This window comes from Salvelinus sp. IW2-2015, linkage group LG9 (genome assembly GCF_002910315.2).
Source record: "Salvelinus sp. IW2-2015 linkage group LG9, ASM291031v2, whole genome shotgun sequence".
NCBI classification, from domain to species: domain Eukaryota; kingdom Metazoa; phylum Chordata; class Actinopteri; order Salmoniformes; family Salmonidae; genus Salvelinus; species Salvelinus sp. IW2-2015.
Window position 1 is genome coordinate 16,764,744 of NC_036849.1, and position 144,145 is coordinate 16,908,888.

General features: G+C 43.3%; 4 protein-coding genes across 15 annotated transcripts in view; 3 read left to right on the forward strand and 1 right to left on the reverse strand.

Annotated features, from left to right (window-relative positions):
- vcpkmt (valosin containing protein lysine (K) methyltransferase) overlaps positions 1-3,929 on the reverse strand; it is a 13,019-nt gene extending 9,090 nt beyond the window's left edge. The window contains exon 1 of the mRNA XM_023994498.2: positions 2,885-3,929. Within this exon, the coding sequence (XP_023850266.1) occupies positions 2,885-2,895 (11 nt within the window). The 5' untranslated portion in view covers positions 2,896-3,929. The remainder of the gene's footprint in view (positions 1-2,884) is intronic.
- Positions 3,930-18,617: 14,688 nt separating this feature from the next.
- Positions 18,618-64,166, forward strand: LOC111968701 (kinectin). 11 transcript variants are annotated; one of them, XM_023994502.2, is made up of 36 exons: positions 18,618-18,787; positions 19,657-19,768; positions 37,532-38,157; positions 38,457-38,615; positions 38,806-38,910; positions 40,082-40,317; positions 40,455-40,586; positions 40,948-41,054; positions 45,447-45,591; positions 46,002-46,098; positions 46,281-46,459; positions 46,789-46,857; positions 46,968-47,005; positions 47,162-47,252; positions 47,658-47,726; positions 47,855-47,892; positions 48,154-48,244; positions 48,365-48,433; positions 48,542-48,579; positions 48,693-48,783; positions 48,975-49,084; positions 49,170-49,269; positions 49,366-49,406; positions 49,531-49,621; positions 50,556-50,642; positions 52,870-52,959; positions 57,965-58,084; positions 58,187-58,276; positions 58,372-58,464; positions 58,580-58,648; positions 58,771-58,854; positions 59,447-59,530; positions 60,463-60,546; positions 61,816-61,905; positions 62,135-62,245; positions 63,150-64,166. In XM_023994502.2, the coding sequence occupies exons 1-36, from the start codon at positions 18,721-18,723 to the stop codon at positions 63,177-63,179; spliced, it is 3,933 nt and encodes a 1,310-aa protein (XP_023850270.1). In that variant the 5' UTR covers positions 18,618-18,720; the 3' UTR covers positions 63,180-64,166. The 11 variants fall into 11 exon arrangements, with proteins under 11 accessions (XP_023850270.1, XP_023850271.1, XP_023850272.1 ...); XM_023994500.2 differs by having other exon boundaries at positions 18,698-18,787; positions 48,350-48,433; XM_023994501.2 differs by having other exon boundaries at positions 18,698-18,787; positions 48,350-48,433; positions 49,369-49,406.
- Positions 64,167-69,115: 4,949 nt separating this feature from the next.
- LOC111968702 (E3 ubiquitin-protein ligase pellino homolog 2-like) lies at positions 69,116-112,408 on the forward strand. The gene is made up of 6 exons (XM_023994509.2): positions 69,116-69,463; positions 89,424-89,553; positions 101,853-101,954; positions 105,476-105,673; positions 106,032-106,220; positions 109,401-112,408. Exons 1-6 carry the CDS (start codon positions 69,387-69,389, stop codon positions 109,977-109,979), a joined length of 1,275 nt encoding a protein of 424 aa, XP_023850277.1. The 5' UTR covers positions 69,116-69,386; the 3' UTR covers positions 109,980-112,408.
- A 10,122-nt stretch (positions 112,409-122,530) lies between these two features.
- Positions 122,531-144,145, forward strand: part of LOC111969014 (protein O-mannosyl-transferase TMEM260) — a 36,136-nt gene continuing 14,521 nt past the window's right edge. The window contains exons 1-8 of one of the 2 annotated variants that reach the window (XM_070445172.1): positions 122,534-122,726; positions 123,088-123,203; positions 127,778-127,809; positions 129,482-129,645; positions 141,523-141,700; positions 141,954-142,067; positions 142,188-142,367; positions 142,488-142,528. In XM_070445172.1, coding sequence (XP_070301273.1) covers positions 123,098-123,203; positions 127,778-127,809; positions 129,482-129,645; positions 141,523-141,700; positions 141,954-142,067; positions 142,188-142,367; positions 142,488-142,528 — 815 coding nt within the window. In that variant the 5' untranslated portion in view covers positions 122,534-122,726; positions 123,088-123,097. Of the gene's footprint in view, positions 122,727-123,087; positions 123,204-127,777; positions 127,810-129,481; positions 129,646-141,522; positions 141,701-141,953; positions 142,068-142,187; positions 142,368-142,487; positions 142,529-144,145 lie in introns of both variants that reach the window. The other variant, XM_070445174.1, reaches the window with a different exon arrangement.

Consider the following 144,145-nt stretch of genomic DNA (forward strand, 5'->3'; position numbering starts at 1 on the left):
AATACAAACAGTGTAGCTATTCCCTCCGCAAGGCAATCAAACAAGCTAAGCGCCAGTATAGAGACAAAGTAGAGTCGCAATTCAACGGCTCAGACACGAGAGGTATGTGGCAGGGTCTACAGTCAATCACGGACTACAAAAGAAAAACCAGCCCCGTCGCGGACCACAATGTCTTGCTCCCAGACAGACTAAACAACTTCTTTGCTCGCTTTGAGGACAATACAGGCCCAGACGGCATCCCTAGCCGCGTCCTCTGAGCATGCGCAGACCAGCTGGCTGGTGTGTTTACGAACATATTCAATCAATCCTTATCCCAGTCTGCTGTTCCCACATGCTTCAAGAGGGCCACAATTGTTCCTGTTCCCAAGAAAGCTAAGGTAACTGAGCAAAATGACTACCGCCCCGTACCACTCACTTCCATCATCATGAAGTGCTTTGAGAAACTAGTCAAGGACCATATCACCTCCACCCTACCTGACACCCTAGACCCACTCCAATTTGCTTACCGCCCCAATAGGTCCACAGACGACGCAATCGCAATCACACTGCCCTAACACATCTGGACAAGAAGAATATCTATGTAAGAATGCTGTTCATCGACTACAGCTCAGCATTTAACACCATAGTACCCTCCAAACTCGTCATTAAGATCCTCAACACTGGGGCCCCACAAGGGTGCGTTCTCAGCTCTCTCCTGTACTCCCTGTTCACCCACGACTGCGTGGCCATGCACGCCCCCAACTCAATCATCAAGTTTGCAGACGACACTACAGTGGTAGGCTTGATTACCAACAACGACGAGACGGCCTACAGGGAGGAGGTGAGGGCCCTCGGAGTGTGGTGTCAGGAAAATAACCTCACACTCAATGTCAGCAAAACAAAGGAGATGATTGTGGACTTCAGGAAACAGCAGAGGGAGCAGCCCCCTATCCACATCGACGGGACAGTAGTGGAGAGGGTGGAAAGTTTTAAGTTCCTCTGCGTACACATCACGGACAAACTGAAATGGTCCACCCACACAGACAGCGTGGTGAAGAAGGCGCAACAGCGCCTCTTCAACCGCAGGAGGCTGAAGAAATTCGGGCTTGTTACCAAAAACACTCACAAACTTTTACAGATGCACAATCGAGAGCATCCTGTCGGGCTGTATCACCGCCTGGTACGGCAACTGCTCCTCCCACAACTGTAAGGCTCTCCAGAGGTTAGTGAGGTCTGCACAACGCATCACCGGGGGTAAACTACCTGCCCTCCAGGACACCTACACCACCCGATGTCACAGGAAGGTCAAAAAGATCATCAAGGACAACAACCACCCGAGCCACTGCCTGTTCACCCTGCTATCATCCAGAAGGCGAGGTCAGTACAGGTGCATCAAAGCTGGGACAGAGAGATTGAAAAACAGCTTCTATCTCAAGGCCATCAGACTGTTAAACAGCCATCACTAACATTGAGTGGCTGCTGCCAACATACTGACTCAACTCTAGCCACTTTAATAATGGAAAAATGTATGTAATAAATGTATCACTAGCCACTTTAAACAATGCCACTTTATATAATGTTTACATACTCTACAATACTCATCTCATATGTATATACTGTACTCTATACCATCTACTGCATCTTGCCTATGCCGTTCGGCCATCACTCATTCATATATTTTTAGGTCCTGCTGCTGGTTTGTTGCCCTCCTACGGCCTCCTCCACGTCTCCTGATGTACTGGCCTGTCTCCTGGTAGCGCCTCCATGCTCTGGACACTACGCTGACAGACACAGCAAACCTTCTTGCCACAGCTCGCATTGATGTGCCATCCTGGATGAGCTGCACTACCTGAGCCACTTGTGTGGGTTGTAGACTCTAGCCGCCAGCATTCAAAAGTGACCAAAACATCAGCCAGGAAGCATAGGAACTGAGAAGTGGTCTGTGGTCACCACCTGCAGAACCACACCTTTATTGGGGGTGTCTTGCTAATTGCCTATAATTTCCACCTTTTGTCTATTCCATTTGCACAACAGCATGTTAAATTTATTGTCAATCAGTGTTGCTTCCTAAGTGGACAGTTTGATTTCACAGAAGTGTGATTGACTTGGAGTTACATTGTGTTGTTTAAGTGTTCCCTTTATTTTTTTGAGCAGTGTAGAATTGACAATTGATATATGCCATTGGATGAGGTAATGTTTTGGTACCAAGCATGAGATTGAAACCTCGTCTTAGGAGACCAAACTGAATGATAATTTATAGCTAATGCTATCTAGCTATGGGATACTCCTCTTTCAAGTAAAAGGTTCTTTGTAAGTTGAGAGGTGTGTATCTTGGCTATAAATGATACTAAGAATTGTTTTGTAGACACTCTCAGAGAATTCATTTATAGACACTGAATTGATCTGAGAGTCAAAAAGGGCTATGGTGAAGCTCATATATTATTAAAGATGGAATTTATAATATAACTCTGACTTGTGTGTGGTTGGCTCTCTCATCATTGAGTAATACAGGAAATTACCACGACAAGAGTTAGGCCTTTCAGCGGGAGAGGAGCTTGTCCTGCTCATCAAATGGCTTGGCGCAGAGTCCTCTGAGCAGGCACGCAGAATAAAGGCAGTCCATGTCAGACATCCTCCACCTGCGTTGATGATGCTCTGAGAGAGACTTGAGGAAAGCTACAGCTCACCCGAAGCCATTGAAAGGGCTCTCTCTGCCATGTTGGATAACTTCCCCAAGGTGACAAATAAAGAACCCCAGAGAATCTGTGACCTTAGAGATCTACTATTGGAGCTTGAAGCTGCAAAGCAAGATGGCTACCTACCTGGCCTATCGTACCAGGACACATCCAGAGGGGTGAGCCCGATTGTAGAGAAGCTCAAAATTCAAGCTAGAAAACAACATCACCTTCCCTTCATTCTGGGTGTTCGCCAATGTTATCCGTAGAGAAGCCAAAGTCAGGACAGACCCCAGCTTTAACCTCTTCTCCTCCCATGCGGCACCTGTCAGAAGAGACAAGCAAGACAGACATGGGAAGACGATATCTGTCCACAAGACAGTGTCTTCCACTGAAAACACGGGGGATAAGAAGAAACAAGTGGATTTGAATAAGCACTGCCCCATCTACAACAAGCTCCATCCATTAACTTCTCTAGGATAGGTGGCAGCATTTTCACGTTTGGATGAAAAGCATACCCAAATTCAACTGCCAGCTACTCATCCCCAGAAGATAAGATATGCATATTGTTAGTATATTTCGATAGAAAACACTCTGAAGTTTCTAAAACTGTTTGAATCATGTCTGTGAGTATAACAGAACTTATTTAGCAGGCTAAACCCCGAGGACAAACCATTCAGATTTTTTTTTTTTGAGGTCACTCTCTTTTCAATGGATTTTCATTGGGAATACAGATTTCTAATTGACCTTCTTGCAGTTCCTACCGCTTCCACTGGATGTCAACGGTCTTTAGTAATTGGGTGAGGGTTTTTCCTTTGTGTAATGAAGAAGTACGGCCATTTTGAATCAGGGTCACTTGTTGTGTCCTGTTTGTTAGAGGCGCATGACCAGAAGGCTAGCTACAGTTTGTTTGAATCCTGTATTGAACACAGATCCTCCCGTCTTCAATTTTATCGATTATTTACGTAAAAAAATACCTAAAGTTGTATTACAAAAGTAGTTTGAAATGTTTTGGCAAAGTTTACAGGTAACTTTTGAGATATTTTGTAGTCACGTTTCACAATTTGGAACCGGTGTTTTTCTGGATCAAACGCGCCAAATAAATGGACATTTTGGATATATATCGACGGAATTAATCGAASAAAAGGACCATTTGTGATGTTTATGGGACATATTGGAGTGCCAACAACAGAAGCTCGTCAAAGGTAAGGCATGAATTATATTTTTATTTCTGCGTTTTGGGTCGCGCCTGCAGGGTTGAAATATGCTTATCTCTCTTTGTTTACAATGGTGCTAACTCAGATAATAGCATTGTTTGCTTTCGCCGAAAAGCCTATTTGAATTCTGACATGTTGGCTGGATTCACAACCAGTGTAGCTTTAATTTGGTATCTTTCATGTGTGATTTAATGAAAGTTTGATTTTTATTGTAATTTATTTGAATATGGCGCTCTGCATTTTCTCTGGCTTTTGGCCAAGTGAGACAGTAGCGTCCTGCCTAAACTCAGATTTTTGGATATAAATATGAACTTTACCGAACAAAACATACATGTATTGTGTAACATGAAGTCCTATGAGTGTCATCTGATGAAGATCATCAAAGGTTAGTGATTAATTTTAACTCTATTTCTGCTTTTTGTTACTCCTCTCTTTGGCTGGAAAAATGGCTGTGTTTTTCTGTGGCTATGTACTGACCTAACATAATCGTTTGGTGTGCTTTCGCCGTAAATCCTTTTTTAAAATCAGACAGGTTGGCTGGATTCACAACAAGTGTAGCTTTAATTTGGTGTCTTTCATGTGTGATTTCATGAAAGTTTGATTTTTATAGTTCTCAAAAGTTCTCAAAAGTTCTCAAAGAGAACTCTGTGTGTTTTCAGTGCTGCTCTTCCACAAATCCTCTCGCCAAGAACTGTAAGGAAACGGGGGAAAAGCAACAAATGCGTTAGCGACCGGGACCTCTCAGCACTCCATCCCGGCCCAACTCCATGGAAGTTAAGCTCATCCCCTTCCTCTTCAGAGCATGGCGGGGAGGAAGAGGACCGGCCAATCAGGAGATCACATCTAAGTGCACCAAGGTGTGTAGAGAAGGAATGAGCTCGAGAGCATCCTCCAAGATATGCCTCGTTAATGTGTTCCCCAAAGGACGTCGTGATGATTCCAAAAGGATGTACGCTAAACTGGATGAACAAAGCAATCGGTCTCTAGCAAGATCAGAGTTCTTTGACATTTTCAAAGTCAAGGTGTGTGCGGGACTAAGAGACAGCAGGCAGGAGGGCCTGTGGTTACGTTGTGGAGTCAGTCGATGAGAAGATGAGTCTCCGACTTCCAACACTCATCAAATGTAACCTAGTCCCTAACAACCACTTAGAAATTCCCACTCCAAAACACAGCTCGCCACCACAATCATCTGATACGCATCGCAGATCCCACCTCTGGACCCTGACGCAGACATACTTCTCCTCTTAGGCAGAGATGTCTTGAGAGTACATAAAGTCAGGAACCAAATTAACGGTCCAGACGATGCTTCATTTGCCCAGAAGCTAGACCTAGGTTGGGTTGTCATCTGCGATGTGTGTCTAAGAGGTGCCCACAAACCATCTCAGGTGAGCTCGTTCAATACATCCATCTTGGAAAATGGTTGTCCAACCTACCTCAGCCCATGCAACAATCAGGTTAGACTGAAGGAGAAGCTCAGTTACGGAGCATAGCAGCAGATCCTCGACGAGCCAAACTTGCAAGACAACTCACTGATACTTACTGCAGAGAACCTGGGTCAGTCAATCTTCTGTCGCACCACTAGCGATCACAAACTTGCACCTTCGATCAACGACACGAGATTCCTTCAGATCATGGACATTAAGATCTGCCAAGACAGCTCCAACAGCTGGGTCGCGCCGATGCCCTTCCAGACACCCAGACGACGGCTGCCTAACAATAGGGAGTACGCTTAGTCATCTCACCTCACTCCGTTGTACTCTAGAAAAGCGGCCTCAGATGAAGGAGCACTTCCTAGAGTTTGTGCAGAAAATGCTCCTCAACGACCATGCAGTGGTAGCTCCACCACTCCAGGAAGGTCTAGAATGCTGGTACCTCCCTTCATTTGGACTCTATCACCCTAAAAAGCCAGACCAGATCCGTGTGGTGTTCGACTCAAGTGCACCATTCGAAGGAGTCTCCCTCAATGATGTACTCCTCACAGGCCCTGATCTCAACAACAGCCTGCTGGGGGTACTCATGAGGTTCAGGAAAGAACCCGTGGCCATCACTGCTGATATCCAGCACATGTTCCACTGCTTCGTGTTGAGGGAGGATCACAGAAACTTCCTCCGCTTCCTGTGGTATCGCAACAATGACCCCAGCAGTGACATTGTGGGCTACAGAATGTGTGTCCATGTCTTCAGCAATAGCCGTCAGATTCTGTCGCCAAATACGGCCTAAGGAGCGCTGCCAAGGAAGAAAAGGATGACTTTGGCCGCAATGTGAGAAGGTTCGTTGAACGTATGTTCTATGTCGATGACTCACTGAAGTCATTTGCAACCGAAACAGAAGCCATCAGTGTCCTTGAGCACAAGAATATAAACCTCCTCACTGATGATCTCCCCCTACAGCGCAGTCTAGAAGTGTGTTGGAACATCACAGCAGACACATTCACATTCCAAGCTGTAGACGACAAGAAGCCATACACACGCAGGGGAGTGCTCTCTACTGTCAATAGCCTATTTTAATCCACTTGGCTTCCTAGCCCCTGTCACCATACAAGGCAGGCTACACCTCAGAGAGCTCTATATGCGAGCGGAAGATTGGGATTCACCCCTTGCTGCAGACATGGAAGAGGAGTAGAACAAATGGAGAGATTCACTTCAAGACTTACAGGAGCTCCAAATACACACACCTACACGTCTTCCTCTACCTCTAATGCTCAGCTCAAGGAGCTTTGTGTCTTCGCAGATGCATCGGTGAAAGTTATCGCAGCTGTAGCTTACCTGAAGGTCAACACTCAAGATGGAAAAAGTGAAGCCAGACCTCACTATCCCCAGACTGGAACTCTGTGCAGCCGTGCTGGCAGTCGAGATCGCAGAGTTGATAGTTGAGGAGATGGATCTGAAGTTTGACAGCATCACATACATCCACAACCAAACAAGGCAGTTCTACGTCTATTTGAGCAACAGAGTTCAGTGTATCCGGCCATCCACGTCCCCAGACCAATGGAATTACGTGCCCACAGATCTCAACACAGCTGACCATCGGTCTAGATCCATAACAGTAGCCCTTCACAGCAACATGACATGGCTGTCAGGACCAGACTTTCTTCAGAATCCAGCCCTGCACTCCTCCAAACATCTAGAGTTGTTTGACCTTATAAACTCTGCTTCTGACTCTGATATACGGCCACAGGTGACTACTAATGTCACTCAAATCTCAAAGAACCTTCTGAGCTCTAAACGCTTTGAGTGTTTCTCCAAGTGGAACAGTCTCATAAGGACAGAAGCACATTTAATCCACATAGCTCGGACCTTCTCTCAGCCTGCACAATAGAGCACCTACCATGGATGGCACATCTGTCAGAAGAACCCCACTGAAGAATAGCTGGAAAGAGCCAAAGTCCTTGTGATAAAGAGTGTCCAAGACAAGTGTCATGCAGAGGAATTAGGTGCATAGCAGCAGAACGCAGTCTTCCTACTGACAGCAGTCTACGAAGGCTGCATCCTATCGTTGACAGTGATGGACTGCTCAAAGTTGGAGACCAAATCGCGCAATCTAAATTAAGAACAAACAATGTCAACTCCATCATCATTCCAGGTCGTCACCACCTGGCAATCTTGCTTGTGCGTCCCCACCATGAGGCTGTGAAGCATCAAGGGAGACATTTCACAGAGGGTGCCATCCAAGCAGATGGACAAAGATGCTCCGCGGGAAGACGGAACACCAGCAGATGGCAGAACTGCCAAACGAGCAGCTACAGGTAGCACCACCTTTCAAACACGTAGTTGTGGACGTTTTCGGCACATGGGAGGTGGTCTCATGCCGCACCAGAGAAGGACACGCCAATAGCAAAAGGTGAGCGGTGATGTTCTCATGCACAAGAGCTGTACACATAGAAGTAATTAAATTACTAAGTGCTTCCAGCTTCATAAACGCCCTGAGAAGATTATTCTCAATCAGAGGCATAGCAAAGCAGATTTTGTAGGTGATACCAACTTTGTTGGTGAAACCGAGACCTGAGGATGGATCAAGTTCTAGTTCAGAGAGCGCAGAGATGTATCTCCAAGAACAGAAATGTACCTACAGTTGAGGTCGGAAGTTTACATACACCTTAGCCAAATACACTTAAACTCAGTTTTTCACAATTCCTGACATTTAATCCTAGTAAAAATTCCCTGTCTTAGGTCAGAGGATTTTATTTTAAGAATGTGAAATGTCAGAATAATACTAGAGAGAATGATTTTTTACAGATTTTATTTCTTTCATCACATTCTCTGTGGGTCAGTAGTTTACATACACTCAATTAGTATTTGTAGCATTGCCTTTTAAATGGTTTAACTTGGGTCAAACGTTTCAGGTAGCCTTCCACAAGCTTCCCACAATAAGTTGGGTGAATTTTGGCCATTACTCCTGACAGAGCTGGTGTAACTGAGTCAGGTTTGTAGTCCTCCTTGCTTGCACATGCTTTTTCAGTTCTGCCCACACATTTTCTATGGGATTGAGGTCAGGGATTTGTGATGGCCACTCCAATACCTTGACTTTGTTGTCCTTAAGCCATTTTGCCACAACTTTGGAAGTATGCTTGGGGTCATTGTCCATTTGGAAGACCCATTTGTGACCAAGCTTTAACTTCCTGACTGATGTCTTGAGATGTTGCTTCAATATATCCACATAATTTTCTTTCCTCATGATGCCATCTATTTTGTGAAGTGCACCACTCCCTCCAGCAGCAAAGCACCCCCACAACATGATGCTGCCACCCACCGTGCTTCACGGTTGGGATGGTGTTCTTCGGCTTGCAAGCCTCCCCTTTTTCCAAAACAGTTCTATTTTGTTTCATCAGACCAGAGTACATTTCTCCAAAAAGTACGATCTTTGTCCCCATGTGCAGTTGCAACCCGTAGTCTGGCTTTTTATGGTGGTTTTGGAGCAGTGGCTTCTTCCTTGCTGAGCGGCCTTTCAGGTTATGTCGATATTGGACTCGTTTTACTGTGGATATAGATACTTTTGTACCTGTTTCCTCCAGCACATCTTCACAAGGTCCTTTGCTGTTGTTCTGGGATATATTTTGCACTTTTGCACCCAAGTACATTCATCTCTAGGAGACAGAACGCGTCTCCTTCCTGAGCGGTATGACGGCTGCGTGGTCCCATGGTGTTTATACTTGCGTACTGTTGTTTGTACAGATGAAAGTGGTACCTTCAGGCGTTTGGAAATTGCTCCCAAGGATGAACCAGGCTTGTGGAGGTCTACAATTTTTCTTCTGAGGTCTTGGCTGATTTCTTTTGATTTTCCCATGATGTCACGCAAAGAGGCACCGAGTTTGAAGGTAGGCCTTGAAATACATCAACAGGTACACCTCCAATTGACTCAAATGATGTCAATTAGACCATCAGAAGCTTCTAAAGCCATGACATAATTTTCTGGAATTTTCCAAGCTGTTTAAAGTCACAGTCAACTTAGTGTATGTAAACTTCTGACCCACTGGAATTGTGATACAGTGAATTATAAGTGAAATAATCTGTCGGTAAACAATTGTTGGAAAAATTACTTGTCATGCACAAAGTAGATGTCCTAACCGACTTTCCAAAACTATAGTTTGTTAACAAGACATTTGTGGAGTGGTTGAAAAACGGGTTTTAATGACTCCAACCTAAGTGTGTGTAAACTTCCGACTTCAACTGTAGGTGTTCAACCCACCTCACTCATCCCATATGGGTGGTACATGGGAGCGGATGATTGGCATCGCACGTCGTATACTTGACTGCATGCTCCTCCAACGTGGATCTTCATACCTTACAAATGAAGTCCTGACAACACTGACGGCCAAGGTCATTGCTGTGAAGAATGCCAGGCCCCTCGTCCCAGTATCTTCAGACCCAGAATAACCCCTCATCCTCACTCCAGCTGTGCTGTTGACCCAGAAGACTGTCGTCCCCCTCCTCCACCAGGCAAGATCTGGGATGAAGAACTCTACAAGGAAGAGTGGAAGCAGGTACAAATTCTATCGGACACCTTTAGGAACAGGTGCCGGCGGGAGTATCTCTGCACGCTGCAGAGCCGACGTACGTGGCAGGACAAGAGGCCAGATCTTAAAAAAGGGGATATGGTCTTAATGAAGGACAGTCAGGCTAAAAGAAATGAATGGCCTATGGCCATCGTTGTGAAGACCCTTCACAGCCGGGACGGGATGGTGAGGTAAGTCAACGTCAGAGTTGTCAAGAGGGAACTATGAAGGTCTTCTCGGCCTATCTCCGAAGTGGTTGTCCTTCTTTCTTCATAATATCCCAGTGGTCAGAGTTAGGTTTATATGGGATCGTTAATTACCCCAGGCGGGGAGCTAAATAGCCTCACAATTGACCCTCCGCTAAGCCCTGACCCCCTTAGTTAATGTTGCAACCTCGGCCATAATTTTCCCTGGGAAGCCCAGAAAGAAAAAATAAGTGTGAAGTAAAAAATAGATAAGTTAAAAATAACAAATAAAAAGCAGCAGTAAAATAACAGTAGCGGTACAGGAGGTACCGGTAGAGAGTCAATGTGCGGTAGTTAGTCGAGGAATTTGAGGTAATAAGTGTGTAAGTAGAGTTAAAGTGACTATGAATAGATAATACCCAGAGAGTAGCAGCAGTGTAAAAAAGGGTGGGGGCAATGCAAATGGTCTGGGTAGCCATTTGATTAGCTGTTCAGGAGTCTTATGACTTGGGGGTAGAAGCTGTTAAGAAGCCTTTTGGACCGAGACTTGGTGCTCCGGTACCGCTTCCCGTGCGTTAGCAGAGAGAACAGTCTATGACTAGGGTGGCTGGAGTCTTTGACAATTTTTAGGGCCTTCCTCGGACACCGCCTGGTATAGAGGTTCTGGATGGCAGGAAGCTTGGCCCCAGTGATGTACTGGGTCGTACGCACCGTCTATAGTGCCTTGCGGTTTGAGGCCGAGCAGTTGCCATACCAGGCAGTGATGCAACCAGTCAGGATGCTCTGTAGAACCTTTTGAGGATCTGAGGACCCATTCCAAATCTTTGATTTGAGGGGGGGGAATAGGCTTTGTTGTGCCCTCTTCACGACTGTCTTGGTGTGTTTGGACCATGATAGTTTGTTGGTGATGTGGACACCAAGGAACTTGAAACTCTCAACCTGTTTCACTACAGCTCCGTTGATAAGAATGGGGGTGTGCTCATCCTCCTTTTCCTGTAGTTCACAATCATCTCCTTTGTCTTGAACACATTGAGATAGAGCTTGTTATCCTGGCACCACACGGCCAGGTCTCTGACCTCCCTATAGGCTGTCCTGCCGACGACACAAACTTAATAATGGTGTTGGAGTCATGCCTGGCCATTTAATTATTTTAATATATATATATTTAACCTTTATTTAAATAAGCAAGTTCTTCAGGCTGCAATCCCGACGTCGGGATTAATATGACAACAGCCACTGCAAGTGCAGGGCGCGAAATTCAAAATCTATTTTTGTAAAATATTTAACTTTCACACATTAACAAGTCCAATACAGCATTTGAAAGATAAACATCTTGTCAATCCAGCCAACATGTCCGATTTTTTAAATGTTTTACAGAGAAAACACCACATATATTTATGTTAGCTCACCACCAAATAAAAAAGAGGACAGAACATTTTTCACAGCACAAGTAGGATGAAGTAGCATGCACAAGCCAACCTAACTAACCTAAAACCAWCCTAAATAACCCAGAAAAAACTACCTCAGATGACAGTCCTATAACATGTTACACAATAAATCTATGTTTTGTTCAAAAAAAATGCATATTTTAGCTATAAATCAGTTTTACATTACTGCTACCATCTTAGCCACCATCATAGCTCCAGTCAGAAATCGCACGGCAGTAGCCAGAGAAAACAGACACCAACGTCAACTACTAATTTCACATCAGAAAAGATTTCAGAGAAATATATGGTGGATAGCTAATGAAAGAGAAAGATCTTGTGAATACAGACAATATTTCAGATTCTTTAAATGTTTTACAGCGAAAACACCACATATATTCATGTTAGCTCACCACCAAATACAAAAAGAGAGACAGATATTTTTCACAGCACCGGTAGCATGCAGCTAGCATGCAGCTAGCATGCAAAGCCAACCTAACTAACCTAGAACTAACCTAATTAACCTAGAAAAAACTCCTCAGTGACAGTCCTATAACATGTTACACAATAAATCTATGCTTTGTTCGAAAAAGTTGAATATTTTAGCTATAAATCAGTTTTACATTACTGCTACCATCTTAGCCACCATCATAGCTCCAGTCAGAATCGCACGGCAGTAGCCAGAGAAAACAGACACCAACGTCAACTACTAATTTCACATCAGAAAAGATTTCAGAAAAATTATGGTGGATAGCTAATGAAAGAGAAAGATCTTGTGAATACAGACAATATTTCCGATTTCTGAAGTGTTTTACAGCGAAAACACAATATATCGTTATATTAGCTTACTACAATAGCTAACACACAGCAGCATTGATTCTAGTCAAACGCTAGCGATAGCACAGTTCGACAGATATATGAAAAAGCATCCCAAATTGGGTCCTTATCTTTGTGATTTTCCATCAGAATGTTTCCAAGGGTCCTTTGTTCAGAACCGTGTTCATTTGGACCTAGAACGAACGATGTCCCTGTTGAATTAGCTGAACACCTGGCCATGCCATGCTAACCTCTCCGTCTTGACAAAATTCTTGCGTCGCATCACGTCTAAAGTCCAGAATAAATTTCAATAATATAATTAAAGTATATTGAAAAAACATACTTTAGGATGATTTTGTGACATGTATCAAAGAAAATCGAAGCTGGAGGTCATATTCACCTATAACGAGTGTTTTCCAGAAGCGCAGTCCATTTCCTACCTCGCGCCAGAAAAAAATATCAAGTGCGCACTTATCACTCAAAGAGGTTCCTTTCAGTCTCTGACAGAGATAATCAAGTCCTTTTTTCTCTCACTTCCGCATGACAACCAGGGGAAGATGTGTGACGTGTTTGTACAGTCCCAAGTGCCAAGGCCTTTTATAGAGAGTATCTTGAAGAGAGACATAGCTTCTTGGAAATTTCTCTTTTTCCAGAAAATGGGCTGTAAAAAGAGCTATGTTTCACTTAGAGAAATAATTAAACCTGTTTTAGAAACTAGAAGGTGTTTTATATCCAAAGGTAATAAATAATATGCATATTGTACGAGCAAGAATTGAGTACGAGGCCGTTTGAAATGGGCACCTTTTTTCTGGCTACTCAATAATTTCCCTTGCAGCCATAACAGGTTAACCTGTTATGGCTGCAAGGGAAATTATTGAGTAGCCAGAAAAAAGGTGCCCATTTCAAACGGCCTCGTACTCAATTCTTGCTCGTACAATAGAACAAATTCTTAATTACAATGACGGCCTACCAGGGAACAAAGGGTTAACTGCCTTGTTCAGGGGCAGAATGACAGACTTTTTACCTTGTAAGCTCAGGGATTTGATCCAGCAACCTTTCGGTTACTGGCCCAACGCTCTAACCACTAGGCTACCTGCCGCCGCCATGCAGTCATGGGTGAACAGGGAGTACAGGAGGAGACTGAGCACGCACCCATGAGGGGCCCCGGTGTTGAGGATCAGCGTGGCAGATATTGTTACCTACCCTGGGGGCGGCCCGTCAGGAATTCCAGGATCCATTTGTTTAATCCCAGGGTCCTTAGCATAGTGATGAGCTTTGAGGGCACTGTGGTGTGGAACGCTGAGCTGTAGTCAATTAATAGCATTCTCACGTAGGTGTTCCTTTTCTCCCGGTGGGAAAGGGCAATAGAGATTGCATCATCTGTGGATATTTTGGGTCAGTATGCAAATTGGAGGGGGTCGAGGCTTTCTGGGATAATGGTGTTGTAAGCCATGACCAGCCTTTCAAAGCACTTCTTGGCTACAGACGTGAATGCTATGGGTCGGTAGTCATTAGTCATTTAGGCAGGTTACCTTACACGGAACCCAAACCGGCTGCACGCGTGCGCCATCGTGTGCCATTGTGCATAAATGTATTTTGTCCCCCCACACCAAACGTGATCACGACACGCAGGTTAAAATATCAAAACAAATTCTGAACCAATTATATTAATTTGGGGACAGGTCGAAAAGCATTAAACATTTATGTCAATTTAGCTAGTTAGCTTGCAATTTAGCTAGTTAGTTAGCTAATTTGTTCTATTTAGCTAGCTTGCTGTTGCTAGCTAATTTGTCCTGGGATATAAACATTGAGTTGTTATTTTACCTGAAATGCACAAGGTCCTCTACTCCGCCAAATAATCCACACATAAAACAGTCAACCGAATCGTTTCTAGTCATCTCTCTTCCTTCCAGGCTTTTTCTTCTCTTGACTTCATATTGCGATTGGCAACTTTCATAAATTAGGTGCATTACCGTCACTGACCTCGTTCGTCTTTCACACCCACTTGGGTATAACCAATGAGGAGATGGCACGTGAGTACCTGCTTCTATAAACCAATGAGGAGATGGGAGAGGCAGGACTTGCAGCACGATCTGCATCAGAAATAGAACTGATTTCTATTTTAGCCCATGGCAATGCAGATGCTCGTTGGCGCGCACAATAATTGAATAACATAGATCAATAAATGTATTTTGCAACGCTCGCGTACGCGACGCGAGCAGTGTGGTCTGCCTGTTAGTGTTCTTGGGCATAGGGACTATGGTGGTCTGCTTGAAACATGTTGGTATTAGACTCCGTCCTGGTAATCACACAGTCTTCCGGAACAGCTGATGCTCTCATGCATGCTTCAGTGTTGCTTTCCTCAAAGCGAGCATAGAAGTAATTTAGCTCGTCTAGTAGGCTCGTGTCACATTTAACCACTAACGAAATCTCCTCACATTGATCCAAACAAGGTTTTGCTAATCAGGAAACTGGGTATGTTGTGGTGGACTGTCATTATAATTGCTTTACGGGAACCTGGTAAAATTATGTTTGTAGTATAGCTAGCCACTGAATGGCATTGAATTCAGTCAGCGTGCAGTGAAACTATAACTACTTTTGGAGCAAACTAGTGCTCTCAAATCGTATCCTGATGTCGACAGCAGATGGGAGTTGTATTCATAACATTGCTAACTTAACTAGTTAACATACATTTTGAGAAAAAAGTTATATTGAGTGACTAGCTTAGCAACATTTGGTGGTCAATGAGACAGAGTGCTAGCTAGTAGCTAACCAACTGAACTAGCAAACTATGTAACAAAAGTATAATTTCTGATTTAAAAAATACTCAAACAGGCTCTACATTTCAGTAATCACAGTAGCAAGTCGTCCTGGTGCACAGTTAAATTATTTAGCCGTTGAAACTTTTTTTTTGCCATAGCACTCACTGGCTTTCATGCGATATAAACGTGAGCTTGTCCAAGGTGTCAGATTTGATGACAGTTGCTATCCTATGCTATGCTATCTTGGCCAGGTCGCAATTGTAAACGAGAACTTGTTTTCAACTTGCCTACCTGGTTAAATAAAGGTGAAATATATATTTATTTTTTTATCCATTGGAGCGCTGCCATTGGTTGCCCAAAATGTAGCTCTGCACCAGAATTTTCATTGAATAATGTGATCATAAAAATAGATTATTTGCTTTGTTCTGATTGACCAACCTACCTTTTATTTCTGTATTTATCATGTGGCATGAAATAAAACTGGGGGAAATTGGATGTACTGATTGTTTACCCAGTAGATGGGGCTGTTTGGTTTGTTGTGGAGTTTTAGATCATGTTGACCTGTTTACACCTGTCTCTTCCCAGGGTGGTGCCAGCTGCTGAGTACAGTTCATGAGCATATCCACTGCCTATACAAGCTGTCCAATGCTGTGTCTATGCTAGACATGCTGCTGTCACTAGCCAATGCATGCACCATCTCAGACTGTTAAGTCAAGCAGGAAAGTAAATAAATGTAATAAATTAAACATTTTCACCCAACATTTCTGCAATAGAACATAAAAACAGTTGTTCAAAATCATATACACGCTAACCATATGATCCAGTCAGATTCAAGCTATCCCTGGAGTTGGTTGACCTCTGAGTCTAGTCAGTATCTGAAGAAACAACCACCCACTCATCCTTCTCACATAGCAGCCAGTCAATGCAGCATGATTGAATACAGTGCGTCAGCAGCAGCGCCCTCTCTTCTCCTCTCTGATTGACAGAGGCTGCTGTGCTCTGCTCTCTATGTAACATTGGTTGCCCTGTTAGCTTCAGTTGTCTGGGCAGCAGCCCCAATAGCAATGTGGGTGGTGACCACTGGCCCCCAGCTGTCTGAAAGGATCTCTGTAGAGACACGTGCTGACTGCCGGCCTTCTCTGTCTCATTCATCTCACTTTCAGATGACCCGAGTTACGTAACCGTTACTGTATTTGACCAGACCAATCTCTCTGCATTACACGACAACTGTAGATGTCTGTTTTGACTGCATGTACTGTACGCTAGTAGTGTTTGGAATTCACATAAAATGAGTAATAAAATAACAAGCCCAACTGAATTTCATTCACAGCAATTCAACCCAGATGGAACATTTTTATTTACCAACAATGTAATTATCAAAGTGTTCTTCCTGAAGTTGTTATCCTGCTCTGTGCCTGTAACGCGTCCTTAGTTCACAGACACACTGGCCATCAAGCAGGGTCGTTACCCCATTCTGGATCGCATCACTGGCCAGCAGCCCATGTCCAACAACAGCTACATCTCTGAGGGCAGAAACATTGTCCTCATCGCTGGGCCCAACATGAGCGGCAAGTTCACCTACCTCAAACAGGTGGTGCTGTGCCAGATCATGGCTCAGATACGTAGGTGGAGAAACCACACACTTCATTCAAAATGGAATGTTGTTTTATAGTATCTCAATTAACTTAATTTTCAGTGTGCCAGTGTTGTAACCATTCAACAGGCTTACTCACAGGTTATTTATATAATGAGTCTGATCTGTCCTAGGCTCCTTTGTGCCTACTTCCGCATTGCTGAACAGATTTTCACCAGAATCGGGGTGGATGACAACTTTGAGACAAACTCCTCAACCTTCATGGTGGAAATGAAGGTGGTACATTTTCAATACATACTGGCCACTCTGATGCAGTGATATGGTATGGACTTTTAAAATCTCTGAAATGCCCCAACGTGGCAAAATAGTTTTGTTTAATTTTGTCTCTGTATTCCCAAGGTCTCAAATATAATCCATAATGTGAAGTGACAAGTCTCTCATCATAGACGAGCTTGGGCGTGGCACCAGTGCTGAGGGGGGAGTCGTCATATGTCACTATCTGCAAGTTCCTCGTTAGCCTCAGGGTAGGTACACTGTCCAACCAGCACAGTGCCTCTGTCTGAAACAATAGATGATTAATTGGATCGTTGTGTATGAATCATAGAAGCCTTCATTTTCTTTGACTTCCTGTTACTTGCACTGCTCAAACTATCATAAGTTAAATATGTGTACTCTGCTCTGTTTCCCTGGTGGTCTCAGGCATTCACTCTGTTTGCCACACACTTCCTGGAGCTACAGTATGTGAGCTGGAGACATTGTACCCCAATGTGGAAAACCAGCACATGGAGGTTCAGCACACCTGCACTGGTAACACGGGTACAGAGAGTGTTGTCTACACTTTCCTGCGGAGCCATGGAAGCTCAGAGGAAAGAAACTAGGGTAAGGAAAGACGATTGAACATTCTTAAAGGGGAGCTGAACTTCCTGATTTACCCTCGGTTGCAATTCTCCTCATTAGGAAATGCGACTGAGAACAAGATTTGGGTTTGGAGGCAGGCTTTGACGTGGGTGTCTCGTGTGTGTTCGAACGTGAAAAGCGTTTGAACTTTAACTCTGCCAAAACACTACACAGTTAGTCACTCACCCTTCTAGAAAACTTGAAACAGTTAATCAGATCTTGTCTTGAAGTTTCCTAGACTAGCTAGCCAACTTCTTTCGCCAATTAGTTTCAGCCAGCTGTGTGCAACAGTAGAAATTTGGCTATCCAATCTGTGGGGCTAGTTAAGGACGGTCAATAAATTACACAATGTAAATGAGACAATATTTTCATGTTGCACACCTTTTAGTTGTCTCATTAAATGCTTTCAACATGGTATATGAATTTCTGTAATTTATAGTTGGTCTAAGTAATTTGGTGCTATTGACATTTAAATATACATTGTGTATATACTGAGGTCCCCAACTAGCCCCTTAGGCTTACGGGATATTGAATGTCAAACCAAATTGGACATGGGCATTACAATTGGGTCTAATTGTTGATTACTTGGGTGCTGCCAGCTGTGGGCAGGATTTAAATAAACCCAACTTAACTGTTATGGTGCCCGTTATTCCATGACATACCACTTTTTTTCCTAATTATCTCGCAAATCTCAGTTTTGGATTAGATACTTTTTTACCAAAATGATCCTATTTACACACTTTGTAGTCAATTTTAGTGATGCCACAAAGGCCGTTTTCAAAAGGATAAGTTGCTTATTACGTTAGGTTGCTCTTTAACATTGTCCAATCATTAACCTAAATAGTAAAAGGTTTACTGTAATGTTTAACTTGCAGGTCTGAGGGCTGCAGAGATGACTGCACTGCCTACATCCATAATCCAAGAAGCAAAGGCCATTGCCTCATAAACCAACAGCTCTTGGTATGCTTTTTCCAGTAGGCTATTTCTTATTGTTATTTAGATCAAATGTACCTTCCATCTTATTCTGTGGTCCCTGCTGGTCTGTCAACCTGTTAGCTTCCTCCTCTGTGTATCACCTGGCCACCCGGCTCCTGTAAACATCCAGGGACTCCATGCTGGACCTTGACAGCCTGCGCATCTATCTATAGGGCCTGAAAAGACACTCTGAAACAGAAGAACATGTGTCCATGGAGACAGAGGAACAATGAGAAAGAGGATGTCAGGTTGGGATGGGTCGATGACAGAGGTGAGAGGAATTTTGAGGAAGCTTGTGGATTTAAATTACGCTGTTTGACTACAAATAAAGGTTAAATAAAAATATCCTATATGATATTAAATTACAAGTTGTTCGGTGTAATATTCTCAATGTTTCTGTAATATTTAATAAAGTTCATTATTAATTTGACATTAAGTGGGACAAGGGACAGGGGCCCAAATGTAAACAGCCATCTAGGTTTAAAACTCCTAGACCTAGCATGGAAACCCGACATAGTATTTAATTCTACGTCGGGCATTAATGAGCATTTGGGTCAGGAAGGTTTCCTCTCATGACCACTACAAGCCAGCATGTTGAATGAAATTGTATTTTAACTTACTTTACCGGTTGTCCATGTGGTTTTTGCAAGTAGGAATGTGTGAATATATAAGAATAATTACAACTATTCAAAGCGCTGGTGGTAGTGCGTTCACATTTCTATCACCTCAAGCGTCACAAGATGAAAATACTTGCCGAGCTCGTGCATGTGTTTACATGGTTCTTGGCATGCTTCAGGTGATAGAAATATGAATGCACTACCAGTGCTTTGAAACGTTTGTAATTATGCTTTCTGGTGGATATATTGTCTCACATTCCTACCCGCAAAAGGACCAACCGGTAAAGTAATTTAAAATATAATTTAACACTTTTGCTAGAAGTCTTGAGAGGAAACTTTCATAATCACTAATTTATGCCCGACATAGAATTAATGAAATTCAATGTCGGGTTTCCAGGCTACCCTGGTGCACCCGGGGTAGTTGTAGTCTAATCGGGTGCATAGAGCAAGAGGCCATGCCTTCTCCACATCCTCTTATCCAGTCCCATCCCTTCATTGAATCATACGCTATGTGCTGAGACAGACCGACCCGCCCCCGCGAAACCGAAACACAAGATACGGGCTTGGGTTGGAGCTGCTCCGGGGAACTCGCCATTTCATTTCAACATTTCGGGAACTTTGGCACTAAGATACAGGTATGTACATTGCATTTTCTCCTACAACATTTGTAATTTTTAAACCGATCTAGTCATTCAAGGATTTTCGTAGCTGAGACCATTATCTGGGCCTGGCACTGCCTGAAAATAGGGACGCGAGAGTGGGTCAGAGATTTCAGAATAGAGGGGGGGCTGGGTCACTTTATAGGCGAGGCCTTTTGTTAGGATTGGCTTCTCAGGTGCTGTACACTGTGTTGGGTTTCAGAATAAAGCCAACATTAGCTGTGATTTTCTTTAAACGTTATTTGTAAAATAAAGTATGTGTAGTTAAGACTAGAGCATTTCACCTATTTAAAATATAGAATAACGTTAGCTGTATCCGTACATCTCGAGACGTCTTGTCAGTGAGTGACGAGCCTTTCCGCAAATGTCACGATTCGTAGCACGATGACACAGGTGGAGCTGGCAAGTTCGCTTCATTTCTTGTTAACTAGCTTTTCTTCAACAACCGCTAACTAGATAAACGCCCAGACCCCCCCCCCCAAAAAAATGGCCTACCCGGTTTGTGCCTATAGCTAATGTGAGGTAGGCGTCACTGGAAACCCGGAGTGGTTAGCTAACTAGCCACCAACATGTGCGCCCCTTGTCAAATAATGACATTAGCACGGCTTTGTAGTTAGCAGGTTCGTAGCCATCGCGTCAGTATATCTTATCCAGAATAATTTCACTGTCGTGTCCAACTCAGGTGTACGTTGCTAGCCAAGTTAACGTTAGTTATATAATACATTCGCATTATGATTTGCTAGTCTAGTGTCACTAGTAGTGGTTAACGTTAGCTAATAGCAGAGCAATATCTAACCAGCTGCACGCTAGCTTACTTAGCTAGCTAAGTTACGTGCAAGGCCATGACATGTTAGCAAAGACTGAACATTATCGTCTTGAAACGGAACTGATCAGCCTAAGACTAGGCCCTATGCAATACCAGATAGTTGTGCTTAGAACATATGCTACTAGCCTGTTCTTAAACATGCCACAAACATCCCTTGTAGGCTATTTTTAGGTGTAAAGGAAATTATATCTGTAGAATAGTTTCATTAGCTAGCTGTTTACATCATTACAAGCTATGCAACGTTAGCGTTTCAATGGACAGCAGGATGTCTGTTTTGAATTGTTGTTAGGGTTATCATATGATCTCTAATAGTGATTGTTCTGAGCCTCACGTAAGTGTACATTTCTGTCCTACCATCTGTAGTAACGTTAGCTGTTGCGATTGAAGAATGAGTGATCCTTGAGGTATGTGTTTAACTACAGGTATTTTGAAGATGCTCTGCATGTCATAACATTTTAACTGGGTTAGCTAAATCCCCCAAGTGTGGTGTAATTTATTACAGACAGTGACTTATGACAGGGGCCATCTACAAAATGTATTGCATAATATTGTTCCAGCCATTAATAATTTTTACAGTAGACTATATACTTCCATATTTCCACCAGTCCTGCCTGCATCACTGACCAAGATGCTGTTTGTATTGTATACAGCACATTCATAGAACCACGTCATCACCACACAATTTCACCTTTGAGTGAGGCCTGGTTCTCCTCCTGCATCCTTTGGCTATGTAAAAATGGGGAGATGCACAAAATTCTCCCCTCCCACTCCCCCAGTATCTCATCTCGGTTTTTCATAAACTGAGACCATTAAAGAGAATAGATAATTTAAACGATTTACAGATTGAGGCATTTAGGACCAACTGCCTTTACCTCTCCCCTGCACTTTCAAAGAGGCCAGTGCAAGTATTTGATCTGCTAAAAGTCATTGAGTAGAGAAATTGTCACTGGTTAGCCTACTCACAGGTCCTTTTCCTTACATCAGTAGTGATTGGTCAGTTAGGACAGTGTGCATGGAAACCTCTAGTGAGTCTTATTCCAGATATGGCTTGAGGGAGTAGTTCTATTTGTGTGCACCCACAGGGCTGGCTGCTGAGATACCTTATCAGCCTCTGGCTCCAGAAAGGAGTATTGTGGGATACTGAACTCACACACGCTAGAGTAAACCTCATGGCTTAACCTGGATACTGCGGGATGTAATGGCTGGTTCTAATCAATGTCACTGTCTCTCGTGCGGTTACATGATCACCAATGTGGTTATTGTAGAAAGTCAGATGAATATAAGTCAGATTAAAATGTTTACATGCTTTGCAAGAACAATTTCCCCAATAATCCTGTTTACATGAACATCTGAAATCAGGTTACCTGATAAAAGCAGAAAACCAGCAATCAAAATAAACGTTCTACCTCAGAGAACATTTTATTTTTGCAAAACATTTGAGTACGGACATCTAAAGTTTGAAAACCACTTCTGAGACGCGTTCCGTTGTTCCAGACACACTAAAGAGAGAAGCTTGCCCGGTTGGTGCAGATCAAATACACTGCCGATTTAAGGTTTTTACATGTTCTAATAATTAGAAAGATTGCTCAGAACACCAGGTTTTAATCGGTGTATGCTTACTTCGATTTTGATCTCACGCAGATTTAAGATAAGCATAGTAAGGTGACTATTGCATAATCTGCCTACTGCCATCAGTTTTAATATCAAATGATTACTGTGCATGTAAACAAACAGTATCTCTGGTGGGTTTATTTGGAAGTTGTAAATTATGCTTGTTTGAGAATATAGGCCCTAGAGTACCAATATACTGTATTTTTTATGGATCCCTGTTAGCTGTCAATGCAGCAGCAACTCTTCCTGGGCTCCAGCAACATAAGATCGTTACATACAGTTTAAATACTTGACATTTCATAACACCTTACCCAACAGTGTATTACCTCAGGCCACCACACATCTACAATACAAAATCCATGTATACATATGTCTTATATGGCTGTGTGTCCCTTCACAGTCCCTGCTGTTCCACAAGTTGTATTTTTTAAATTCGATTCTTCTACTTCATCAGTTGCCTGAGTTGGACTAGAGTTCCATGTAGCCATGGCTCTATGTAGTACTGTGCGCCTTCCATAGTCTATTCTTAATTTGGGAATTGTGAAGAGACCTTTGGTGGGATGTCTTGTGGGGTATGCATGGGTGTCTGAGCTGTGTGCTAGTGGATTAAAAGACACCTCGGTGCATTCAGCATGTCAACACTTTTTACAAAAACAAATAATGATTAAGTCACTCTCCACTTTGAGCCAGGAGAGATTTACATGCATGTTATTAACGTTAGCTCTGTGTACATTTAAAAGCCAGCCGTGATGCCCTGTTCTGAGCCAATTGTAATTTGAGGTCCCTCTATGGCACCTGACGACCTGACTCAACAATAGTCCAGGTGCGACAAAACTAGAGCCTGTAGGACCTGTTGACTGTTTTTAAAAGGCAGAGCAGTGCTTTAATATGGACAGACTTCCCCGTCTTAGCTACTGATGAATCAACATGTTATGACCATGACAGTTTACAATCCAGGGTTACACAAAGCAGTTTAGTCACCTCCACGTTATTTATTACAAGATTTAGAGAATGTCCCAAATACAATGCTATTAGTCCTGAATATATTTTTATTTCACCTTTATTTAAACAGGTAGGCCAGTTGAGAACAAGTTCTCATTTACAACTGCGACATGGCCAAGATAAAGCAAGGCAGTGTGACAAACAGTTACACATGGGATAAACATAGTCAATAACACAATATAAAAATCTATGTACAGTGTGTGCAAATGTAAAATTAGGGAGTTAAGGCAATAAATAGGCCATAGTGGTGAAAAAATTATAATTTAGCATTAACACTGGAGTGATAGATGTGCAAGTAGATACTGGCGTACAAAATAACATGGGGACGAGGTAGTTGGGTAGGCTATTTACAGATGGGCTGTGTACATGTGCAGTGATCGGTAAGCTGCTCTGACAGCTGATGCTTAAAGTTAGTGAGAGAAGTCTTCCAGCGAATGTTTTTTTTTTTTATTATACGTTTTTTTTGCAAAGGAGGAATAGGCTTTGGGGTGACCAGTGAAATATACCTGCTGAAGCGTGTGCGTTGCTATGGTGACCAGTGAGCTGAGATAAGGCGTGGCTTTACCTAGCAAAGACTTATAAATGACCTGAAACCAGTGGGTCTGGCGACGAATATGTAGCGAGAGCCAGCCAACGAGAACATACAGGTCAGTGGTGGGTAGTATATGGGGCTTTGGTGACAAACGGATGGCACTGTGGTAAAGTGTTGGAGGCTATTTTGTAATTTCATCGCCGAAGTCAAGGATCGGTAGGATAGTCCGTTTTACAAGGGTATTTTTGGCAGCATGAGTGGAGGAGGCTTTGTTGCGAAATAGGAAGCCGATTCTAGATTTAACTTTGGATTGGAGATGCTTAATGTGAGTCTGGAAGGAGAGTTTACAGTCTAGCCAGACACCTAGGTAGTTGTCCACATATTCTAGGTCAGAACCGTCCAGAGTAGTGATGCTAGTCGGGGCGGGTGGGTGCGGCCAGCAAGCGGTTGAGCATGCATTTAGTTTTACTAGCATTTAAGAGCAGTTGGAGGCCACGGAAGGAGTGTTGTATGGCATTGAAGCTCATCTGGAGGTTGGTTAACACAGTGTCCAAAGAAGGGACAGATGTATACAGAATGGTGTCGTCTGCGTAGAGGTGGATCAGAGAATCACCAGTAGCAAGAGCAACATCATTTATATATACAGAGAAGAGTCGGCCCGAGAATTGAACCGTGGCACCCCCATAGATTACCAGATGTCCGGACAACAGGCCCTCCGATTTGACACACTGAACTCTGTCTGAGAAGTAGTTGGTGATCCATGCGAGGCAGTCATTTGAGAAACCAAGGCTATTGAGTCTACCAATAAGAATGCAGTGATTGACAGAGTCAAAACCCTTGGCCACGTCGATGAAGACGGCTGCACAGTACTGTCTTTTATCGATGGCGGTTATGATATCGTTTAGGACCTTGAGCGTGGCTGAGGTGCACCCATGACCAGCTCGGAAACCAGATTGCATAGTGGCGAAGGTACGGTGGGATTCTAAATGGTCGGTGATCTGGTTTGTTAACTTGGCTTTCGAAGATTTTAGAATGGCAGGGCATTATGGATATAGGTCTATAATAGTTTGGGTCTAGAGTGTCTCCCCCTTTGAAGAGGGGGATGACCGCGGCAGCTTTCCAATCTTTGGGGATCTCAGACGATACGAAAGAGGTTGAACAGGCTAGTAATAGGGGTTGCAACAATTTTAGAAAGAGGGTCCAGATTGTCTAGCCCAGCTAATTTGTAGGGATCCAGATGTTGCAGCTCTTTCAGAACATGAGCTGTCTGGATTTGGGTTAGGGGGGGGGGGTTTGGTCAAGTTTGGCCAGCCATAGAAAAATGCTTATTGAAATTCTCGATTATTGTAGATTTTTTGGTTGGTGACAGTGTTTCCTAGCCTCCGTGCAGTGGGCAGCTGGGAGAAGGTGCACTTCTCCATGGGCTTTATTGTCCCAAAACTTTGGGGATTTAGTGCTACAGGATGCAAATTTCTGTTTGAAAAGCTATTCTTTGCTTTCCTAACTGACTGTATATTGGTTCCTGACTTCCCTGAAAAGTTGCATATCGCGAGGGCTATTTGATGCTAATGCAGTACACCACAGGATGTTTTTGTGGTGGTCAAGGCCAGTCAAGTCTGGAGTGAACCAAGGGCTATATATGCTCTTAGTTTTTATTTTTATTGAAAGGGGCATGCTTATTTTAGATGAGGAAAGCACTTTTAAAGAGCAACCAGGCATCCTCTGACGGGATGAGGTCAATATCCTTCCAGGATACCAGGTCGATTAGAAAGGCCTTCTCGCAGAAGTGTTTTAGGGAGCGTTTGACAGTGATGAGGGGTGGTCGTTTGACCGGGGACCCATTACGGACGCAGGCAATGAGGCAGTGATTGTTGAGGTCCTGGTTGAAGACGCAGAGGTGTATTTAGAGGGCAAGTTGGTCAGGATGAAATGAGGGTGCCCATGTTTATGGATTTAGGGTTGTACCTGGTAGGTTCCTTGATCATTTGTGTGAGATTGAGGGCATCTAGCTTAGCTTGTAGGATGGCCGGGGTGTTAAGCATATCAGATAGATGGGGGGCAATCAATTCACCAATTGTGTCCAGAGCACAGCTGGGGCTGAGGAGGGTCTATAACAAGCAGCAACAATGAAAGACTTATTTCTGGAAAGGTGGATAAAAAAAAAAAGTAGAAGCTCGAACTGTTTGGGCACAGACCTGGTTAGTTTGACAGTACTCTGCAAGCCATCTCTGCAGTAGATAGAACTGCCAAAGCGAGCAGAGTTGCTATCTTGATGGAAAATGTTGTAGTTGGGGGTGGACATTTCAGAATTTTTGGTGGCCTTCATAAGCCAGGATTCAGACATGGCTAGGACATCAACGTTGGTGGAGTGTGCTAAAGCTGTGAATAAAACAAATTTAGGGAGGAGGCTTTGATGTTAACATGCATGATGTTAACATGCATGTTAACACGGTTACAGAAGTCATCAAATGAGCGCTTGGGGAATAGGTGTAGTACTGCGGGCTATAGGGCCTGGGTTAACCTCTACATCAGAGGAAGAGTAGGATAAGGGTACGGCTAAAGGCTATAAGAACTGGTCGTCTAGTGTGTTGGGGACAGAATAAAAGAAGCAGATTTCTGGGCGAGAGAGTAGATTCAGGGCATAATGTACAGACAAGTGTATGGTAGGATGTGAGTACAGTGGAGGTAAACCTAGGCATTGAGTGATGATGAGAGAGGTTGCATCTCTGGAGGCACCAGTTAAGCCAAGTGAGGTCTCCGCATTTGGTGGGGGGGTTGGACAAAAGAGCTGTCTAAGGCATGTTGAGTGGGACTGGGGGCTCTGCATTGAAATAAAACAATAAGAACTAACCGAAACAGCAGTAGACAAGGCATATTGACAGAGGCATAAAGCAATCACAGGTGTTGATCAGGAGAGCTAAGACAACGGGTAAATGGCAATGAATGGGCAGAGTCAGTTAGGTACACACAGGAACGGAGTTGAGGCTGGGGCCGACAGAAACTGAATGAGGTACCGAGTTAGTGAACAGTCCAGCAGGCATCAGCTGTGTAGCTGAGTGATCATAGGGTTCAATGAGCAGCAATAGGTGAGTCAGGGAGCCGTTCAGTAGTCGCTACTACGCTAGGTGAGGAGGAGACACGGTGTTCAGAAAGCTAGCGGGCCAGGGCTAGCAGATGGGTCTTCGGCGATATCGCAACGGAAAAGCCTGTTGAAACCACATCTGACATTTACGTCGGCAGACCAGTCGTGATGGATCGGCGGGGCTCTGTGTCGACAATAAAGACCAGGCCAATTGGCAAAAGAGGTATTGTAGCCCAAGAATTAGCTGGTAAACTTTGTCGGCTAGCCGGGAGATGGGCCTCGCTCGAGGCTAGACCAAGGCTAACTGGTGCTTGCTTCGGGACAGAGGCATTAGCCAACAATAGCCACTCGGTTGCAGCTAGCTAGCTGCAATGGTCCAGAGCTTGCGGCAGTAATCCTGTGATGTGTTAGAGAAAAGTAGTCCGATATGCTCTGGGTTGATATCGCGCTGTGCAGACTGGCAGGTATTGACCGAGTTAGTTACACCAGCGTAGCTACCGTATGTCATTGTCGGTGAGGTGTGGACATTTTGCAGGTGAACGATTGTTAATTTGCACAAAATTTTGTTGCATAGTTTTCTGAAGGAAGAGCGGCATGTGTACACGGAGCAGAGGGGAGGAGAAAAACGCTAATAGGAAGAACAGGGGGGAAAATGACAGCTGTACAAACTCATCCAGAGCTCCCCGACTTCTGGCAGAAAGGCATATGATATGATGGAAAACATGAAGTTACACTTGTAGGAAATTCATGTGCGCCGCACAACAGAGACTCGCAGATATAGAACGCTATTGACTCACCGTCTCCCGTTGTGCTATTTACAAACGTGACTGGCTCAGCTGTTTTGGGGAACTACGGTCAACTTCATAATGTCAAATGTGACTGTAATAAAGAATGGAATCTCCTTTATTTCTTAATGTATTGCACAAGTTGACTGCAGGTATTAACTAAAAGTAGCTACAAATATATACATGTATTGAAAAACTTCATACTCCGTACAAATATTTAACACGCAACATGTCAATTATTAGTCCCATGTTTTATGAGCTGAAATAAGATCCCAGAAATGTTCCATATGCAAAGCTTCTCAAATTGTGTGCACATGTTTACATCCCTGTTAATGAGCATCTCTCCTTTGCTAAGATAATCCATCCACCTGACAGGTGTGACATATCAAGAAGCTGATGAAACAGCATGATCATTACACAGGTCACAATAAAAGGTCAGTTGTCACACAATGCCACAGGTTTCTCACATTGAGGGAGCATGCAATCAGCATATTGACTGCAGAAATGCCCACCAGAGCTGTTGCCAGAATTGAATGTTAATTTCTCTACCATAAGCTGTCCCACAGCCCTCACAACCTCAGACCACGTGTATGGTGTTGTGTGGGCGAGCAGTTTATCCGCCGCCATCAACTCATGTTTCAGCATAATGCACGGCCCGTTGTCGCAAGGATCTGTACACAATTCCTGCAAGCTGAAAAATTCCCAGTTCTTCCATGGCCTGCATACTCACCATACATGTCACCCATATTTGGGATGCTCTGGATCAGCGTGTGCCAGTTCCCACCAATAACCAGCAACTTCGCACAGCCATTGAAGAAGAGTGGGACAACATTTCAGACTACAATCAACAGCTTGATCAACTATTCGAAGGAGGATGTGTGGCACTCCATCAGGCAAATGGTCACACCAGATACTGACTTCCTGATCCACGCCACCACTTTTTATTTTTTTTAAAGATATTTGTGACCAACAGATGTGTTTCTGTATAACCAGTCATGTGAAATCCATAGATGAGGTTATAAGGAATTTATTTCAATTCTTATTTCTTTACATGAATTGTAATATCTTTGAAATTGTTGCATTTATATTTTCAGTCAATAGTTGACTGTTAGTCTAATGAAAAGGTATTAACTATTCCGTGTCTTTTTCCAAATACCCTGGTATACCTCCCAAGCCTAGTTACCAAACATAGATGGTACAAACAAATGACAAGCTACAGGTCAGGTGTAGTGCCCTGAAAGGTTGGTTCGCCACGTTCTGACATTTTATCATGGGGTTACTGAGGCCTGTCCCTGCCAAAGCAGGAGGTCTGGGGAATGGCCCAAGAGAGCTTTGTTTTCCAGGCTCATTTCCATGCTAGGATATGGCTCCTGCTGCAATGGGAAATGTTTGCACCGTCCAGTCAGGGCAGAACGCAATCAGGCAGGTATGATGCGACTCACCCACCGCAATCCTGGCCACACTGCCTAGTGTTCTATTCTGCTTAAGAGGTCTTAACTTTCACATCTCCAATTGTCCAAACTAGTGTTTTCTGCTCTTGCAGGTCAACAATGAAATAACTGAGGGTGGGTGCTCTGGTTTGGTGCTGAAAGAGTTAGCATACAAGACAGTGCCAGAACTGAGAAATAAAGTATAACAAAACATGCTAATCAAAAAAGGCCATTGTCAATATTTATAGAACTCAGAATATAAGAAAAGGAAGTAGTCTAAAGAAAGTAAAGTGTCAAACTCTGATTTGGCAATAAACCTACAAAGTTAAAATTATACATGTAACAAAAAAACAACTACTTCAGCGCCCAGTACACACAACAAACAATGAGGTAAAAACCAGCTGCTTATATAGGTGAGGAATGCTGATTATCAGAGTGAGTTCGGGTGTGGTGAGTTGGCAGGAGAAGGGGTGTGTCCAGAGGGTAATTAGGGAATTGGTGAGGTGGCATACTCCTTCAGGGGGTTGACGCTAATATATAGAACTCTTAAATATTGGCTTGAATTCACCTTTAATCACAACAACCACGCAAAATGTAGCTCATGGGCAATTCCATGGTAATGGAGACTCAGATTTTTCACTTAAAATCTATACCAAACAAAAGCCATTGATTTCAAAGTTTAACAATCCATCGAACTCTATGCGCAAGGACTACTTCACAATTTCCACAGAATTTTACAAAAACACATTTACAGGAAGAACTGTGCAGATAAAATGTTGTTTTACTGTAAATGTTTTTAGTTTTTTTTTTTCTGTGTAAATTGTCAAGTAGTCATTGTGCATAGAGTTGTATGGTTTGTTAAACTTTGAAATCAATGTTTTTTGTTTAGTATACATTCTAAGTGAAAGATCTGAGTCTCCACAGTAAATCTGTTACTGTGGAATTGCCCATATGCATTAGTGCTCTGAGAACTCACTTGAATACAATTTTGTTCTACATGGAGAAGTTTTGTCATTGAAATGGTCTGAAGCAATCTCTCAGAATGAGGAACAAGTGAATGATAAGTTAGCCTTACATGATGACAGTTGTTGGATATATATCTATCTGGCTGCTTGCTGGAGTATGTGTGTGTGTTTGTGCATGAGTTGGTGTGTGTGTCTGTGTGTCAGGCGTGAAATAATGGGAGAGGTTTTACAGTCCTAGATGAAACTGACTGTTGCACCTCAAGCCCATCAGGCCCAGAGAAGCACTGCAGCGGAAAGTTATTCTTAATGTATTATCATGGGTAATCTGCTTAATCCAAATTAGTGCCTAACTAAGAGGCCCAGCATAGGAGATGTGCTAGCTAGACAGAGGGGGCTGAGTCCTGTGCTATTGCTGACACCAATCTGAATCCAGAGCAAGCGGGTATTGTCCTGTCAGCCACGGTTGGTGCCACTGTTTGTATTGTTGACAACAATAGTACACTTCAAACTAGACCATGCCCCAGGGCTGAAATGTTTTAATTTCCTCTGTGTACAAATAAAGTGATGCCTGACTAAGTAAAACAATCTCTGTTCAGATGGTTGTTGGACAGGCAATTTTTTCCTACTAATGTTATTTGGCAATGTAATGATTCTCGTGAGTTTTTACCACTATATTGTCTTCCACTATTGTGGTTTCTTGAAACTAATAGAGCCTACTATGTTTGCATTGATACTTGGTCTCCTTCCTCATCTCCTTTTCTACCACAGACTACCATATCCTGTTTTAAAGGCACCTAAATATTGTCTTGCTTAACCTTTTGAATGGCAAACATACATTTGGAAGGTATTCAGACCCCTTCCATTGTTCAATTCTTTTTACGTTGCAGCCTTATTCTAAAATGGATTAAAAATAAATAAAAAAATCCTCATTAATCTACACACAATACCCCATAATGACAAAGTGAAAACAGCTTTTTAGAAGGTTGTGCAAATGTACTAAAAATAAACAGATACCTTATTTACATAAGGATTCAGACCCTTTGCTATGAGACTCGAAATTGAGCTCAGGTGCATCCTGTTCCCATTGATCATCCTTGTTTCTACAACTTGATTGGAGTCCACCTGTGGTAAATTCAATTGATTGGACATAATTTGGAAAGAAACACACCTGTCTTTAAGGTCTCACAGTTGGCAGTGCATCTCAGAGCAAAAACCAAGCAATGAGGTTGACGGGATTGTCCGTAGAGCGCCGAGACACAGATCTGGGGAAGGGTACCAAAAAATGTCTGCAGCATTGAAGGTCCCCAAGAACACAGGGTCCTCCATTCTTAAATGGAAGAAGTTTGGAACCACCCAGACTCTTTCTAGAGCTGTCCGCCTGGCCAAACTGAGCAATCGGGGGGAAAGGCCCTTGGTCAGGGAGGTGACCAAGAACCCGATGGTCACTCTGACAGAGCTTCAGAGTTCCTCTGTGGAGATGGGAGAACCTTCCAGAAAAACAACAATTTCTGCAGCACTCCACCACCAATCAGGCCTTTATGGTAGAGTGGCCAGACGGAAGCCACTCCTCAGTAAAAGGCACATGAAAGCCTGCTTGGAGTTTGTCAAAAGGCACCAAAAGGACTCTGACCATAATAAACAAGATTGAACTCTTTGGCCTGAATGCTAAGCGTCACAGCTGGAGGAAACCTGGCACCATTCCTACGGTGAAGCATTGTGGTGGCAACATCATGCTGTGGGTATGTTTTTCAGCAGCAGGGTCTGGGACACTAGTCACAATTGAGGGAAACATGAACAGAGGAAAGTATAGAAAGATCCTTGATGAAAACCTGCTCCAGAACGCTCAGGGCCTCAGACTGGGGGCGAAGGTTCACCTTCCAACAGGAAAACAACCCTAAACACACAGCCAAGACAATGCAGGAGTGGCTTTGGGACAAGTCTCAATGTCCTTGAGAGGCCCAGCCAGAGCCAGGACTTGAGCATCTCTGGAGAGACCTGAAAATAGCTGTGCAGCGACGCTCCCCATCCAACCTGACAGAGCTTGATAGGATCTGCAGAGAAGAATGGGAGAAACTCCCCAAATACAGGTGTGCCAAGCTTGTAGCGTCATACCCAAGAAGACTCGAGGCTGTAGTCACTGCCAAAGATGCTTCAACAAAGTACTGAGTGAAGGATCTGAATACAAATCAAAGTCAGAGAGGCTGCTACCTACATTGAGACCCAATCCCTTGCCACTTTAATAAATGGATCACTAGTTACTTTAAACAATGCCAATTTGAAATAATGCTTACATATCTTACATTACTCATATCACATGTACACTACCGTTCAAAAGTTTGGGGTCACTTAGAAATGTCCTTGTTTTTGAAAGAAAAGTCCAGTGTCTGTGTTCTTTTACCCATCATAATCTTTTATTTTTATTGACCAGTCTGAGATATGGCTTTTTCTTTGCAACTCTTCCTAGAAGGCCAGCATCCCGGAGTTGCCTCTTCACTGTTGACGTTGAGACTGGTGTTTTGCAGGTACTATTTAATGAAGCTGCCAGTTGAGGACTTGTGAGGCGTCTGTTTCTCAAACTAGATACTAATGTACTTGTCCTCTTGCTCAGTTGTGCACTGGGCCTCCCACTCATCTTTCTATTCTGGTTAGAGCCAGTTTGTGCTGTTCTGTGAAGGGAGTAGTACACAGCGTTGTACCAGATCTTCAGTTTCTTGGCAATTTCTCGCATGGAATTTCTCAGAACAAGAATAGACTGATGAGTTTCAGAAGAAAGACCTTTGTCCCTGGCCATTTTAAGCCTGTAATCGAACCCACAAACGCTGATGCTCCAGATACTCAACGAGTCTAAAGAATGCCAGTTTTATTGCTTCTTTAATCAGAACAACAGTTTTCAGCTGTGCTAACATAATTGCAAAATGGTTTTCTAATGATCAATTAGTCTTTTTAAAATGAAAAACTTGGATTAGCTAACAACATGCCATTGGAACACAGGAGTGATAGTTGATGATAATGGGCCTCTGTAAGCCTATGTAGATATTCCATAAAAAATCTGCCGTTTCCAGCTACAATAGTCATTTACAACATTAACAATGTCTACACTGTATTTCTGATCAATTTGATGTTATTTTAATGGACAAAAAATGTGCTTTCCTTTCCAAAACAAGGACATTTCTAAGTGACCCCAAACTTTTGAACGGTACTGTGTGTATATACTGTATTTTATACCATCTATTGCACCTTACCTATGCTGCTTGGCAATCGCTCATCCATATACTTATATGTACATATTCTCATTCACCTCTTTAGATTTGTGTGTATTAGGTAGTTGTTGGGGAATTGTTAGATTACTTGTTAGATATTACTGCTCTGTCGGAACTAGAAGCACAAGCATTTCGCTACACTCACATTAACATCTGCTAACCATGTGTATGTGACCAATAAAATTTGATTTGAGTAAAGGGTCTGAATACTTATGTAAATGTGATTTATTTTTTATTTTAATACATTTGCAAAAAGTTTAAACCTGTTTTTGCTTTCACGATTTTGTGTCGGTGTGCAGATTGATGGGGGGTGGGGGAAACAATTTAATCAATTTTAGAGGAAAGCTGTAATGTGACAAAGTGGAAAAAGTAAAGGGGTCTGAATACTTTCCGAATGCACTGTATAAAATCCATGTCTCAATTGTCTCGAGGCTTAAATCTTTCTTTAACCTGTCTCCTCCCCATCATCTACACTGACCACGTTTACATGCACACCAATATCCCGTTATTATTCGGGATACTCAAGTATTCTGTTTTTGTGTTGACACATATCCCGAAAAAGCTTCTATCCCGGTTATGAGAAACCCGGATAAGATGCCTGGGAAATGCTAATCTAAGACTGGATACTGTGCAGGTAAACAACTTATCCTGTTTTACTGTCGTTTTTGCAGTCTGCTCAGTTTGCATATCATGGGTGATTTTATGTTTTCATCTGATTGTCAAACAAATTACTTAAAAAAGTAGACTATATGCTCAGTTCGATCCACCATAATTTAGCCTACTATAATGAATTTACTACAGGACACTTTCACCACCTAATATAGACATGTTTCTGCTTTGGTAGGCCATATTATAATTCACGACATTTGGTAGCCATTTGTCAACAGTAGTTTTATACATGTAGCTTCTCTTCTGCCACAACTTATTGCCCCAGAAGACTAAATAGAGTAGTGCTCAACGGAATAATGTCTTACATAACTAGATTACTAATGCATGCATTCTATCTAACGCTGGTAAAGTTGTCTGTTTTGTTTAGTGACCGGGGAGAAAACTGGAAAGATTGGTCCTGTGCAAAATGTCCAAATGTCATCAGCTTGACCGGTTTTAAGGAAATGAAAAGCTGAGAAAAAGTCCACATGTTTCTGTTAAGATTTCGGTTTGTCTTGGCTGCATATTTTATGTGGTTGAAATACTATCTGCTTGCATAACAACAGTGTCAAAAGAACACATAACATAGCTTTCACATTTTCTCAAGAAATGCTGAAAGGAAGAAATCCTATTTCTCCACTCCTGTTCCCGAGACAAAATGTATATTTGTTGTATAATTTCACTGCAAGAAATGTATAATTCTGCAGGAGTTAATATTATATTACGCTACATGTGAGCGGTTATAGGCCTACAGTCAGTGTGCCTATTTCAAATACTATTCTATTTAACCCATATACTTAAATTAGGAATATTCTGTTTATTCATGGCTACAAGGATACTCGTGAGTGGGTTAAGACCTTAAGTGGGATTTGAGCTACTATATGGAATACTGTGCGCATGTAAACATGGTTACTGATTGAATTGGATTTAACAAGGACATTAAGGGATCATAGCTTTCACCTGGTCCGTCTGTCATGGAAAGAGCAGAGCTGTGTTTTGAATACTCATACTAACTGTACTATTTGTGATGTAAATGTAGTATGCTTACTGGTCATAGTATGGATCTAGTTAGAATGCCAAATGTTCCGGGATGTCATACTACATTCGCCAAAATACGAAGTATACAAGCAGTGGACACTATTTCCGTGCTTCTAGGACCCATAATGCAATTTATCAGAAAATGGCCGTGGCTTCACAACGTTTTCAGATTTTGGGTATTTTGGGGGGGTATTTTATTAGGATCCCCATTAGCTTTTGGCTACTCTTCCTGGGGTCCACACAAAACATAATACAGAATGACATAATACTGAACATCAATAGACAAGAACAGCTCCGACTGTTATATGCAGCCGAAGTCCAACAAAAGCGGATACAAATTCATTGCTTTAACTAATTATGACAAATGTTAAAATGTTGAGCAATGTAATAAAGTAATGACTTTTCAAATAAGTTACCTTAGACGCTATGTTGGCTGACAATTTGTTAGCTACACTATCCTTACGAACCGCATAGAATATCATTACAGCAGTATGTACCACCGGTATGTTAGCTAGCTGCCTAACGTTAGTTGGCTATTAATACATCGAACTTGCCAGTATATTAACTATATGCTATCTAACTAACCAACGTTTATTGACTTGATTATTCCCGTCATAATTAGCTTAGCTAAGTAGTATAGTCGTGCGTTATCAATGGACATTCGGGTGCGTTCGTAAATTCGCTCTGGCTATCTACTCCGATTTCAGCTCACTCTTATCTGAGTGTACCAGAGACCAGAATAACTGATGAATTTACGAACGCTCAACACCTGTTGAATATGGCCGATGGCAGTAAACGTCGGCAAAAAAAGCATAATTAAATTGTTGCCAGCAGCACAGTCAACAACGCTCTGAATAACATGAAAACAGCCTAACGACTGCTGCTTATTTGTTGTTCATATCTCTTCATATCTCTATCTCGGTGCATGTGACAAATACAAATTTATTTGATTTGTCAGAGTGAGGTGTTCTCTCATTTGTGTCTGGAAGTAGCTAACCAGTTAGCTTGGGTGCGTGACTGCTGTTGTGTGGTCAGAACGCTTAGATCAACCCTACTCCTCGGCCAGAGCGTTCAGTGTACGCTCTGAGAGCGAAATGCTCTGAAGTAACAAACGACAATCTGACAAAGCTTTGAATTTACTAACGCCCAGAGCACACTCTGAGTGCACTCTGGCACTCCAGATTGAATTTAAGAACACACCCGAAGTTGTAAAATGTATAGCTAGTAATTTGTTACGCTAGCAAAAGGTTTTATAGCAACAGCATCAACTTCCGGTAGACAGGCGAGCACTAGTACGCACAACTGAAAGGATACCGTTCTTTTACAGTATACTAAAATGAACTAATAGTATGTAGTATATACTCATTAAGTATGTAGTATACAGTATGTTAGTATGGGTATTCAAACACCGCTCAGGTGTTTCTAATGTTTTGTACACTGTTTATGTCCAGCATCCTGTGTAAGTGCCAAGGGACATGCGTAGGCTTTACCTTGCTTGACAACGACATATTGCTGTGTCTTGGGCCTGCCAGGAGAAGAGAATTTTCACCTCTCAACAGGCTGGTGCAAAACTGCAGCTGCAGCACTGGGACAATATTTACACGTTGGTGTATTTTTGCCCCTTGCAAAGCCCTCCTCTATTGAGTTTAGAGTGTCATGTCACCCTCGAGGAGCAATCCATCAGGGTGTCCATTTTGTTTCTTTCATCTACCTAATACACACACTATGGACATGATAAAGGTAAACAGATTAATTCAGTGCATATTGTTTCTCGTAAGTACATTTATTTGTAAGCGTTACCAACTTTAGTAGCTAGTCTACCGTGTTTGTGTGTAAAGAAAGTATTAGGCTGTAGGCTAGGACAGTGTACTCTACTAGTCTAATAGGCCCTATCACAGAGATGAGAGGACTATGGGTGAGGGAGGACACAAAGGCATCCTCCGTACATGTTAATCACCCCTCCCTACACACACACACACATATTCACTCTGCACAGGGCTGTCTCCCTCTGACTGCAGATAACCTCCAGGAGAAAAATACATTGAGCTGTCATATTTCTTACCAATAAATGTATGCAGTGTGGAAAAGGCATTAGCATTTCTGCTGTAGTATATCAAACCCATAAAGTATTGAGGAAGTGTCAGCAGCAGCGCCAGCGTCCTCTTATTTGGGAGGCACTGGGAGAGGTGTAATGTGTTCTGGCACCACAGGTATTCGTGTCAGGCTGATCTGGGATGTATGGAAGCGCCTGGAGCTGTTCATCTTGTAAGTCACGTTACCCCATTTCCCCTTTCACTGGGCTGCCCTGGCATGGATGGGGCTGTGCCAGTGTCTGACTGGTCTTGAAGTTTGGAATTGACCTAGTCCGTGTGAGAATCAACTTTTTCATCTAAAATATGTGGCAACAAAGAAGAGGTATAGGACATTTAGGAATGAACTGATCAGCTATTTTGCTATGGATTATTTGCAGCTATGAAGTATTTGTTAAATGTCTTATGTTGACAGTTGGCTTATCATGTGCATGATACTCATGACTCATTCTTGCTCTGTCTCTCTTCAGAATGGCGCTGGACATCTATGACTCTCAGTACTTGGTGATCCTGGCCCCATCCCTGGTCATCGCCCTCATCTTCCTCTTCTTCTGGCTCTTCATGAAGGAGACCTCTTATGATGAGGTGCTAGCCAGGCAGAAACGAGATCTCAAGCTTCCACCCTCCAAACCAGACACCCGCAAGAAGAATGACAAGAAAAAGAGCAAGAAGAAGGAGAGCAGTAGCGGAGGAGGTGGCGGGGGAGGAGGAGAGTCAGAGGAAGACCTGCGGGACTTTGACATGGCTGACGCCGTGAGCAGCTCCACCGCTGAGGAGGAGGAGCCTACCCCTATGGCCCCGCCCACCCCGGTTCCTGTCCCTGTGGCAGCGCCAGCCGAGGCCCCTGCAGGGGTGAGGGAGAGGAAGAAGAAGGAGAAGAAAGCTGCCAAAGCTGCAGCCGCTCCCCCTGCCGAGGAACCTGAGGTGAATGGCTCCAAGCCAGCTGGCCGCAAAGCAGAGCCCCCTGCCCCAGTGGCTAAACCCAGTCCCCCCTCACCCCAGCTTGACCACCAGTCTCAGCCCTCATGCCAGGCCCAGACCCCACCCCAGCCCTCTGGCAAGAAGAAGAAGGAGAAGAAGCAGAAGACAGAGTCTGGTGAGTGAAAGGCCAGAGTGGCTTTAGTAGGATGAGGATATGTGGTGCCCGGGGCACTTGCCTGTGTCTGCAAACGGGGCTAGTATCTTCTCTGAGGCCCCTCATTAGTGTCTATCCTCCCGAATCAAATCTGATTATTTAAAGCACAGTATGAGTAGGGAGTGGGAGGGAGTTTGTTACAATGGCCATAACCTCAAAATACCTTCTACACAAATGTGTCTATCACAAGGCCATCATAGTGGCATCCTTTTCCCTCGTATTTCCTAAACCTAATTGTCCTCTTGTTCGTTCCTGTCTAGTGGAGGAAGAGATTAAGATGGAGAAGGCTCCAGCTCCAGTCAAAAAGGAGGCTCCGGTGCTGGTGGAAACCAAAGCACAGGATGGTCCTGCCCCCCCAGACACCACCACAACCAGTGGCAAGAAAAGAAACTCTGCCAAGAAGCAGAAGACTGAGCATGGTAAGGATGATGAATACTTACTGTAGTGTAATCAAAGTCAGAGCCGGTTCAGAGACATTGTTTGAAGATGCTAGCAAAAAGCAGAATATATCTAAATCTGCCTTTTTTTGAAAATGAAATCCTTGGGCCAACAATATCTTGATTTTTGTGTCTGGCACCAAATATGACCATGTGCTTCTGTCTCCCCCAGCCCCAGTGGATGATGTCCAGGCTGACTCTGCGACTTCTGCCAACCACAATGATGACGCGCCCTCCAAGGGGAGTGGCAAGAAACAGAAGAACGAGGCTAACAAAGGTGTGAAACCTACACTAACATATAGCTGCTATACCATGTTTATACAACGGGTGTGTCTAATCCTGAATGCTGATTGGTTAAAACTTCATTCTAGCCGGTGTCTATTCCGCAAGTTATCACCAGCTAAATCTATGATGTTAAAATGGCTATTTACTCTGTTCCATCTGACTGCGCAATCCACTGTCTCATCAGCCCAGCCAGGCAATTTATCAACTTGATCTCCACTATAAAAAGCATCTAGACATTATCTCACATTTCTTTTAGACTAACATTTAGTTTTCAACAGCAGAGATTTGTATAAACCTTACTATCTGTCTCTCCGACATTTGCAACATTGTTTCAATATTCAAATTGGATCTCCAGCCGTAATGTTGTGAACGTGTCAGGAGTTGGGATGAGACAGACAGCCAGGCAGCTTTTCTCAGCCAGTTAAAATCATGAATCAGCTTCATTTTTATGGATATACAAATAACTATCAATAGAAAACAGGTCAAACGAAACAAGGTGCAGCTAGTTTGCTATCTTTCCAGCTTCAGTTGGAAGTGATTGTGTTAGCTGGGTTGTTGGCTATCTCCTCTGAACAACAGTGTCCTGACGAGAGAGCACATTTTCTATGCCAGGCGAAATTGCGCATCATTAGCTCTTTTGTTATTTCTGTATCCAAATAAATGTCGCTAGCAAACAGCTTAAACGAACGCAAATGCAGCTACTTTGCTGTTATTCTGGCTGCACTGTTTGATGTGACTGTAAGTTAGCCGTAGTTGGCTAGCTAGCAAGCAAGGTTTAAGAACGTTGCCAGCCTGTATAGCAATGGAACATTTTGAATGAACGATTTGGTCTCGTCCATAGACAGAACAAAAAGACTGAACGATTGGGTCGTGTCTCTAGCAACCGAACCAATAGAACGAACGACCAGCCGGCCTGGGTAGCAACCCTAGATTTGTGTCCAGACTATATCTTGTGGAAGGATGAAATAGTATGAATTAACAACACCCTTGCCAATATATCCTCCAAACACCGGCTTCTCTGGCATTATAACTTAATTAAAGCTGACATATGAACAGTGATATTTTATAAATGTATTTACACTGCACTAATTTATTCAACACATCAGCTACCATACAACACATAATATAATTAATCCTCTACCTGTATGTGTGTGTATTTGCAGAGAATTCTGAGGTGAAGCTGAAGGAGCTGCTGGTGGGCCTGGGCAGTTTGGCCCTGTCACAGGCAGAGGCTGTGAGTGTGGTTACTGTGCTTAAAGAAAAGAACCCCTCTGCCCTGGACGCTTGGCAGAAGTCTGCAGTGAAGACTGACCCCTCATCCCTGGAGAGAGAGAGGCTCCTCACCACTCTGCAGGAGGAGGCCTCCATAGCAAAGGACAAGGTCCAGCAGCTCAGCAAGGTACAGCTGCACACACTCATAAGATAACCCTAAGATACCGGTACAATAATGCATATCCATTGACTACATCACTGGTTGACTACCTGTGGCTTGGTGACATTTCACTCTGCTGCTGTTTCTGCCCTTTCCTCTGTTAGGAGCTGCAGCAGGAGAAGCAGAAGACTGTGAGAGCGGAGGCAGTTCTGAGGGACCAGCGTGGGACAATGGAGAAGGAGCTGAATGTCGTGCAGGCTAAAGCCCAGGGAGAGCTTCAGGGCATGCAGATGAAGGTGAGCACCATCCACCACTGATACAACCTTTACCTTAACAGGCCAAACCTCAACTACCATCACCCTTTTACTGTCATGCTTTATACTCAGACATCAGTCCTAAGGCAGTATACAGAGTACTGTTTCTGATGCTGTATGTTAGGTGGTTAGAGCAACAGGTAGCCTAGTGGTTAGAGTGTTGGGCCAGTCACCGAAAGGTTGCTAGATCGAATCCCGAGCTGACAAGGTAAAAATCTGTCGTTCTGCCCCTGAACAATGCAGTTAACCCACTGTTCCTAGGCCGTCATTGTAAATAAGAATTTGTTCTTAACTGACTTGCCTAGTTAAATAAAATTCACTCCCAGTGTTTTGTACTGTGTAGTTCCAGAAGCTGAGGGAACAGCTGGAGGGTCAGATCGCCAGGCTGCAGCAGGAGAACGGCATCCTGAGAGACGCAGTCAGCTCTGCTACCAACCAGATGGAGAGCAAGTGAGAGCCACTTCCCAGCCCTCCTAGTTTGTAAAATGTTAAGGTCTTCGTTGTCCCCCACGTTCGTACGTTAGTCGCACACAATACCTCGGACAGCACTGGCCCAATTTTGACTAAACTTGGGTGAATGATGCGTCTTGCCAAAGAGATCCTGCATTTACAAAAGTATAATGATTGGCCAGATGGTGGTGCTATAACAAAAGATTGAAAATGCTAACTTTGAAAGGTCACGCTGCTCACCCCATTTGGTGCATAGGTCCCTCTACTCACAAGGAGCAAATTTGCCGTTAAGGATTTTCGGCCATTTAGAATTTTGTGGAAAACACTTAAAACGCTATTCTTCTGGCACTGAAGGACCGATCTGCGTGAATCGATCTGCGTGAATTTATTAGTCACATGCACTGAATACAACAGTTGTAGATCTTACAGTGAAATTTACTTAAAAGCCCGTAACCAACAATGCAGTTTAAAAAAATACGAATAAGAAATAAAAGTAACAAGTAGGTACAGAGCAGCAGTAAAATAACAATAGCGAGACTATACTGGGAGTACCAGTACAGAGTCAATGTGTGTGGGGGGGGGCACCGGTTAGTCGAGGTAATAGGTACATGTAGGTAGAGTTATTAAAGTGACTTCATAGATAATAACAGAGAGTAGCAGCGGTGTAAAATGGGGGCAATGCAAATCGTCTGGGTAGCCATTTGATTAGAAGTTCAGGAGTCTTATTGCTTGGGGGTAGAAGCTGTTTAGAAGCCTTTTGGACCTTGACCTGGCGCTCCCATACCACTTGCCATGCGATAGCAGAGAGAACAGTCTACGACTAGGGTGGCTGGAGTCTTTGACATTTTTTAGGGCCTTCCTCTGATACCGCCTGGTATAGAGGTCCTGGATGGCAGGAAGCTTGGCCCCAGTGATGTACTGGGCTGTACGCACTACCCTCTGTAGTGCCGAGCAGTTGCCATACCAGGCAGTGATGCAACCAGTCAGGATGCTCTCGATGAAGCAGCTGTAGAACCTTTTGAGGATCTGAGGACCCATGCCAAATCTTTTCAGTCTCCTGAAGGGGGAACAGGCTTTGTCGTGCCCTCTTCACAACTGTCTTGGTGTGCTTGAACCATGTTAGTTTGTTGGTGATGTGGACACCAAGGTACTTGACACTCTCAACCTGCTCCACTACAGCTCCGTCGATGAGAATGGGGGCGTGCTCGGTCCTCCTTTTCCTGTAGTCCACAATCATCTCCTTTGTCTTGATCACGTTGAGGGAGAGTTTGTTGTCCTGTCACCACACGGCCAGGTCTCTGACCTCCTCCTTATAGGCTGTCTCATCGGTGATCAGGCCTACCACTGTTGTCATCTGCAAACTTAATGATGGTGTTGGAGTCGTGCCTGGCCGTGCAGTCATGGGTGAACAGGGAGTACAGGAGGGGACTGAGCACGCACCCCTGAGGAGTCCCTGTGTTGAGAATCAGCAGGGCGGATGTGTTGTTACCTACCCTTACCACCTGGTGGTGGCTCGTCAGGAAGTCCAGGATCCAGTTGCAGAGGGTGGTGTTTAGTCACAGCGTCCTTAGCTTATTGATGAGCTTTGAGGGCAATATGGTGTTGAACGCTGAGCTGTAGTCAATGAATAGGATTCTTACATAGGTGTTCCTTTTGTCCAGGTCTTACTCACATTGGCTGTGGAGAGTGTGATCACACAGTCATCCGGAACAGCTGGTGCTCTCAATCATGTTTCAGTGTTTTTTCCTCGAAGCGAAGATAGAAGTAATTTAACTCGTCTGGTCGGCTCGCGTCACTGGGCAGCTCTCGGCTGTGCTTCACTTTATAGTCTGTAATGGTTTGCAAGCCCTGCCACCTCCGACAAGCATCGGAAACGGTGTAGTACGATTCGATCTTAGTCCTGTATTGACACTTTGCCTGTTTTGATGGTTCGTCAGAGGGCATAGCGGGATTTCTTATAAGCTTCCGGGTTAGAGTCCCGCTCCTTGAAAGTGGCAGCTCTAGCCTTTAGCTCAGTGCGGATGTTGCCTGTAATCCATGGCTTCTGGTTAGGGTATGTACGTACGGTCACTGTGGGGACGACATCATCGATGCACTTATTGATGAAGCCAGTGACTGATGTGGTGTACTCCTCAATGCCATAGGAAGAATCCCAGAACATATTCCAGTCTGTGCTAGCAAAACAATCCTGTAGCTTAGCATCTGCTTCATCTACCCACTTTTTTATTGACCGAGTCACTTGTGCTCCTGCTTTAGTTTTTGCTTGTAAGAAGGAATCAGGAGGTTAGAATTATGGTCAGATTTGCCAAATGGAGGGTGAGGGAGAACTTTGTATGTGTCTCTGTGTGTGGAGTAAAGGTGGTTTAGAGGTTGTTGTTTTTTTCTCTCTCTCTGGTGGCACACTTCAAACATCCTGATTTGAAATTTGGTGAAACAGATTTAAGTTTCCCTGCATTAAAGTCCCCGGCCACTAGGAGCGCCGCTTCTGGATGAGCGTTTTCCTGTTTGCTTATGGTGGAATACAGCTCATTGAGTGCGGTCTTAGTGCCAGCATCGGTCTGTGGTGGTATATAGACCACTATGAAAAATACAGATGAAAACTCTCTAGGTAAATGGTGTGGTCTACAGCTTATCATGAGATACTCTACCTCAGGTGAGCAAAACCTAGAAACTTCCTTAGATATCATGCACCAGCTGTTGTTTACATGTATGCATAGTCCACCACCCCTTGTCTTACCAGACACTGCTGTTCAATCCTGCCGATAGAGTGTATAACCAGCCAGCTGTATTTTGATAATGTCGTTGTTCAGCCACGACTCAGTGAAGCAAAGGTCTCTCAACACAATATTTTCCAGACTAGTACCTAAAACAATATTGACCAATAAAACTTTGCCGTGGGCGTGGTCTGGCACATAAATGCATAAATGGATATTTGTATTGTAACAAAATTTGGTACACATGTTGTAAACAGTGTCAAGACTAAACATATGCAACAACATTTATATTGACCTATAACGGGCACATGTTTATCTCTTTGATCTGTTTGACTCAGTCATGAAATTTGGCACACATGCTCAGGGATATGAGTCTCGCTAACCCACGTGATATCTGACACCACTGGCCCACTTTCTATGAAACTTGGGTGAATAATGCGTCTTGCCATAGAGATCTGCCATTTGCAAAATTACACTGATTGGCCCAAGGGGGACGCTGTAGTAGTCAACTGTACGTAGTCAGCTGTTTGTTCACTCGCACCCGCCCAAAATTGCTAATAACCCATCAGCAACCACCCGACTATATGTGACAAAGTGAAAATCTGAGGCCTGCAACCAACCCTAACCCGTTAATATAGAAAATGCGCTGTAGGCTAAAGTCAGAGGGCAGAATGATTTTTTTGGGACGGGGTACAGGATTGTTTTTGCCTGATTTTTAGATATGTTTCTGCTTATAATTTCCAACATTTTCGTAAGCTATTTTTTATTCAACTTGTCTAGTTAGATATATGCAGCTTCTCTTCTGTCATTATATGTTGCCATAGAAGACTAAATAAACCCTTGCTCACCAGAATGTCATAAATTGATTGAAGCATTCATTCTATCTAGTTGACATCGGTAAAGTTTTCTGTATTCTCTGCTTCTTTCGCGGAGCAAAGACGTTTAAGGACCGGGGAGAAAATGCAATAACAAAAAAAAGCTGGAAAGATTTTCAGTGCAAAATGTCCAAATGACATCAGTTTGACTGGTTGTAAGGAAATAGAAAGCTGTGAAAACGACCCAACGTGTTTCTGATAAGATTTGAGTTCGGCTTCGATGCATATTTCATGTGGTTGAAATACTGTCAGCTTTTATGATGCTAATAAAGATGGCACCTCTACAGATAGTATTTAACTGAGCATTCACATTCTCTCAAGATGCTGAAATAAATAAATCATATTCCTCCGCTCCTGTTCCCAAGTCCAAATTTTTCCTACATTTTGGCGTATAATTTTACTCCAAGAAATGCTTCATTCTGCAGGAGTTAATATTAAGGCTGTGAAATAGGTTATTGATCTGCAGTGTGTCCAGATTTCAGTTTCCATTTAACCCATCTTAACAGTAGGACACAGTTCCTTTGATGTGCCATAGGCCTATTTGAAGTCCCCATCTTGTGACTGTTGAATTTGTGTAGCGCTTCACATAACATAGCCAGACACCACTGGCCCCATTTTGACAAAATTTGGGTGAATGATGCGTCTTGCCATAGAGATCTGTAATTTACAAAATTACACTGATTGGGGGATGACATGTTTACTGTTGCCTTGTTTGGTATTGTATCGCATCGTATAAATACTAGTTGTCTTTGAAGCATGGCATTGATGAGTGTGTGGGTTGTAATAGTTGGTGTGTATGGCAGGCAGTCGTCGGAGCTGAACCAGCTGCGCTCGGAGTATTCTGGTCTGATGAAAGAGTTGGCGGAGAACAACAACAAGCTGCAGCAGGAGGAGCACCAGAGGAAGTCGCTGGAGGTCAACTACAAGCAGAACGTGTCTCAGCTGGAGGTATGCTGTCTTTCAGGGGAGGGACCGTGCCTAACACAGGCATCTTATTTAGTTATTTATTCAGCACATAGTTCACTAGGCTGCCCCACAGAGATGAAACACAAAGGAATCTCTCCTTCATGGTGAGACCTGGACTGTTTAGGGTTTCTCACTGTAACCATGGGAGGGCCTGTGTCCGTCCATCCTAAGGAGGGCTGGGTGGTGTGTAATAGAACAGGGAAGTGGAGAATATGTTGGTTCAGGATGCGGGGCTGTTTGAAGCTTTGTGCTCAGTATAAACACTGCTTCCCTGCAATGCACACCCAGGTCAGCCTTTCCTGTGTTCTTCATAACCAGTACAGTACAATGAGAGGTTGTGTCAGTGTATGTACACTGATAAAATGCTAAATGTTGTGTCCCGTTGTCACCAGGCTCAACTGCAGGATGCTAAGCGTGGTTGGGAGGAGCTCCAGAACTACCTCCACAATGTCAACGCAGAGAGGGAGAAACTTCATGCTGCTAAAGAAGGTGATCACAGAGTTTCTATAAACGGACCTCTAAACTCAAGCTAATGAACCTCCCATTGCTAATAAGTAATAAGAGTATTTGCAAGCCAATTTTGAGCACCATTGTCATGAGCACCACATGTATAAGTGGCTTGTGTTGTATACCCAGTAAGTGATTTTTATCTGGTGTGGCTCCACTCTCAGAGCTGCAGAACCAGCTGCTGGCGGTGGAGACAGAGATGAGCAACAAGAACAAGGAGATCCAGACGCTGCACAGCAGCCTGACCGACACCATTGTGTCCAAGGACCAGGTGGAGCAGAAGGTGATGCACCTGCTGGAGGTGTCCCAGCACAACCTGGCTGAAGACTCAGTGCAGGTCAAGGTAGGGGAACACAGCCCTTATTGTTGTAATGACAGGTGTGATGTGTATAACAATAACACATTCTCTATGATTTACAGTTGACAGTTCTACTTGGATGTTGTGGTTATTGTGCCAGGTGTGGATAGGTCGTCTTTACACTCTCAAACCTTTCAGAAACAAGGGAGAGGGGTAATAAAAAAAATGGTGAAAAGGCTTGGTTGAGAAACTTAGATGGTTGAGAAACGGGGATAAAATAATAGGCTTATTTTTAAGTATTTCTGTAATATTTATATTTTTTGCACAAATATATTCTGGTATGCACTGAAAATAACAGCCTTTGTTCCTGACAGGATCTCCTGATTGAAAAAAGTGTCCTCAATGCCCAGATTGAGACTCTGCAGGCCCAGTTGAGCTCCCAGGTATGGACGAGCATGTTTCACCCTTTAGTTCATCAACAAGAGTTGATATGTTTCTATTTGTGTACCGGTATGTGAGTATGTTGTGACTACTGTCTTCCCTCCTCTTTCAGGCCACTACTGTCTCCCACTTTGAAGAGCTGCAGAAGCTGTAAGTGTTTTGCAAGTTTGAAATGAATGCCCACCCCTCTTGCACATGTGTTTAGCCTGATCCTTGAATGTCCATTTGTTCCATATAATGTCCTCTCTGACTCTTCTCCCTGTCCTATGGGTTGTGTTGCTGACTCCTGTCATGTGTGGCGTCCAGGCTGGCTGAGAAGGAGCTGCAGAGGAAGAGTCTGGAGGACTCCCTGAATACTGAGAGGAGCAGTGGCGCTAACAGGGAAACTAACATGCAGGTACCTACAGTAATACTGTCTAAACCCCCATTATTACTCCTGCTCTACATATGATGGTCTGTTGACCGGCTGGAATGTGTTGAGCTAAAGGAATGCTGCACACCGTGAGGTGGGTTGATTTGAAGGGCTTACTGTACATGCAATTTCTGTCTTCGTGAAGCATATTAGCTAATGCAGTAATAAAACAGATATGACATCCCTCTGGGCCGCTTTTGTCCATTTTGCAAAGTGAATTAGCTGGAAATATGAATTAGTATAAAGATATTATCAAACTACTGTAGACTTACATACATACTGTCAACTTAATAGTAAGATATCTCCTTTTGTTTTAGATGAATGTTGTTGACTCTGGGCCTCCTGCCCTCACCCTCTTTTCCTTCTATGTTGCTTCTCTGGCCTCCACAGGCCATGCACAATGAGAACATGTCACTGAAGGCAGCGCTCCAGAATCTGCAGGCTCAGATTTCTGAACAGGTCAGAAGTGAAAAACGCCTGTTTTCTTAGATGGAACTCCTGCTGTGATCTACCAGTCCCTCAGTATGCGCACCCTCTGACACCCTTTCTCTCTCCTTCCTTCTCGCCCTCCTTCTATCCTCATCTAGACTGTTTCTCAGCTGGCCTTGGACCAGTTCCAGAAGAGGTGTGTGTGTGAGAGCATTTTTAAGCAATTTAGATCCTGCCAGAGAGTTGAATGTTCTGCTTCTCATTCTATCTAGTTACATCAAATGTGCACAAATTTTATCCTTATTGCTGGGTAGTTTTACAAGTAGATAAAATGTTGTCATCTTACCTCTATTTAGAAACGTGGTATTAATACCACACCAGAAAACAATGCTATAATTATAACCCTTATAACCCTGTCTCACCATGTGTCTCTGTCTTTGTGTTGTGCCACCTGCAGTGTCCAAGAGAGGGAGGAGAAAATCAAGACTGTGGAGGACCTGCTGAAGATGGGAATGATTGAGGTGGCCAATAAGGAGGAGGAATTGACGGTGAGTAGGGGTCAAGCATAGGGAATAAGCTTGACCCACCTGACATCACTGTTTTGGTCATTGTTTAGACAAATATTGTTTTAAGTGTTGTTTAAAATCAAATAGCTTTCTCTGTCACAGACTGTAAGAGAAGAGAATAAGGCTCTGAAATGTGATATGGAGGCATTCATTCTTCAGACTACTGAACAGGTAAGTACTCACACTGATCTGCTGTGTTTTTATTTTGCATAGTCTCAACCCCGTTCCCTCATTGGATTCTCATTACATTTTTTCCTGTTGTCTTTTCCTACTCTCAAGACATCATCCGATTTGATAATGGAAGGTCTACAGAGCAAGTAAGTCAATGAAAATACCACTTTTTGTCTAGAAAATGCTATGAAACCTCTTGCCACATTCATGGACAATTTGTTCTGTGTTTAATACGTTTTGTAATTCTGTGTTTCTTAAGGATTCAAGAGAAAGATGAGCAGATTAAGTCAATGGAGGAGAGCCTACAGGCAGCACAGGCGAGTGGCTCCAGCAATGGGATGACCATTGAGGTGTGTTCATAGTAGTACATCTTTCTCTCTGTCTCTCTCTCTCTCAGCTGTATGTCAGAAACATAATATGGCAATGTGAAATTAAACATTGTATGTGTGTTTTGACTTTGCCCAATGTTACAGTTTTGGTTCTGGATTGTGCTGTGTCTCCCTGCTGGGTGTTTATGTAACTGTGTGTGTTGTCCCTGCAGTCTCTGGAGCAGCAGGTGGCAGGGCTGCAGTCTGACATGGAGCAGCTGAGACAGAAGCAGGCTGTGGACACCACCAGTGCCAGCGACCAGCTCCTAGAACTACAGACACAGTAAGTCTACTGTACTATCCCTCTACTCTGACCTACTCTACTGCATTGTACTCTGAAAAGCTAGACTAACACAGTCTTTGTCCAGGCTTGCTGCTAAGGACCAGGAGATCCAGACACTACAGAGTGAGTTGGAGTCCAGGGCCAAGGAGGTGAGCGACAAGGTGCAGGAACTACAGCAGAAACAGGTGAGGGAAGAGGTGGAAACAGTTGATTGGTGACCTTTATTGGCTGAGAGGGAGAGAAAAGAATGCGAGTTAACAACTTTTAATTTCTTCTTCTAGCAGACCCACACAGAGGCCCCAAGCCTGGAACTGCTGACAGCGTGAGTCACCGCAGTACTTCACTGAATTCCCTTCAGTGTACAGTGTCCCTTGGCATGGGGCCACCCAGCAGGGTTGTGATTGGTAGTGGTGGTAATGTATGTGTGGTGGTGTTCTGTCCTCCAGGTTGGCAGAGAAGGAGAAGCAGGTGTCTGATCTCCAGGGAGAGCTGGCTAAGCTGAGGGAGTCCTTGGAGCTTCACAGGAACAAGAACAATGTAGGTGTCCTGTCCTGCAGACAGTGCTGCTACTGCCTCAGCCCACACTACCAACCTACCCTCCACATCTCCAGTCTGGCCCTGCGATACATCTGCAGACCTCATCCTCGATGTGCTCCCCTAAACCACACCCTCTCAGTGATGTCACACTACGCATGCATAATCTCTCTACTCCTTATACAAAGTGGTTAGGTTGCATTTTGTCGCAGACTATGAATATTTATTAATCTAATTGAAACTATTCAAGACAATGATACATTTACCATTTACATTTTAGAGCTGTTAATTTGCTATTCTATGCTTATGCTGGCTAAGGCTTGCTACAATCAAACAGTACAGTTTTTAGGGCAGTCAGTCTACTCTGCTCTGTCCTTTGCCATGTTTACAAGGACTGTATTTCTGTGTGTCAGCATGCATGTCTGTGCGTGTGAATGCTCTGGGGCTTAACAATGGCCTTGTTTTGCAGAGACAGACAGCTACCTTGTTGACTAGCTCTATATTATGTGATTTGGCTTTTCCTATCTAGACTCATTGGACTTTTTTGGCAGTGAGTTGCAGCTCTCATTCTTCACGTTATTTCAGTTTGTCTATGCCAAAGACCTTTCTACGGTGTTACTATCAAAGCTGTTTCACTGTTTGTTTTTGCCAATACAATTTAGTGTCTGATCCTTCTAAAGACTCAATCTTTAGATGGCCAACTCATGTTAAGTTGAGCTTGACCCTTAGACTGGTTTACGGTAAAATGCAGTGAGGATTTTCTTTAAACCTAGACTCCGAAACAGGATAGGATAGGACAGGACAGCTGTAAAGAAAAGGAGTCACATTTTTTTTGCTAATGGTTCTCTGTTCATCTCTATATAAATTGTGTTTGTGGGTCACTGCATACTTTTCCCTGAGGCTAAACTGAAAGTGATATCTCTCTGAAACTGACCAGGAGCTTCGGGTGAAAAACTGGAGCGCTATGGAGGCTCTGGCAGCCACCGAGTCCATGCTTCAGGGGAAACTCAGCAAGGCCCTCAAGGTTCGGATCCCACTTCCAGTCTGCTTCACTCTAGATTGAAAATCTGATGCATCCCCAAACAGTTATTACCATAATCAACCAGTGAGATTACTCCATCGTTTCTACATGCTGCTGCATACTCATTTCTCCCCTCCCTCTGCATTCTGGCCCTGAATAATTGGCAGTCTATCTCCATGAATCTATTCCCCTCAGGAATTTCACAAAGACTGAATGTATTTTTATGTAGAAAAAACACTGCTCTACTTGAGTTCTGCTTGCTATTCCGCGCTAGAATGCATTGACCTCTTAAAGGACACAATCTTTTTGTTTCATACAGTACAACTATTTATTTTAACTACCGGTACATCAATTCCAATACAAAGTAAAGAAATAGACATTTGAAAATGAGTGTGCAGTGACTGACTCCAGATTTCCTGTAGATGGTCATAATAAGTTTGAGATCCATGGTCTTCATGATGCTCCTCTCGCTCCCTGCCATGTGCTTTCCTCATTTTCTCTCCCCAATCCAGCATGTGTTCCATTCTGCTTTGTGTATATACTGTCATCATTACAGCGATCAGCCTCTAATGAAATTCGATTATAAGATTTTCGAAATAAATTTGGTCTTGCAGAGTTGCCTTTTTGAAAAATTATGTCCAGATTATGTGTAATAAGTCAACATAATTGTTTTGTGTAAAATAATTTTTGGAAGCAACAAAACATATACTGAATATCAGTGATTTATTATATAATAACGGTGGTACTTTACTCTGTGTGGACACATCTATCATCTTATTGCATGGAACCATTAGAAACCAGACAGCCCCTCAGCTTACCTGCTGTTTATATCCACCCAGTTGTTTCCTAAGAATTTTTTTGTCCTCTTACATTTTTAATTTACAGGAGCAATTGGGATTAAGTGTCTTGCTCAAGGGCGCATCGGCAAATTTTTCCACATAGTCGGCTCGGGATTCGAACCAGTGACCTTCCGATAGCTGGCCCAATGCTCTTAACTGCTAGGCTACCTGCCGCCACTCTTCAGTGAGAATCTAATCTGCCATAGCCCTTTTTTCTTTTCTTTTTTACCTTTATTTAACTAGGCAAGTCAGTTAAGAACAAATTCTTATTTTCAATGACAGCGGGTTAACTGCCTTGTTCAGGGGCAGAACGACAGAGTTTTACCTTGTCAGCTCGGGGATTCGATCTTGCAACCTTTCGGTTACTAGTCCAACGCTCTAACCACTAGGCTACCTGCCGCCCCTACCTTTGCTTAACCATATGTATTTAGGGATGCACTAGTAAACCATAGACTAACAGATTGCTCTTACTATAAACAGTTGTGTGGGGTTCAGGGAATTTTTGCCTAAGCTGTGACACCCGTTCCTCTCCATGTCAATACAGCAGACAGGGCACATAGTGAACTGATTTACCCAGCAGCTGCTCTCGGCCAATTTGGTACAGTAAAAATGTAGGCGGACACCTGTTGTGTACGCTCAGGAAAGTGCATGCTTGTACACAATCTAAAGCATATGTCGTAGTGTAGAACCTATTCCCCTTACAACACAACGTGCTAATGAGAGTAGAGGTGAATGTGCAAGCTGTTTGTTACAGGACTCACTCCATTGGAGGGTAGAGGGGTTATACATGACATCGCTCTCCTTCTGAGAGTTTCAAGCCTTGTGCAGCTAATGTGCTTAACGGTACCAACATTGTGGTTTTTGTTTGGGGGTTCCTGATAACAGAAGTATGTGTGGTGCTCTATGGATGTCTGTTTCTGGACAGAATGTTAGATACTCAGGGGCATTACTGTACTGCAACTATATGAACACAAGTGACTTTGATGTTCCTCCTTGAGAGGATAAAAATATGAAATAAGTGAACTTGTGTAGGGTGAGGTCTAAAGCTTGAGGAACTTGTCTTGTGGTTGTGTGTGGCTGCTGAACAGTGGGGCGTATGAATACTTGCTTGGAGCGCACACTAAATAATTGAGCCATTGTAAATGTTAGCTGTTTGTTCACTGGAGTGTCATGGAGAGGGAGTTGTGCTGGTCAGAGGCTATGCTCCTGTGTGTACTCTGAGATGGGAGGAGTGAAACCAAGCAAGCAGAGGTAGTGTCTTGAGGTTGGATGTTTGCCTGCAGAGCTATTCAGCTAACTACTGTACAGGTTCCCCAATTGTGTGTGTGTTCCCTGAGTGCAGTCCATGTTGAATGTCCTCTCTTCTCTTTCCTCCTCCTTTACCTCTTCAGGAGAACCAGACAGCCCTGGAGATAGCCCAGGCAGAATGTCGAGGTGTTCTGCACAGACTGCTACCGAACGTGCCTCTGCCCACTGAACGGGTAAGTGCTCACATAATATAATCTATAGTATTATATATATAGTACCAGACAGAAGTTTGGACACACCTACTCATTCAAGTTTTTCTTTATTTTTACTATTTTCTACATTGAGAATAATAGTGAAGACATCAAAACTATTAAATAACAATAATTTAGTAACCAAAAAAGTGTTAAACAAATCGGAATATATTTGAGATTCTTCAAAGTAGCCACCCTTTGCCTTGATGACAGCTTTGCACACTCTTGACATTCTCTCAACCAGCTTCACGAGATAGTCACCAGGAATGCATTTCAATTAACAGGTGTGTCTTGTTAAAAGTTAATTTGTGGAATTTCTTTCCTTTTGAGCCAATCAGTTGTGTTGTGACAAGGTAGGGGTGGTATACAGAAGATAGCCCTATTTGGTAAAATACCAAGTCCATATTATGGCAAGAACAGCTCAAATAAGCAAACAGAAACGACAGTCAATCTGGAAAATTTCAAGAACTTTGAAAGTTTCTTCAAGTGCAGTTGCAAAAACCATCAAGCGCTATGATGAAATTGGATCTCGTGAGGACCGCCACAGGAAAGGAAGACCCAGAGTTACCTCTGCTGCAGAGGATAAGTTCATTGGAGTTACCAGCCTCATAAATGGGCAATTAACTGCACCTCAGAGTTCAAGTAACAGACACATCTCAACATCAACTGTTCAGAGGAGACTGCGTGCATCAGGCCTTCATGGTCGAATTTCTGCAAGGAAACCACTACTAAAGGACACCAATAAGAAGAAGACTTGCTTGGGCCAAGAAACACAAGCAATGGACATTAGACCAATGGAAATCTGTCCTTTGGTCTGATGAGTCCAAATTTGAGATTTTTGTTTCCAACCGCTGTGTCTTTGTGAGACGCAGAGTAGGTGAACAGATGTTCTCCGCATGTGTGGTTCCCACAGTGAACAGTGGAGGAGGAGGTGTGGGGGTGCTTTGCTGGTGACACTATCAGTGATTTATTTCGAATTCAAGGCACACTTAACCAGCATGGCTACCACATCATTCTGCAGCGATACGCCATCCCATCTGGTTTGGGCTTAGTGGGACTATCATTTGTTTTTCATCATAACAATGACCCAGAACACCCCTCCAGGCTTTGTAAGGGCTAGTTGACCAAGAAGGAGAGTGTTGGAATGCTCCATCATGACCATGACCTGGCCTCCACAATCACCCGACTTCTACCCAAATGCGATAGTTTGAGATGAGTTTGACCGCAGAGTGAAGGAAAAGTAGCCAATAAGTGCTCAGCATATATGGGAACTCTTTCAAGACTGTTGGAAAAGCATTCCAGGTGAAGCTGGTTGAGAGAATGCCAGGAGTGTGCAAAGCTGTCATTAAGGCAAATGGTGGCTACTTTGAAGAATCTCAAATATAAAATATATTTTGATTTGTTTAACACTTTTTTGGTTACTACGTGATTCCATATGTGTTATTTCACTATTCACTATTATTCTGCAATATAGTAAAAATGAAGAAAAACCCTTGAATGAGTAGGCTGAAGATGGCGCCGAAGAACATGGCTGACCTTTTACATTCTCCCAAACAATTGTGTTATTTTGTTAGTTTTTTTGCACTTTGTGTAACTTGTTTTTTAACTTTTTGTGAACATAATGTTGCTGCTACCGTCTCTTATGACCTAAAATATATTCTGGACATCAGAACAGTGATTACTCACCGCGGACTGGAAGAAACTTTTTCCTTTAATGAGTCTGACGAGAGGGATACCCTGCTTTCACTGGATCAGGCCCAGATCCCCGCCTTTTGTGTGAAGAAAAGACACAGGAAAAGGGGCCGCGGATCGGGCAGCCCTCTGAGAATCCGTAGGCGAGCGAGTAAACTCCCACTGCCATCCATTCTTCTTGCTAACGTGCAATCATTGGAAAATAAAATTGATGACCTACGATTTAAGATTATCCTACCAATGGGACATTAAAAACTGTAACATCTTATGTTCCACCGAGACGTGGCTAAACGACGATACGGACAATATGGAGCTAGTGGGATTTTCCATGCACCGGCAGAACAGAGACACTACCTCTGGTAAGACGAGGGGTGGGGGTGTGTGTCTATTCATCAATAACAGCTGGTGTGTGATGTCTAATATTAAAGAAGTCTCAAGGTATTGCTCGCCTGAGGTAGAGTACCTTATGATAAGCTGTAGACCACACTATCTACCAAGAGAGTTAGAAGCTGCGCTCCTAGTGGCCGGGGACTTTAATGCAGGCAAACTTAAATCAGTTTTACCACATTTTTACCAGCATGTCACATGTGCAAGCAGAGGGGGGAAAAAATCCTAGACCACCTTTACTCCACACACAGAGATGCATACAAAGTTCTCCTCCGCCCTCCATTTGGCAAATGTGACCATAATTCTATCCTCCTGATTCCTGCTAACAAGCAAAAACTAAAGCAGGAAGTCCAATGGCATTGAGGTGTACACAACCACAGTCATCGGCTTCATCAATAAGTGCATCGATGACGTCGTCCCCACAGTGATCGTACGTACATATCCCAACCAGAAGCCATGAATTACAGGCAACATCCGCATCGAGCTAAAGGCTAGAGCTGCCGCTTTCAAGGAGCGGGAGACTAATCCGGACGCTTATAAGAAATCCTGCTATTTCCTCAGACAAACCATCAAACAAGCGAAGCGTCAATACAGGATTAAGATTGAATCCTACTACACTGGCTCTGACGCTCGTCGGATGTGGCAGGGCTTGAAAACTGTTAGGGACTACAAAGGGAAACACAGACGCGAGCTCTCCGTGACGCGGAGCCTACTTGACGAGCTAAATGCCTTTTTATGCTCGCTTCGAGGCAAGCAACACTGAAGCATGTACGAGAGCACCAGCTGTTCTGGATGACTGTGTGATAACGCTCTCGGCAGCCGATGTGAACAAAACCTTTAAACAGGTCAACATTCACAAAGCCGCTGGGCCAGATGGATTACCAAGACGTGTACTCAAAGCATGTGCGGACCAACTGTCAAGTGTCTTCACTGACATTTTCAACCTCTCCCTGACCGAGTCTGTAATACCTACATGTTTCAAACAGACCACCATAGTCCCTGTGCCCAAGGAAGCGAAGGTAACCTGCCTAAATGATTACCGCCCCGTAGCACTCACGTCGGTAGCCATGAGGTGCTTTGAAAAGCTGGTCATGAATCACATCAACAGCATCCTCCCGGACACCCTAGATCCACTCCAATTAGCATACCGCCCCAACAGATCCACAGATGACGCAATCTCAATTGCACTCCACACTGCCCTTTCTCACCTGGACAAAAGGAACACCTACGTGAGAATGCTATTCATTGACTATAGCTCAGCATTCAACACCATAGTGCCCACAAAGCTCATCACTAAGCTAAGGACTCTTGGACTAAACACCTCCCTCTGCAACTGGATCCTGGACTTCCTGATGGGCCGCCCCCAGGTGGTAAGAGTAGGCAACAACACGTCTGCCACGCTGATCCTTAACACTGGGGCCCCTCAGGGGTGTGTACTTTGTCCCTTCCTGTACTCCCTGTTCACCCACGGCTGCGTGGCTAAACACGATTCCAACACCATCATTAAGTTTGCTGACAACAGAACAGTGGTAGGCCTGATCACCGACAACAATGAGACGGCCTATAGGGAGGAGGTCAGAGAACTGGCAGTGGTGCCAGGACAACAACCTCTCCCTCAATGTGAGCAAGACAAAGGAGCTGATCGTGGACTACAGGAAAAGGCGGGCCGAACAGGCCCCCATTAACATCGACGGGGCTGTTGTGGAGCGGGTTGAGAGTTTAACATTTTTTTTTTAAAGTTCCTTGGTGTCCACATCACCAACAAACTATCATGGTCCAAACATACCAAGACAGTTGTGAGAGGGAACAACAAAACCTTTTCCCCCTCAGGAGACTGAAAAGATTTAGCATGGTTCCTTAGATCCTTAAAAGGTTCGACAGCTGCACCATCGAGAGCATCCTGACCGGTTGCATCACCGCCTGGTATGGCAACTGCTCGGCATCTGACAGTAAGGCGCTACAGAGGGTAGTGCGAACGGCCCAGTACATCACTGGGGCCAAGCTTCCTGCCATCCAGGACCTATATAATAGGTGGTGTCAGAGGAAAGCCCATAAAATTGACAGAGACTCCAGTCACCCAAGTTATAGACTGTTTTCTCTGCTACCGCACGGCAAGCGGTACCGGAGCACCAAGTCTAGGACAAAAAAGCTCCTCAACAGCTTCTACCCCAAGGCATAAGACTGCTGAACAATTGATAAAATCGCCACCGGACAATTTCCATTGACCCCCCCCCCATTGTTTATTATCTATGCATAGTCACTTCACCCCCACCTACATGTACAAATTACCTCAACTAACCTGTACCCCCGCACACTGACTCGGTACCGGTGCCCCCTCTATATAGCCTCGTTATTGTGTTTTATTATTACTTTTTACTTTAGTCTACTTGGTAAATATTTTCTTAACTCTTCTTGAACTGCACTGTTGGTTAAGGGCTTGTAAGTAAGCATTTCGTGGTAAAGTCTACACTTGTTGTTTTCAGCGCATGTGACAAATAAAGTTTGATTTGAGTAACTTTTGACTGGTACTGTGTGTATATATACAGTGGGGAGAACAAGTATTTGATACACTGACGATTTTGCAAGTTTTCCTACTTACAAAGAATGTAGAGGTCTGTAATTTTTATTATAGGTACACTTCAACTGTGAGAGACGGAATCTAAAACAAAAATCCAGAAAATCACATTGTATGATTTTTAAGTAATTAATTTGCATTTTATATATATATATATATAATATGCAATTTAGCAGACATATATGGGTGGTCTCTGGAATTGAACCCACTATACAGCCATTGCAAGTGCCATGCTGTACCAACTGAGCTACAGATATTATGTGATATTCAATTATAAGTTCATCTTTTCCACATATCCTAGTTTTGTATCTTGTCTACTGTCTTCTCTCTCAGAACCACCAGGAGTGGCTGCAGAGGTTTGAGACTGCAGTGAAAGAGGCCCCGGCAGCAGAGCCCAACCCTGCCCCTGAAGCAGCACCTGAACCTGCTCCAGAGGGCTCAGAGGACACCAAGGTGACAGCACAGCCTTTACTGTTTCTTAAAAAATAGTTGTGTTTTCAAATGTCTGAGAACTGAGGTGAAAATTTGTGTAACCAGGGCTGTTCCTTTCACCAGGTATTGGCTGATAAGCTGAAGGAATCTGAAGAGGCCCAGAAGGTTCTACAGAAAGATTGTGAGACGTACAAGAAAGTGTTGGCTGAGACGGTGAGGTGATGCTCTATCAGTGTCCTGTAGATAACGCTATAAAAGGCGTCATGAGGCATTTTAAACTAACATGTAATACCCTCTACTGTCCACAGGAGGGCATCCTTCAACGTCTCCAGAGCAGTGTGGAGAAGGAGGAGTCTCGATGGAAGGTGAAGCTGGATCTGTCACAGACAGAGCTGAAAGAGGTGAACACTGAAGACCATTCAATCAAACTGAATTTGTATTTATATTGCCCCTTTAACCACTATATAATTGGTATGTGTGGTGCTTATGGTCACTCTCCTGCCCTCTCTTTCCTAGATGAGCGTGAAAGTTGCAGCACTGGAGCAGGATGTAGACAGACTGAGTGACGTCGGGGAGTTGGACAACGTCAGTCCAGTTACACACTTAACACATCTCTCAGCAATTGTATTAGTCACTTTACATCAGTTGACTCAATAAATGTAAGTGATTTTTCATATGTCAAAATTCCTTGTTTTGTTCTTTCATAGTTGATAAGAGACAAGCAGCACCTTGAGTCTGCGCTGGAGAGAGCAGAGCGTGAGAGCGCCACCTATGTGACAGAGGTCAGAGAGGTGAGCTGACTAGACTTCCTGTCATCTGCCAGTCATCCTCGGTCATGTCATAGTGGTTATTCATCTATGTAGTCATTCGCTTCTGCATTGTTTGTGGGTGGCTTTGTACTGTATGTTTATGGTGCATGTCTCTGTGTTTACTGTTTGTGGTATCCACCAGTGTTTGTACATGCAACAATTAGACATTACATTCACCGTTCACACACCACACAGTTTATTCTGGTATGTTCTGTTATAGAATTTGGTTGAGAGGGTTTACACACTTTACACAGTAACTTACAGACTGAGTCTGCCCCGTTGTTGTTACAACATTGGAGTCACTGCAGTTACACAGAACAAAAACATTGTCAGGCAGCTGTATTCATTCATATCACCACACAATTCCTCCATTGTTTGAGAATGTGTTTTATGTAGATGCTGTAGAGCATTGATTAAATGTAGAAAAACCAACCAAACACCTTGATGCTATAGGCTTGTACAGGCTCACCACAGCAGCCGATCGACCACCCCGTTCCCCTGCTTCAGCTGTGTAGCGTTCTGGCTCCTCCGATCCCACAGCTGCCTGTTAAAAACATCTCACACTTCATTTCAGCTCAAAGATCTGTTGACTGAACTGCAGAGCAAACTTGATGGCTCTTATACAGAAGCAGTCAGGCAGAATGAGATGCTGAATTTGGTAAGCCTTGCTCACCCGTATAGGTAGAGCTCCCATAGCCTGTCCCTACTGCACCAGCACCACCCAACGTTATCTCTGAGGTCACCACCTGCCTGGGGAATACAGGGTTCTCTGAGTCCTCTGGGAGTCAGTCCATCGATCTACAACCTATGGATACAATAGTGATGTAAGCTCAAATGCAACATGGGCTAAACTATTTTTATATGCAAGAGGCATGCATAAGGTGTCTTTTCTTTTTAGGAGCAAGTTTTTTCTTAGTGTAACGTAAGACTGGAGTATTAGTATCATAGGTTATAGATGATGGACCACTTTTACTCGGTGAGAGGACAGAATAACACACACTACTGTTTCCACTTGGCACACTATCTACTCCGCCATCACTTCTACTAACAGGCTTATAGTGGCTTACTGCTACTCCTGCACAATGAGCTTCTCCATGTCGGCCATCTTTGGGGATACATTCTATGCCTTCAACTGCACACGCTTTCATCATTCATCTGCCTCCACACACAGTTGAAACATTTTCAATGTCTGTCTGGTTGTCTTGTTTGTCTCTTGTCTTGCCACCCTCTGTCTGTGAACATCTTCAAGGATAAGTAAAGCATCTCTGCTGGTTTTTCATTGATAATACAACATTTAATATCTTTATCAGTCTCTAGCTAATCATTGAATAGCTAGTTTAGTAGAGACATAACTGACATCAGAGTTGCCATAAGTAGCTATCTATACATGTCTCAACCACTCTAAAAGCCAAGTGAAACCAGTTTTGGTGTATGCAAAATGGTCTAATTTGTCTTGGTAGAAATATTTGAATAACACCTCAGTGTTTATGCAAATTCCCCCCTCCAAACAGTTTGAGATCAGATTTCACCAGGAGTGGGGCTGTGATTGTCATGAATTAATTGTCTCATCGCTGGTGTTTTCGCTTGCAGCTGAAGACCCAGCTGACTGAGACTCTGTCAAAACTGGAGACCGAGGAGAGTGAGAGGCAAAAGGTGGCTGGAGATCTCTATAAGGTAAGACGTCCACTTGTCCCTTAGGATTGGACTACCTTTAGTTTGTTTGGATTTACATTACTGTTAGAGAAACAATTAGTCACCAGTCCAAGTCTAGAAAGAAGCAACTTACTCTAGGAGCTGAGGATGTTAACGGTTAGCCGCCGGAAAAAACATTTGACCGGTCATGCTTATTAGCCTATAGGGCCATTTGCATAATTGTGCTGTATTAAGTTGGCGAGTGTGTATTTTCGTTAGTCGCCATGCATCTTAATTATCACAAGTGCACAGCACTGAACTGCAGAGCGAACTTGATGGCTCTTATACAGAAGCAGTCAAGCAAAATGAGGAGCTGAATTTGGTAAGCCTTGCTCACCCAAATAGGCGGAGCTCTCATAACCTGTCCCTACTGCACCAGTTTGAGGAGCGGAATAGCCTACCACATGTCAGACGGCGTGAGAGTAACTCCTTAAAAAGTCTGTAGGCTACTGGAATGAAACCTGCTTTTGTAAGCCCAGTCATTGCGCAACAAATAACAATTCTAAATGCAGTCACCTATTAACTTCGGTGGCCACGAATTAAAGGAGCTATTTTTATTCCTTCATCACAACTCGTAATTAAAGCGTGCCTCCAATTTGTCATTCGGTTGCATAGGCTATAGCCTGCCTAGCAGCACGTCACCCACCACTTTGCAATGGGAGCTTGAGGCAGTGTAAATGTTTGAAACCTGATTTTTTTTAGTTCACTTCAAATAATGAGGCATGTCTTACCTTGCTTCAAAGTAGCCTTGCGAAAATCCATCTGTAGAAACGTGGAGGCAAATATTTTATAAAGGCTTGCTATTTTTGCATGTTTCCATTAAGTGCTTAATGAAAAATGTCCTGTGCGTGCATAGTATCAAAGAGGAAGAGGCAAAGCGAGAGGTTTCACTCTACACAAAATCTGTCCAAAATAAGGCTAATATGTTTATATGGGCTTATTTTGGGCCTAAGCTTGTCGCCTGCCTTCCTGCCTTGGGTGGAAACATAAGCATCTCATTATTATATACAGATCTCAAATAGTATTTTTTGTTGGTCACATGATTTTACTGTTTAATTATTTATTTTTTTACACAGTTTGTTGACCGGTTAATGAGGGTCAGTTAGTCGGCAGCAAAATTGACCGAAATTTGCATCCCTACTAGCAGATAAATACACACTGAGCATTTGAATACGTGTTGAACACACTTATATTACCTGAAATGTAAGCTTAAATGTTTCTTGTAATTTCCCCCACCCTGCTCCACCTCAGGCCCAGCAGTCTCTGGACCTGATCCAGGAGGAGATCTTCAAAGAGACAGGCCAGGGTGACCTGATAGAGAACAGCAACCTCTCATCACACGTAAGACTTAATGGACGGGGAACTGTCTGTGGCTATATGTTGCACATATTATCTAGGTAGTGTATAGTCATGGTCAAAACAAAGGTATCGAGCTACTAAGAGTAACTAAGATGTAGTTGTGTATTAAATGTAACCAGTCTTTAAATAGGGGTCGTTTTATTGACAAGTAGGTGTAGTTATATTGAAAGTGACTACAGGGTAGTAACTAACCTGTCACTGTGTCCATCAGGAGGAGATTGACAGGAAGGAGAAGAAGACTGCAGGGCTGAACCAAACTGTGAGGGAACTGCAGCAGCTGCTACAGGCCGTCAACCGGCAACTCACCAAGAGACAGGAGGCGGTACGACGTATTTATTATGGATCCACATTTAGATAATACAGCCATCAAAAGAAGGCTTTAAAATATAGAAAAAAAATATATACAAATAGAAAAGGAAATTTACTGAAGTAAATGTGTGTGCTTGCTACTCTTGCAGTATTTATGGTTGTGAAATAGTAGTGGTAGTGACAGCAGTAGTAATGGTAGTAATATGGTTTTCATAGGCTGTGGGTTAGTTATAGTGACCTATTTTGGGGTGGTTTGTAGGTGTGTAGTTATTATAGTGGGATATACATTGCATTCGGGAAAGTATTCAGACCCCTCGACTTTTTCCACATTTCAACATTGGGTTGGTTGTTGTAGCGGAAACAGATCAAGAGCAGTGGTGAATAAAATGTTTGCCTTTTGAAGTCTATGGCGCTTTTATGCAAATGTAAAACTGTTATTGTTCAAAAGTACAAATAGCATCAACAGTCTTTTGACAAGTAATTTAAGTTGAGACATTCTGTACATGTCAACATTGGTTTGGTGTTTGTATGCTTTAACGGTTCAAGAGCAGTGGCAGATCCAAATAATTTCCATTGAAGCCCATGGATCTTTTATGAACATTTTAAAATGGTTATAGTTCAAAAAGCATAAATGGTTGAAATCTAGGCACGGTACAAAGTTTTACCATTCAAGTCTATGGCTGTTGAAATGCATAGGAATTTATGCAAATATGGATGTAGTGTAAAAAGTATAAGTAGTATCAATGTTTTTTTCTTCAGGTTCCAGCAGGGGGAGAATAATAATAAGTATGAACAGTTTCTAAAATTGTGCTTGGTTTTCAGCAAGCACATCTGTTAAATCGGGGTTGTAACTGGCAAGCAAGTATTTCTTGTAACACACAAAGAGGTCTTAAACTGTGCTTCCTTTTTTTTTTCAGGAATCGGACAAAGACTCGCCTGAAGTATAGGGAGGGGAGGATGGACACTCCCAATCTTACTACAAAGACCACCCCCAACCTCCCCACCACCTCTCCTATCATGGCTCTCCTCTCCTGTCACACTCCTCTCTTTCCCCTCACCTGTACTGTAGGCAGCCTCTTGCTGATCCTCTGTCACTGCCTGCCGCTGACCTGTAACCTCTGACCTCCAGCTGCTCCTGCTCAGCAGGGTCAGGGAGAGACTTCGCTGGGCCCCAGAAGAGAGGGGCTCCCTCACGCTACACACACACACACACACACTCCGGACACCAAACCAGACCTTACTACTCCAAAGTCCCACCACATTCCTCATGATCCCTACAGTAGCACAGCCAGCGCTAAAGACATCCTACACGTGTCAGACTGTGGCATCTCCCCCCGTTTACCCCCTTTTTTCAATGGAAATCTTTGAATACAGATGTAGTTTTTTTCTCTGTTAGTTTTCTTTGTCCAGAGGGTGATGAAGTGGATTCCTACTTCACTAAATTAACTTTGGGTTCTCTTTCCTTTTTTTAAGTTAAAAAGGAAAAATGTATTGTTAAAAAAGTAACTGTTAGGACCTGCTGACATTACACTACAATTGTTGATCTCCTTTGCTGACAGCTCACAAACTGTAAATGTGCATTGATTCATGAATACATAGGTACTGTATATGCATACTTTGGCTGAGGTATTTTGGAGGGGGCAAGGGCATAAGGGAGGGTCCCAGCATGTCAGACGGGTAACTAAGTAACTAACCATGGAGGAAGTCTAAGTGCAGAGCCAGTAGGAGGGAGGCTGTGACCATCCTCGCTGTGGGAGCAGTTGGACAGGTCTACAGAATAGAGGTTTTAATCCTACTGTAACTACTTTAGGAAGAGGTGTCCCATATCATCTGTAATCAACACTCGCTATATTGTTGCTAATTTCATTAACATGGAATAATTCTTTTTTTTTGTAACAGGTGACAGTTAATTAAAGGGATGCTTGATAAATCTGCTCGTTGTCCTGTGTTTAGTTCTGCTTCTCTTGACTGCACTTCCTTTGCCATACCACCGTGGGGCACCAATGTCCCAGACCTTATCGCTCTACTTGTTTGTTAAAATTTTGTCTATCCTGCACATATAAAATCAACCCCTTAACACATCTAGACACCACCTCGAAATGTAGTGTACTACTTTGCCTACTAGAGGCTTGAGTGAAGTGTTTGTTTTTGCTTTCACTTATCTGATACTTTCAGACCTATGAAGAGCCATCAGTCTAGGAGTAACGGGCTGCGGCTAGGGGTTGACTTTTGGTCTGGATGATCTTTTATCTCTGCAATGTGCCATTCAATTTGATTAGACCCTGACTTACTACAAATAAAAGGTAAGGCCATTCCCTCAGCTCTGGTTTTTACCCTGATGACAAACGTGCTAAGGGGTGTGTGACTGACTAATAAGCAGAATAATGTTACGCTGTCCTCCCCTTTCAAGACAAACATCTTACTGTCATGTGGTTGGTGTAATTTTAGTTTTAGCTGCCTCGCTTCTAGTCCTTAGGAAACTTTGCGGTATTTTGTTTTTTTATGTATTATTTCTTACATTGTTAGCCCAGAAAATCTTAAGTGTTATTACATACAGCCGGGAAGAACTATTGAATATCAGAGCGGCGTCAACTTACCAGCACTACGATTCTATACTATCTGTTGCATCTTAGCCTATGCCACTCTAACATTGCTTATCCATATATTTATATATTCTTATTCCATTAATTACTTAGATTTGTGTGTATTAGGGATTTGTTGTGGAATTGTTAGATATTACTTGTTAGATCATTTGCTGCACTGGCAGAACTAGAAGCACAAGCATTTCGCTACACTCGCAATAACATCTGCTAACCATGTGTATGTGACCAATACAATTTGATTTGATACAGTGAGTACAGTCATTGCTCTGCTCTTGTTGTTGTTGTCTGTAAATCTGCATGTGGTCCTTCAGGACTGTAGAAAAGTAACAGAGTAACAAGACAACTTTTGTACAGCAAGGGGTCAGGGGAGAAAGCAGCACAGGATCAGCACATTCCAAACATTCTCCCACACTGTCATTGTCACGTCCTGACCTTAGTTCCTTTTTTATGTCTCTATTTTAGTTTGGTCAGGGCGTGAGTTGGGGTGGGCAGTCTATGTTCTTTTTCTATGTTGTTGTATTTCTGTGTTTGGCCTGGTATGGTTCTCAATCAGAGGCAGCTGTCGATCGTTGTCTCTGATTGAGAATCATACTTAGGTAGCCTGTTTTCCTACTATGATTTGTGGGTAGTTGTTTTCTGTCTTTGTATTTGTTACCAAACGGAACTGTTTCGGTTGTTCTTTGTTTGTTTATTTTGTATTTTAGTGTTCAGTACATTTTAATAAAATGACGAACACTTACCACGCTGCACATTGGTCCGATCCTTGCTACTCCTCAGACGAAGAGGAGAACCGTTAGTCATGCTGTAGACAGCTGATTGTGGGCCTGTCATGGAGACCTAGCTAGCGACAAACAGGCTCCACACCATAACCTCAGTATATCCCTATATACACTGATATGATACAGGCGAGGCCTTTTCTATGGTACATCAGTGCCTCTGTCAAACCCCTTATCAGATGTATGCAACCTATGGAATAAACACAGTTGATTCACTTTCCTACACTGCAGATCTCCAGGAATCCAGTCACTAGATTTCTCCAGTGTTGGGGAAGCTACTCTGAAAATATTGTTTGCCAAACTACCAATTACTTCACACTGGAAGACACACTGTAAGAAGTTTAGCTACCCTAAAGAAAAATATAGTTTACTTAACTAAAGTTACTTTGAAAAAGTAGTTCACTACATCCAAACTACTTATCATTAATAAACATTATCACATCTATAATATCATTATTATCATATCTACACCTAATATGTAATAGACTACAAATTGCAAGAAGAGATCACTTTTCAATCAGATGTTAACATAATGTGTACTGTACACTATTAAACACAAAAAAGTGAGCATTAGGCACACAGTGTTTCAAGTGAGAATAAGCCAGGTCTGTTGCTGAAAATGCAAGGAAAGTCTTTCCTGTCACCCATATTTTATTGTATTTAAAAAAGAAAAATTGTGTGTAGTTCCAGTAGTTAGCTACACCACAACATGAAAAAAAGTTATGAACTACTGAAAACACAACCAATATTGGAATTTAGTTCAACTACCACCAAGCTACTGCAAAATTAAATTAAATTACTAGTTGAACTACATGTAGTTCACTACTCCCCAAAACTGGATTTCTCACACACATGCATGCATTTTCCTGTGACACATGTCTCACTCTCTGTTTAAATTATGACTCATGCCTGTTCTTGTAATGTCCATACGAGTGTTTAAATGAGAACCATGTGAAGTTATGGAAATGTAGCTGAAATAGTAATCTACAACAATCACATCCCACATCCCACAAACTCTTAACAACACACACATGTACACTCTCACATTCTAAGACTTCCAGGGAACTTAACCACAGAGGAGGATGAGAGGGGAGGGCAGGGAGGGAGTAGGAAGTAAATAGGAGCTTTGTCTTTATTACATCATCATGGCTCATACAGTTAGTCACTATTGTGTGATTTCTTGCATTGAGTCTCTGTTCCATACCTATTACCAATAAATATGTTGTGGATGAATATGTATGAACTTTCCAATTTGTAAGTCGCTCTGGATAAGAGCGTCTGCTAAATGACTTAAATGTAATGTAAATGTAAATATCAGACTTTGTACACAAACAAGCCAGACCCACCTCAACAGAGCAGCTCCCTCTCTGCATCTGCTTCCCATCAGTGTGGTATGTGCTAGAGAGCCTTTGATCCATCCACTCTAAGTGTGTGTATGTGTGCACTAAACTGTGTATGTGACAAATAAAATTTTATTTGGTTTGTGTGTGTGTGCATGTGTGTTTGTGTGCGCTTGCGTGTGTGTTTGGTGGAAGCAGGGGGGGGGGGGTATATGGAAAGGGAGTCTTACTGTGCTCTTTTAAACAGACAATATGCTCTCAATGAAATGGGGGGACAGAGACTGTTACACACAAATGTAAATAGTCATTATACCCCAGGCTGTTAAGACTAACCTGCGGGGCAGAAAGTTGGTGTTCACAGCACAAGTAGCTTGATCCTAATATACAGACAGACATGGAGGTTTATCTGTAGTAACAGTACTATTAATGGCCTGATATGGAGAACTATGAATGTAACCAACAAATGCCATGGTTTAAAGTGGGTTGCAGTATTACTTACAGATAGACATGATTAGTACATCAAAAATAACATCAAAGTCTCAGAGCTGCCAGAACTCCTTTTGGTGATGCATTACACATGAAGTAACACTCCTTAGACCGCCGTGAACCCCCCTCACCCGACCTTTTGTTTTTGTGTTAACTGTTATTGCACTTTGAAATGTGCTATTGACAATGGAGAGCTAGGAGGTATGGGGCACTTAGCCAAGCAGAGCCTTGTGAAAACAGGACAGAGACAGCCAATTGTTGATGCAGACAGAACTGTAGAAGTGGCACATTCACCAGAAAGGTGTGACAATGACTGGACATACAGGATAGGGAGACCGGAGGGATTTCCTGAGTTGAAAATGTGAGATTAATTTAACATTGGTTTGGATTCTGCTACTCTTAGCTCAGTAAGACGTTCGAGAAAAGCATTGAATAGTGAATGGCACTGTCTTTTCTTTTATGCTCAACACATACAGTTACCTATCTAACAATATAGGATGACTCATGGGCCGTTATGTGGCTCTTTTTGCAGGAGACAGCAGTGTGTGCCATAAAGGGGCAGGTTTCCAAGTGGGGTAGCGAGAGTGTAATGTTAATGCCTTGTGAAGATGGGTAAAACAGGCCCATGAAACGTTAGCTGCATACACTGTAAGTTGATGAGTGGTCAGAACTTCACCATTGGGTTACAGTGAATCACATTAAAGTGAGGCTAGAAGCTGGAAGGTGTAGGTCAGAGATATTCACTCCTGGAGGTAGACTAACTTATATTGAAAGGGAACTTTTCCCCAGCTCCCCCATTATTGTCACCCGATTACAGCATTGTGTCTAACGGCAGTTGCTGTGTTATTCACTTGAGGTAGAACTGCTGACTTTTCTTTGACCAAATAGAGAATGGTCAAATTCGACCCTTGTCATCCCTCTGGCCCCTCATTCTAGTTAGTCACAGCAGTCCACAGTATTTACATTTGCATCACTTGCTCTCAACACAAAACCGAGAGAGGATATCATTTCGACTGCTCAGTTTTATGCTGCATTCTGATAATCAGTCAATATGTTTAGCCATAGTCATATGCACCCTCACCTACTTCTGTCCACATAAGAAGAAATCCCGGCATAAATTGATGCGTTTTTGGGATACTCACCTTATGGACAGCCTAAAGAATCATAATTCACAGGTGCGCTCTGCAAGCTATATTAACATAGGAATCGTCTTGGACTCCCTGCCCATAATAGGACAGGTCTCATCTAAGTCTACGCTGTTATGGTCTGAAAATGAGAAAAATAGGCCTAAGAACGTGTGAGTTTCAAACGTTCTGTTCTTTCAAAATGATATGAATGTGGCAGTGTGAAATGTGAAAGCTATGATCCCTTTAAGAATAGCCAGATTGTACTCTTTGTTTACATAATAGAAGGTGCCGCCTCATTCTAGCCATGCCCATGTGAGATATCGAACAAGGGACGTCTGTTCTAATTTGTCGTATTTATTTGACAAAAATGTATTATAGAAATCAAATTATGAAAAATAAATTATCAAATACCTATATCAGCTTACATCGATAAAGTGTTGTGTAAATAAATGGGTCCGAAAAAATTGTTGAGAGGAATGTGTCTAAAGGTCCCCCCTGTTTAAAGTAAAGGACTGCTGAATGGTATGGTCCACCCCTGTGCCTGGGTGTTTATGCATCCGCTTTTAGAGCGGATTGAACTGGCAAGTTGTGTTAATTACGACTTGCTTGTAACATGTCTAACACAAAAGTAATTATATTCGATTAATACAAAATAAAAAAGAAGACGGCTATATATGGTTGTAAAGACGTATACGACGTGCTATTGTGTGACATGGCAGCTGCTTACACCCTTTGAAGTGAATTTCCTATGATCTTTTGAATTTGGGCGAGTGCATTGAGATTGAGGGGCGCCTGCTGTCCATAGAAGCAAGAAAAAGCCTAATGTTTTCGCCAAACCAGGAGGAACACTGCGGCCCGACTAAAGACCCAATAAAATACGGGGAGCTGGTAGTATTAGGGTAAGTTGGAGAAAGGCTTGTGTATTTTCTAAAGTCAACAAGTATAGCTAGCTAACATTTTGTAGGCTAGGTGAAAAAGTCGAAGCTATGTTTGTGAACGCCAGAACTTTTTTCCTGCACAGAAAACACGGGCTGGAGTTAAATATTTTTTTCTGTGAATAAATATTCATGCTTGACTTCGATTTAGTTGTCGACATAACGTTTAACTTACATGCACACTAATAATTGGATATTAAACTAATTCAAATCAACTTGTATTTGTCACATGCGATGAATACGAAAAGTGTGGACTTTACCTCGAAACGCTTTACGAGCCCTTACCCAACAATGCAGTTTAAAAAGTAAGAAAATTAACTAATTGGTAAGAAAATAGTAAGGTAAGGTAGTTGGGGTGATTTAAGGTGATATGTACATGTAGGTTTGGTTAGGTGATTGCTTGAAGTACTAACTATGTACATGTAGGTAGGTGGCGAATAGCAGAAAGTCCATGTAGCTGTTTAATAACTGTAAAGCAGCCTTATAGCTTTGGGGTGGAAGCTGTTTAGGAGTCTTTTGGTACCAGACTTGGCACTCTGGTACTGCATGCTGGGTGATCGCAGAGAGTACAGACTGTGACTTGGGTGGCTAGAGTCTTTGACAATTGTTAGGGCCTTCCTCTGACACCGCCTGGTATAGAGGTCCTGGATGACAGGGAGCTCGGTCCCGGTGATGTACTGGGCTGTACACACTACCCGCTGTAGTGCCTTGCAGTCGGATGCAGAGCAGTTGCTATACCAAGCGGTGATACAGCCAGTCAAGATTCGCTCAATGGTGCAGCTGTAGAGTATCTGAGGGCCAATGCCAATTTTTTTTCATCCTCCTGAGGGGGAAGAAGTGTTGTGCCCTCTTCACGTGTTGGTGTGTTTGGACAATGATTGGTCCTTAGTGATGTGGAAATTGATTAACTTTAAGTTCTTGACCGTCTCCTCTACAGCCCTGTTGATTTGAATAGGGGCATGCGCGGCCCTCCGTTTCCTGTAGTCCATGATCAGCTCCTTTTGTCTTGCTGACATTGAGGGAGAGGTTGTCCTGGCACCACACTGCCAGGTCTCTGACCTCTTCCTTGTAGGCTGTCTTAACGTCGTTGGTGATCAGGCCTACCACTGTCGTGTCATCAGCAAACTTAATGATGGTGTGGCCACACAGTCGTGGGTGAACTGGGCGTACAGGAGGGGGCTAAGCACCTACTCCTGAGGGGCCACTGTGTTGAGGGTCAGCGTGGCGGATGTGTTGTTGCCTATCCTCACCACCTGCGGGTGGCCTGTCAAAGTCCAGGATCCAATTGCAGAGGGAGGTGTTTAATCCCAGGGTTTAGTCCTTAAGTCCTTAACCAACAATGCATTTCAATAAATAGAGTTAAGGAAATATTTACTAAATAAACTAGTGAAAAAAATATAATAACATAACACAAGAAAATTACATAACAATAACGAGGCTATATACAGGGGGTACCAGTTCCCGAGTCAATGTGCGGGGGTACAGGTTAGTCGAAGTAATTTGTAAAGTGACTATGCATCATTAATAAACAGTGAGCAACAGTGTGAAAACAAAGGGGGTCAATGTAAATAGTCCGGGTGGCCATTTGATTAATTGTTCAGCAGTCTTATGGCTTAGGTGTAGAAGCTGATAACGTCTCTGGTACAAGTGGGACGCTAGCGTCCCACCTCAACAACAGCCAGTGAAATTGCAGGGCGCCAAATTCAAAACAACAGAAATCCCATAATTAAAATTCCTCAAACATACAAGTATTATCCACCATTTTAAAGATAAACTTCTTGTAACTCCAACCACAGTGTCCGATTTCAAAAGGCTTTACTGCGAAAGCACACCATGCGATTATGTTAGCTCAGCACCTAGTCACAGAAAACCATACAGCCATTTTTCCAGCCAAAGAGAGGAGTCACAAAAAGCAGAAATAGAGATAAAATTAATCCCTAACCTTTGATGATCTTCATCAGATGGCACTCATAGGACTTCATGGTACACAATACATGTATGTTTTGTTCGATAAAGTTCATATTTATATCCAAAAATCTCAGTTTACATTGGCGCGTTATGGTCAGAAATGCATTGTCTCAAACAAACATCCGGTGAAAGTGCAGAGAGCCACATCAAATTACAGAAATACTCATCATAAACATTGTTAAACGACACGTGTTAAACATACGAATAAAGATAAACTTCTCCTTAATGCAACCGCTGTGTCAGATTTCAAAAAGGCTTTACGGAGAAAGCACACTTTGCGATTGTTAGGTCAGCACCTAGCCACAGAAACCCATACAGCCATTTTCCAGCCAAACGATGTTTAAAATCAATCTTCCAGTTGCTTTTGTCATAAATAATCAATAATATTTCAACCGGACAAAAGCTTCGTCAATAGGAAAGGAGAAACAAGAAACGTGCGTTCCCAATCAGGCGCATGGCTGATGAATGGAAATTTCCAATGGCCACTGATTGAAAGTGCTGTATCTCCCTCATTTTTCAGAGTAAAAGCCTGAAACTATGCCTGAAGACTGGCCACATGCAGAGGAAGCCACAGAGCTCGTGAACTGGGTCCTAAGTCTTTGTATGGTGGATAGGCCTTCAATGGAAAAACAGCCTTTCAAAATAATAGTACTTCCTGGTTGGATTTTCCTCGGGTTTTCGCCTGCCATATCAGTTCTGTTATACTCACAGACATTATTTTAACAGTTTTGGAAACTTTAGAGTGTTTTCTATCCACATCTACTAATTACATGCATATCCTATCTTCTGGGCCTGAGTAGCAGGCAGTTTAATTTGGGCATGCTTTTCATCCAAAATTCCGAATGCTGCCCCCACCCTAGTGAAGTTAAGGAGCCTTTTGGTCCTAGATTTGGCACTCCGCTTGCCGTGCGGTAGCAGAGAGAACAGTCTATGACTTGGGTGACTGGAGTCTTTGCCAATTTTTTGGGGCCCTTATGGTCAGATGCCGAGCAGTTGCCATACCAGGTGGTGAGGATCTGGGGACCCATGCCAAATCTTTTCAGTCTCCTGAGGGGGAAAAGGTGTTGCCGTGCCCTCTTCATGACTGTCTTGGTGTGTTTGAACCATGACAGTTCGTTGGTGATGTGGACACCAAGGAACTTGACTCTCGACCTGCTCCACTTCAGCACCGTCAATGTGAATGGGGGGCCTGTTTGGACCTCCGTTTCCTATAGTCCACGATCATCTCCTTTGTCTTGCTCACATTGAGGGAGAGGTTGTTGTCCTGGCACCACACTGTAAGGTGTCTGACCTCCCTATAGGCTGTCTCATTGTTGTTGGTCATCATTCAGCAAACTAAATGATGGTGTTTGAGTCGTGCTTGTCCATGCAATCGGGTGAACTGGGAGTACAGGAGGGGACTAAGCACACACCCTTGAGAGGCCCCAGTGTTGAGGATCAGCGTGACAAATTTGTTGCTGCCTGCCATTACCACCTGGGGGCGGCCCGTCAGGAAACCAGGATCTAGTTGCAGAGGGAGGTGTTTAGTCCCAGGGTCCTTAGTGATGAGCTTTGTGGGCACTGATGTTGATCGCCGAGTTGTAGTCAATGAACAGCATTCTTACATACAGGTCCTTGCAAAAGTATTCATCCCCCTTGGTGTTTTTCCTATTTTGTTGCATTACAACCTGTAATTTTAAATGGATTTCATGTAATGGACATACAGAAAATAATCCAAATTGGTGAAGTGAAATAAATAAAAATATGGAAAAGTGGTGCGTGCATATGCATTCACCCCCTTTGCTATGAATCTCCTAAATAAGATCTGGTACATCCAATTACCTTCAGAAGTCACATAATTAGTTAAAGTCCACCTGTGTGCAATCTAAGTGTCACATGATCTGTCACATGATCTCAGTATATATACATCTGTTCTGAAAGGCCCCAGAGTCTGCAACACCACTAAGCAAGGGGCACCACCAAGCAAGTGGCAAGGAGCTCTCCAAACAGGTCAGGGACAAAGTTTTGGAGCTGTACAGATCAGGGTTGGGTTATAAAAAAATATCTAAAACTTCAAACATCCCACGGAGCACTATTAAATCCATTATTAAAACATGGAAAGAATATGGCACCACAACAAACCTGCCAAAAGAGGGCTGCCCACCAAAACTCACATACCATGCAAAGAGGGCATTAATCAGAGGGGCAACAAAGAGACCAAAGATAACCCTGAATGAGCTGCAAAGCTCCACAGTGGAGATTGGAGTATCTGTCCATAGGACCACTTTAAGCCATACACTCCACAGAACTGGGCTTTACGAAAGAGTGTCCAGAAAAAACTGGGAAACTGGTCAGAATTGAAGGAATGATGGATGGTGCTAAATACAGGGAAATTCTTGAGGGAAACCTGTTTCAGTCTTCCAGAGATTTGAGACTGGGACGGAGGTTCACCTTCTAGCAGGACAATAACCCTAAGCATACTGCTAAAACAACACTCGAGTGGTTTAAGGGGAAACATTTAAATGGAATGGAATGGCCTAGTCAAAGCCCAGACCTCAATCCAATTGAGGATCTGTGGTATGACTTAAAGATTGCTGTACACCAGCGGAACCCATCCAACTTGGAGCTGGAGCAGTTTTGAAGAATGGGCAAGAATCCCAGTGGCTAGATGTGCCAAGCTTATAGAGACACCCCAAGAGACTTGCAGCTGTAATTGCTGCAAAAGGTGGCTCTACAAAGTATTGACTTTAGGGGGGTGAATAGTTATGCACGCTCAAGTTTTCCGTTTTTTTTTCTTGTTTGTTTCACGATAATAAAAAAAAAAATTTGCATCTTCAAAGTGTTAGGCATGTGTAAATCAAATGATACAATTTAATTCCAGGTTATAAGGCAATAAAATAGAAAAAATGCCAAGTGGGGTGAATACTTTTGCAAGCCATTGTAGCTGTTCCTTTTGTCCAGGTTGGAACGGGCAGTGTGGAGTGCGATTGAGATTGCCTCGTCTGTGGATCTGTTGGGGCGGTATGCAAATTGTAGTGGGTCTGGGGTTTCTGGCATGGTGGTGTTGAAGTGAGCCATGACCAGCCTTTCATAGCACTTCATGGCTACTGACAGGGCGGTAATCATTCAGGCAGGTTACCTTCGCTTTCTTGGGCACAGGGACTATGGTGGTCTGTTTGAAACATATAGGTATTACAGACTCCGACAGGGAGAGGTTGAAAATGTCAGTGATGACACTTGCCAGTTGGTCTGTGCATGCTTTGAGTACACATCCTGGTAATCGGTCTGGCCCCGTGGCTTTGTGAATGTTGACCAGTTTAAAGGTCTTGCTCACATCGGCTACGGAGAGCGCGATCACACCGTCATCCAGGACAGCTGGTGCTCTCATGCATGCTTCAATGTTACCTCGAAGCGAGCAATGAAGTAATTTTGCTCGTCTGGTAGGCTCGCGTCACTGGACAGCTCGTGGTTGGGTTTCCCTTTAGTAATATTTTTAAAGCCCTGCCGCATTCTCGACGAGCGTCAGAGCCGGTGTAGTAGGATTCAATCTTAGTCCTGTATTGACGCTTTTTCCTGTTTGATGGTTTGTCTGAGTGCATAGCGGGATTTCTTAGATTAGTGTCCCACTCTTTGAAAGCGGCAGCTCTAGCCTTTAGCTTGGTGAGGATGTTTGCCTGTAGTCCATGGCTTCTGGTTGGGAAATGTACGGGGGAAAAAAAGAAAAAAAATGCTCACATGCCAAGGGGTCTGGTAAATGAAAAAATCCACCAGTCAATCATATTTTTTACCAGCCAAAATAATAAATTGCCTTTTTGTGTCACATATACATTAATTTCAGTACGTTTCATTGAGATAATAAGGTATTATGTTGATTACAAACTTAGAGGAGGCCAGAGCAAATTTTGAAACAAAATGATTTTATTATATTGATCAATGGTTAATCAAATCAAGTTTATTTGTAGAGCACATTTTAAAAACAACTGTAGTTGACCAAAAGTCCTATACATAGTGAAAAAATGCCAAACAGTGGGCACACAATGAAATAAACAAAACATATCAGATACAATGAATAAGCGTACATGGAAGTCAACAGGGCAACAACAATGGTAAGATAGAATTATGAGAAGTGCAGTGGACAGAACTGGTGCTCTCCTGATACGAAGGGGAAGCAGGTCTACAAATCCTTTACTTTGAGTAGAAATACCCTGAAACAATACAGGTATAATAGAGACTTATCAGATGCTGGTTAATTTTGGCTGTGGCTAGATTTAATTTCCCAGCCTGAATACAACTGAAGAAGTCTTCAACTCAAAATTCTACTGAAGTATTTGCTATTAAATGTACTTACGGATCAAACATAATAGTAAATTAGGTTTTGTAAACCTATCAGATGCTTAATAAACTTAAACCTCATCAGACTCCTCACTCTCTACTGCAATCACCCTCTGCAGGAGTCTGGCCTCCTGCTCCTGACAGAGTCCTGGTGCCACAGCGTCACAGTTTTTATCAGACCATACTCCCTGATCTCTGGAGAGGACTGCTGGACCATAAGGAGATCTGACAGTGTATCAGACCTTAGGTTGGACCGCCAATCGGTTTTTATCCGTTTCATGGTATTAAAACCTTTCACATTCATCTGTGGAGGCTGGGAAGAACAGGACCAAGTCAACCAATGCCGGAAATCAGGGCAGGACTGCTGATGGCTCCTGTTGACATGGAACCAGGACATCTTCTGCAGGGACTGGGGCTCTTAGTACATCAGCACCTTCAGGACAGTCCACTGGTCAGGGATCCTTTCAACATGGATGTCAGAGGTCTCGACAGGCTTGTAGTGGTCCACCAGGGTTTCCTTTTCAGTGTCTCTAGAATAACTGTATACATTACAACAAGCATCATGCAGTTTTAATTCTCAAACTATAAAAATATGATGATGAACCTGAGCCTAACCTAACTGCCCTGTAATACAACATTAAGTAACCTGCTGCATCTCCTGGCTCTGGCCAGTTGGTGAAGCTGACCAGCTTGGTGGCACACAGGACCCGTAACACTCATACTCTCGACTAGCCCGTCAAGCGTTTTGTCCTGTGAGGTGACGAGGGTCTTGCTGTCACCTCTGTTCAATGAAATTCCTTCATCTGTTGGCCATCATGGGCCCATCTCTGATAAAAGGCTAATTTTACCATCCTTTCAGAATTTTCCTTTACAACACACTCATTCACTCTCTCCCTCTCTTATTGATGTAATCCTTTCTCTTGATTCTTTTAAGTTAGTATTTCTTATTGCAGCTTAAATAAACATACCTAGTTTTGTACTTTTTAAGTACTGCCTGTGTTGAGGAGCTGTGGGCTTCTGCCATGGTGATGGTGGCCCTCTGCAGACAGGCAGACTGGTTGCTCAGGTGTGTTAGTGTGTCATGCAGGAAGCCACAGAAACGGATAACAACAGCCTCCCTCGCAGTACTGGAGTATTTCCTGGCCTTGGCCTGCTGGACACCCCTGACATTTTGGGCATCAGCAGATTGAATCTGAAATACATAAAGAACAAAGACATACAAACAGACAATTAATTGCTGTCCAAAAACTCTATTAGATATGACACATATCAGTGCATAAAGCATTGAAACATGATGTTACCAATCGTAACCGTGTTTGTTATTATTTACTGGACATTACATATTGATGACTTTTGGATTACTTAGCATGGCAATGTAGAGTCACTACCTGTTCCAGGTGCTGGACAAGCCCCTGGTAACCTCGCAGGAAGTGGTCCAGTGCACATAATAGGTGTCCTACCCATCGGGTCCCGCCAATTCTGGTGGGCACCAGTGGTGTGTGCCCAAGAGCCTGGAAGCTGTTTACCAGGTTTGCCCTGTTCAGTGGACTGGTGTGGTAGAAGGTGTAGAGCCCATTGAGGAGGTCTTCTACTTTCTGAAACATCACGTTGGACCGGATGGCATCAGAAAAGGTCAATTCAAGGCAGTGTGCCATACAGTGGATGCTGATGATGTAGGCCCTGTCCCCCTTCAGCCGGCTGACCACACCATTCTTGGCTCCGGTCATCACAGCAGCTCCATCTGTTCCCAGAGCGACCGACTTGATCCCCCACTCATCACACACTCCCTCCATGATGGCACTGATGGAGTTGCTTATGTGTGCCGCGTCTGCCTTCTCCACCGACTTGATGCCAACAAACTTCGACTCGATCTTGCCCTTGTGACAGAATCTGCCATAAATTAACTCCTCCTCTTTCACAGAACTGTCTGTGGAGAGAAATGTTGTGTTTTTCAGATTCTCTCTGATATTGTTTCTCTCCACCTCTGATATGGTGCATAAGCTCATTGGCCTGCTTCTCATTTCTATTTGTTGAGCCCACAGCGATTCCTCTCTTTCATCCAAACTGCAAAAATCAAACATCAAATTAATTCAATAATAATTAAATATACAATCATGTTATGTAATATAGCTGGCAGTTGGTTGTGCTAAATTAGCCTTCTACCCTTTGTTTTCTTCAGGATCAACACTATAAGGCTGGTAAAGTCAATTGTGTCACAATGCTTTAAAATGTAAACAGCATCTGGAGAAAAACATTAAAATAGAATGTTACAGAGCCATAGGAAAGCGTGGAGATCCATGTCAGAAATAAAACGATGAAGCTGGAGAACATTCGTGACCATGAACACAGCAAGTTTCACATTGAGCCCGGGACAAAGCATGGAGATCCATGTCAGCATCAGTAGGCCTATCACTTTATGGTATTTATACACTATTTTGAGGTGAACCAAAGCTTATCAAGAGCTGAGAAATAACCTACAATACTGGACCACGTCTGCTAAATAGACTTGAAAAAACTAGCTACAAAGTACTAGTCTAGCTACAAGAGTAACAACATTTTCACTTACTGGCACATCCACTCCAAGTCAGAAAGTGGTCTCGCCTTCTTGCCAATGGCATGTACAGTCCTTAACAGTATCTTCATCGTCGTGCTAGTCTGCTCTGACATTGCCATTAGCACTCTCACAGAAGGTATCAAGAGGAGAGGCTCCGAGTGAAACTTGCTGTGTTCATGGTCACGAATGTTATCCAGCTTCATCGTTTTATTTCTGATGACAAATTAGTTGTTTCTGCTTTTAATTTTACTATGAGACGGTCTGTGGCTGGCAAACATGAGTAATTTCCTTCGAGCCATCATGCCAGATATTTTATTACATGACTATTTTGGTATTAACATTTACCCGCCAATGTGGCGGATAGCCTTCTGAGATTTACTCGCCAAAATCTACCCGCATTTGGTGCTTTGCAGGTGTTAATTTCGGAACCTGGTACGGTCAGTGTGGGGACGACGTCGTTAATGCGCTTATTGAGGAAGGCACTATTGTGTTGAATGTAGCTGTAGTCGATGAACAGCATTCTCAAGTAGACGCTCCTTTTGTCCATTTGGTAAAGGGCAGTGTGGATTGCGTCATCTGTGGATCTGTTGGGGTGGTATGTGAATTTTAGTGGATCCAGGGTGTCTGGGATGATGGTGTTGATGTGAGCAGTGACCAGCCTTTCAAAGCAGTCATTTAGACGGGTTACGTTGGTGTTCTTGGGCATGGGGACTATGGTGGTCTGCTTTAAACATGTGGGTAGTAGACACTTGCTAGCTGGTCGGCGCATGCTCGAAGTATGCTTCCTGGTAATCCGTCTGAATGTTAACCTGTTTTAAAAGTCTTACTGACATCGTCCAAGGAGAGCTTGATCACACAGTTGTCCGGAACAGCTGGTGCTCTCATGCATAGAAGGCATTTAGCTTGACTGGTAGGCCCGCATCACTGGGCAGCTCGTGGTTGGGTTTCTCTTTGTAATCTGTGACTGTTTCCAAGCCCAGCCACATCCGACGAGCGTTAGAGATGATGTAGTAGGATTTGATCTTAGTCCTATATTGACACTTTGCTTGTAGGATGGTTCGTCGGAGGGCTTTGCGGGATTTCTTATTAGCGTCCGGATTTGTGTCCAGCTCCTAGAAAGCGGCAGCTCTAGCCTTTAGCTCAGTGCGGATGTTGCCTGTAATCCATGGCTTCTGGTTAGGATATGTACGTACGGTCACTGTGGGGACTACGTCATCGATGCACTTATTGATGAAGCCAGTGACTGATGTCGTAAACTCAATGCCATCAGATGAGTCCCGGAACATATTCCAATCTGTGCTAGCGAAACAGTCCTGTAGCTTAGCATCCACTTCATCGGACCATTTCCGTGTTGAGCACATCACTGTTACTCCCTGTTTTGAGTTTTTGCTTGTTAAGAAGGAGTTATGGTCAGATTTGCCAAATGGATGGCGAGAGAGCTTTGTATGCGTCTCTGAAGCGTAGAGGTGATCTAGTGTTTTTTTTTCTAGTTGCATAGGAGACATGCTGGTTAAACTGATTTCTGTTTCCCTGCATTAAAATCCCCAGCCACTAGAAGCACCGCATCTGGGTGAACTTTTTCTTGTTTGCTTATGGCCTTACACATCTTGTTCACTGCGGTCTTTGTGCCAGCATCGGTTTGTGGTGGTAAATAGACATTAAAACTCTCTTGGTAAACAGTGTGGTGTACAATTTACCATTAGGTATTCTAACAAAGGTGATCAGAACTTCAAAACTTCTTTAGTATGACAGATTGCGTGCCAGCTAGGGTTCAATGGCGGGAACCTGGTTACTGAGACTTATCGCCCTAAACCACTCCCTTTTCCCGGATTAAAACTTCCAGAAACTGGTCAATTATTAATGAATTATTCATATGAACAGCATGACGTGGAATGGAACTGAAGTTAAATGCAATGTTCTTGCGCGAGAGAGTACGCAGCATCATCTGGATATGTACGCAACAAAAGTTCGAAATTCACCTTCTGCTACCATTTCTGTCAAGCCGGCTACAATTTGACTCATATGTTCGATAAATCCAACATGTGCACCACACTGCAACTGCCTCTGCAACGCAATGCTGCAAGGCAAACGCAGGGTTTCATTGGAAATTAATGTAATTCTGGTGTACCAAAATGCAATGACACTGCCGGGTGTGATCGAAGCATAATAATACAACTATTGCAGTTGCAAGATTTTTTTGTTGTGAGAAGAGAAATCCATGTGGGGATGTTGTATTTGCGCTTGCGCGACCATCCTCTGCTCACTCGACCACATTCCGCGTGCGCTCGTCTCAGTGTTTGCTTGCTCACTGATGTTTAATCTTTCTCAACAGTGTCACCTCATGCTCAATGGACTTTAGAGGCTGATTTGACGCCATACCTGGCAATACAATGTCACATCAATCTTACTCTATGTTGAAGAATACCCATCGCAAAGAGCAAATCTGAACACACTGATTTTTGTGGGTTTCACAAAAAGAGATGTCCCACAGATTTGAACGTTCTTAGCACGGCACTTGCTTTACATTTGGGCTGTATAACGCCTAAATATCATAACAGACAGTATTGGGATTTTCAGACATGGGTAACAACTGCCACATTGTTTTCAAATGATTTATGTATTTTGAGGACCACATTGACATTTAGTGAAAACAGATTGGTTTACTGCAGTTTTGTAGAATTCTCACACAGCATCCATTGTTTGCCACGTGAACTGACAGGACTACTCACATAATGAAAGTTATAAAGTATGTTCTCTCATTTTCGATAAAAATGCCGTTTAGGGAATTTAAAACTCCTTAATTCAATAAACATCTCCCATTGACCCATTTTCGGAAAATCCAAAACATCAGTAGACATGTTTCTAACATTTTACAAAATTGCATGCTATACAGTAAGTATGCCTTCACTACACAGCTTTTGTTGAAATTCTCATGTAGCTATGTGCCACAGATGTGATGTGTGTGTGTGTCCACGTATTAGCTCCTAAAACACTGATGGTGTAGTAATACCCCCCATGGGGCTAAGAAAAGCACTTTAATCTGAATTTGTCTTATCTTATTGATGAGTTTCCGAGCCTGTTTTGGTGGGACATTGATTATTAATGGTCTGCCTGTCTTTACCATTGTAGATGTTACTTTCATTCAGCAGTGCTTAGTAGCTATCCTCCTTGGGCAACATTTCATTGTGCTTCAGGCACAACCACCTAGACTTTATTTCAACAACAAACAAAAAAAACAATCTGGAAGAGAAGTGTGGCCTTGCAGTGCTTTCATTGTAAGGTGTTATTAAACATTTATGGAGAGAGAACGAAATAATACATCAGTCATTTCTCTGGTGTTTGGTGCTTTGTGAATTTCATGTATAGAGCATCTGTTAAAAGCATTTTACATTTAAAATGTATATGTGTGGCCTGTGTCCCCTGCACCCAGGGTTCTACACTAACCTTTTCCACTGGCGGCACTGGTGCTACCAACCTTTTCAGTTGGTGGCACCAGCACATAATTTGGTCGCACAATCTTTTAAATTAATATAATAATTGATCATGACCTGGCCTCTGTCCCATAATATGCCTTTATTCCATTTAGAACCCGGCTAAGAATGACTTGCCACATTTTTAAATTAGCATGCCTTTGTGTTCTTTAATTAGGATAGATTTACTGTAACAGCAAAGAAAATATACTTAAAAATAATGTGCAAAATGTATTTATTACGGATGTCAAAGTTACATGAGTTTTTTTCTGGGTTTTTTTCTGCAAAATCCTCTATAGCAGAGGTGGGGGCCACAAAACATCTGAACTCATGAGGGGCCGCAGTGACTCGTCGGTCTGCGTACCCACATCTCCCACAGGGCGGCGCACAATTGGCCCAGCGTCATTAGGGTCGGCCGGGGTAGGCTGTCAATGTAAATAAGAATTTGTTCTTAAATGACTTGCCTAGTTAAATAAAATGTAACTACATCAGGGGACCATTTTGAGGTCTGGGAAAAGTCTGAGAAATTGAATTTTTGTTGTTGTAGTTAGCCTTTTAATTCAGGTAAACGCCAGGCAGTTTGGCCAGCGGTGTTTCTGTAGTGCACTTAGGATGGAGTTTCAAAACAAATGGCCACTGGATTGATGCAAATAATCCTGATTCTGCCAAGACGGCGCAGGCTACTTTGTAGTTACATTTTTATTGCCTTTCCATCTACCTGAAAACAGTTAGCCTACACAAAGCATGGCTAATGGCTACACATAGTTGTGCACCGCACAAAGCAGGGCTCCACATTCAGGTAAATTTGCCAGGGGGCACACTGGGCCAGTGCCAACTGAAAGCTACTTGCATTAATAAAAAAAGTATATACTGGCCTGGGACAAGATCTGACAGGAAATCAAATGATGAGTGTGTAGCAACTAGCCTATACAGGGTACATACAGACATTGGCAAGTCAAATACCTTTTTTGACTAGGCCTACCTATTGTCATTATGCATTGACATTCACATTATTTTTACATTCTAAAATATGTCAGAATAATGTGAGTATTGCCTGGCTAAATAGACAGCATGCTCCCGACACAAACACACTAATGAAGTCTGTCCATGTGGTAGCTAGTCAGCCTCGCCATTTGAGATGTGTTACTGTATTATATTTTAAAATGAGAAAGCGACCAAAAAGCGGGTTCCCTTTTGTAATTGGACACTTTGAATGGAAAACCAAGTTGAACCAACATTTAGATGTCTTGCGGTAAAACCATGTGCGGTTATTATGAGCAACAGACTAGCGCAACATCATGAAATTGAAACGCCGGGAAACAAATGGAAGCGCCTACGTCTCATAAACGGATCAGAAATGAAATCACAGAATAATTAGTGCCTTAAAGTATTCTTACCCTTTGACTTATTCCACATTTTGTGTTACAGCCTGATTTCAAAATGGATTACTTTTATTTTTTCAGTCTACACACAATACCCCATAATGACAAAGTGAAAGTCGTTTTTAAAATGTTAGCAAATGTATTAAATTAAATACATAAATATCTAATTTACATACAGTACCAGTCAAAAGTTTGGACACCTACTCATTCCAGGGTTTTTCTTTTATTTGTACTATTTTCTACATTGTGGAATAATAGTGAACACATCAAAACTATGAAATAACACATATGGAATCATGTAGTAACCAAAAAAGTCAAATCACAATACATTTCATATTTGAAATTCTTCAAAGTAGCCACCCTTTGCCTTAATGACAGCGTTGCATGCGCTTGGCATTCTCTCCAAATGTGGAGGAACTTGAAAAGGATAAAACAGAAGGCTGTCGTAATCAGGAGACAGGTGTTTTATACATCTTCAAACTAAGGGCAAACATGGCATCCGTGACACAGAGGGAGAAGCGATCATCCATGTATATGGGTAAGAGTGTAGCTAGCTACATTTTCATATATTATATGTTTCTAATTTGGTGAAACTTGTTCAGTGCAAGTTAGTATACTGCTAATATTAGCTGGCTGGCTCGCTAGTTAACGTTACGTGTATGATCTGTGTAGTAATATTTGCATCTCAGAGCCATTTGCATTGCTAGTTATAGCCTAATGTTAGCTATCTAACATTGAACCTAGCTAGTTGGTTAGCTTTAGCTGTCTGTAGATTCATGCAGGGTGGTAACGTTATGAGTTGGGATTTTGGTTAATTGTTTAGCTACATGTCAAAAAAAGACTCCACTATGCAAGTAACCAGTTTACACCTTTTGTATCCTGTCCATGTGACAAATTAACTTTAGATTTGATTTAATATAGTGTGTGTTTACCAGAGACGTTAATATGAAGAACAACATGACCTGCACCAAAGTCAAATTAGGATATAACATTAGGCCAATGAGACAGAGTCCAAGTTATACAATTCTCTGGTAGAATGCCCTGCTTTTATTTTGTCATACTCACAACCATAAGCTATTTTCTGTCATTAGCGCGCCATTATCTTGTCGCGAGTTTATTGTTCTGTAATAATGAATACAATTTAGCTAAAGTTAAGGCGTTATCAGCTATATGATATAGTAATTATGTTTTATTTAACTAAACAAGTCATTTACAATGACAGCCTAGTCTAAATCTTTGGTTGTTCTCACCGTTTAGCACATGGCCTCGCATGTGAATCCTTAAAGAGATGGGTGGGGCTAAAGCTTAAGATGGTGTAAAAGATGCTGGATGGGTGTAGACCATGAAGAGCTTTCCAGTAGGTGTACCAAAACATTCAAGGGCCATTTTCTCAAAAGTGGGGTTACAAGTTTATCAACTTTCAAAGCATAATTACTTTCCCATTGTTCCTCAACTGTACTGTATGATAAACATTTTTCTAGCTCCGAGTCTCTACTTTTATCCAATATAAAAAAATGCAAATGTTGCTACACAAGATCGAGCCGTTCGGCCACATGTGGAATAAGTCAAGGTATGAATATTTTCTGAAGGCCATATTAGCGCAGTAGAACTTCTAAATCGGCTACCATAACTTCAAGGACTTTTCAAGGACCAAAGAGCTTAAAGGAAATGTCTGATTTTCAAGGTATACCATTCCATAATGACTGAATTGCACATCACAAATACTTAACCAAGACTTTAAACTTTTTAAATATTTGGTTACCCATTCTTGCCTTAGCATTTAGTGGTAGTTATAACTTGGAACATCTTTCCTACAGTTACCGCTGTCACTCTTCGCTCCACGTAACAACCAGCTTTTTAAGAGCTGAGCGCTCTCTCTGCTGACAGTTTGTCTATAGGCTATATCTGTGCAGAGAGCATGTGATAAATAAGCATCCATTGTTTAATAGTTATTTAAAATCAATTATATAGCCTAGATTAAAAATAGCATTATTGCAATATTTTTTTCTCTGCCCACTGACTGGGATGATTGACTGGCCCGGAGGGTTTCCAAAACCTCCCTCAAAGGCAAGTACTGACACGCACACACACGGGCATTCCCGTGCTGTTGCTTCTTTAAAAAGTTGCTTTATTTTTGCTCAATTGCACATTACTGTTTGAATAAATCATGGTAATAAAATAATTATAACGTGACCAGGTGCATTGTTTTCACTGGCACCCACGACCAATTAAAAATGTATGTCTCACTGCCAAGTCAAACGGTCGCAAGTGTGACTGTTTTGATCGTGGTATCAAATCCTTCCCGCACCCCCCATACACAACACATACACATTTTCAGTCAGGACTGTTCTGAGTCAGTGTGTTGTTGTAGGCTATAGTAGGGATAAGACGCTTGCCATTAAAAAAAATACAATTTGTGGGCTTATCCTTTCTGTTATAGTCTAGATTTTGATCCAAAGTTACATCTTCATGACATGTAATTTGAATGGAGAGCATAGTCCTATTTGAATTGCAATTCTCACCCTGGTTTGTCTTAAGTCTTAACCCAGTGGTGGCATTAGTGTTTGCATGGACACTTCCCGGCTTTGGCTGGCAGCACTGGCACTGGGCAGTGAGTGGGCAGGCTGGGTGAGTGGGTTTAGGAAATGAAAGGGGGGATTGATCAGGATACAGCCTCTGCCTCTCCACAGTCCTCTTTGTCCATTCATTGTGCTTGTGGGATTGAACCTATTGATTGTGCAAGTCTCCTCTGAAGAACGATTCTGTGAGGGAAGATTGTATTTGATGGGGACATCTCCGAGTAGGTGGAGCACAGACCTCCAAACACCAAGACTGGAGTAGGGTGACTAACTGTAGATAACATTACTGAGGATTACATTATAGATGATGAATCAGAAATGCTGCTATTGTCACATTTTGGACTGGTTCTGAAGACCTTAACCTAGAGCTGGGCAATATCTCAATTTATTTATTTTATGTTTTCTCTTTGTACAATTTTTTTTTTAAAGGTCAAAATCACTAAATTTCAAACAGTCAGCAATGAATTCAGGGTTGTGAAATTATACCTAGGCTACCTAGGCTAGTTATAAGTCTTCCACAACCATAATACCAGCTAATAATTATCCTGCATTTTTTTGCAATCAATGATCTGGCTTTCAAATCTGTCTTTTGAAAATGCAATGTTTAGTTCCAAATTTAACCAGAGCCATGCATAATGCACATTCACTAATAATGTCTAGCTTCTTGTAGCAGACCTTGGGCTGTAGAAAATGAACACCGGTCTCATGAACAATCACACAAGCCTACGTGCTAGTGAGTAGCCAGCTAATCTTTAAGTTTCAAGTTTAGCCAACTTGGATTTATTTGCTAGCTAACAAGGCAGAACAGTTGAATTGTTATAGGGAAATGTTGTTAAAAAATTACAACTTCATATTCATCTCCAGCACCACCCCTACATCAACATATGTGACATAGAAACTCACCAATGTTTGATTGATGACATCATTGGAAACACACAGAGAAAGGTAAGTGTTTCTGATGTCATCATCAACCAATTAGTAGGCAATGCCTACTCACAATAGGTCGACATCATAAAATGATTGTCATTGGAAACACATCTTCCCCCCCCTTTTTAATTTTTTTAATTTTTTACTACAAAACATAGAAACGCATCATTTTCACATGTTGGGGTGGTGCTGGAGATGATGAATGAAGTTGAACATTTAAATGTCAGTTTATGAACAGTTTTCTGTGTCTCCAACTTCGTGAACAGCATGTTAGCCTGTCCACTTTTGTTAATGTTGAAATCAAGTGACCTACCTCATTTCTCTCCAATTCCCAAAATAATTGTTTTATGCTTATTGCACATTTATATAGACTAGACAGCTAATATAAGTCTTTGGCTAAAATGCAGCTATTGGTACTTGGTACTGCAATGCCGCGTGCGACAAACTGAACATTCATTTCCCAGAATCAATGTTCATTGATACTCTCGTTTTAGTAGTGTCTGTTCTGTGTACATTTTGAGTAGTTGAGACATGAAAGGGTATGGTTAGAAAGGTGATCTTCTCTATTACAGTCAAATGGGTTTCTGTGGACCAAACCTGAAATGCACATAGTGAGTTGAAACCACTTGTTAGAGAGGATCCCTCATTTTTGTTGTTGTGAGTGGCAGGTGGAGCGGCTTGGGGTGTGTGTGTGTAAACCATAGTGGAAGAGTCGAAGCATGAGGTTTCACTCGCTAAAATCTATGCAAAATAAGCCCCATGCGTTTCTATGGGCTAATTTTGGACCTAAGCTTGCCTTTGAGACAATGACTCCCATTGTTAGGGTGTAGACATGAGCATCTTGCCATTATATACAGATCTCTGGTGTAAATGGGAAGGAGCACACAGCACAGAAAGAGACAACCAAAAAGACATGACGACAAACTACCATAGAAAACGTGATTCTTGCGATACAGGCATCTGGAATGTCACACAAACATATAAAAAAACATATAGCCCTACCTTAAGCCCCTCTGCCCCATAATAACCCACTGTGCCATCTTCACATGACCCTAGGAACAGTCATGGGGTCATAGCCAGGGCTATCGCTTTAACACATTTCTCATACTAGGTTAACGCTGTGCTGTCACTAAGTCGATGACTAGGGGACTGCTGGTGGCTCTTTCTTGTGTATGGTGGCAGGGCTGGAGTACAGGTGATGCTCAGAGCCTCCATTCTAATCCCTTCTAAGTATCAAGAGGCTAAAAATGCCCACTCTGGCCCAGGTCAAAAGGCAAAGGGATTACAATAAGCTAGAGCACAGATTTAAAAGGCTGTCCCGGCTAATGCAATGATGAAGAGGCCTCCAGGTGACATTGCACACTTCCCTTCCTGTCCTTAATGATGGATAATGGACTGGCATTTATGTCCAGTCTTCCTATCCAACGCCAAATGGCTTTACTGGAATGGTAGAGATGTCATGGCCCAGTGTCATCAAGCAAGAGAGATTGCATTGACTGTTACCGCTGACAATAACAGCTGTGAATGGGTGGCTGCTGAAGGCTAACAGAAGAGTGGAATTGATCCTGCTTTATTGTGGACTGATCGCAGCGGTCATGACTTGTTTCATATCATATTGATCGCACTCGTGTGCAGTCAGTCATCGATGGCAGAGCTACAATATTCCCCTGTGAGTGGGTTGTGTCTAGCAGACCAGCTCTCAGCCCTGTTCTGACTGAGACCATGTGTTTCCCAGGCTGGCTGGCTGTGGGGACAGGTGGCCAGGGGAGGGAGGAGGAGGATGAGTATGGGGAGGAGGTGGTAGTCATTGCAGTAACGAGGGCTTTGGGGATTACAGTGTAGTGGTTGGTTGTTTAGCCCAATCACTAATAAAAGGAAAGGTTGGTGGATTTTTATTCAATTAATATAATTGATTCTGAAATACTGTAATCAGTCAAAATGTCAACCTGAACTCTCTTATTGTGTGGGGGGTGGATGACAGAACAGAAGGCCTGTGTGTTGGATGGGAGGAGAGCATGGGGTTTCCCAGCTGTAGGGGCCAGCTGGTGGATGTAGAGTATTGGTCTGTTCTGGAAGAGGCACCTCCATTCACCAGGCAGACCAGGCCCGTAGTAACAGCAGACTGAGAGACTGGGCATCACAAGGGTGCACCAAGATAGAAATGTTAACCACACACTAAATAGAGAAGTTATGATGAGGCCATGTTGTCCTGTGTATTTTTAATTGAGTCAGCCAGTTCAGGCTCCAAGTTAGTGTGACTAATGCGGTAGAGGTATTATGCTGCTGAACCATCATGTGAGTCAGAGAGCCTCCCCAGTCTGGTCTGGATAGTCCTGTAAAGGAGACCTGACACACATCTTAAACTCTGCTCTTCTACAGACTAGTGCAGAGCAACAGCTGCGGTGTGGCTAGCTCACAGACGGAGGGGGAGCATTTTTAAAGTGCTTTATGTAATAACCCAGCTATAATCCAAGGTGACGCTTAGATAACTAATACAATGAATGTGATCTATGTGGATGAATGAAAGTGGATACAAATGGCCCTGCTCCAAAACCATAGGAACACACATTATTATTCATGCATTCACTTAGAGACAAGCATATTCTGTAACATTCTTTTTCAGAGACCTTTTCTCTCTTGGAAGAATATCTTTATCTACCCTATGGGGGAATGAATTAACTTTTCCTGAAATGTTAGAAACTCTCACATTCTTTCTCCCCCTTTCTCTGATAGGTACAATGGCTCCCTCCCAAACGGAGACCGGGGAAGAAGGAAAAGCCGCTTTGCCCTGTACAAGAGAAGCAAAGCCAACGGTGTTAAACCCAGCACCGTCCATATCCTCAACACGCCACAAGCCAGCAAGGTAAAACGGGAACCTAGCCTACTCACATATTCATGCACAATCTAAGTAATTGGTGGATGAAGACTGAGTTCTCATGAATATGTTATTACCCTTCTTAGCAAATTGATAGAATGACCAACAATTGACACAACAGTGAGCACCAACACTGAATTTGACTCATTTTACTTTTTAACACGTTTTTCATGTATCTAACTTGAAATCCCAGTCAAGAAAAATTGTTGCTCTATTGATGGCTCTGACATTTACTACACAAAAGCTGCAGCCAGACCTCCTAGCTTTGCTATGTGTGGTGTCTGCCAGAAAACTGCCCAGTCCGGTACAACATGTCTGTCCTCTTGCATTCCTACATTTGGTATCCTAGCAGTCAGCTAAACAAGCTAGAGTGCCTGCTGCTGACGTCTGCAGTTTTTAGAAGCACATGTTTCAAAGCACTTCTCCTTTTTTGTATTTGGGCCTTCTGGCTTAAGGCCCTTCAGTCTGTGTTAGTCTCCCACCCTGTAGCCTGACTGAGTCTGATAACCTCTTCTCCCAGTGAGAAGAGCTTAGGAGCTAGCTGTTAGCTGATAAAGGCTGTATCATCTCTGACTGTTCAGTGAACTGTACTGGGCCCTGCTCTGTCTGCTGTTTCACGACACACACCAGTATGTGTAGGTTTATGTAAGAGGTTATGTACAGCCTGTTATATAATGATGGAGCTTTATTAACCCCCCTGCACCTTCACCTCCCCTTCCCTCTGCCACCCTGGTATCAGGGCCTCTATTAAACTTGGTTTAGTGGGGTGAAGTGAGGAGGATGTTGTTGCAGTTGGCTGACCTTCCCCTCACAGCTGTACACACATTGATGAAAATAGCTGTTCCTTCTGAGGCAGGCAAGAAAGGGAACCTCATTTTGAGATTCTGCCTTTAGTAGCCTACCACTGTTGTCAGTGATTTAATTCACCATAGTCCTACATGCGGTAAAGAGATCAATGGAACGCAGACCATGGGTGGAAGAACAAGGACACCGTCATTGGCTCACCCCCAAAAAATCTGATATTCGTCATCCGTCATGAGTTTTGAGTTCAAACAGGCCCACAATGTGTGGTTATTAAAATCCGATTTGGATATACACTATATATACAAAAGTATGTGGACATCCCTTCAAATTAGTGGATTCAGCTTTTTCAGCCACACCCATTGCTGACAGGTGTATAACATCGAGCACACGGCCATGCAATCAACATAGACAAGCATTGGCAGTAGAATGTCCTTACTGAAGAGCTCTGTGACTTTCAACTGTCATAGGATGCCACCTTTCCAACAAGTCAGTTTGTCAAATTTCTGCCCTGCTAGAGCTGCCCTGGTGAACTGTATTTACTGTTATTGTGAAGTGGAAATAACTAGGACCAACAAGGGCTCAGCTGCGAAATGGTAGGGTACACAAGCTCACAGAGCGTGTACAAATCGTCTGTCCTCGGTTACAACACTCACTACTGAGTTCCAAACTGCCTCTGGAAGCAACATCAGCACAATAACTTTTTGTCGGGACGCGAGCTTCATGAAATGGGTTTCCATGGCTGAGCAGCCGCACACAAGCCAGAGATCACCATGCACAATACCAATGGTCGACTGGAGTGTTGTAAACATCGCCGCCATTGGACTCAGTGGAAACGAGTTCTCTGGAGTGAGGAATCATGCTTCACCACCTCCCGCAATGCCTAGTGCTAACTGTAAAGTTTGGTGGAGGAGGAATAATGGTCTGGGGCTGTTTTTCATGGTTCGGGCTAGGCCCCTTAGTTCCAGTGAAGGGAAATCCTAATGCTACAGCAGACATTGTAGACGATTCTGTGCGTCAGACTTTATGGGAATAGTTTGGGAAAGGCCCCCTCCTGTTTCAGCATGACAATGCCCCCGTGCACAGAGCGAAATTCATACAGAAATGGTTTGTCGAGATGGCACAGAGTCCTGACCACAACCCTATTTGAACACCTTTGGGATGAATTGGAACGCCAACTGCGAGCCTGGCCTAATTGCCCAACATCAGGTCCCGACCCCACTAATGCTCATGTGGCTGAATGGAAGCCCGCAACAATGTTTCAGACCTTTTACTCAGTACTTTGTTGAAGCACCTTTGGCAGTGATTACAGCCTCAAGTCTTCTTGGGTGTGACGCTACAAGCTTGGCACACCTGTATTTGGGGAGTTTCTCCCGTTCTTCTCTGCAGATCCTCTTAATTAAGCTCTGTCAGGTTGGATGGGGAGCGTCGCTGCACAGCTATTTTCAGGTCTCTCCAGAGATGTTCGATCAGGTTCAAATCCGGGCTCTGGCCGGGCCACTCAAGGACATTCAGAGACTTGTCCCAAAGCCACTCCTGTGTTGTCTTGGCTGTGTGCTTAGGGTCAATTGTCCTGTTGGAAGGTGAACCTTTGACCCAGTCTGAGGTCCGGAGCACTCTGGAGCAGGTTTTCATCAAAGATCTCTCTGTACTTTACTCCACTCATCTTTCCCTTGATCCTGACTAGTCTCCCAGTCCCTGCCGCTGAATAACATCCCCACAGTATGATGCTACCATCACCATGCTTTACCATAGGGATGGTGCCAGGTTTCCTCCAGACATGACATTTGGCATTCAGGACAATGAGTTCAATCTTGGTTTCATTAGACCAGAGAATCCTTTAGGTGCCTATTGGCAAACTCCAAGTGGGCTGTCATGTGCTTTTTTACTGAGGAGTGGCTTCCATCTTGCCACTACCTTAAATGCCTGATTGGTGGAGTGCTGCAGAGATGGTTGTCCTTCTGGAAGGTTCTTGCATCTCCACAAAGGAACTCTGGAGCTCTGTCAGTGACCGTCGAGTTCTTGATCACCTCTCTGACCATGGCCCTTCTTCCCCGATTGCTCAGTTTGGCAGGCGGCCAGCTCTAGGAAGAGTCTTGGTGGTTCCAAACTTCGGTTTAAGAATGATGTATGCCACTGTGTTCTTGGGGACCTTCAATGCTGCATAAATATTTTGGCACCCTTCCCCAGATCTGTGCCTCGACACAATCCTGTCTCGGAGCTCTACGGACAATTCCTTCGACCTCATGGCTTGGTGTTTGCTCTGACATGCACTGTTAACTGTGGGACCTTTATGTAGACAGGTGTGCCTTTCCAAATCATGTCCACATGTGGAATCCAATCAAGTTGTAGAAACATCTCAAGGATGAACAATGGGAACAGGATGCACATGAGCTCAATTTCGAGTCTCAAAGGGTCTGTAAGTAAGGCATTTCTGTTTTTATTTGTATTCTTTTGCAAAAAATTCAACCTGTTTTCGCTTTGTCATTATGGGGTATTTTGTGTAGATTGAGGGGGGGGGAAAACAATTTAATCCATTTTAGAATAAGGCTGTAACGTAACAATGTGTACAAAGTCAAGGGGTCTGAATACTTTCCGAATGCACTATAGAAATCGATGGTGTTACTTGAAGCCTATTTTTAAGTGTAATGCAGTTGATTGGTGACTGACGTATTGGTTTGACATCCATACAAGCATTATTCTCTTATTACCCCCAAGAGGGTATGAAATGCACATAAATATAGGCACATTTTGTTGGTAGGCAATAAGGAGATTTTGAATCTTTCCCGCATGGGGGGTGCGTCAGTGGTGTTGCCATGGCATTCCCATTGTTTTGATCGATTCGATTCATCTCTTTACCTCACCTATACCTAATGTCGTAGAGCCAGCACTGAGGGTTCTATTTGAAAGCAGAGATGTGAGATATCCATTGAGAGGGTAACTGTTACATGTGGATTTCCAAGTGTGTACTTGTCCACCGACGCTTTCTCTTGCTCAGCAGGAATGTGTTCCCTCTGTTCTTTCAGACACTACACCAAATCTCCCTCACACTCTGTAGTAGGTCCATGTGAACACGTTGAGAAAGCGCTCTGAGTAGGGCTCACGTGTCTGTGCACACTCTGGTGCTCATGACAGATAATGAGGAGCTCCCATGATCACTACCAGACTCCTATTCAAATCCTGCCTCTGCTCCCTAATCTGCCCACTTGATCTCAATTACAGGTGTCTGTCTGGGTGTGTTTGTGTTCCTTTGGGTGTTCCCTAACAAACGGTTTAGACCTCACTCTCTTCAGGTCTCAGTTGGTTGTGTGGGATTTTAGAACTGGGTATGTGGCAATCCAAAAGTAGCCAAATGTTGTGTTGAAAATGTAGAATGCTTTACACTTGTGGGAATTGGCCTACCGGTATATGGAACAGGTTTCTTACAAAATAAATATGAAAAGTACATGCATAAGCATGTTAGCAATTGAAAGGGAACAGTTTGGAGATGTTTAGGACACAACAGTTCACCTGACACAACACTGAATAAACTGTTGCTTTTTACATGCATTTTTTATATTTACCATACTTTTCGCCGCATTTGTTGATAATGCCATTTTGAAAATACTCTGGATACATTCAGTAACATGATAATATTCCTCAAATGTGGGTTAGGTGCAACATAACACAACACAAAAAAATAACAAGGGTTTGAGGGAGAGGACTAACTGGTGTCTTCAAGTGGTCACACACTTCTCCAAAGTGTGCACAGTTCTTAAGTCATTTCAATGCTGTACCTTTTTAGGAACTAGAGCAAGCACACTTGTAGTTGTTTTGTTTGAAACCCAGCCCTGCGTCCCCACCTTTACACAATTACTGTTCTTTACGCAATCCAAAAACGGTCCATTTATAAATCCAAATGTGGGTCAGGTGAGCATAATATGAAAGCTTGTTCTATTGCCAACATGACTAGCTAAGTTATAAAATGTGATCTTAAATTGTTAGGCTTTCACAGGGAAATTCTGAGAAACCAATGGTAGTGTTGGTGCCCATAAAATGACATCATGAGTGCATTCAGGTGCGTACTACACTGCGATTTTTCTTCACAATAGACAAACCGGCTCATTCTGTTCAGAACAACCCAGGGTATGATGCCATGTCATCTTGTAACTGTACATCAAACATAGTGATCATAAACATTGACAATATGACATGAGTTTTATGATTTTAAAAAATATATACACTGCTCAAAAAAATAAAGGGAACACTTAAACAACACAATGTAACTCCAAGTCAATCACACTTCTGTGAAATCAAACTGTCCACTTAGGAAGCAACACTGATTGACAATAAATTTCACATGCTGTTGTGCAAATGGAATAGACAAAAGGTGGAAATTATAGGCAATTAGCAAGAAACCCCCAATAAAGGAGTGGTTCTGCAGGTGGTGACCACAGACCACTTCTCAGTTCCTATGCTTCCTGGCTGATGTTTTGGTCACTTTTGAATGCTGGCGGTGCTTTCACTCTAGTGGTAGCATGAGACGGAGTCTACAACCCACACAAGTGGCTCAGATAGTGCAGCTCATCCAGGATGGCACATCAATGCGAGCTGTGGCAAGAAGGTTTGCTGTGTCTGTCAGCGTAGTGTCCAGAGCATGGAGGCGCTACCAGGAGACAGGCCAGTACATCAGGAGACGTGGAGGAGGCCGTAGGAGGGCAATAACCCAGCAGCAGGACCGCTACCTCCGCCTTTGTGCAAGGAGGAGCACTGCCAGAGCCCTGCAAAATGACCTCCAGCAGGCCACAGATTGTCTAGCCCAGCTGATTTGTACGGGTCCAGGTTTTGCAGCTCTTTCAGAACATCTGCTATCTGGATTTGGGTGAAGGAGAAGCTGGGGAGGCTTGGGCAAGTAGCTGCGGGGGGTGCAGAGCTGTTGGCCGGGGTTGGGGTAGGCAGGAGGAAAGCATGGCCAGCCGTAGAGAGCTGCTTATTGAAATTCTCGATTATCGTGGATTTATCGGTGGTGACAGTGTTACCTAGCCTCGTGCAGTGGGCAGCTGGGAGGAGGTGCTCTTATTCTCCATGGACTTTCAAGTGGAAATGTGAAGTGCAGGTATTTGGCTTGCTTGTATGACATTAAAGCAGTATTTATTATCCTGACAGCTTTCAAAATACATTGAGTCCTCTTAATGTACAGCATTTCCCTTACTCAGACAACAGTTGCCCAATTAGCGGGAGGGATGGGGGCAAGTTCTTGTCGCGTGTGGTTCAGAACGTCTGTCAGTCGAAACCCATACAGAGCTGTGAAGCGGAGACCCTGAAATCTGACGTCGTGTACAGCATGTTACTGTACAACCACTGCGTTCCAATTTAGGAGCTTATCAGTGTCCAAATCTGCCATTTCCAACCTGTATTAGGGTACGAGTGTAAAAAAGGGCTCCCTGTAACATTGATTTTGTGATTTTTTTTCTTTTTCTTTCAAGTGACAACTACCAGAATTTAGTGGTTACTGCCCTACAATCAATGAAAAAACAGGACCCATTTTGAATGTATTGGTATGTCGTTGTTTTCCAGCTGGCGAGCATGATGCAGCTGTCTTCAGAGCGTAGGCAATTTTTTTTGCTGTAGTCTACAGTTTGTTACTGTTAACATTCTAAGTAACTTCTAACATTAAACTGTTCTTGTGCCTGTGTAATAAAACTTGTAATTACTTTTGGAGCAACATTTTATTATCATGTTTTTATTAATACTTTGATAATTGCATTTAGATTGCCCAATGAGCTGAGCGTTTTCAACTCCTGTACATGAGGAATAGTCACTTTTCCTTATTCCACGTATGTAATCACGCCATTATTATGCAATTATTAAGCAATTTACAAAGTATTATGAAACAATGTTGCTAAGTTACTACACATGTATAAGAACTTGATGTAAAGTGTTGTAAACTGTTACTTTACCACTCATTATGAAAATATATTTGTTAGTAATTCTGAAGCTGCAAAAGTGTTCTACTCTAATGTTGACGTGTCCCTCGTGTATTTCATTATAGGCTATATTATTCATATATTTAGACGAATTCAATTAACTGTTGTAGCATTTGGTTCTTCATCAAATATTTGTCAGCCATCCATTTTATTACTGGCATTAAAATACCTTCGTATTTTTATTTGGTTTTCTGAGACCTGTATTTGAATATCAAAGAAAGTAGTTGACTTTTAGTTAACTTTATAAACTATATCCGACTACCTTGATTATTTGAAAAGTTGGTATTTTCTACCCAGGTCTGGCTGACTGAGTATGAATTGTATCTGACCCCAGAATCCCCCCTCATGGAGTTCAGCTGATTGACTGGCCTATGTTGACTGAGCCTAGAGTGGTCACTGTCATGGAAGTGTTACTTCACAGGAACACTGATCCCTACTGTCCCATTCCAAGAATTCCTTCCAACGTTTTTGTCCAGTGATATAATGAAGGGTTAGTGCAACCATCTAATGAGTCCCCATCACGAGTGGTGGCGCGGTTACGGAAGGCATTAGTTCCCATCCTGAGCCGCTGGCACATGGCTGATCTGATGGTGTGAGAACAAAGTAGACGCATGACACTTCCTACCCCAGTTTAGACCCGAGTGGAACTCTGGTTTAGTATTATAACATATACCCACCTTGTAAATTATTTGCCCACATGTGTGTCTCAAATCAAAGTGTATTTGTCACGTGCGCTGAATACAGTGAAATGCTTACTTACAGGCTCTAACCAATAGTGCAAAAAAGGTATTAGGTGAACAAGAGGTAGGTAAAGAAATAAAACAACAGTAAAAAGACAGGCTATATACAGTAGCGAGGCTATAAAAAGTAGGGAGGCTACATACAGACACCGGTTAGTCAGGCTGATTGAGGTAGTGTGTACATGTAGATATGGTTAAAGTGGCTATGTATATATGATGAACGGAGAGTAGCAGTAGTGTAAAAGAGGGTGTGGTGGGTGTGGGACACAATGCAGATAGCCCGGTTAGCCACTGTGCCGGAGCAGTGGTTGGTCGGCCCAATTGAGGTAGTATGTACATGAATGCATAGTTAAAGTGATTTTGCATATATGATAAACAGAGAGTAGCAGCAGTGTAAAAGGAAGGGTTGGGGTGGGGGGGGCACACAATGCAAATAGTCCGGGTAGCCATTTGATTACCTGTTCAGGAGTCTTATGGCTTGGGGGTAAAAATTGTTGAAGCCTTTTTGTCCTAGACTTGGCACTCCAGTACCGCTTGCCATGCAGTAGTAGAGAGAACAGTCTGACTGGGGTGGCTGGGGTTTTTGACAATTCTTTGGGGGCCTTCCTCTGACACCACCTGGTGTAGAGGTCCTGGATTAGCCTCTGATGTACTGGGCCGTACGCACTACCCTCTAGTGCCTTGTGGTCAGAGGCCGAGCAGTTGCCGTACCAGGCAGTGATGCAACCAGTCAGGATGCTCTCGATGTTGCAGCTGTAGAATCTTTTTAGGATCTCAGGACCCATGCCAAATCTTTTCAGTCTCCTGAGGGGGAACAGGCTTTGTCGTGCCCTCTTCACAACTGTCTTGGTGTGTTTGAACCATTCTAGTTTGTTGATGTGGACACCAAGGAACTTGAAGCTCTCAACCTGCTCCACTACAGCCCCGTCGATGAGAATGGGTGCGTGCTCGGTCCTCCTTTTCCTGTAGTCCACAATCATCTCCTTAGTCTTGGTTACGTTGAGGGATAGGTTGTTATTCTGGCACCACCCGGCCAGGTCTGACTTCTTCCCTATAGGCTGTCTCGTTGTTGTCGGTGATCAGGCCTACCACTGTTGTGTCGTCTGCAAACTTAATGATGGTGTTGGAGTCGTTCCTGGCCATGCAGTCGTGGGTGAACAGGGAGTACAGGAGGGGACTGAGCACGCACCCCTGGGGAGCTCCAGTGTTGAGGATCAGCGTGGCAGATGTGTTGCTGCCTACCCTCACCACCTGGGGGCGGCCCGTAAGGAAGTCCAGGATCCAGTTGCAGAGGGAGGTGTTTAGTCCCAGGATCCTTAGCCTAGTGATGAGCTTTACTATGGTGTTGAACGCTGAGCTGTAGTCAATGAATAGCATTCTCACGTAAGCGTTCCTTTTGTCCAGGTGGGAAAGGGCAGTGTGGAATGCAATAGAGATTGCATCATCTGTGGATCTGTCTGGGTGGTATGCAAATTGGAGTGGGTCTAGGGTTTCTGGGATAATGGTGTTGATGTGAGCCATTACCAACATTTCAAAGCACTTCATGGCTACAGATGTGAGTGCTACGTTTGTAGTCATTTAGGCAGGTTGCCTTTGCGTTTTTGGGCACAGGGACTATGGTGGTCTGCTTGAAACATGTTTGTATTACGGACTTAATCAGGGAAATGTCAGTGAAGACACCTGCCAGTTGGTCAGCACATGCCCGGAGCACACGTCCTGGTAATCTGTCTGGCCCCGCAGCCTTTTGTATGTTGACCTGTTTTAAGGCCTTACTCACGTCGGCTACGGAGAGCGTGATCACACAGTCGCCTGGAACAGCTGAGTCTCTCGTGCATGCCTCAGTGTTGCTTGCCTCGAAGCGAGCATAGAAGTGATTTAGCTCGTCTGGTAGGCTCGTGTCACTGGGCAGCTCGCGGCTGTTCTTCCCTTTGTAGTCTAATAGATTGCAAGCCCTGCCACATACGACGAGTGTCGGAGCCGGTGTAGTGTGATTAAATCTTAGCCCTGTATTGACGCTTTGCCTGTTTGATGGTTCGTCGCAGGGCATAGCAGGATTTTATTGTAAGCTTCCGGGTTAGAGTCCTGCACCTTGAAAGCGGCAGCTCTACCCTTTAGCTCAGTGCGAATGTTGCCTGTAATCCATGGCTTCTGGTTGGGGTATGTACGTACAGTCACTGTGGGGACAGCGTCCTCGATGCACTTATTGATAAAGCCAGTGCCTGATGTGGTGTACTCCTCAATACCATCGGAAGAATCCCGGAACATGTTCCAGTCTGTGATAGCAAAACACCTGTAGTTTAGCATCTGCTTCATCTGACCACTTTTTTATAGACCGAGTCACTGGTGCTTCCTGCTTTAATTTTTGCTTGTAAGCAGGAATCAGGAGGATAGAGTTGTGGTCGTATTTACCAAATGGAGGGCAAGGGAGAGTTTTGTACGCGTCTCTGTGTGTGGAGTACATGTGATCTAGAATTTTTTTCCCTCTGGTTGCACATTTAACATGTTGATGGAAATTTGGTAGAACTGATTTAAGTTTCCCTGCATTAAAGTCTCCGGCCACTAGGAGCGCCGCCGCTGGGTGACTGGTTTCTTGTCTGCTTATTTCCTTATATAGCTGACTGAGTGTGGTCTTAGTGCCAGCATCTGTCTGTGGTGGTAAATAAACAGCCACGAAAAGTATAGCTGAAAACTCTCTAGGCAAGTAGTGTGGCCTGCAATTTATCACAATATACTCTACTTCAGGCGAGCAAAATCTAGAGACTTCCTTAGATTTCGTGCACCAGCTGTTTACAGATTTGCACAGACCGCCCCCCCTCCCTTGTCTTACCTGCTGTTACCTGTGTGCTTACCTGTGTGCTGTTCTATCTTGCCGGTGCAGCTTGTATCCCGCTAGCTAAATATGCTGAATATGTCTGCATGTTTGGTGACACTTTTCCCATGTCCGAATGTGTCTCCGTGATCGGAAGACGGTTCTGATTTAAGAGGTTGTCGTTTGCATCGGCGAGCAGTGCCCAAGAAAATAGATAAATCCAATTGTTAGATGCTACCACCACCCTCCCAAACAAAACCAAACATTGATTCGATATGGTCTTCTCACCTTCGTACGCGTACCTGTTTCACACCTGTTTGTCCTCGCTAATCAGCCTAGCAATATAGGCGTCGTGCTGCCGCAGACAAGAAGACTGGACGTGTGTACGAACATTGAAATCCATATTACATTTTGATTTGTAGGGGGGTGGTAGCATCTTAACAATTTCAGTAAATCATTTATTGAGCTCTGCGACACAAACAAGGATCTCTTAACCCATCTAGGACTGGGGTTCTGCTAGCGGCAGGGCGCCAAATTCAATCAACAGAAATCTCATAATTAAATTTTTCGGCGAAAGCAGAACATTTCATTATGTTAGGTCTGCAACTAGTCACAGAAAGCATACAGCTATTTTCCAACCAAAGAGATGAGTCACAAAAAGCTGAAATATTGATAAAATTAATCACTAACCTTTGATATTCTTCATCAGATGACACTCCCGGGACAACATGTTATACAATACATGTATGTTTTGCTCGATCAAGTTCATATTTATATCCAAAAACCTCAGTTTACATTTGGCTTTGCCTCCAAAACATCCCATGAATTTGCACAGAGCCACATCAAATCACAGAAATACTCATAATAAACGATACAAGTGTTATTCACAGATTTAAAGATATACTTTTCCTTAATGCCACCGCTGTGTCAGATTTTAAAAAAACTTTACGGAAAAAGCAAACCATGCAATAATCTGAGTACGGCGCTCAGAAACCAACACAACCCAAGAAGATATCCGCCATGTTGGAGTCAACATAAGTCAGAAATAGCATTATAAATATTCACTTATCTTTGATGATCTTCATCAGAATGCACTCCCAGGAATCCCAGTTCCACAATAAATGTTTGATTTGTTCCATAAAGTCCATTTATGTCCAAATTCCTCCTTGTTGTTTGCGCGTTCAGTACACAATCTAAACTCACGATGCGCGGGCAGGTCCAGGCAAAAGTTCAGACGAAAGTTCATATTACAGTCCGTAGAAACATGTCAAACGAAGTATAGAATCAATCTTTAGGATGTTTTTAACAAATCTTCAATAATGTTCCAACTGGAGAATTCCTTTGTCTGTAGAAAAGCTATGGAACAGAGCTCGCTCTCACGTGAACGAGCGTCACGAACTCAAAGCATTCTGCCAGACCTCTGACTCATTCCCTTCTCATTCGGCCCCACTTCACAGTAGAAGCATCAGACAAGGTTCTAAAGACTGTTGACATCTACTGGAAGCCTTAGGAAGTGCAACATGACCCATATCCCACTGTATCTTCAATAGGGAATGAGTTGAAAAACGACCAACCTCAGATTTCCCACTTCCTGGTTGGATTTTTTTCTCAGGTTTTTGCCTGCCATATGACTTCTGTTATACTCACAGACATCATTCAAACAGTTTTAAATACGTCAGAGTGTTTTCTATCCAAATCTACTAATACTATGCATATATTAGCAACTGGAACTGAGTAGCAGGCAGTTTACTCTGGGCACGCTTTTCATCCAAACGTGAAAATGCTGCCCCCTATCCATAACAAATTAAGAAGCCCTTTGTTTCAGTAGATTTATGATATCATTATTAATGAGCTCATACAACAATGTAATTTACATTTGAATGCTAATATCCTATTAACCCTTTCAGTGTAAGAACTGTCATTAGCATGGTATAGAATGCCTCTTCTGATGTGCTTCCTCTGCTGTTGCAGGCGGTGAACTGCAAAGTGCAGCACAGTATTTCCTACACTCTGTCCAGGAACCAGACAGTAGTGGTAGAATACTGCCATGACAAAGACACAGACATGTTTCAGGTAAGTCCGCCCGTTTCAACATCCCAGATACTCTGTTGGTCTAAGCTTAGCAGATGACCCTGCCGTATGTATATTATTATTCGTCAGTCCTAAAAATCGGTGTAATTTTCTTAACACTCAAAACCATGAGTTTACAAGGCAATCTGCTTAGTAATAGACATTGATATTGCATTTCAACAATCAACTGCGGTCTGTTTTTATAGATTTTTTTTTTAATGAAGTGCTAATCTGCCTCATGGATTTGTTTGCTACATGGCAGTGTTTCTATAGCATTCAGTCTCTGTGCTAGTCTCTCTCTTAGTCCCTCCCCGCTCTCCTTCCCTCAAGTGAAGACATGTTCTGTTACCCCCCCCCTAGCATTAATCTAAATCCAGAGCACAGACCGCTCTACTCCCACCAGAGGAATTGAGACTGCTCCAGACACCACCTTCACATTCAACCCTTTATTGTGTTCATGTTTCTGCAAATGGCACTAAGTAAACGGGAAGCCATAACCAGCAGAGAGATAATAAATACCAACTCGAGGCCAAACATTGAAACAAAATGATTATGGAAATGAGATGGAAAAGCATTGACTTTTCTGTGTGAAGCTGAAATTTATATAACTATTTAATCAGTATCTTTTTGTATTACAATTCATACAAATTCTATTGGTTTGTGACCTTGATTTGATAAAATAACAAATGTGTGTATTTAGCTAGCTGATGGAGGCCTTTTTATATTGATACATTAACAGTCACTGTTCATTCCTGTCTTTGGACCATTCAATGAGATTCTTTCATACCATTATTTTCTGGTTGTGGGAATTTGCGATCATTAGTGGTGGCAGCATCTAAGCCTATGGGTTTTATTTACTATTTATGAAGGAAATTGCCCATGATTGGGGATGTTGACCATAGACAACGATCGGGCCGATATTGGCCCTTTGTAGTGTTTCAGCCCTTCTCTATCGGCTTTGCCGAAAGTCTCTCAAATCAGCAACAGCAAGCTAGCTCATTCTCCAACTGAAAGGTGCAGTATTGAGAAATGGATGAATTGGCAGTAACCAAAATTGAACTCCTGTTGCAAATATTAGTTTAGTTAATATACTAATAATAAGCAGTGCTGCCAACTCTCACAAATTGGCCGTGAGAGAGACCCATTTGAACCTCAAGCTCACACGCCACGCCTCTTTATATCCCACACATTGAAAAGTACTGCGTTTATTTTTCTAATTAGTCTATTCTATAGTCAGTGCATTCACTTTTCAACTGTGTTCCAAATCGTTTTCAAATCTGAGCATCTGCGCCTGCAAATTAACATCACAGAACCTCCATTGTCCTGCCACAGCACTGTGAAACACACCACATTGAAGCATATGATTGATAGTTGTAAGGGATCAAGGGGATTGGATGAGCGTTTTTATAGAAACGCCCCTCAAAATTAGAGTAGAGCTGAATAGCAAGAGAACGTTCTCCGCTGAGTTTATAAAACTGTAAAAAGAGCAGCATGGTAGGGCTGTTTTTATGAACAATTTCCTTAATATGTGGTTGCTGTTACTTACTTGACAGCATGTACTAAAGTCAATTTACTCCACACTTGCATTAGTCCCCTGTTTTGGTGATTGGCATTTAGGCTGTGACAACGACAAGGCAGCACCACAGACCTACAGTATGTTTTAGCAGGGAAGTTTGGTAGGGTGACCTGACATGTAACTATGAAAATAATTTTGTCAAACCGATTGTGAACCAAAAAGTGTAAGTTTGATTCAAGAGCTGGGACAATAAATATACACATAATTTGGTTAGGGTGTAGGGGCAGGTTTGTATGATCTATTTACTTATTTAGTCTGATCAGTGGAATAATTCTCATTATTAACAATGGGCTAAAATAAAGGGTATATAGTGTGCTTGTCAGCAAGAACACTACTGTTATTCCCCACAATTATTTTATTATTCCACTTCCCAATTTTGCCAGTGTAATCACATATTTGATATCTGATATAATACTTGTCTTTGAAAATGAATTAGAGGCTATGTACTTTTGCAGCCTTTTCATGGACAGTTAAAAAAAAAAAAAGTAATGCAAATAAGCATTGGATATTAAATGCTCCAGGCCTCAAATAATCATTTGACATTAGTATTGTGCACATGCACAACTCATAAACGCATCATATTTTGTATATGTAGAGTAAGATGATGGAAAGGATCTTCAACTAGTAGGCATAAACCACCTGAATATTGATATTCATTACATTTTTCTTGCAATAAGCACGCTAACTAAGCAGATAGGTATGTGACCTGTTAGCAAAGATTACGATAACTAACCCTTTCATCTGTGTTCTTAGCTAGCTATATTAGCTACAATGCTAGTTAGCGGGATAGATAAATATGTTGCAAAGATATCAGATAGGCGCTTAATGGCCAATTTAGCTAGCAAACGTTAGCTGGTTATCATTTTGAACATGCACCATTTTTGTCAACGAGCTTTCTGATTTGTAGTGTAATGTTAGCTATTTATTGGTGTGCTGATTTGACCAACCGCAATCGCAGCCATAAATTAACAGTTGCTAGTCGAATTAGATCATTGTCGTAATAGAGAAAGAAGATTTTAGTGTGTTCTCAGTAAACAGCACACGTGATATGAGCAATGGAGAGACATGGGAACGGGAGCAGTGTTATAGCTTCGCTCTAGCCAATCGTAGCAGTAGGATCAAATTACAACCCGCCCATTTCTTGACCGCTGAGCTAGCCAATTGAGTAATATCAAATTTCATCTTGGCAGCGGAGTTGTTTAGAGATGTGTCCTGACAAGTTGGGGGAAAAAATATTTTTTACGATCACCTAAAATTACAATAAACAATATACTAGTTTGATTAGCATCCGTGATCACAAATCACGACATTACGTTGGACCCGTTTACATTGAATAGATATTTTATATTCTCAAACTAACAGCAGTGCCTGTATGATGTCCTTACATACAGCCGTGACATGTGGGAGTGATGCTTCTATGCAAATGTTGTTTATCTCTGGGCTAATATAAGTCCCAAATGGAAGTCAGTCATCTGTAGCACCATAGACTCCACTGATCAGCCAAAACAAGCTTGATTACTCAATGCATGCACACACTCTTATTGAATATGCATTCACCTGTATTGTGAATAGGCCTATTCTATCTTAATTTACCCAGTTTATCAAGAGATTTGCCTTTTTCTTTTTAAACATATGACCGTTATGTAGTTAGATTGGTAAAAACATAGTCAAATGTATTGTTTTGATAAAGAAATGGATGCATTAATGCACACATTGCTGTCTCTGGAAAATGTTGTCATCAACATTTTCAATTGTGATATTGAGTATCAGCCTAAAATATCAGTCATCGGCCTTCTTGACCCCCATAAATCTACATTGGCTCTAAAAAAATTGCATCTGTCATTCCCTAAAAACAAACACTTTCTAAACCACTGTTTTACAAATGGCTGTTCAGATTGGAATGGTGCACTTGTCTGTTCTAACCTGGGCGGATTCTGTTGTCCTGCAGATTGGCCGCTCCACAGAAAGCCCCATAGACTTTGTGGTGACGGACACGTTGTCTGGGAGTCAGGAGGGAGAAGAGACGCCCATCACCCAGAGCACCATCTCTCGCTTTGCCTGCCGTGTCGTCTGTGAGCGGGTCTTGCCCTACACCGCTCGTATCTACGCTGCTGGCTTTGACTCCTCCAAGAACATCTTCCTGGGGGTAAGACTGGGCTCAGAGGGCACTCTCCCAGGGATAGGAACGTCTGCAGGGTTGACTGGCATTCAGATACAAATGTTTTGAATGTAAAAAAACACATTTCACTGCACCTATCCAGTGTGACAAAATATATATTTTTTAATGTTCTTGCTACAGTATCTATTTTATGACAATGAACAATAGAACACTAGCATGTTTTTACTTTCTCCTCTTGTTTTCCTGCTAAGATTCAAAGCCTGGTTTGCATATGCATTCCAAGCAGAGTAAACTAGATTAGCACACAATGTATACTAGCACCAGTGTTATGTAAGTTCACTACAGTGTGTTTGTGTGTCTGACTTTCCTCCTGTTTCACCCTCAGGAAAAAGCCGCCAAGTGGAAGAACCCGGATGGTCACATGGACGGGCTGACGACCAATGGCGTGCTGGTGATGCACCCCAGGGGTGGGTTCACGGAGGAGTCCAAGCCGGGTGTATGGAGGGAGATCTCTGTGTGTGGGGATGTTTACACCCTTAGAGAGACCCGCTCTGCTCAGACCCGCGGCAAACTGGTCAGTAGCACTGATGATGCTCCACCATTACACTCACCAAATCTGTTCTCAGTCATTTAAGTCAAGGAAAGAACCATTAACAAACATCAGGCCATTCAACAACATCAACAAAGTTACATCTTTACAAATAAAATTCCATACCCAATTATACTGAAACCAAGGTAGCATTCTCTTAACCTTTCTAGGCCATGCGTTCGGCGAGCGGAACCCCTGACAACATTCCGTTGAAAAGGCAGAGCGGAAAATTCAAAAATATTTTTTAGAAATATGTAACTTTCACACATTAACAAGTCCAATACAGCAAATGAAAGATATACATCTTGTTAATCTAACCATCGTGTCCGATTAAAAAAAATAAAAATATATATTTTACAGCGAAAACACAACATATGATTATGTTAGATCACCGCCAAGTCCAAAAAACACACAGCCATTTTCCCAGCCAAAGATAGGAGTCACAAAAAGCAGAAATAGAGATAAAATGAATCACTAACCTTTGATTTTCATCAGATGACACTCATAGGACATCATGTTACACAATACATGTATGTTTTGTTCGATAATGTGCATATTTATATCCAAAAATCTGTTTACATTGGCGCCATGTTCAGAAATGCCTCTAAAATATCCGGAGAAATTGCAGAGAGCCACATCTAATAACAGAAATACTCATCATACACTTTGATGAAAGATACATGTTTTACATAGAATTAAAGATACACTTGTTCTTAATGCAACCGCTATGTCAGATTTCAAAAAAACTTTACGGAAAATTGCACACCATGCAATAGTCTGAGACGGTGCTCAGATATAAAGTCAACAGAAATACGAAATTACATCATAAATATTCCCTTTGATGATCTTCATCAGAATGCACTCCCAGGAATCCTAGTTCCACAATAAATTGTTGTTTTGTTCGATAATGTCAATTATTTATGTCCAAGTAGCTACTTTTGCTAGCACGTTTAGTACACATGTCCAAACGCTCGGGCAGATCCAGGCGAACTCGGACGAAAACTTCAAAAAGTTATATTACAGGTCGAATAAACTGGTCAAACTAAGTAGAGAATCAATCTTCAGGATGTTATCATAAATATTCAATAACGTTCCAACCGGAGAATTTCTTTGTGTCTACAGAAGTAATGGAACGCAAGTCGATATCATGTGGAATGCGCGTGACCAGGAACTGGCACTCTGCCAGACCACTGACTGAAACAGCTCCCATCCGGCCCCAGATCACAGTAGACGCTTCATTCAACGTTCTACAGGCTGTTGACATCTAGTGGAAGGCATAGGAAGTGCAAACAGATCCATATTCCACTGGGATTTCAATAGGCGATGAGTTGAAAATCGACCAGCCTCAGAATTTCCACTTCCTGTTTGGAAGTTTGCCTGCCATATGAGTTCTGTTATACTCACAGACATAATTCAAACAGTTTTAGAAACTTCAGAGTGTTTTCTATCCAATAGTAATAATAATATGCATATATTAGCATCTGGGACAGAGTAGGAGGCAGTTCACTCTGGGCACGCTATTCATCCAAAGTGAAAATGCTGCCCCCTATCCCTAAAAAGTTAACTTAGTTTCCCTATACTTAGTGCTCTCACCCATGGGTTACTGGGATCCCGGGACTGTCCCGGGATCATTCTTCACATTTCCCAGGAAAATAAAATGACAGGACCTGGGAAATTATCCTACAACATTTCCTACAATGTTGCACTAATGCAATTCCACAAAATAAACATGCACAGCAACAGATTAGCAAAAAATACAATAGCACATTATCCAAACGTGTTGTCGCATGGAAGCTTTTAGCCTAGCGCATTTACTTCACACAAAGTCCCCATAAATTCAAAGCACATGCATAATTGACACTGCCGGACTGCACATGCGACCGTTAATAAACCCTACAGTAGGCTATAGCCTATAAAATAACTTGTGCCTCTTTGAGCTGTCATTGTGATTCTTCAGATAGTCACACATTTTGTAGGCCTATGCACAATTCACTACATAGGTATCTCTATCACACATGAGAGGCATGATGAAAAATGATTATTCTGTCCTAGAGCCTAGTCTGTTTTGCTGTCCAGTTCCAATCCCACTGAAACCCAAAGTCCTGACTCCTGTGTCGCGTGAAAATTCCTAACTTCATTCTGTGATTCATAGGTTGCATTATCAAAGCATGTCTCTGTACTATGCATGTCAAAATACCCCTATAGCATGTCCCCCGCTACTCAGCGTTGTCTTGTACTTGCTGTCCATATGAGATCTTCGGTAGAGAATGTGTGAACAAACGTAGATATGGATATTTTTTTTTAAATATGGTCCCTGTTAAGATAACTTACTATTTACACTAATCTCCTTGTTATTCATGAGCTGATCTGCTATCTGTATAATCAACTCGATTTTGACAAATATAGGAGATATTCTTTATTCATTGTGACCATATCTTGGTTTTAAATGCTTTAAATTATTATTGCGGTATTTCACGGGACTCTCTGGATAAATATCAATTATTCCCGTTATTGAAACTTGGTAGATTGTTGGGAAAATATTAATCCCTAGTGTTGAGCCCAGTCTCTCCCCTCCTAACTGAATACACTGAATGTACAAAACATTAGGAACACCTTTTGCCTTCAGAAAAGCCTAAATTTGCCGGGACATGGACTCTACAAGATGTCAAATGCCGCCAATAAATATATTGTACAAAGAAAAAAGATGTCAAAAGCTTTCCACAGGGATGCTGGCCCATGTTGACTCCAATGCGTCCCACAGTTGTCAAGTTTGCTGGATGCCCTTTGGGTGGTGGACCATTCTTGATACACATGGGGAAACTGTTGAGCGTGAAAAACCCAGCAGCGTTGCGGTTCTTGTGATACACACTCAAACCGGTGTGCCTGGCACCTACTACCATACCCCTTTCAAAGGCACTTAAATATTTTCTTGACAATTTACCCTCTGAATGGCACACATACACAATCCTTGTCTCAAGGCTTAAAAATCCTTCTTTAACCTCTCTCCTCCCCTTCATCTACACTTAATGAAATGGTTTTAACAGGTGACATCAAGAAGGGGGTCATAGTTTTCACCTGTTCAGTCTGTCATGGAGGGAGCAAGTGTTTCCTAGTGTTTTGTACACTGTTTAGAGCTGTGTGTGTGTGCTGTGTTGCCCCCTGCAGGTGGAGTGTGAGAGCAACGTGCTGCAGGACGGATCCTTGGTAGACCTGTGTGGAGCCACCCTGCTGTGGCGCACAGCTGACGGCCTCTTCCACACGCCTACCCAGAAGCACCTGGAGGCCCTGCGGCAGGAGATCAACGCAGCGCGGCCCCAGTGCCCTGTGGGCCTCAACACCCTGGCCTTCCCCAGCATGCAGCGCAGCCGCGCCCTCTCCTCCCTGGAGGACAAGCAGCCCTGGGTCTACCTGGCCTGTGGCCATGTGCACGGCTACCACAACTGGGGCCATCGCTCGGAGCAGGAGCCCAACGCCCAGCGGGAGTGCCCCATGTGCCGGACCGTGGGCCCGTACGTGCCGCTGTGGCTGGGCTGCGAGCCCGCCTTCTATGTGGACGTGGGCGCCCCCACACATGCTTTTGTGCCGTGCGGACACGTGTGCTCGGAGAAGTCAGCAAAGTACTGGGCCGAGATCCCTCTGCCCCATGGCACCCACGCCTTCCACGCCGCATGCCCATTCTGTGCCACCCAGCTCAGCCTCACTCAGGGCTATGCCAAGCTCATCTTCCAGGGCCCCATCGACTAAGCTGGGGGACCTTGGGCTGGGGGAAGAGATGAAGCAGGAGGGCCAACATGCTGTGACACTGTTCAGACTATTTAGTGCGCTTAAGTTTTTTTTCTTCCCCGGACTGTAAAGATCACAAAGCTGATGGTGTACAACAAGTGTGTTCCAAATTTCAGTGGAGATTGGCCTGAAGGCAGTGGTCCATCAGTGTTTGGTTTGGGCTTCTGGTCCTCTGGATGGCCACCGTGGCATGGTGTACACAGAGACGTGGAGCACAGTGGACCTAAGGCACAACCACAGAAATCCAACATACTCTTCAGCTGCCAGCCATCAGCTTTCAACTGAGCTAACTCTCTGGACTGTGCAAGCTAAAATGACTGCTCAGTTCAAGTAAAAGGGCCACAGAACGGGTCGCTGGAGTACATTTTGTCCCCATGTTATCAATCATAAACTCCAAACGGATTACAAAGAGCAGGTTGGGTGGGGGTTCACGGTCTGATTCTGAGGTGCATGATTTTCAGAGCCAAGACAGCTGGACTGTTGTCTGGGAGGAGGAGCGAGCCAGCGAGGTTCATAAGTAACTAGTTAAGTGCTCCCCATTGGCTCCTCAGCCCTGATCTGATCTGCAAAGGTATCCAGAACATGTATCCTTTCCAGAGGTGAGCTGAACTCTGCTCATGAATTCAGGGAACAGATCTTTAAAGAAAACACATTTTTCTCTCCTCTTGTACAGAGATGTATTCCAGTGCCTGGGGCTCCCAGTAAAACTCTGGGAATATTTTTACTAGATGAAAAAAAATATATATATAGTTGAGGGAGATAATTGTGCATACAGTAAACTATAAAGAAATGTAACCCACATTGATTATTTTCCACCTTTTTATTCTTAAGAAGTATTTTAAAACGCTGAGGCCCTTGTACAGTTTTCTATTGAAAATGTTAATATATTTTTCTCTATTGTAACTATTGGGAGCATGTGGGCTGGATCACGCGGGTATGTTTGAATGTGCCAACACTGGCTCATACTGAGACATAAGTCCCTTTTTTTATGACGTTACCAACAACAGGCCACTGGCTTCAACCTTGTGGGCCATGACAATGAATCTATTCAAATACATATTGTCCTCACCATTGGTGCTTTAGCCTTAATTATGCCATTGTTTTACTGAATGGCTAGGTCTGTTTTAAAATGTACTGTAAACCTGGGTGTCATATCAGTAAGGCCTTCATCTCCAGTGCAAGTTATCTTTTTGAAGTGTAACTCACTCAGTCACACATCCACTCTCACCTGCGAGCTGTCTTTGGTCTTGTCCCACACTCCGATACTGTGTTCAATGTGCACTTTTGAATTTGTAGCTTTATCTAATGCTGGGTTTTATCCAATAATTTGTACACTTCCAAACCTGTGCACTGTCACTGCAGCATGGATCATACCAATTACCAAATATAAAAATAGTTTTCTTTGTGATGCTTCTTGCAGCCCAAAGTGTTATTGTTAACAAACTAAAAACCAAACTGCTATTGTAGAATAAAAAACTGTTCTGGATGACAGCCAAAGCTGTTTGAGTATAACCAATCTCACAAGGATATTATCATGTGCAATGCCCAATTTAGCAAATAAAATTGTGGAGATGGATCAAGTTGGTCAAATACTTGTGTAGATAAAATCAGACTTTAAAGTTGGACAACAAGGTGGAAATAAGTTGCAACTGAAGAATTAGAAACAAATATGTGCACTGTTCTAAGATTCTGGCTAGTTTTGCCCATATGTAGAGTGAAGCTCAAAACTATATACAAATGACCATCGTAGCTTCATGGTTATGATAGTGAGCATCATGATACTGACATGTAAGCAATGTTCTTACCATGGCTTTCTACAAGTTGCGTAATGAATCAACAAGTTTGAAGAGATGGTCACAAGCTATTCTTTTCAGCTACACTGAGAAGCCAAATAATGTAGTCACATGTCTACTATGCACACAGGAACACTACAAATGTGGTGTGTCCTGTCCTCTTCCTTGTTGGTGGACTGCAGAGGTTCCCCCTCAAGATGTGAGGTCTGCTCTGTGGAGGGTAAAAACATGACCTTGGTAGTATGAAGCCAGAAGCAGTAGGACAGATGTGAGACCATAACAGGTGGTCATTCAATGGTGTTGTTTGTAACTTCCAATAAGCAATGAGTAGCAGGGTAAAGGAGGGGCGTCTTAGAGTAGTATTCCTCCCACAGTGCCCAGTCAGTGCTGACAGTACGTAGATAGACCATGCTCTGGAACAGCTGTAATGTACCTGCCTGACACCAACATTCCTCCTTGAACATTTGGGAGGGGTTCTGTTGTTCACCTAAGGGCCTGTTCAGTGCATTTCGTCTCCTAAACCTGTACACAGGTCATAGCTCGCACTGATGCTCCCAATACCTACTTGCAAAAATAAACAATTTGTTTAAAAACAAATGTTGCTTGTCTTTGTTTGGTTTCAGTTCTGTGTAGGGACTCGCCATATGTTTAGTATTAAAAAAAAGTCATGGCCGGAGTGCATTGGCTGAGCATCACACTGGGTGAACCTCATGCTTTTAGGTGTTTCCCCTGCCAGGTAAGTATACATTAGAATTTCTACAACAGTATGAGTCAACTGTTAATCACGTGTAAAGGTTATTAGATGTCTATTGCCGATATCTATCAAAATCACTTCTACTGTAAAGAGTGAGGCTTACATTAAGGCTCCCAAAGCCTTCTGAAAGATAATACTCAGGAACACGTCTATGTTAAGACAGGCTTTGCAAAGGTAAGCAGATGTATTTTTACAGAATGGTGACCATGTTAAAACACTAGCGGAAGGAGGTTCCAGTTCTGAGTGACAGCTGGCCAAGGTTTATTTTGGACATAAGTAGCCTGAGATGCCCTGGCTGAGTCTCTAGCTCCCCCACAGGATAACTGATATTACTGCACTTCACTGAGGCCATCTTTCATCATAGTTGCTGACATGTTGCATCATTCCTCATTACAAACATTAACAATCTTCATTCTCGAATGTTGATAAAGTTGGCTCTATCAAAGAGGCACAATTTTAGATAAGATATTTTTATCTAGTAACTTTTTAGGTGTCATCTAATCAGTGGCAGCCTACTCTTCTTTTTAGCATACAGAAAGGCCCATCAGCAACATTTTCTGATACTATCCTTGTTTCAACATGGTCATAGTATCAAGTTGGTATAGGCCTCGTTTTTTAATGTAAGTAATGGCAAAATGGGAACATTTTCTGACCTTTTCCTCTGTTTATGCAGATCACCGTACAAACCACTAGAGGACACTATTTCCTCAACTATGGGCATACTGCTACCCAGTCTCCTGTAAGGTGCAAATGATGCCCAGGGGAAACATTGGACACAACACATTGGCAGCAGGGTCGTCTCTAATTACCACAGCCACAAAGTCATAAGCCTTGCCTATTTCTACAATTTATCTTATTAAAATGTGATTTTAATTCAAATCAACCTTACCCACACTGCTAACCTTAAAACCAAAAAGCTCAATTTAGTTTTCATGAATTTTTACAATATAGCCAATTTGGACTTTGTTTGTGCTATCTAGTGGAAACCTGGCAGCAATGGATGACCGATGAAGGGGACGGAATAAAGGCAGCCATTTATTGCATTATGAATAACAAGACACAGAAGGCACATGTTATTGCGGGTTAAGCGTCATGCTTGTGTTCCTAGCTCCAACAGTGCACTATTAGCTAACAATACACACAGAATGCCAAGGCAGCAGCTACTCTTCCTGGGGTCCAGGAACAATGTATGGACAGTATGTGGATATAATATTTAGTATATCTGTAGGATAGAATTGTGTGTGTGTGTCTATATACAGCAATAGATGGCATTGACTAGAATACAGTATATACATATGAAATGAGTAAAACAGTATGTAAACATTATTAAAGTGATCAGTGTTCCATTTAGCTATACCAGTGAAAATGATGGACTCATGAGAGTTCATTCAGAGTTTTCTTTACTTTGTAGAATAATTACACTACTTGGCCAAAAGTATGTGCTTGTATGGATGGCAAACCAATACATGTTTATGTCATAGTCACCAATCAACTGCATTACACCTAATAACGGCTTCAAGTACCACCATCGATTTATATATGGCTAGCTGCACTACATGAGCAAAAGTATGCGGACACCTGCTCATCGAACATCTCATTCCAAGTTGGTCCCCCCTTTTCTGCTATAACAGCCTCCACTCTTCTGAGAGGGCTTTCCACTAGATGTTGTAACATTGCATCAGGGACCTCCTTCCATTCAGCCAGGAGCATTAGTGAGGTCGGGCACACAGTCGGCGTTCCAATTTATCTCAAATGTGTTCGATGGGGTTGAGGTCAGGGCTCTGTGCAGGCCAGTCAAATTCTTCCACACCGATCTCGAGTAACCATATCTGTATGGACCGTGCTTTTTGCATGGGGGCATTGTCATGCTGAAACAGGAAAGGGTCTTACTTAAACTGTTGCCACAAAGTTGGAAGCACAGAATCATATAAAAAGTAATTGTATGCTATAGCATTAATATTTCCATTCACTGGAACTAAGGGGCTCAGCCCGAATCATGAAGAACAGCCTCAGACCATTATTCCTCCGCCACCAAACTTTACAGTTAGCATTGTATTGGGGCAGGTAACGTTCTCCTGGCATCCGCCAAACCCAGATTTGTCCAGTCGGACTGCCAGATGGTGATGCGTGATTTTCACTTCAGAGAACGCATTTCCAGAGTCGAATAGCGACGAGCTTTACACCACTCCAGCCGACGTTTGGCATTGCGCATGGTGATTTTAGGCTTGTGTGAGCCTGCTCGGTCATGGAAACCCATTTCATGAAGCTCCCAACGAATAGTTATTGTACTGACGTTGCTTCCAGAGGCAGTTTGGAACTTGGTAGTAAGTGTTGCAACTGAGGACAGACGATTTTTAGTCATTGTTGCTCCTAGACATTTCCACTTCACAATAACAGCACGTACAGTTGACTGGGGCAGCTCTAGCAGGGCAGAAATTGGACTAACTGACTTGCTGGAAAGGTGGCATCCTATGACAGTGTCAGGTTGAAAATCATGTTTGTCTATGGAGATTGCATGGCTGTATGCTCGATTCTATGTAGCCGAAATAGCCGAATCCACTCATTTGAAGCGGTGTCCACATACACTAAAGTATGTGGACCTAAAGTATGTGTTCATGTAGAAATACTGTACAAAGACAGCAACATTTTTCATCATACACAACTTGCTCCCCTCTAAACTAAGGGCACACAAAAGGATTTAAATAGATAACATGTCATTTTGCGGATGAGGATGGAACAGTGGGATGCCGTGCCTCCTAATTAACATTAATCCTGTCGATGTTCAGAGGGGTTTATGTGTCTGCACCCTCACCTGTTTTTCTGAATGACGGAGAAGACACTGGTGACAGAATGTTAATTTGTAGATCACTGGTTGGCTGCACTGCTTTAAGCGGGGCAGTGTTATGCAAATAAATGACACTGACACAGTGCCAGTTTCTAAATGTTAATATGTGACTTTATTACACATTTACTATTGGTAATAGAGTGATATAAACAGTTTATTTTATCAGCCCTTGACACAGGAAAGAAAACAATTTTAAACACAGAGAACTTTAAGCAGTGAATGTGACCTTCCCTTAATTCCTATACTCTATTTTAATGTTAACTTCACAAATTCAAAGTGCATATTAACCTTAATGCAGGTGAAATACATACTGCTGCAGCAGCACGTTAAAGGGATTAGGCTGCAGGCATTTTTTTACATTTAACCTTTATTTAACTAGGCAAGTCAGTTAAGAACAAATTCTTATTTATAATGACGGCCTACTCCGGCCAAACCTCGACAACACTGGGCCAAATGTGCGCTGCCCTATGGGACTCCCAATCACAACCAGATGTGATGCAGCCTGGATTTGAACCAGGTACTATAGTGATGCCTCTTGCACTGAGATGCACTGCCTTAGACCGCTGCGCCACTTGGGAGCCCATGACTAAAGCATGAAAATAGCTTCCAGGTTTTTAACCAAGTACAAAAATGTAACATTTGCCAAGATAGTATTCATTTTTTGAGTATGCTAAATGTCAAAATTACTACCATTATTCACCTAAACAGCATTGCTATAGTATAGTCTTTAGCTAGTAATACAGCAGAATTTTGTGTGGGAGTGATGATACAATGTTGAAGCATTTCCCATCAAGATGGACATACATGTAACCCATTTGTAGACCGGCCCTCGAAGTGTGGCGCTTAGTGCTACTGTCCTCTGGAGGCTTCACAGTATGTATGCCATTGCGGAGCGGTCCATCAAGAGTGTGCCACAAACAGAAAGGTAGACACAATGCGTGTGATTATTTCAGCCCACTGACAGACTGTCAGGATGCCTGCCTTCACCAGAAGCCCGTACCTGCAGGATCAAAGACAGAAGCAGGATACATGTCCTATCAGCCAAAGACACATGCACACAAGGCAGGGGAGATACAGGTGCCCAAGGAAGGAGATTGAACCCAGAACAGACATCTGAGTCTTTGTCATCTCCCTTCTGATAACCATGACTACATCACTCCTCCCTTTTCTGTTGCACCAAAACATATTTTGAAGTTATGAGGTGAACAGTGTTTGATGAGTAGGGAGTGGTGTGTTTTAACAGCTGTTGGACAGGTAGGTGAGGAGAAGCTGGCAGTAGGTGAGGAGGGTGGGGGCAGTTTTGAGAGGAGATATGTTACACAGAGTGGAAGAGGGAAACCCAAGAGCAGACTCAGACGAGGAGACTGGGATGAAGTAACAAAGGTATTTATTGAAACGCAGGGGGGAGATGGAGTGCAGGCCAGGGGAAGCTCAGGCAGGTTGCAGGAAAACAGGTGCAGAGGCTGAGGCTGGAGCGAGAGGGGTTGGGACAGGGTAAGCAGGTCCGGAGGGAAATCCAAGGGAGCAGTAGAGTGGGGAATCCAGGGCAGAGTAGCAGGATGAGGAGACGTGAGACAGGGACCAGAGTCAGAGAGGACAGAACTGTAGCGGAGAGGAAAACCGTGTCAGGCAAGGAAAACGGGCACAACAGGATCTAAATAGTAACTAACAGCTAGAAACATAGACTGCCTGTGTGGAAGTGGCAGGACTGAGTATTTGTAGAGGTCTTGATTATGGAACAGGTTGCAGCTGGTGGGGATCTGCTCTGACTCCAGCACACCTGTCTCCTCCCACACAATCACACACACAGAGAGAGAGAGGGAGAGAGTACTGGGGGAGTGGCGGCAGGTCAAGGAGACACCGGATGAGCAGTAGAGGGCATGGCAGGAGCAGATGTAACAAGATCAGAAGATGTCAACTTCAGTGAATGGTGGGTAATGATACTGGGAGGATGGTGTGGGTATCATGAATTATCATTTGCAGTCCATTACAAAACCACTCAAATTAATTTGATAATATCCATCTTATTATAGAAAAATGTGAGTCTAAACAAGATATCAATTGATGCCACTGCTACATATTTAGGAGGAAAATAGGTGGTGGTGATGGACAATAATCAAATAGTAGGGGAGAGCGGGAAAATGCTAGGCCTTACTTGAAAATGGTTTAGAAGATGACCATGTAGCATGGTGAGGGACAGCATATGCAATGTATTGCCATTCAGCTATGTTGTCATGTAAACCTTATTATCCTAGCAGGAGACGGCATATCTCTTGCTGTGTCTGAACGGTGTAACCGTCATTTATCTTTTTCTCCTCATTTATTTTCTGTCCAAGACCCGGTGAACTGGCATGCGAAATGCCACAGGTGGCTGGAGGCTGCACGCCAAGCTATCAATAGGACACCTTAGCTGGCGACTTGAAGGCTGTGATATTTACCTATGTCCCAGCGTGCTACCGAGGCAAATAATATGCAGATCATCGTCTGTAAACAAGAGATAGGGTTATCCCCTTTGCTTTAAATGAAGTAACAACAACACGCGCGCACCGTCACACGCACAAACACAACAAGACGCACGTTTGTTTCCCCGCTTTTTAATTTAGTAAACTTGGCAGTCGTTTTAATCTCCCGGCAAATTGAACCGGTAGGGGATCATGGCAAGCGTTGGATGAATATTATTAATTGCTGGCTATATCTGTCTTGCGCAATTAGTCACTGTTTGCCGCAGAAAACGTCTCATTAATTATCCAATCCCGTTATTCAGCTATAACTGAAGTTACATTTACCTTGAAATAGTGCCAGGCAGAGGTCCACGCTTCCCTGGGCCCCATGGTCGAGCACCTCTGCAAATAAATCAGGGGTAGAGAGGGTATTTGAAATAATGTTTTAATTCCTGAACTCTCAACCTCCTATTTTCCTTGATATATGCAACAGCAGAATCCTGGTTCCCAAAAACAGGCCTACTCCAGGTGTAGTTTGAATGTTAAATATTGCATATTGCTCTAGGACTGTTTTTTAATGTCACATTTGTCCCTTGTTACATTTGTTCCCACTCTCCCCTATGACCTATGCCTGTTGGAACTCAAAACAGGCCCAACCTGGTGAAGAAGACCTTGACTTTGATTATGACCTTTGTGCTGTTACTGGGCATGCTCTGTGCATGTTTGTCATCAACTAAATTTGTTTGTGGGCAGATGGCCTTTCTTCTTCTGATTTACCACTCTCTCTCGCCCTTCTTTCTCTTCTCTGTCACTCCCCCCTTCTCCAATTTCCTTTTTTGTGGAAGCTGTGGCATATAGCCTACTCATCCCAACAAGGGGACAAATTACTTTAATTACAGAGTAATTGTAGAGTCGTGTGTTAATTAAATCTTTATCAGTTTAAGTAAGTGGATTGCTCCCACATGGAAACCATGCTGTGACGTGCTGTCTCTCTCTCCCTCCTGTTATTTCTAAATTCTTCACACCGCAGTCCTAGACCATCTTATTTCCTTTATTCTCACTCTCCCCCCATTCTCTCTATCTCACACACTCCTCTCTCTAACTTCATTGTGTAGGATTAGTGCCACGTTGCAGCGGTAGTTTGGACCTACTCTGTCAGTAGCCAGCTGCTTTTCTAAAATGCCATAACAAACATGATAGAAACCAAAGTGAGGTAGTGGCCTTCACTGCAAACCGAGATACAAGATTTATCTTCAGGTTCCTGTTGTTTTGCAAAATTGAATCCTCAAATTTTAATTGGTCTCCATTAGGTGTACTGCTCTGGGCGATTGGAACAAGGACTCACTTTGTTGTCCTCTGTTCTCCCAACCCCATTGTGTTCCATTGTGCAAAATGTTGATTATGATTTGTTTATCCTTTCCATCTAGCGGTCTAGTTTAGGAACATTTTCTAAACCAAATGGTGCAAAGGGAAAACGGCTAACGTTAGCTTTAGTCTACAACATCCTTGTTATTCAGTTGATACACAAGTGCGTTGGGACCAGTGTGTATTTTGTTTCCCCTGTCAACAGACTTATATTGAGAGTGGTAGCTAAATAGCTTTTCAATCACAACCACATCAGTAAGAATCCTGTCTGAAATAGCTTTGCCACCTGCAGTGTTTAGACCACCTATCAGTACCCACTAGGAAAGACTCTGGATCATAAAAGATTAGTTTCTCTGGTGTAGTCCCTGTGCAGCTTTAGTGTTGTGTACGTGATCACTACGTTCACGGTGCTATATAAAAGCAGCAGCAAAGTATGAGGCCGACTTTCTGCTTGTTTGCATTTGATCTCTATGGATATACACAGTGTGGATAGTGTCAGTTAGTCTGTGTGTGCAACTGTTTGGCGGGAGGACGAACAATTCTATTATGACTGTGAAGCATATTTCACAGGGGCTTTAGTGGATTACACAGGGTTTGCAGGATGCTTAAAGTAAGATTAAAATAGATAATATAGTAAATCACAGTAAGAGAGAAATCAGACCAAATAGATATATTTGAGTAGCCACTTCTTTGTATGAGAGTGTGTATATGCGCTCTGTATGTGTATTTGTCAATGTAATACAGTACGTTGTGGATATTAATGGTGGGCTTCACTCTTTACAAGGGCAGGGAGAGCACCAGTGTCATCAGACTCTCCTGAATGTTTACCTTTGCATAGAAAAAAAGCCTAAACATTTTTGAAAAACAACACGACCAAGTACCCATGCAATACTATCAAGAGTGCACTTTCCATTTTCAACATATGGCTCTTCATCACATTCAGAGGCCATTGATTATTCCATCCTATTGAGATTGTAGAGCAGCTTAGAATGTACCAATGGACATTTTGTACAAGAGAATGGTGCTATAACAAGATTGACAAAAACACACATAATTACAGTACAGAGACAGATGTCAGACATTAACCCGCTAGCTAGCCTACTTTATCTAAGGCCCCTAACCCCCACTACCATTTATGATGGATGCCCTTTCCTTATCACTGCACTTTACAAATCACCATTGCTAACACATTAACTTTCTTTCTGTACACACAGGCTAACTGCAAAGATAATGAACGTAATACCACAGCCATTACAGACTAGTATTATTTGCTAATAGCTTGGCGCCATATGGAACCGGGGATTCACCCATGTGGGTAATTCCCATCGTTGGACAAGCTGTCAATAAAAAAGTATTACATTTTCAGCAAGCATGGGGGGAGGGACAGGGAGGGGGCTGTGGATGCTGTATAATCCCTCAGGCTCTGGGATGAGTTCTCTGTGTCACTAATGTGGCCTGCCAGCCTGCCACATACAGTACAGACATGCCTCTGTACTTTGTGCAGGCAGTTGAGTTTGTAGCTACAGTAGCAGCCTAGCATGGGCTGTCTACAAAGTTCAGAAATGCAGAATGAGACAAATAGAAAGGTGAGTTGTTGTGGTGGCTGGTGGTCCAATCTGTGTTTCCTGGCCTAGAAAGACATTTTAAACTAGCTAATAAAACATGTTTCAAGCTCAAAAAAGGGAAAATACAGAGTAGCAACAGTGCTGTATTGTCCAACGATCCCCTTGGAGGATTCCTCTGTTGACAACCCTCTTGTTCGGTTGTTTGGGGGAGAACTTGAATCTGTGTGTATGCTAAATACACCACGATGCATTTGTGCATCTATAAGGCCTGCCATAAATCCTCCTTTTCTATGTGCCGGGATTTGTGAGAGTAATGGAACACTCCAACTTCCCTCTTCTCCCTCCTCATATCCCTCTGCCAGCYCTGCAGCCCAGCGGATAACCAAGCGTGGATTAAGAGTGACATTACAGTGAAGAGATGGCTGAGCTGAGAGTGAAGAAGGGTGAGTGCTGGTGTGTGTGTATATATGCTGGATGTGAGTGTGAGTGTGTGTGTTTAAGACTGATTAGACAGTACGGGTGTTGGTGAGAGGGGAGAGAGGATTAGAGAACCATCTCTGAGTTCTTTAGGTGCTGACACCACTCCACCTCGCCAAGGGCTCAATTTACTGAGGGATCAGACCAATTTATGATATAGTGGGATTATTATCAGTTCAATAGGGCAAATTCTTTATTAGGGTAACCCTTCAACTTGGGAATGTGGAAACTTGTGAGACATTTAGGGGTGCATGTACACCTCATTTCAGTATCATTGCACATTAGCCCACATTTGAACATATACTGTGATGTAGCTGGACTTATAGAAGAAGGAATATATGCAGCTATAAAATATAAGAGAAAGGAGAAGTATATAAATGTGTCCCTACAATTATGTGTCAACACTTCCCTCTCCAGTCATGATTTAATGCCTAAAGTGAACCAAACACTTTTAAAATTTTAGTACATTTTATGGACAGATTTGTAGAGCTTTTGAAACAAGAATATCTGCACCATCTACATTCTACACCAGTGAAAATATTATTTGATCTGAGATGTCGACATGATCATCTGCTGTATGTTAGTGTTATTCATATATTACTGAGGATGCTAATCTCTCCTCTCTCCATCATTTACAAGAACCTAACACCTCACAGGTTGACCGTGGCGTATAGCTTCTTTCAAAAGGCTCCAAATCCAATAAGGCGGCTGGCTATGTTTGAGTTTAAGTTTACCTGGTTTGTCAACATTCTTAAGCTGGCCCAGTGTATTGGCTCCCTTGTAATGCATTGTACTTCCTCCTCTGGCTGATACAGAGTAGTCCATCATTGAGCATGTGATTACACTCAAAATCAGGTTAGACGAAACAACAAAAAATGACAGAAGTCATGGTCCCCTTAGGTTTTTCTCAGCATATTGAGCAGGGCAATTTAATCTTGCTCTATCCTTCCAGAATCACTTTAAAACACCTAGGTTACAAACATATTCAATGTTCAACCAAAAAACATTTTATGGAGCCTTATGATGACCATAGGTCGGGATGAAGTATCAGATTATATCATAATGATGCCTGTCAATCAATCTCGAAAATAGCAGGCAAATGTTACATTTTCAAATAGATGTGCAAGATGTGGATGTTTGTGTGTGTTTGCCAAATGTTCAGACATTTTAACAGGATTACTGAGTAGTAGCAGGCTCTGGTAAAAGTGTAGGGTATCACACACGCACTCTATTCCCTCTTGTTGGATGTGCCCTAGACTAACCCTAACCCATTTTTCTCCCCAAATCTCCATCTGTCAAAATTGCAGTTCCCTCTGGTTGTCCCCCTGTCCCTTGGAGAATGCTGCTGATGGGCAGACCAGGAAGTGAAATCACCAGTGTGACTATTGTCATTTGAACTTTATACGGAATAACCTGTTGTGGACTATGCAAGTATTTTTGGAAGCTAGCTATTGATTTGTTTCTTACAGTAAGACATTTAATCAATAATACCTAATATGCACGAGTCAATATGAATGGCGCGTCTTTGTAGCGGAGAAATAGAATGCGCATGGCATGGGTCTGGAGTAGTTACCAGTATCTTGGACATTACTTTCAATGAATAGGCTAGCTAGCTACCGTAGCTGGCTAGGCTACGTTAGCTAGGCTGCGCTTTAAAATTAAAATAGCTAACGTTACTTTGGCACAACAAAAAAACATTTGTAAATAGACGTTGGGGTGTTAGCATTGAAACCTAGCGCTAGCTACTCATTGTTTCAGTGCTAGCTTGGCTTTCCGGGTAATTGTGCATGCTAGCTAGCTAACAATTCGTGTTTTCCCCCTCTATCTAGCTAACTAGCCATGGTGGTGGAGCAGAGAAGCTGGGTGCTGACTGGCGCCACTGTCGCCTTTGTCGCAGCGCTTTACCTGCCCTGCACGCAGAAGGCTGTCCCGGGTGGAGACTCAGGTAAAGCTTATGAACTTGTCAGGCAGCCAATCGTGTATGGTTTATGACGAGTGACTGACTGGTGGTGACGTCTCATCTACCGGTGATCTGACTAATAATACAGGTACTGTATGTAGTAGCATTGCCCATGTTAACGATACAACTTAATCACAGTATATCATGGTTTGTGAGCAAATAACTTTTGCATACACCTTTTCAGTGTGCATGCAGAAGTAGCTAATGTCAGCTCCATACTCTTTACATTCAAAATGTTCTCTACTTACCCATATATAACTTGTTACTCAGTTACATCCAAAAACGTTCATATTACATTCAGTGCACACTTTTCTGGTGGCAACATTCCAGTGCATTGAATCTTCTCATTATATGAGGTGCCTGGATACAGCTCTGTTCAGTGGCATTGGTGTTGAATAAGCCATCAAGTCCTTTGTTTTGGTTTGTACTGTACTGTCCATGGTGCTGAATGTTTGTTTTCATCCGTCCTACAGTAAACATCTATGCAGTTCTATAGGCCTATTTGATAACATTTGCAAATATTCTTCTATTTGTTTAGTATATCTTGTGCATACTCAGTCTCTTATAGATTGTCTCTTTAACCATCACAAACAAACAGTAAAATTGTATGTAGTTTTATAGGCCTACTTAACAAAATGTGAAATGCTTCCACTATTTGTGGTCAGAACATTGTTTTGTTTCTCTTGTGCTTCCTCTGTCTCTTCCTACCAGAGGAGATTATTTTGGCATGAAGTGAAGATTGGCAGTGCGTATTTATTTAGTGATAAAGTAAAATTGTCATTCAAATTATGACAATGAAGCGACAATGAACTGCATTTTAAAGTTGTTTAGTAATGTATTCAGCAGGTAGTGGTGTGTCTCTGCTTGCCTGCAGACTGAGACAGGGAATTACTCCAGTGTCAGGATTACTGATTCATAGATAATCATGGATGGGGGACTGTGACATTCACATCTGCCACAATACTTTTGTCAAGCTTTAGTGTCAAAAGTCTCCTCTCCTCCACCATTTGCATTGTTATGAACATAATGTGGGTATATTTCCTAAAGAGAAACAGCATTTCCTTCAAAAACCTCTCAATAAGAACAAGATCCAAATGTTTCTCTTTAAGAAAAACGGTTTTGTGTAGGCTAGTAGTTTACTAAGTTTAACATTCACTTTTGATGTACAGTAGTTACTAAAATAAGAAATGCCTCATTATATGCCTTGTTATTGCAGAGAGCAATGGTTAATTAGTGTAGGTAATATATAGTTTATATGTTGTTGCAGGGATAATTGCAGCTACTCTTGACCCATGGTAACAAATTTCCATACTAAATCCTCTTTTTATTATGATTTTTCACAACATTAATTTAATGCATTTCATGAAGTAATGGCCTGTGTAAGTAGGCTACAAACTGTGCTTAGATATATCATACCGGTATGTACACTACATGACAAAAAATATGTGGACACCTGCTCGTCAAACACCTTTCATGCTATACCAGCCTCCACTCTTCTGGGAAGGCTTTACACTAGATGTTGGAACATTGCTGCGGGTACTTGTTTCCATTCAGCCACAAGAAACATTAGTGATGTTAGGGACTAATGTTGGGTGATTAGGCCTGGCTCACAGTCAGCGTTACAATTCATCCCAAAGGTGTTCGATGGGGTTGAGGTCAGGGCTCTGTGCAGGCCAGTCAAGATCTTCGACACCGATCTCAACAAACCATTTCTGTATGGACCTCTCTTTGTGCATAGGAGCATTGTCATGCTGAAACAGGAAAGGGCCTTCCCCAAACTGTTGCCACAAAGTTGAAAGCACAGAATCGTCTAGAATGTCATTGTATGCTGGAACTAAGGGGTCTTGCCTGGACCATGAAAAATAGCCCCAGACCATTATTCCTCCTCCACCAAACTTTACAGTCGGCACTATGCATTGGGGCAGGTAGCTTTCTCCTGGCATCCTGCAAACCCAGATTCGTTCGTCGGACTGCCAGATGATGAAGCGGGATTTATCACTCCAGAGAATGCTATTCCACTGCTCAATAGTCCAATATTGGCGAGCTTTACACCACACTGCGCATGGTGATCTTAGGTTTGTGTGCGGCTGCTCGGCCATGGAAACCCATTTCATGAAGCCCCCGATGAACAGTTCTTGTACTGACGTGGCTTCCAGAGGCAGTTTGGAACTCTATAGTGAGTGTTTCAACTGAGGACAGATGCTTCAGCACTCGGCGGTCTCATTCTGTGAGCTTGTGTGGCCTACCACTTCGCGGCTGAGCTGTTGTTGCTCCTAGACATTTCCACTTCACAATAACAGCACTTACAGTTGACCGGGCAGCTCCAGCAGGGCAGAAATTTGACGAACTGACTTGATGGAAAGGTGCCACGTTGAAAGTCACAGAGCTCTTCAGTAAGGCCATTCTACTGCCAATGTTGTCTATGGAGGCTGTGTGCTCGATTTTATACACCTGTCAGCAACGGGTGTGGCTGAAAAAGTCAACGCCACTGATTTGAAGGGGTGTCCACATACTATTGTGGATATATAGTGTAGGTTCAGCTACAGTGAAAGTGGATTTGGGGGCATGAATGCTTTGCTCAGTAGGTTTGTGTTGTTCTGGCATACATTCTGCAAAGGGGAAATACATTGAAACTGCATTTTGCAAGATGGAACCATTTGAAAAGCCTGGGCCAGATATGGGGGAGTAGGGGAGAGTACAGGAGAAAAGCCCTGAGTAGCCCTGCTGGTTGTGATGCTGCCGAGCGGCCTGGGCCTTTGAAAAAACGTCCAGCCCCTTCTCCACAGCGTTTAGGGACGGTGCAGGATGCCCGCTCCTATAGTGCCAGCTGAACACCCTTTCCCAATTCTCCAGGTCTCCGTTTCCATGTTCTAATCTCTTTAGGTGTGATGCGCCCCAGAGAAGCTTGAGCACACCCTGCGGGAACGCTGTTGTCTAGGAATGTGGTGTGTGGAAGTGACAGGGATTATGGGAAGGCTGGTGTGGGTGCCTGTGCTCTGCTATAACAAAGACTCTTGGCGTCCACGCTGCTACCCTGTCGACTCATATATTTTCCCATTTTAGTAATGGGACAGCAGCACTGCTGCATCTCTGTGCCTCTGCCACTCTGATGTTGTGGCTCCATATTATTTAGAATTTTATGTTGGTGTGTAAAAGTGTACAATATGGAATATGTAGTGTGAAATGGAAGATGAGACAGAGTGATGAAAAATTATGACAGGTAGTTCTCATGCCAGGTGAAATGGACCAATGGAAACATTTGAGCTGTGCAATTGAAGAGGTTTCGGGTTTCATGGCCTATTAAACTGATAAGACTGAGGGTGCTTCATGCTCCAGAAACTCAAATGTGATGATGCAGTGTATCACAGAGGTTAAATGCAAATGAAATTATCCTGCAATGTTCTGTAATTTTGGTATTGCATCAAAACCCCAGTTCTTGCAATTCTACAGTAATTTTGTATGTTTATGTGCGTTACTGATATTTATAAAAATCATATTTCTCAACTGAAAAATGTATTTTAATTCAGTCAATATGGCCAAACATTAATTATAGCACAGAGCTAGAAGAACCATTTCCAACTATATAGCCTACCTTTATTGCAAATTGGCCACATTTAACACCATCAGTACAATTTATATAGACATATTTGCAAATACTCTTATACACAAATGTATCAGTCAAGTTATATTTCATACAAAACCTTGATGCAAAAATTACAATTCTCTTTTCTTAATAATCTGTTTTTATGTAGAAAAATAATGTCATTGAATTGTACCCCAGAGAAAACAATATCTGATTTATCTATATTCGGCCAGCAGAGGGTGCTGTGTAGGGCACACGCATTTATCAATTACATTTAATCTGAACAAAATTTCAATTTTCATGAGTGGGAGATGCAAACATTGGGTGAAAAATCTGTGTAATTGGAAACGCTTTGGATAGATTCTGGCACAAATGGGTTTGTGCCCAAAATGATCTGATGCATCCTGAAATAGCGTTTAGGGGGATGAATGCAGTTTATGCTGCACCCCACACAGAGGTAGAGACAGTCATAAACCTTGCAACCAGCTCCTGTGTCCTTAAGCTTACCTCATCATGCTCTCATTGTCACCAACACTGCCTCCATCTCTGTGTCCTCTCTGGACCAAAGGAGAGGCTGGGAGTGTGGGAACAGAGAGAAAAGGATGGAAAGACAAAAGAGAAGGGACCTGGTGCATGGGGAGGTTTGGAACAGGAGCGATACTCTCAGATCAGCCTACGTGTGTGCCTGTGTGGCGAAGCATTGGGGAGGAAGTGTTATGGTGCGTTTGTGTGTGTGTGGCGGAGATGGGAGTAGTTTTGCTGTGTGTGTGTGGGGAGGGGGGAGAATCGAGAGATGAAGAGAATGAGCGTGCCGCTTAGGAAATGTCACACTGGGAAGATTTGCAGGTTTTGATCCAGGCAAATTAATGCAAAACCCCAGTGCAAGTATTTGATTTGGGAAAACTTTGGAGCAGACTTGTCTCTTAATAATAATTATTGGGTTTACATTCATTTCCTCCCCTATTGTCTTCCACAGGAGAGCTGATCACCGCTGCTTGTGAGCTGGGGGTAAGCGTTAGCCGTATTGTTTAATCAATTCACTCATTAAGTCCTTTAAGCATTACGGAAGTTTAATTAAGCATGGGCAGAAAGCAGATTAATTTACTTTCAGTCCACAGGTTTTTCCCTTCTTTCTATACACTTATTTGACTAAGTTGGAAGTAGAGAATGCTATAATTTGCAACCCGTTTTTTAAATCCAATTAAAGTCAATGGTAAGGCGATGGCTTTCTTAGGCTCTGCCTTATGTACGGTATAAGGCTCATTATATATTTTTTGTGTGTGTATAAGCTGGGAAGAATGAACTAAATCGGGTTAATAGTTATAATAAGTTTTATTATTTAATAAAGTTTATTACGCTGCTATGATCCTTTTAGGGAGGCTGTGTCGGTGTCACTATGCCAGTAATCCTGCCGTTAGTGCTGCAGTCCGTGTGGCCTGCGTGTCAGGCCTCCCCAGTGTACGGAGGTCCTCCCTGGGCCCGGGTACGCCGGCCCTCCCCTCTGATCCCCTGAGCTCTGGAGCTCTCTCTCCCCACAGCTCCCAGTGGCCTTGGTGTCCCTCCGCTGTCCTTTAGCTCTTTAACTATGAGCCGGTCCATCTGGATTTGCCCCCACATCCCGTCTTTCCTACCTCCACCTCATGTTCACCTGTGTGGTGCTGTCTGACCCAACCATCTGTTTATCAAACTGGGATTTTTCACTGTCTCCCTTCACCCCTTCTTTTTCTTTCTCTCTATCTCTCTCGGGACTCCTCCCCTTTAACTGTGCGTTTTTACTGCCCACATTTCTTCTCCTTCTGTCTTTCCATTTGACCTCCCTTTGACCTCCCTAGCTTTAAAAGCTCCTCCAGTCTCTCCCCACTCTCCTCAGACCTAGCTGAGGCTGGTTGTTGTGGACATACCCAGGGATCCAGTGAGCCTCGGCCGTGTCCGTGATGATTGGTGGTGCAATCACTCTCTCACCTCTCAGTGGCGGCTCCATTTGAAGGGCTGCCCCTGCTCTACGGCTGACCCAGCCTTATCAGTGTCCGGGAAGGAGTCTGTGTGTAATGACTGAGCCCTTATCGGCCTGGAGGAGACTTAGCGGCTAATTGCAGTGATTGCTGGGATCCCCCGGGTGAGAGTGGCTGCGGCTCTGAGGTGATTTGGGGGGCTTGTGCACCACGTGCTGCAGCACGGACCCCAGAGAGTTGCCTTGTCCTTGGGAAGGGAGGAAGAGGAGGAGGAATGATTTGTGTAGAGAGACGAAAGAGGGTTGGGAGGCCCTCACATAGCAGAGTCAGTCAGTCAGCGGTCAGGTCACAGTAACAGTATGGCTGTCTAGGCCTGCCACTCCATCCCTTCACCTCCACCACCACTCCCCCTGGGACACTCAGGTACAGCACTGGTGGAATTGGGGCTAATTAAAATGACAGGCTTTCATTACCCTGCTACCACCTCTCCCTTTCATCCTGCCTCAGCACCGTGCCCCCACTCTGTATAGTTCCACCACACTTATTTAAACATTTCCCACTCCTCAAACTCTTTAGCCTGATATCCAGGGCCAGGAGTATTTCCTGAACGGGCCAGGAAATCTTCTACCTATACACTGATGTCCTCAGGATAGTGGGCTCCCTCCTGTTGCTCTCCTCATCATCCCTCCCCCGGTTACTGTCCTCTCTCTCTCTCTCTGTTGGTGCAGGTGGCTCACCCCCCGGGATACCCAGTCTTCACCCTCCTAGCCTGGCTGGCTCTGTCCCTGCTGCCCTATCTCTCCCTCTCTGTGTCTCCGGCCCACAGTGTCAACCTGCTGAGCAGCTTGCTGGGGGCCGGGGCCAGCGGGGCCCTCTGCTTCACTGTCTGCAGGTAAGACTACAGCACATCGCTAGGGCCAGGTGACTATCCTGGTCAGGTCACCTAGTCAGGAAAAACTCCAGGTCCTTCTTTCTAATTATAATCAACATGGTTAGTGTCTGCTGCATCCAATAGTGCTGTAATTCTGCTATTCTGCATTTTTGTCAATGATATAGATCAGTGGTTCCCAAACCTTTTATAGTCCCGTACCCCTTCAAACATTCAACCTCCAGCTGCCCCTCTAGCACCAGGGTCAGCTCACCCTCAAATGTAGTTTTTGCCGTCATTGACGGCCTGCCACACACACATTATACGATACATTTATTAAACATAATAATTAGTTTTTGTCACAACCCGGCTCGTGGGAAGTGACAGAGAGCTCTTATAGGACCAGGGCACAGATAATAATCTAATAATAATCAATAATTTTGCTCTTTACTTAGCCATCTTACATATAAAACCTTATTTGTTCTTCAAAATGTGTGAACAACTCACCACAGGTTAATGAGAAGGGTGTGCTTGAAAGGATGCACGTAACTCTGCAATGTTGGGTTGTATTGGAGCGTCTGTCTTTTTCCACACACAGTCTGTGCCTGTATTTACTTTTCATGCTAATGAGGGCCGAAAATCCACTCTCACATAGGCACGTGGTAGCAAAGGGCATCAGTGTCTTAACAGCGCGATTTGTCAAGGCAGGATACTCTGAGCGCAGCCCAATTCAAAAATCTGGCAGTGGCTTCTGATTTAAATTCAATTTTCACAGAACCGCTTGTTGCAATTTCAATGAGGCTCTCTTGTTCAGATATCGGTAAGTGGACTGGAGGCAGGGAATGAAAGGGATAACGAATCCAGTTGTTTGTGTCATCTCTTTCGGGAAAGTACCTGGGTATATTGCGCACCCAACTCACTCAGGTGCTACGCTATATCACATTTGACTTTGTCCATAAGCTTGAGTTCATTTGCGCACAGAAAATCATACAATGATGGAAAGACCTGTGTGTTGTCCTTGATAATGCAGACAGAGAAGAGCTCCAGCTTCTTAATCATAGCCTGAATTTTGTCCCGCACATTGAAAGTAGTTGTGGAGAGTCCCTGTAATCCTAGATTCAGATCATTCATGCGAGAAAAAACATCACCCAGATAGATAGGCCAGTCGTGTGAGAAACTCGTCATCATGCAAGCGGTCAGACAAGTGAGAAATATGGTCAGTAAAGAAAACTTTAAGCTCGTCTCTCAATACAAAAAACGTGCCAATACTTTGCCCCTTGATAACCAGCGCACTTCTGTATGTTGTAAAAGCTTCACATGGTCGCTGCCCATATCATTGCATAGTGCAGAAAATACACAAAAGTTCAGGGGCCTTGCTTTAACAAAGTTAACCATTTTCACTGTAGTGTCCAAAACGTATTTCAAGCTGTCAGGCATTCCCTTGGCAGCAAGAGTCTCTCAGTGGATGCTACAGTGTACCCAAGTGGCATCGGGAGGAACTGCTTGCACGCGCATTACCACTCCACTATGTCTCCCTGTCATGGTTTTTGCACCATCATTACAGATACCAACACATCTTGACCACCAAAGTCCATTTGATGTCACAAAGCTGTCCAGTGCTTTAAAAATATCCTCTCCAATTGTCCTGGTTTCCAGTGGTTTGCAGAAGAGGATGTCTTCCTTAATTGACCCCCATAAACGTGACGGACATATACCAGGAGCTGTGCTAGGCCGGCCACGTCTGTTGACTCATCCAGTTGTAACGCATATAATTCACTGGCTTGTATGCGAAGCAGTAATTGTTTTAAAACATCTCCTGCCATGTCACTGATCCGTCGTGAAACAGTGTTGTTTGATGAAGGCATTGCCTGTATAGTTTTTTGGGCCTTTCCCCCCAGCATTGTCCCAGCCATATCTGCGGCAGCAGGAAGAATTAAGTCCTCCACAATAGTATGGGACTTGCCTGTCCTAGCCACTCGATAGCTCACCATATAAGACACTTCTAGCCCCTTCTTATTAATGGTATCTGTTGCTTTTATACATGTCTTACTACTCGAAAGTCATCTTAAATTTTCCTCAAACTCCCGTGGCTTATTTTTCAAATCGTCATGTTTTGTTTCTAAATGTCTGCGCAATAGTGAAATGGACATCGAGTTGTGAGACAGTACTTTTGCACATATAACACACTGTGGCTTAGGAAAGGCACTACTCTCAATATAATTGAACCCCAAATCAATGTAGTTCTCATCATATTTGCGCCTCTTCGATGATCCAACGTCCCTCATTCTCATTCGTCTCAGATTCACAACTGTCAGTGTCCATGCTAGCTGGGCTAACAATGAATTACTGATGCTAGCATTGGATGTGCTCGTGGAAGCAGAAAAACTTGTGTCATCGACAGGTGCAAGTGTAGTACCGCTGGTAGTAGCAGTATTACCAGTAGAGCTGGTATGTGTCTCTATGGACACGGGCCTTACTTTTTTTAACCATTTATCAATTTTCGAGAAAATGGAACGAGCAGCAGCTACGTTTGGCTACATATACGGACCCTTAGTGGAATTCCCGTGAGGGAGTAACGGTTAATCACACTTGGTCCTCAATACCAACAAGACCAAAGAGATGTGCATAGACTTCAGGAAGCGTACAACACCTACCTCTGCAACATCTATCAGAGGTCAGAACATAGAAATTGTAGAGGAATATAAATATCTGGGTGTCTTTTTGGACAGTAAGCTTCAGTGGAGTAAATGTACAGACCAGATCTACAAAAAGAGCCAACAGAGACTGTACTTTCTAAAAAAGTTGGGTTCTTTTAATATAGACTGTACTATATTGACTCTGTTTTACAAATCCTTTATTGAGAGTATTTTAACTTTTTGTATTGTTTGTTGGTTTGGCAATGCCACTGTCAGTCAGASAAACATGCTGAGAAGGYTTATTACCACKGCAAGCAAGGTACTTGGAGTCAAACAGACAGGCCTGGATGAGATTTTTAAGGTCAGGGCCCTCCGTAAGGCTCACAAAATCATTTTAGACCCAAGTCACCCCCTGTATCTGGACTTTGAATTACTCCCCTCTGGGCGCAGGTATAGGGCACCCCTCAGCAGGAAAAATAGAACGAGACAATCATTTGTGCCAGGTGTGATATCCCTCTTAAATAGCTCGGGCAAATGTTCCCATTGACCCCGTAAGGCCAGCAGGCTAGTCTTTGTTTTAAATGTTTTATTTCTTATTTCTTACTATTATTTTTTTTTTTATTGGTGCGTGACTGTTATTGAAAGTTGTATTGTCAATCTTGTTTTGTATTTAACGCCACTTTAAATGTGTACATAACACTGCAACAAAATTTCCCTATGGGGACAATAAAGTAAGTAAGTAAGTAAGTAATGTGATTGGATGTTAATTATTTGGCTAGGTTACCTGTATTTGACATTGTGTTGTTATTTCACTGAACACTATATGGTTTCATTTTATTTTTGGCAGTGAAACAAGGCTACTCAGGCGAGGAAAAAAACCTCACCCAAAGGTTGGAAAATATAAATGGACTGTTTGAAAATGTGATTAAAAATATATATATATACTTTTTTTTATTAAAAAAAAAAGTGAATCACATTTTTATTTGGCGTACCCCCTGACGGCATTGCCCGTACCCCTATTTGGGAATACCTGATATAGATAATAACTAAATGGATAATTACTAAATGAGCCAACAAATGGGTTTTTAGCACAAAATGTAAACTCTTCATAGCACAATTTTGTAATCCCTGAACATTTTCCAACTGACGTTTGCATCTTGCTGCTTGGTGAAAGGACTGGTGATATTTTTGGGTCGTTTCTGACTGGCAGTGGTGTTCCTGATCCCCCTGTTCTGTATTCAGAGCGGAGTCCCACCACACTCCTCCCCCACAAACACAACCAGCCTGTTTACCCATAGCCTACCCGTTGTGTGTGTGTGTGTCACACAGTCACAGCCCCCTCCAAGTGCCTGACACCTCCCATCACCCAGCATGCTCCCAATTCTGACATGGCACGATTTCTAATCTCCCCCTTCTGCACTCCTGGGTCTAAAAGGGACAGGATCTTCCCTCCCTCCCTCCAATCAGGACCTCAGACTGTTAGGCACTGTGTCTCTGTACATTCCCATGCCACCCTGCATACGGCCCTCATCCTGCAGCTCTGCCTGCCTGCCTGCTGACCCCATCATGTAAGGAGTCTTTTCCCCCCTCTCTCTCTTTGTGTGCTTTTATCTCACACTGTCGCCTGGCCTATCTTACATCGACCGTTTGCTGATTTTGGTAGTTTCCTACATGTTTGCTCTATGCACCATTGGTGGCAGCTTAATTTCAGACGTTTTCCCCATTTACATGGCCCATTTATGCATGCAGTGCTATGCTATTTTGAGTATGTACTGTGCACCGTGTTAGATTTACCATTCCAACAAATTAATTGTGGCGTATGTTAAAAACTGTGCCATTTGTAGCACAGATACAGAACCAGCAAGCTGTTTTGGGCCGGAGAAAGCAGGTGATACAGGGCTGGTAAAGGGAGTGTCACTGCTCCCATGTGGGCTGCAGTGGGCTGGGTCCATTTCCTGTGTGCTTGGCTGGTGGTGGCAGGTGGGCTGAAGGGGGTCAGGGTACAGGGTCAGCCCTGCTGGAGCAGGACAGGGGCTGGGGAGGAAGTGCTCTCTCCATGTGGACTGGCCCTCAGCCCGGACTGACTGACTTCAGCCTCACTCTCAGCCCCTGTCCTGCCTCTCCTCCTCTCTTCAGAGGTGACTCATAACCTGAAACCGGCTGGCCTCCCAAGAGAGGACAGAGGAGAGGAAAATCCTTATTATTTCTTTCCACTCTCACTCACTCCAAAAATCCCAGTATGTTAGTGGCTAGCCAGAGCTTAGTGAAATGGTGCGATTGATAGTTTATGAAACAAATTCCAAAACGCAGTTGAGTCCATATCGGAGACAGAGACCGAGAGAATGAGAACCACAGAGGGAACAACTACTCTCTAGCTGTTCCCTCTGTGGATTGTTGCTCTGTGGATCTCATTCTCTCGGTCTCTGTCTCCGATATGGACTCAACTGCGTTTTGGAATTTGTTTCATAAACGATCAATCGCACCATTTCACTAAGCTCTGGCTAGCCACTAACATACTGAGATTTTGGAGACAGCATCTATGCATGCTGTCTGAAGATATTTGGACCACAACACATGGAAAGTGCTGCCCTGTTTGTAATCTCTAAGGATTTAGATCAAATTTTGGATTATAATTAAACTAAGTGAAAAGTCATTATGAGGACCCCCCTAATGGGCTGATGGGCACTGAGGACTTCAGCCAGAGCACCCAGTCATATCCTCTAAGCTTTTAAGTATGAATGTATAATTTACGCTTTTCAATTTGAAAAATAAGCATAAAGGTTTTAGTCATTATCTGTCTGGAGCATGATTTGGGTTGAGGCTGTGGCTGGAGTTCAGCTGGCAGACTTGGTATGGTACTGATAGGGCTTGAGGGGGCAAGGGGGGTAGATGGTTTCCGGAATGGTCGCTGGGGGCACTGGGTGCTTCGCCCGTGCCCGGTAGGGTGGCAGAGATGACATGCCACGCCCCTGTGGGGGTCCCTCCGGCCAGACCTGGCCCTCAGACTAAATGCCAAGACTGACCAGTCTGCACTCCCTCCTGCTCAGCCCTCTCAGGAACATTTTAGCTAATCTCACTAAGTTGAACTATAGTAATATCTATTCTATGTCTGTGATTGACATTTCCCCTGGTTTGTATGCAATCTCCATATAACTTTTGTTTGTATCACAGCAGTATTTTGAGAGTGGTTATGCAAGTGGTTGCACCAGAGGAATAGTCCGTTTCAAATGCGTAGGGACTTATTGCATTGAAGTTATTACATGATATCAAACTTTGATTTTTTTATGGACTTGAAGGCAGTTCCTCCAAAACAGTCAATTGCAAGACCTTGAAATTTGTCTGTAATATTCCCAACATAGCAAGCCTTTGATGTATCAATTTAAATTAGTCGGACAGATTGCTGTTTTTTAATGTGGTGGAATGTAAATTGATAGACTTGGAAGCCATTTCTCCCTAAACTGCAAGTTGCGTAAGTGTAAAATGTAGCACTTAGCTTCCCTTTGATTTGTCAATTACAGCGCACTTGGCTTAATCACATGGTTTGATGGCCAAATTGCCCGTCTCCTATGTTATCACACCAGGACTAAACAAGCCTTTAAGGATGGTGGCCATAATGATAATAATTAGTAAATCAAATGTTTTTTGTCACATGCTTCATAAACAACAGGTGTAGACTAACAGTGAAATGCATACTTATGGGCCCTTCCCACAATGCAGAGAGAAAAATAGAAAAACAATAACACAAGGAATAAATAAATACACAATGAGTAACGATAACTTGGCTATATACACGGGGTACCAGTACCGAGTGGATGTGCAGGGGTATGATTGTACTTGAAACTTCCTAGGAATAATATATGACCCTATCAGTCCTACAAAAGTCCTCTATACAGTGAGTCTCAGGAGGACTTTAAGAACGTGTGTACCCTGTGAAAGAGGATAATCCAGAGAGCTCAGTATTTGGTGCTCCCTCATTTCACAGTTTATCTACTAAAGCTCCTCTGAATCTGTGCTACCTGAGAGGAATCTCTCTCACGCCGTTCCTATAGTAATCCTGAGACCAGAGACAGACGGAGTACACTGACACAGCCAGTGGAACGCTAAAACAACAAAAACACTGTCACCACCAACATCCAACAATCAGCACTTTTGACACGTCGTGTGATCGTACGATTACATAACAACAGGATTCGTGAGGCGCACCAAATATGCCCCATCCCAAAGGCGCACCGGCGAGACACTCACCTGCCAAGAGCGGGCCTATGTGGACCAGCTGATATGTCAGTGGACCGCAGGGCGGGCGGTGTGCCAGACCATGCCTAGTGCCCAGTGCTGTGGCCCAGGCTCCTTATAGGGCCTCCACCATATGGCCCTGATGGTGCTCCCCCTCCCTACTCCCCGCTGCTGCTCACTCAGGTGGCTTGTTTTTCCACTGGGCTGGGGGTGCTGGAGGGACATGTGTGGCGGGGTCATCACTGGATCAGTGTGTGTGTGTGTGTGTGTGTAGTTTTATAGGGATGAATGGGGTGGGGGGAAACAGCTGAGCATCCCCCTTTCTCCATCCGCTACCCCCCTGCCGGTGGCCAGGCAGCCCCTCCCTTTCACATCTGTTGTGGTCAGGTAGAATCTACATCAAGGCACTCAGTGTTCAGAGCCATACTTCTCTCAACCATAGATTGAAGAGTGTAGTTGTATTGGTATTGTTTAAAAGCTCCTATGTTTGGACCTTTGCCCTGTCTGTATGATATCCTACTGTGTCCTAGGACATGAGGCCTCCCTGCTCCTCTCACCCCCCATCCTCAGCATGACCAATGGTTCCCCCTAGGATTCATCCTGTAATACAGTTAAACAGATGTTTAATGAAGATGTTATTTCCTCATTACAGGCAGTGGGATGGGGATAGGGGGGGGTATGAGGGGGGTAGATAGACAGCATAACAAAGTACCAGTTTAATATTCCGCTCGCCTGTGGCCCTGAGATTGTGTCTGCCTCGGACGTAAATTTTACATCCCTCACCCACCACAGGCAGTCTTAATAAGGCACCAGGCTAGTAGACGGATCAGACTCGGCAATTACAATTCAGTCAGAATTAGTTAATGGAATCTATAGAGTAACATTTATATATCAGTGGTGGCTGCCTAATGACTTTGTTGAAATAGCTGCAGCAGCAGCATAAAAATGGCTTTCTGTGAATCACATAAGCACAGGATTTCTGTAATTTGTTTTTTTCTGTTTTGTGTAATTTTTGTGTGTTGGGCTAGAGATTAAGATGGCATTCTGGGAGAAATTGTCATGTCAGTGGCTGCATTGTTTGAGCGGGATTGTGGTGATTAATTTTGCATGTACTCGGGAGCGTTGGGGCGGGCGGGTGCTCTCCTGGAGGAGGGGTGACTGAGGCATGCTCCACTCTCTGGTCATGATTTACCACTCCTCTTCTCTACTATCTGCTGCTGTGGTTGCTGCTTCTGCCTGATTGGGGAATTTAAACAGGAATGTGTGCACATTTAGGAAGGTCCGTTTGCTAGCTGCTGGAAGGCTAGGTATTATGAATAAATTCATAACATTTTTATAATGATATATGTAGCACCCATAATATCATGTGTATGATCTACTTGTGTAATATATGCTTTATAGTAGATAGTTAAATTGTTACCTCTATTTTACCTAGCTTGGCCCAAAAACAGGGTTGCATGTCTGTTTCCCAAATGTGATGCAACAGAGCAGTTAGCCAGAAACACTGTCATATTATCTAAAGATCCTCAGTGTTCAGCCCACTGTCCTGTCCTGGCCACATCTAAACCCTGGGGTGCCAGTGTTACTGAGCCAAGGCTAGCTGGAACCCTCTGTTACACCAGACCAGGCCAGGCCAGGCCAGGGCACCACTTCATGGGCTTCATCCTAGCCTCTTCAGGAATGTGTGGTTCTTTTCCAGCCATGTCTCTCCCAAAGCGCCACTCACGGAGTGAGAGAACAGTGGAGGGCTGATCTGTGATGGCATGGCTGTGGCATTATATGTGACAGTCCATCCCCTGGTCTGGCCCTTTGTGTTGCCTCATTCCCTACACATTCACTACAGACAGGCTGCTGGTGGCCCTTTGTGTTGCCTCATTCCCTACACATTCACTACAGACAGACTGCTGGTGGCCCTTTGTGTTGCCTCATTTCCTACACATTCACTACAGACAGGCTGCTGGTGGCCCTTTGTGTTGCCTCATTCCCTACACATTCACTACAGAAGGCTGCTGGTGGCCCTTTGTGTTGCCTCATTCCCTACACATTCACTACAGACAGGCTGCTGGTGGCCCTTTGTGTTGCCTCATTCCCTACACATTCACTACAGACAGGCTGCTGGTGGCCCTTTGTGTTGCCTCATTCCCTACACATTCACTACAGACAGGCTGCTGGTGGCCCTTTGTGTTGCCTCATTCCCTACACATTCACTACAGACAGCTGCTGGTGGCCCTTTGTGTTGCCTCATTCCCTACACATTCACTACAACAGGCTGCTGGTGGCCCTTTGTGTTGCCTCATTCCCTACACATTCACTACAGACAGACTGCTGGTGGCCCTTTGTGTTGCCTCATTCCCTACACATTCACTACAGACAGACTGCTGGTGGCCCTTTGTGTTGCCTCATTCCCTACACATTCACTACAGACAGGCTGCTGGTGGCCCTTTGTGTTGCGTTATTGAGGCCAGCCCAGACAAGCGCAAGGCAGGCAGGTGTTTGGTGCTGGGCTTCAGTGCAGTGCTGGCAAGCCTCTGGCCCATGTTTAGGAACTGAGGGGGTAAATGAGGTAGGTTTTGCTTTGACTCTTCAAAGTGACATTGGCAAGCTATTTGTGTCCTACTGTCTGTCCCCGTAGAGGCACTGGGAACTATATCTGTGTTGGTTTGAGGACATGGATTGTGGACATGGAGTATTTGTGGTATTTGTGTTTACCTTGAATGTATTTTTTCTTCTTCTGCTTACTGACCTACAGTTATTACTCTATTTAGGATATTTCTAATTTAGAGCATGAACTGTTGTACGATTTTGGTAGATGTATTTTACTTCAGTAAGAGCTTGATGATTATTGTTCAAATTTCCAGGATTCTTTCCTCTTAAATGGTCTATATGTTTCTTTAGCAGGGCAATGATCTCCCAATATCTTCATGAAATACATAGAATTTCTGTACAGCATTTCTGTTTAGAATTCCTTTGTCATCCAGTGAATTACCCCAGTGATGAGACTGAGACATTCTGGCACACGGGATCAGTTCAGGGTAAAATAGCCTCACTGAGAACATATTATTCTCCTGCCATGTCTCAACCAGACAGCTATTGTCAGTGAGCCACAATATTACAGCACAGCAGCATCCTGCAGCACACTGAGCTTTGATAACAGGAAACATGGTCACAATGGTGTCATATTCTCTCCCAATTCATCTCCCTACCATGGGAGCAGCTAGCCCCATCCCCAGCCCAGAGAATGAGCCACGGAGAGGCTGACTGGGACCCAGGTGGTCCTCTGCAGACAGACAGGTAATTTAAACCTGAGAGTACACACATCACTGGGTTGTTACACACTGACAGGCCCTAGGAGAGAGATGTGTCAGTCTCTCAGAAGGAATAAAGGGCCAGGGGACAGGAATGTGGTTGTGTGTATGTGGGAATGTGCTTGTCAGGCAGGTCTGTAGAAGCCAAAGCAAGCCTGGTGTAATATCCACATTACTTCCAGGGACCCCCACTACTGCGCAGCACCCTGCTCTACCTCAAAACCAGCCCCCCTGCTAAGCGTGTGGGCTGGGGTTAATTGCCGCGCAGGGGGGTAGAATTGAGGGTGCGGGGAGTCCCTGCCCTTCAACAAAAGTCCCCATCTGCCCCCCACCCCTTCCTCCTACCCTTCAAGTTACAACTAATTCCTGGATCGGTGCAGTGAGAAAGACGCTGCTATCTCTTACTGAGACTGACCCCCCCACTCCCACTCCCACCACTAGACACCCCACACTCCAATCCTGCATCACATAGAACACAGAGCAAAAAGACTGGCAGAAAGGAGAGGGAAAAAATGAAGGAAAAAAGTCGTCAGCAAGCAATACTTTTTTTTACTCTCCTCCCTCTCCTTTTTTTTCTGATTTACGGCGCTTTCCTCAGAAAGCTCCATTGTTCCCCTAGCCTAAGTCTCATCAGGCCTTTTGTGGCTGACTATCACAGCGGCAGGCAGAGAGCTGGAAATGTATAAATGGTATCATGCCTTGTGATTAATGGCGGTACTTATGAGTCAGGTCTGATAACGGGCCTGCTCTCTACTCAATTTCAGATACCGTTAATGGAATCTGTCTTCTGCGATTGTAATGTGAGAGCGCCTAATTTGCTATGGAGCTTGAAGCTGTCACCGGCAAGGGATTGTGGGGTCATAAGGGACCTGGCAGCCGTTTGGCCTGCAGCTTGTATCTGCCGTGCTGAATAGAGCAGCTCTCTGCCTGTCAGTTAGCTGATAGGCTGATGAGGACTCTAAGCCACTCCACACAATGGCGGAAAGGGCCATACTGCCTGACTTCCTTAATTGTGGAGCCCGCTCATATTTCAGAGCCAGCGTGCCGGGGACTAGGCGGCTTTTTTTCTTCCTCTTTCTCCCCCACAACTTTTTCCTCAGTTTTCTTCATTTCATCCTCATACTCTCACCCCCCCCACTCACACATCTTTTTACTATTTTTCTTTTCTTCCCCTTCTCCTCCTCATCATTTGTTGTCCCTCTTCCTCTCCCTCTGTCTCTCTTTCTAGTAAGTGGTGGGTCTTAGTATATGACGGATTATCCCAACTTTGCTTCAGTTACGACTCAAGAGATGAAGGCAGGAGAGGAAGCAGGGGGAAACTTTTGTGCACACGTTATTGAAGTAAAGGACCATATCTCCCATAATGGTTATTTATGTCAGGCTGCTCTGGTGCTGCTGGAGAGGACGGTTGAAGGATAGGTATGGGAATGGCCTAGATTTTAGATAGTACCTATAGCTACGCAAATATACGATTTATTGCAATGACAAGTACTCCATAATTAACAAAAATGTGCCAATGATTTTTTGAGCAATCATATGGTCAATCCTAAATATGATTTTCAGATCTAGCTTTGGGATAATTACTCATGCCCACATTGCCCGGAGCTGCTCATACCTATGATTGAACAGTTACTCTACAATTAAAAACGGGGAAAAATGCTATGATTTCTTGAGCAGTTAAATTTGTGTGTTAACCCCTGTGCCTCACCCTCTTCCCTCTACTCTAGACTGGCAGGCTCAGGGCCGGGGGCGGTGCTGGCTGGGGGCGTGTTTGCTGTGTCCAGGCTCAGCTGGCAGTGGTCGGTGGTGGCTGAGGTCTTCTCCCTCAACAACCTCTTTGTTGGGCTCCTCTTCTCCCTGACTACCAGCTTCCACTGTGCTGACAGTGCCCCCCAGAGGAGGAAGGTAACCCAGCCCTCGGCACACACTCCCTCCACAGCTTCCACCCTCACACGGGACAGAACATGCATATCAGCCACATCTCCCAGACCAGATAGACTGTTCCATGGTGATATCACAACTGTCTGCCTCAGGAAACTTTACCGTACAACCTATAGAAATATGGTTTCATGTTTCGTCATTTGATTTATATATTTTTTTCAATGACAGAAATGCTATATATAATATGAGGAATTAAGTCTCCTCTTGTTATTGTCAGGTTTCCCATTGGGGGGCGCTGTGCTGTGGCCTGGGTCTGTGTAACCAGCACACTCTGGTGTTGTACGTGGTGGTCATCATTCCCTGGGTCCTGCTCCAACTCTACTCTCACAGAGTAAGTTTAACGACAAGCTCTTCTCCATCTGAGTGGCCATAGAGACGTAACACAACCAGGTAGAAGAACTGGCCCATCTGAAAGGATGCTGAATAGATGTTTATTGTGTGATTGTGTCAGGAGCTGTCTGTCTGTGGGCTGATGTCTCTGGGACTGTGTTTCCTGGGGGGTCTACTGCCCTACGTCTACCTGCCTATCTCCTCCTACCTGAACACAGCTCGCTGGAGCTGGGGAGACCAGACTTCCCTCTCAGGCCTCTTTACTCACCTACTGAGGACTGAATACGGCACCTTCAGCCTGGTACATACTTCTATACATGTAACTGTACCAACGTACATTATCTTTGAGCTTGACCACAAACTCTAGTGTGGGACGTGTAGTGGTGATTGATGTGGTTGTTTCTTTAATATGTGACCCTAGGCCAAGGCAGAAGGTACCGGGAACCTCACCATGATGCTAAAGTGAGTATGCCCATCTTTATTAGAATAGTCATTCACTTTATTTTACACATGAAGTCATTGCTATAGCATGAATTGTTCTGGTGTCTTGCTTTTAAATGTTGTGCATTTGAAGGTCATTCATTGGATGATGTGATCTGTAGAAGTGACAGAGTGGGTTTTCTCATGGTTTTGGCTCTAGACAGACCGGTTTAAACATCACACAAAAACCCATCAGTTCTGTTCTGAAGGAGGGAGCCCATCCATCGCCAGCACTGGTGCCCGTCTCTCCTCTCTCTCCAGCTTTTGTTCTTCCCTCTCTCCCATCAAAGCAGAACTGAACCTGCTTAGAGGGCCAAATCCCTGTGTTCTGTTTCTCCAGCAGTTTGAAATGATCACTCTGCTCTGGTGTTTAAGCGTGACAAGCTGTGATGACAGACACTGCAATATAGCGGAGAGATTTGTTTTCCTCCAACAACCCCCTCCATCTCCCCCCTCCGTCATCCAACTTCTGTAATTGTCTATGGCTGACGACGGTGGGAGTATGCTGTCTTAAGACCCCCACCACAGCCCCCGTCTGGCCCCCGCCCCTTCCATCACCCTGCTGGTTGATGGACAAGCACACCTTCAAGACAAGGGAGAGAGCAAGCATGGACAAGCATGTCACATCGGGGATGAAACTCCGCTAGACAAGCTGACACACAAAACACACACACACTCACACTCTCTCTCTCTCTTCTCTCTCTCATATAGAGACTCAATAAGCCATCAAATAGAGATGGGTATTAAATAAGATGCTCGTGGAAAGTGTCTCTGTGACTGACAGGCACTCTACAGGGTTGAGTAGAGGACACATCATTGGTGTCTATCGCTCGAATGGAAGGTGGGGACTGGGGTGCATAGAGTCAACAGAGTTAGTCTGTTTGACGAGGGGGGGGGGGGCACAGTTACTGGTGTATTCCATCTGATGAGGAGGAAATGAGAGGACATCAGTAATTGGTTGTCCTTCAGTTTGATGGAGGTTAGAGGGATGCGGCCATCAGAGGTTTTGTTGTGTGTGTCAGGGCTCAGCTGGACATGTATGGCTGACCTGTCCCTCCCTGTGCTGGTCCTGGCTGGACTTGGCCTGTTCCTCGTCTCCTGGGACAGGTAAGGAAACACCTGGCAGACCAAGCCTTGCCTCAGGGCAATTATTAGCATTGGGATGTAAATTTGAATCCCTTGATTTAGATATGTTACATTACATTACGAATGGACAATATCATATGAATTGGAGGACATATAGTATTCATACTTCTTTCTCTGAGACCAGGCTGCTTGTTGCATGTAAGAGAATTTAAGATGCTGGTTGGGAGAACTAATGACCAAAGGTTAAGAGAATTTAACGCAAAAGGTTAGGAGAATTAGGTTAAGGTTAGGGGGAAGGGTTTAGCTAAAATGCTACAGTTGTCCCTTGATGCCACTTGAACATGCAACCTTCGGATTACTAGAGGGTTGCGGTATACACCCAACCTTCCTCCTGACCAACCTGTCTTAAAAAAACCAGAACCTTTATTCAATTTGTAACGTAACATGTCATACTTTAATAGAGGTACAAACATTTATGTAAAATAGCAAACGTCTGAATTATGAGTTAGTCTG

Excerpts from the sequence above, each read along its gene's own strand:
- LOC111968701 (XM_023994500.2), top strand. The coding sequence starts at position 18,721 with ATGTGTCCATGGAGACAGAGGAACAATGAGAAAGAGGATGTCAGGTTG. Across the intron at positions 38,616-38,805 it reads GAAGCAGAAGACTGAGCATG|CCCCAGTGGATGATGTCCAG; the intron begins GTAAGGATGATG and ends TGTCTCCCCCAG. Across the intron at positions 48,580-48,692 it reads ATGGAAGGTCTACAGAGCAA|GATTCAAGAGAAAGATGAGC; the intron begins GTAAGTCAATGA and ends GTGTTTCTTAAG.
- LOC111968702 (XM_023994509.2), top strand. The coding sequence starts at position 69,387 with ATGTTTTCGCCAAACCAGGAGGAACACTGCGGCCCGACTAAAGACCCA. Across the intron at positions 69,464-89,423 it reads GGGGAGCTGGTAGTATTAGG|GTACAATGGCTCCCTCCCAA; the intron begins GTAAGTTGGAGA and ends TTTCTCTGATAG. Across the intron at positions 89,554-101,852 it reads ACACGCCACAAGCCAGCAAG|GCGGTGAACTGCAAAGTGCA; the intron begins GTAAAACGGGAA and ends CTGCTGTTGCAG.